Source organism: Rhinopithecus roxellana, chromosome 11, assembly GCF_007565055.1.
Source record: "Rhinopithecus roxellana isolate Shanxi Qingling chromosome 11, ASM756505v1, whole genome shotgun sequence".
NCBI classification, from domain to species: domain Eukaryota; kingdom Metazoa; phylum Chordata; class Mammalia; order Primates; family Cercopithecidae; genus Rhinopithecus; species Rhinopithecus roxellana.
In genome coordinates, this window is record NC_044559.1 from 83,539,993 (window position 1) to 83,661,888 (window position 121,896).

The following is a 121,896-nucleotide window of genomic DNA, read 5'->3' on the forward strand; positions in this document are numbered from 1 at the left end:
CTCAAATACTGTACTCCTAACCATAATGTACACTGTCTCATGTGCCGTACAGTCTAACAACGTGCACTGCATTCAGATATATTCGGTAAATATCGAATGGTTGATTGGCTGCTTAGTTTCCTGCAATAAGGATCTATATCTTCTGTTTTGTAAGTGCAACTTCTGAAGAATATTTTATCAATGAATTACCCTTATATATTCATTCTGTATTTGTATTAGAGTCAATCTATAGTAAGTTTTGATATATGACTATATTTTTGGAGAGGAAAAACTACCTCATTGGCTCTAGTGATATTGGGTGTGTATTTATTTAATACCACTGCAATAAAGCCCCTTATTGTATTGTTATTCTAGTATGACACAGTTCTTTACATCCGCCAACTGCATATTTCATCAACCCCCAGCGTGAGGCGCTGTTTTACCTTCAAGTTCCTGGTCCCTTGCTTAGCTCAAGTCCTTTCCATCAGCTGGAAACAGGCGAGCACCTCACGCCATCTAGCGGAGACGCACTTTGAAGACCGCTGCTAAGGAATTGCTTAGCTATGGGAGTCTCATAGGGATACCATCCAACAGCCACATGAAAGTAACAACAGACACTCTGAGTTTTAAAATTGGATTCTTTCCCCCAATAAGTGGCTGCTCTCAAATTATTTTCCCAAACTCTCCCAGGTCGCTGCCCCTTGTCTCTGAGTCCACACAGTAGCTTCCTACGGAAAACACCCTCTGTCATTCTAGAAGAGAGCACTGTCCTGATCCGCTGACCACAAAGACTTACTTTCTACACGATATAAGGAAGGGGCTCCTGGCAGAGTCAGGGTCACTGCCTGCTGCCTCCGGAGAGGCTGCAAGTTGTAATGGAAAGCACAAATGTGTGTGGGATCTAACAAAACTGAAGAGCTTCTGCATAGCAAAAGAAACTATCATCAGAGTGAACAGACGGCCTGCAGAATGGGAGAAAAATTTTGCAATCTATCCATCTGACAGAGATCTAACATCCAGCAACTACAAGGCATTTAAACAAATTTGCAAGAAAAAAAATTCCATTTAAAAGTGGGCAAAGGACATGAACAGACACTTCTCAAAAGAAGACACACATGCGGCCAAAAAACATGAAAAAAGTTCAACATCACTGATCATTAGATAAATGCAAATGAAAACCACAATGAGATATCATCTCACACCAGTCAGAATGGCAATTATTAAAAAGCCGATATAACAGCAGGGCGCAGTGGCTCACGCCTGTAATCCTAGCACTTTGGGAAGCCGAGGCAGGAGGATCATTTGAGGTCAGGAGTTCAAGACCAGCCTGACCAACACAGTGAAACCCGGTCTCTACTAAAAATACAAAAATTAGCCAGGCCTGGTGGTGCATGCCTGTAATCCCAGCTACTTGGGAGGCTGAGGCTGAGGCACTCCCAGCGAGGTGACAGAGCTAGACTCTGTCAAAAACAACAACAACAACAACAAAATCAGATGCTGTTGAGGTTGTGGAGAAAAAGGAACACTTTTACAATGCTGGTGGGAGTGTAAATTAGTTCACCCACTGTAGAAGACAGTGTGACCATTCCTCAAAGACCTGGAGGCAGAAATACCATTTGACCCAGCAGTCCCATTTCTTGATATATACCCAAAGGAATATAAATAATATTATTATAAAGAAACATGCACGTGTATGTTCATTGCAGCGCTATTCACAATACCAAAGACATGGAATCAACCTAAATACCCATCAATGATAGACTGGATAAAGAAAATGTGGTACATATACACCATGGAATACTATGCAGCCATAAAAGGAACAAAATCATGTCCTTTGCAGGGACATAGATGGAACTGGAGGCCATTGTCCCCAGCAAACTAACGCAGGAACAGAAAGCCAAATACTGCATGTTCTCACTCATAAGTGGGAGCTGAATGATGAGAACACATGGACACATGGCCGGGAGAACAACACATACTGGTGCCTCTTGGAGGGTGGGGGGTGGGAGGAGGGAGCACATCAGGAAGAATAGCTAATGGATGCTAGGCTTAATACCTAGATGATGAGATGATCTGTATATAGCAAACCACGATGGCACATGTTTACTTATGTAACGAACCTGCACATCCTGCACATGTATCCCTGAACTTAAAAACTGAAAAAAAAAAAGTACAAATATGTGATGCATAGTGACCCTTTCTCAGCTAAAGCCACTCACCTTTGCTATCTATGCAAATGCTATTTGAATGTGCTATTCTGAACTTGGCAGCAAGTTCAAAGTCCTCCCCAAGATTCTTGAAATTTCTGGGATTTATTCTAATGGTCACATTGACTTTCTTTCATGTTCAACTCCCAACCTCAGCACTTTCCTTCGGTGGCTTATGTTGTTCTATACCAAGATCCAGTTTCCTTCTACTTCTAGGCACAGGGAAGATTGCAATCCCCCACCCTCTTGAAATTAAACATGGCCATGTGCCTTGTGGTGGCCAATGAACTACAAATGAAAATGCCACGCAACACTTCCAGGTAGAAGCATTTAACCCATGTGCTCCTCCATGTTTCCTGGCTCCCTGCAACATGCCATGCCTCTCTCAGCCTGAGCCTGCAGTGAGGGCCACACAGAGCAGAGCCCTTGGCCCACCAAAAATGGATAAGGAGTATGTCCAAGAAACTGCAAGCTTTTGTTATTTAAGCCACTGAGATTTGGGGATTATTTGTTACTGGAACACAGCCTAGCCTATACTGACTAATACACTTCCCAAAGTAATTCTCTCTCTCTGTGTCTTGCCTGCAGAGATAGAGCCATGGAATATGGCTCCTTGTTTTTTAATTCTCCAAAATACTACTTGGAATATAGGAAGCATTTTTTAATTAGGCATTATTCATTCTTGTTTTTAAAGATTTTTTTGCCCACCATTCCCATTGCCAGAACAACCCTTCCACACTCCTTTTGTCTCTTTTCCCCTCAACTCCTGCAACACACAAAGCATTTTAGCAATTCCTTTGTCTTTTCGTCTCCTCTTGAATCAATTGTTCTCAACTGTGTCAGATCTAATGTCCTGTTTTTTTTATAATAAATATTTGACACTCCCTCTGCTATCCCCAAAATAAAATGAATAGATAATATACCTTATCTAGACACATGATTTTAAAATTGAATATAAATTTTTAATTGTAATATAAAGGAGGCATTTCCATACATCTTCTGAAATCTAGATGGAGGTTCCCAAACCTCAATTCTTAACTTCTGTGCATTTGCAGGTTCAACATCACGTGGAAGCTGCCAAGGTTTGGGGCTTGTACCCTCTGAAGCCATGGTGTAAGCTCTAGATTAGCCCCTTTCAGCCACAGCTGGAGTGGCTGGGACACAGAGCACCAAGTCCCTAGGCTACACACAGCATGGGGACCCTGGGCCTGGCCCACAAAACCATTTTTGTCTCCTAGGCCTCTAGGCCTGTGATGGAAGGGGCTGCTGTGAAGACCTCTGACCTGCCCTGGAGACATTTTCGCCATTGTCTTGGGGATTAACATTTGACTTCTTGTTACTTATGCAAATTTCTGCAGCACTCTTGAATTTTTCCCCAGAAGGTGGAATTTCCTTTTCTATTGCATTGTCAGACTGCAAATTTTCCAGACTTTTATGCTCTACTTCCCTTATAAAACTTAATGCTTTTAACGGCATCGTCTCTTTTGGTCTGCATTTGAATGCTGCCTTCTTTTCAAAGTTTATCTCAAAAGGACTCTCCAAATAAAGCAAGAAGAAAGCTGAACAAGAGGAAAGAGGTGCTCTGAGTCAAGAGGGTAATGGGAGGAAGGCTTTTTCCAGCTTTCTGTTGAATTATGGAAACTTCATAGTCCCTAGAGTTTGCTTTCAATAGTCTACATCTCCAGTGCAAGAATCCCTTCATTCCCTTCCTAAAATCTGGTCTTAGAGCCTCTGTTTAGACACTTCAATAGCAGAAACAGTAATAATAATAATAATATTAAGAGCAGCTATTTAATGGGAATTTGCTCTGTTCCAGTTATTATAAAGATCTTTACATGTGTCATTTCTAATCATCTTTAATAACATAACATTTGTTAGGCCATCATTTTCATCTTTGACTCAGAATCTCTAAAACCCCATTTCCTTATGCCATTTCCATGCCCCATTTTCCTTGTAGTGGATTAAAGATGGTCCCAAATTCCTTGCCACTCTTCTAATCAGAGGTAGGGTTTATTGTCTGCCCCTCCCCTTGAATCATGGCTGTCCTTGAGACTTGATTTGCCCAGCAGAAGTGCAACAGTGTAACCTCCAATGATGGGCCTTGCAAGATAGACAACTTCCATTTCTGCACACTGACAGTGCCCCTTCTTGAACCTCGGCCATGTGGGGAGAAGGCTAGGTCATGTGGGGAGGCCATGCAGAGGAGAACCGAGGTGCTCTAGTCAGCAGCCCCAGCTGTGCTCCCTGTCAACAGCACCAATGGCCAGCCATGGATGAATTGAGTTGGATGTTATTTCCTAGCCGAACCTCTGCCTACCATGGGCCTGGCCAACAGGCCATGCAGCAGAAGAACCACCCATCTGAACCTGGTCAACCCATAGACTCAGGAGAGAGATTAAACTGTTGTTTTGAAACACTAAGTTGTGCAGCAGTCGATAACTCAAGCATCCTAGAGGTAACAACCCTCTAGAAATAGAGTGATTAAGCCCAGCTTCACAGGGCAGTTTGGCCCAACTGACTGCCAGGAGAAGCTTGTCCTGGCCCAGTGAATCCTGCTTCTCTGCACCTCAAAGGAATGTGCTGGCAGGTGCCCGGCACTCATCGGGTGAGTTCCAGAACAGCCAGAATGGCTTGGTTTCACTCACTTGAATGCCCTCTGCCCCAGCCTTGTTTGCACAGTGTGGACCTCATTCATTCTTCTGCCACATAGACTGGCATGTTCTCCAAACTTCTGATTTATTTTCCCAGATTCTGACTTTATTCCCTAATTCCAGCATGAAGTCTAAATAGAAAAATAACCCCGTAATGAACCTCCTCTGGCCTCGCACATGGATCATTGTCATACTTACCTCAACTTCTCTTTTTTCTTGAACTGTGTATTAATAGCATATGCTTGTACAACAGTTTTGAATGTCTATCCTGACCCACCTTCAATGATTTAATTTAATAAAGTCTTCTATGTAATATTTCACTCAGAATTGAATGCAATGTTTTAGGTATGGTCTACACTGGAGAATGCACTGAGACTTTACTGTAGTGCTTCTAGAATTTATATTCAGCATACCATCTTTTTCATCATTCATGTTTATTTCAAGCATATTTCATTTGAACCACTTGAGTGAATTATAGGGCCTTGTTTCTTACCACTAAATTAATTTCTTCAAGTTAACATCATTGTAGTCATCAATGCTTTTCTGGTTGGAATTGTTCAAACAACTGGTTCTATAATTAACCAGATAAAACTTCATTGCATTTTCATGTCCCACCTCATCCATGATAAACACATTACAGTCAATCTGTGCTTATCGAATCTGGATCTACCCGTTTAGAAACAGCACAGCAAAGAGAAGTAAAATTAGCTCAACTTAATGTTCAACCAAGCACTCTATCATCACCAATTCTTTAGGCAGTAAATGGCCCCTTGCCATTTGCAAACTCTAAAATCCAAGGGAAGAATCTGGCTATGACATATGGGAAGTGTTTATGGGTTATGTGTGTGTTACCAGCTCCTGGGTCTGCTGACAAATTAGTCTGCCTCTCAATATCTGACGAGGACTGGGCCCACGTCTCTGGCTTGGACTCAAGCCTGACATCTGCTATGCCTGAAGACGTGACTCCTGCTGCCTCCTGAGACCCTTATGAAGGTCTTGGCGGGGTGCAGTGACTCACGCCTATAATCCCAGCACTTTGGGAAGCCTGAGCAGAGGATCTGTTAAGTCCAGAAGTTTGAGACAAGCCTGGGCAACATAGTAAGACCCTGTCTCTGCAAAAAAAATAAGAGGGTCTTGACAGCATCTTCTCTGCCTAGCTTTATTTCCAGACTCTCTGCCCCCTTTGCTCCCACCTCCTGGACTTCGGGGCCCAGGCTGTCTTCCTCTGCCCTTGTTGGTCTGCGGACCCTCCCACTGCACACCTATTCTCGGTGCCCAGTGAGCTTTCCACTTTGTCCCTATCCCATAGCTAGTGAGCCTCAGTCGTCAAACCCCTCCCACACACATGTGTCAAATTGCTTCCTTTTCAAAAGTTTTCTCAAACCATTTTTTAATCACTGCATGTCATTTTTTAAATCAAGTCTACTACAAGCTCGCCAATCTATATTTACAGAAATCTGAATTTTTTCCTTTTTGAAAATTGAAGTAACCTAATAGTCATCTTTTTTGTTTGTTTTCTTGTTTTTTTTTTTGAGACAGAGTCTCGCTCTGTCGCCCAGGCTGGAGTGCAGTGGCCGGATCTCAGCTCACTGTAAGCTCCGCCTCCCGGGTTTACGCCATTTTTCTGCCTCAGCCTCCCGAGTAGCTGCGACTACAGGCACCCGCCACCTCGCCCGGCTAGTTTTTTGTATTTTTTAGTAGAGACGGGGTTTCACCGTGTTAGCCAGGATGGTCTCGATCTCCTGACCTCGTGATCCGCCCGTCTCGGCCTCCCAAAGTGCTGGGATTACAGGCTTGAGCCACCACGCCCAGCCCCTAATAGTCATCTTTTATAAGCACTTTCAGTTCAGAACTTCCTTCTGTGCCCTGCAGTGTAATTAGTCTGGGAAACAATTCATTTAAACAACTTCAGGCTGGGCACAGTGGTTCACACCTGTAATCCCAGCACTTTGGGAGGTCGAGGCTGGGGGATCTCCTGAGGTCAGGAGTTGGAGACCAGCCTGGCCAACATGGTGAAACCCTCATCTCTACTAAAAATAGAAAAATTAGCCAGGCATGGTGGCATGCACCTGTAATCCCAGCTACTTGGGAGGCTGAGGCAGGAAATTGCTTGAACCCAGGAGGCAGAGGCTGCAGTGAGCCGCCATGGTGCCACTGCACTCTAGCCTGGGCGACAGAGTGAGACTCCATCTCAAAAAATAATAATAATAATTATGTAGAGACAAGGTCTTGCTATGGTGCCCAGGCTGGTCTCAAATTCCTGGCCTCAAGTGATCCTCCCGACTTTGACCTCCCAAAGTGTTGGGATTACAGGTGTGAGCCACTGTGCTGACCTGTTTTAACACTACTAGTAACTAGCACTTCATTAGCACCTAATGTGTTCCAGGAACTGCTCTAAGTCCTTCATACATGCTCACAGGTGAGCACTATTGTTATTCCCATCTTTCAGATGAGGACGTTGAGGCACACAGAGATTTGCCCAAAGTCATGGAGCCAGCTCATTAGTTAGAGAGGCAGGCCAGGGAAGGGTTTGATGGTGAGGCTGCCGACTCATACTGTTCAGTCCATTTCCCATCATCACCACCAACCTGGACCCTGTATCTTGACCCTACCCCACTTCTCTAGCCATGGCCTGGCAGGATACATAACATGGAGAAAGTCTGTTTTCCACACCTATTTGAGCTGTGATGCCTTCCTTCTGATTGTGAAGACATTTTCTTATAGCTTCTTCAAGGATTGTCTGTTAGCATTTCCAAAGATGACATTTGTTACTCTGCTATATCTTTTCCCCTCTCTTGGCCACATGACTTAACCACTCTGAGCCTCACTTTCATCATCTTTTAGATTAGAGGATTCAGCTAGATAACCTCTAACATCCCTGGTGGCTCAGATATCCAAACACACTCTCGTCCCATTTACACCTTGGAGGGAGCCACAATTACTCATATGAAGGTGCTTCCCAGCCTGTATCTGAAATACCAGCACCAGATCTTAGTGTGATGGTGAGACCGCTTCCAGATGAGACCCCTTCCTTGCCAGAAAACACCCACACACCCTGGGAAGAACAGCAAAAGCTGCTACACTGGAATTGACCTGTCGTGGCTGGTCACATGTCTACTCTACACTCGATTTCTCTACTCTGGCAATGGATTTGAATTGGAACTTCAGAGGTGAGGAACAGAGAAGAGGAAAGAACTGAAATGGCTGAACAGCAAAGGCAAGTTTCCAGGGCTTAAGAACAAATGAGAGAATCCCCTCCATGCTAACTTCTCATTTTTGGCGTGTGGTACTGCTATTCAGTTTCAAATACTTTTATTCTGAAACATCTTTATGTTCTGGCCTCAAATGATATCAACCCACACCTGCCCAGGCACAGTGGCTCACATGTAATCCCAACACTTTGGGAGGCCAACATGGGCAGATCGCTTGAGTCCGGGAGTTCAAGACCAGCCTGGGCAACATGGTGAAACCTCACCTCTACAAAATATACACTCACACAAAAATTAGCTGGGTGTGGTGGTGTGCACCTGGAGTTTCAGCTACTCAGGAGGCTGAGATGGGAGGATTGCTTGAGCCCAGGAGGTTGAGGCTGCAGTGAGTCATGATTGCATCAGTGTACTGCAGCCTCGGTGACAGAGTGAGACCCTGTCTCCATTTAAAAACCAAAACAGGCTGGGCGCAGTGGTTCACATCTGTAATCCCAGCACTTTGGGAGGCTGAGGCAGGCAGATCATGAGGTCAGGAGATTGAGACCATCCTGGATAACATGGTGAAACCCCATCTCTACTAAAAATACAAAAAATTAGCCGGGCATGGTGGCGGGCGCCTGTAGTCCCAGCTGCTCAGGAAGCTGAGGCAGGAGAATGGCGTGAACCCGGGAGGCGGAGCTTGCAGTGAGCCGAGATCACACCACCGCGCTCCAGCCTGGGCGACAGAGCAAGACTCTATCTCAAAAAAAAAAAAAAAAAAAAAAAAAAAAAGACAGAAACAAAAAAACCACACCTCTGCATTAGAGAGGGCAAAAGATGTAGCAGAGTAATCAAATGTCATCTTTGGAAATTCAAACAGACAGTCCTTGAAGAAGCTATAAGAAAATGTCTTTATAATCAGAAGGAAGGCATCACAGCTCAAATACGTGTAGAAAACAGACCTGCTCCATGTTGTGTGCAACCTGACCCACCGAACAAGCAGGTCAGGGTCAAATATAGCTATTTTTCCGGTGAATTCATCCAGCTTTGACTTTGGACTTTTACAAACATGCTCTTTCACAATGATAGGGCTGGAGCTGAATGCTATACATGTGAGGCGGCTATTGTCATACTGTCAGTTAAGCCACAATGACTTACACTCAGTGATGAATCTCAAGTTTATTGATAGTTCCCAGAATTCCCAATGAGTGCTAAATGTTATCTCTTTGTTCAAACATTATGAAATATTGTGATTTTTTTCTTGTAGATTTCCTACTGATTTTCACATACATGAAAGTGAATCTTCTTATGGCATTTATGGTAGTGATTTCCATCCTAGAAATCAGAGGCATCTAAGTAACAGTGGATATGTTCAATTCACCACGTGACAGCTGCCCAGGCATGATGGGAGGGGTTGGCAGTGGGGTGGGGAGTGCAAGGGGAAAGGGTCTCAAGTTCAAGACTCAGTAGCCCAGGCTGAGTCTTGGGCTCATGCCTGTAATCCCAGCACTTTGGGAGGCCAAGGAGGGTGGAGGTCAGGAGATTGAGACCGTCCTGGCTAACACAGTGAAACCCCATCTCTACTAAAAAAAAAAAAAAATACAAAAACATTAGCCAGGCGAGGTGGCGGGCGCCTGTAGTCCCAGCTACTTGGGAGGCTGAGGCAGGAGAATGGCGTGAACCTGGGCAGCGGAGCTTGCAGTGAGCCGAGATCGCGCCACCGCACTCCAGCCTGGGTGACAGAGTGAGACTCCGTCTCAGAAAATAAAAAGACCCAGTAGCCTGAATACACAGCCTACGCTGTTGTGCTTCTGAACATCGAGAGAGAGAGCAAACGCTGTTTTTGTTTGTTTGTTTGTTTGTTTGTTTGTTTGTTTGTTTCAAGACTTTGGGATCAGGCGGAGCGCAGTGGCTCACACCTGTAATCCCAACACTTTGGGAGGCTGAGGCAAGTGGATTACTTGAGGTCAGGAGTTCGAGACCAGCCTGACCAATATGGCGAAACTCCATCTTTACTAAACACACACACACACACACACACACACACAAAATTAGCCAGGTGTGGTGGTGCATGCCTATAATTCCAGCTACTTGGGAGGCTCAGGCAGGGGAATCGCTTGAACCTGGGAGGTGGAGGTTACAGTGAGCCAAGATTGTGCCATTGCACTCCAGCCTGAGCCACAGAGTGAGGCTCCCTCTCAAAAAAAAAGGACTTTGGGATCTGAAGACAGGCTATCAGCATGGAAAAAAGGCCCAGCCTGCTTTTGGTTTGGTTTCTTCTGAGATAATTCTGAATATCAACTTAAAATAATCAGAAAGGAAATGATCAATGGAAGGAGGCATGATGCTGAAAGTCACCATTGTTTCTGAGAAAACATGCCATTGGGTCTTAACTGCCCAGAAACAGTATCTCAGCCGAGAATGCAAAGCTGTGGCAGGATTTTTCCATGAGGGGTTCACTGAGGCACCCACTGGCCAAAGTGGGTGCTCACCTAGTGCAACCTAGGCAAGGGAGGGGAGAATCTGTTTTCTCCCTGCCGTTATTTCAGAAGTTATGCTTCCCCAGCAGATACACGGCTGTGCAGTTTCTTTCTTTTTTTTCTTTCTTTTTTTTTTTTTTTTTTTTTTTTTTTTTTTTTTTTTTGAGACGGAGTCTCGCTCTGTCGCCCGGGCTGGAGTGCAGTGGCTAGTTCTCAGCTCACTGCAAGCTCCGCCTCCCGGGTTTACGCCATTCTCCTGCCTCAGCCTCCGAGTAGCTAGGACTACAGGCGCCCGCCACCGCGCCCGCCGCCTCGCCCGGCTAGTTTTTTGTATTTTTTAGTAGAGACGGGGTTTCACCGTGTTAGCCAGGATGGTCTCGATCTCCTGACCTCGTGATCCGCCCGTCTCGGCCTTCCAAAGTGCTGGGATTACAGGCTTGAGCCACCGCGCCCGGCCATGCTGTGCAGTTTCAAAGACTGAGGGGAAACTAGGGAAGAAAGTGCAGATAACTCTCTGTTGCATGCCTTGTGAATTGGGTTTTAAATGTTACAAGGAGCTCCAGGATCCCATAAGTTGGCCTGGGGTGCTTGGTCCTGAGGATGAGACAACCTCCCTTGTATCGTAACTCTGCCCACAGCTGGAGCTTCCTATTTCAGTGCTGCGTCCAAGAAGTGACATTTCCTGTTGGTTGCAAGAAAAATAGAATCTGACCAGGATGGAGGCCAGGCATGGTGGCTCACATCTGGAATCCCAGCACTTTGGGAGGCCAAGGCAAGCAGATAGCTTGATCCCAGATGTTCAAGACCAGGGTGAGCAACATGATGAAATCCCATCTCTACAAAAAATAGCCGGGCACAGTAGTGCACACCTGTAGTCCAGCTACTCTGGAGGCCGAGGTGGGAAGATTGCTTGAGCCGGGGGAAGTTAAGGCTGCAATGAGCTTTGATCTCACCACTGCACTTCAATTCTGAAACTGGGGAGTATTGATTTGCCACTGACTTGAGCCCGGCTGATGGGGGCAGCAGGACAGACACTGTTACCTTAATCAAAGGCATTCACGAAGCATCCTCACTGAAGATCTGCCCTAGTATCCTGCACAGCCACTTGCCTGGCTCTTTATAGGTAACAGGTAATCAGTTATCAGAGAGATGGGGAAAACGCACACAATGAATTATTTGCTCAGAAAAACCACTCTGCGTCTTCTCCCACTTTTTCTAAATTTTTTCTGCTTTAATTTAGATCAAAGGATTTTGTTTCTGGGAATAGTTCTGCACTTCGTCCTTTAGAAAGGATGACAATTATCTTTAGGTCTCTCTGATTTTAAGATCAATAGAAATCAGCAAAAGCCAAAAAAAGAGAAAAAAAAAAGCATATAAGAACATTCAAGCACATCCATCTACCCCTGACTTGTCCTCACAGTGAGCAACTGCTTCTGACTTTGCTGTTTGAATAACCTCTGGGTGTTCGATCCACCCACACAGCTCAAGTTTGAGCTCCAGAACAAATATTTGTCCCAATTTTGAGCAAAGTTAGAGAGTTTTTTTCTTCTTTTTTCTTCTTTCTTAAAGCGAACAGGGCTCCTCTGCTGTTCCTTTGAACTTGGTTCAGTAGGAAGAAGTGATATCCTCCCCAGACCATCTGCTTTGGGGAGCTTTGGCAAAACTGTCCAGCAAAATGAAACGACTCACGTGCCTTTTCATCTGCTTCTTTCTTTCTGAAGTATCAGGCTTCGAAATCCCCATAAATGGACTTTCTGAAGTAAGTACTTCCAGATCACTCCTTGCTGTTGGCCTGCTCGTCAGCTCAGTAAATAGCCTATTGCAATTGCTATTCAATGGCCTTATTCTGTGTGTAATGGAAACTTAAGATAAAATTCATCTGAGTGCACGTGTTTACTGTTATAATTATTGGAATGTGTATTTACCTTTTACAGCATTAACAGGTTTTGCATGAGAATTAAGTCAAGCTCAATGGGCGGGCATCAGAGTGTAGCATTTATGGAGCACAGCTGCTCACTCCTCATCTAAAAAAAATGGGGGTAAGAATAGACCTAACCCAAAGGTTTGCTTTGAGAATTAAATGGCACAGTGTAAACTCTCTAGCAGAGTGCCTGGACTAGTAAGTGCTTAATCATTATTAGCTGTTATGATGACGAAGAAATATTATCACTCTTTTACTAAGAGCGTAAGAAAAGTCATTATCAAAGCACACTGTTTTCCATACCTAAGTGAACAGTGATACTTGTAATAAGGGCACTTTAAGTATTCCTATTCAAGGGGAAGACAGCAAGAAGGGTGGAAAAGTACAAGAATAACTCCCACGGAGTGCAGGTCTCCACTTTTGTCCCTTAGCCATCTCCAATGTAAGGAAAGTCTTGGACTGAAAGTCTGTTGCTGAAAGTCATACAAGAGCTATTTTTATGCCAGAAAAGCAAAGCGTGTTATGGGAACATCCCAGCAAATGCAAAGGCTTATCATACTTGCAGAGTGGATTACCTACAAAAATGCCAGAGAATATGACGGCATATTTACAGAGGGAAAATATCACTCTGTCTGCTTTGAAACTGTCATATTTTCCAACACTTAAAAGTCACCAGAGTGTGTTGGAAATCTCAGATTGAAGCCAAGACATCCAAATGCATTTGTGCTTTTTCAGTCATTTCTAACTGGCATTCCTTTTAGAAAATACCTACATTTTTAACTTGGGGAGATGTATGGTTCATGTCTGTCCAGTCAGACACTGCAAATGCCTCCAGGGTCTACCCAGTTACTTCCCCAGACACCCACCTAATCACTGGGTTGTTTTGATCCCTGTCTTACTACCCGCGGGCAAACTCAGAAACGAATTCCCGTGTCCAACAAATGTGAAGGTGTTGTTACCTTGCACTTGTACACCTCTGAGACATAACCAGCAAATAGAAATATGCTAAAGAAATCATTTGATACAAAATTGTGATTGCCCAGAGGTAGAGGAAAGAATATAAAATAATGAATACCAACAGCTATCTCTTTGGCTCTAGATCTTTTGGAAACCATCATTCTCAGCAAAGTAACACAAGAAGAGAAAACCAAACACCACATGTTCTCACTTATAAGTGGGAGCTGAACAATGAGAACACATGGACACAGGGAGAGGAACATCACACACTGGGGCCTGTCGGGGGGCTGGGGGTTGGGGGAGGGATGGCATTAGGAGAAATACCTAAGCTAAATGACGAGTTGATGGGTGCAGCAAACCAACATGGCACATGTATACCTGTGTATCAAGCCTGCATGTTGTACATATGTACCCCATAACTTAAAGTATAATTAAAAAAAAAAGTTAAAATTCTAATTTTTTTTAAGTTTGTAGACTATGAAGATCTTGTGGAACTGGCCCCAGGCAAATTCCAATTGGTGGCAGAGAACCAGAGATACCAGGTACAGTAAGCTTTACTTCCAAAAGGGGGAAAAAATGAAAGAGGTTGTGGCAGAAGAAGTAAGATAAGTGTTCAGATGTCTTCTGCTAGATTTTCTGAAGAGTTTGTTTTTTAGCACAGGAGAGTCCAGTGCTCTTACACCTTGGTGAAAGAGATCACCCAGGTGAAATCAAAAGGGAAATTCACACAGCAGCTTAGCAGCCTTCCCACCATAATGCTCAAGTTAGTCCTTTAAAGAATACGTGACTCGGCACAGTGGCTCCCGCTTATAATCACAGCACTTTCGGAGGCCAAGGAGGGAGGATCACTTGAGGCTCAGAGTTCCAGACCAGCCCAGTTAACACAGTGAGACCCTATCTCTGCCACCCAGCTGATACATATATATTAGCTGGAATGCACCTGTAGTCCCAGCTATTTGAGAAGCTGAGATGGAGGATCGCTTGAGCCCAGGAGTTCAAGGCTGCAGTGAGCTATGATTGCAGCAGCCTGGGCAACAGAAGGAGACCCTGTCCCCACTCCATTTAAAAAAAAAAAGATTACATGGCTATGTGTTGTCTTCAACACTTAAGATTCTGAAATTATTTCCTGCCTTATGGGGAAGGATTTCCTGTTAGGAAGGCTTTTCTTCTTTTAGCGATGACAGACACTTCTCCTTGCAGCCTTACGATCTCCTTCCTCTGGTCACTCTGAGAGCACCTAAAAAGGAGAACAGGCCACACTGAGAGTTGCAGTCCTGGAGGCCACCAGCGACAGTATAGACAAAACCCTCTAATTAAGGGGATGAGTTTTCTGGAACACCAGGAAGGGCTTGGCTCCTTCCCGGTGGAGCCCACACGCTGAGAAAGGAGGTATTTATGGAAGCAGCAAACTCTAAGCTGATCAATGTCTTATTTTGTACAGGTATGAATTTTCTACTTTCTGAAAATCCAGGGTTTTTTTGTAGACCAATAATATTAAAATCCAATAAGCAAGACTTCATGTCACGATTTATTTAGCCACAAGAGAGAAAAATTTGTCATTGAGCATTGCATTCAAGAAGTCTACAAGAAGAGGTCAACCATTGACTTTACCATGTCACATAGCACAGAACCTCAGTTCACCCTGAATCAGGCAAGCTGAGCTTCTATCCGACACCATTCTTGGATCTATTATTAACAGCTCACCAAACATTACATGTTCACCCACCACCCTTAAGCCATTCACTTTCAAAGGCAAGGGAATCGCCTTTGTTCCTTTCTGCAGGACAGTCAAGTGTACAGATAATCTCCTAGCATGGTGGTTAAAAGCATAGAATCTTCTAGGTACCAGTCACTGTGTTTGGCTCTGGGGTTACACCGTGGAGGAAATACATGAAAATCCCTGCTTTTATGTAGCTTAGTTTAAAGGAAGAGACAGACTTGAGTCAAATAATCCCTCAAATAGAATGAATCATTATGAAACAAGGTGAGCACGCTACAGGAAGGAACATGCTGCTGCGAAAACACTTAGTAAAGGAAACCAACCTAGTCTTGGGGCATTAGAGATTTTCACTGGAGGAATTCTGCTGGAGCTGAGATCTGAAGGGTGAGTAGAGTTCTCTATATGGGGGTTGAGGAACCCAGCCGGGGCACTGCAGACACTGGGAACAGCATGCCCACAGCCTCATGGCAGAATGGAGACTCAAAGTCTCTATTTGAGTAAAAAACAGAGCAAATAGCATCAAGGGGATATACGCTACCCAGGATGCATTTAGTTGAATATTTTTATTTAAAAATTACTTGTTCTAGCATTATATCCAAGAATGACATGCACACCACCAAAACTGGTAGAGAAAGGTGTTGAGAAACTCACCAGTGGGAAAATAGTTTTCAAGAATGTTCAATATTTATGTCTCAACTTCAGTGAATGAATAACAGCTCAGTACTGAAGAAAACTAAAATTCCTCTTTTGACTGAGAAAACGGTTTTGGCCCTCAAGGTAATAAGTGACATACAGTTGAAGAATGATTGTCTAACTTCCTTTCACAGAGAAGCCTTCCAGGAGAATCGGGAGAAATAATGGTAAGTTGACTTTGATGTTGTTACAGATTGAATGATTTTCCTGCTAATAATTCCCAGGAAATCAATCTGGGTGTCTCTTTGGTCTTCGTCACCGAGTATTTACCTGACTTTCGAAATACTGCCTTGCCCAACTGTTTGGAAGTATTTCTAAAATTCAGCGTTAAAGAGTGCAGTCTTTTCAGACAGGAGAGAGGTCACCAAGAGCTGAAGGGGCCCTTCTCTTGATTTTCTTGAGTTTTGCCATATAACATAGGTTCCATCCCACTGTATAAATTTATGTATTTATTCCAACTTACCCGTTTTAAATATTTATTTTTACGTTTTTATTTTTATTTTTTCGAGACAGAGTTTTACTCTTCTTGCCCAGGCTGGAGTGCAATGGCGTGATCTCAGCTCACTGCAACCTCTGCCCCCTAGGTTCAAGAGATTCTCCTGCCTTAGTCTCCTGAGTGGCTGGGATTACAGGCATGTGCCACCATGCCCAGCTAATTTTTGTGTTTTTAGTAGAGATGGGGTTTCACCATGTTGGCCAGGCTGGTCTCGAACTCCTGACCTTGGGTGATCTGCCTGCCTCAGCCTCCCAAAGTGCTGGGATTACAGGTGTGAGCCATTGCTTCCGACACCATTTTGATTTAAAGTATGACAGCTTGAGATAATAAAAGAGTGCCCGTGGGAAGGAATTCTTAAATACAAAATGGCCCAGTTCCCTGAGATGTTCAGAGTAGACCACCCTGTGGCAAGAAAACAACCTGAGGAAGTGGTTTATGTTGTGCTTCCTGCCCTGAATTGGCAGAAACTGCCAGAAGTGCACACTTCAGAGGGAGGAAGGACACGTAGATTCACCTGGATTTTATTTTAGCTTGAGGTGAGCTGCATGGTTAGTCAAAAGGTTTAATGTTGGACTACAAAGTTTGGGGAATGAGACCTGGTATTGAGACAAGTAAATCCTTTTGTAGAAAAAGGCAAAATCTAATGCGTCCCATAGTTGTCATAGACCTGAAGGAGCTTGCAGCTCTCAGTCACCTCCTGAAAGACATGGGTTTCTAGGACCTTGCCTTTGAGAACACTTACGTATGAGATCCTTTATACTGGAGCTGCTTTAAATCAGTAGCGATTGGGTAAGGAGGTCCAGAGTGTTGGACCAATACTTATATCAGAATGCCTGGTCCAAGATCAATGCCCCTTGCTTACACCCATCACTGTTCTCTTAACTTGTTCTGACTTGAGGGAGGAGAAAAGGACTGCAGATGAAATTGTAATAGAGGAGACTAAAGAAGGTAGAGAGTGGTAAGAGGGGTTGGTGGAGGCCACATGTGTGTATCCACCCCACAGCACCCCTGTCTGACCCTAACAGAAGATACAACCAGGGTCCTCTTTCAACCTCGCAATCCAGTATCCTTTCCCCAGCTGATGGTCCTGCATTTGGAGTTATTTCCTGGACTTCCTCAATCCAATCTGGCTTCCCACAACCGTTTTCTACGTGTATTCTAATTTTTGAAAAATCCTTATTTATAGACTCATAGGGCTGAAAATGCCTTTTAGCTCAAAGTATCTTGAAACGAAGGCAGATTTCTGTTCGCTGGGTGTTCCAAGAAGTTAGGAGAATGCTTAACAACACCGAGTTCTGCCCTTATCAAGGCCTCGGAATTGTTCTGCTAGTAAAACAAGGAAAATATAGTGCTGTTAACATCAAATGCTCTACATTTGATGAAGTTCTGTGTGATTTTTCAATTAGTACCGTTATGCTTTCTTGCCAATTTCAGGAAGAGGCTGATCAAGTAACTCTTTATAGCTATAAAGTCCAGTCTACTATTACTTCTCGGATGGCTACCACCATGATCCAGAGCAAAGTGGTGAACAATTCCCCACAGCCTCAGAATGTCGTGTTTGATGTTCAGATCCCCAAAGGAGCCTTCATTTCCAACTTCTCCATGTAAGTAACTTCTGTGTAGAGCCAGAAATTGCAGGTGCTCTACCCACAGAATCAAAACCCCTCATAGTTAGAGTGGACCTTCATGGTCAACTCTCCCAGTGGCGCTTACCTCCAGAACTGTGGACCGGCTGGATGGCAAGGGTCATTGTGAGGGTGGTCCCAATAATTTGCTCCTATTCAAAGCATTAGCATTTGTGAATTATTTGCTTTTTGTTTCTAATAAGCTAAAGCAAACTTAAGTCTATCTCTATGGTAACAACCTCATACTTACTTGCATTTTAATATACTTTCTTGGGAGGAGAAAAATATACTGGGTTGCCCTGGCTTATAGCAAACCACGTAAGAGCATGTGCACAGCAGGTCAATGCCATCTGCCATATGTTTCTCTGTAGGAAAAAAAAAACAAAAAAAAAACAAGTTGAGAACCACAGATTAAATCCAATTACTTATCCAGTGCTTGACCTCCTCTGTAACACCACTTACAAGTGTGTGATGATTTCCTTAATGATAAACTCACTTTTCCCAAGGCAATCAACTCAATGGTTGACAGCTCTGTTAAGAGTCCTTTCTTATACTTCATTTAAATATTTTCCACTTTCTACCCAATGACTCTAGTGATAATCACATGAATTTTTAAAAAGCTCTCTACAAAATACATATTGAAGTGTTCATATATGAAATGATGTGCCATCTGAGCTTGGCTTTTTTTTTTTTTTTGAGATGGAGTCTCGCTCTGTCACCCAGGCTGGAGTGCAGTGGCACCATCTCGGCTCACTGCAAGTTCTGCCTCCCAGGTTCACACCATTCTCCTGCCTCAGCCTCCCAAGTAGCTGGGACTACAGGTGCCCGCCACCACGCCTGGCTAATTTTTTGTATTTTTAGTAGAGACAGGGTTTCACCATGTTAGCCAGGATGGTCTCAATCTCTTGACCTCGTGATCCACCCACCTCGGCCTCCCAAAGTGCTTGGATTACAGGCGTGAGCTACCACGCCCGGCCTTGAGCTTGGCTTCTTAACAATTGAGGTGGAAAGCATGAGAGTATAGACAAATTAAGATTGGTTGAGTATTCATAATGGTGTAGCACAGTGATGATTTCATGGACATCTCATATTATTCCCTCTATTTTCTGTGTGTTTGAAATTTTTCATAATAAAAAAATGTTAAATGACTCCAATACTTTCCAAACAGTTAATGCCAGTTATCTTATCCACTTGGAGCCTTCGTGCATCAAAGCTAAATATTCTCTGTTCCTCTAAGTGATTGGAAAGATTTCTATGTCCAAATATCAAGGCGGCCACCCCAGAGTATGTTCCAAGTAGTCAATGTCCCTCTTAAGTTGCCAAGAACACAGCAAAGTACTGTGCATAAAGTCTGGCTATCTTTTTCATGAAGACATTAGGTTGAGTTACTTCTCATCCACTTTTGTCTTTCATACACCAGGGTAATCAGTGATCACTGTAGATAAACAGTAAAGGGTTCAACTACCATGCACTTTGGCAGTCATGTGAACTCTATTTTCCAAACAAAACCAAGTAGGCAGAGAAAGGCATTGTGTCACTTTGATTGGTATCCTTTGAATTGGCTTTAAAATGTATCGCTTTTTTTGTCTGCCTTTTCTAAAAAGCAAAGGGAGAAGGGAAAGCTTTTCTGTAGTGGTATTATATGACCCCATGTCTAGAAATGACATTGAAAACTATTTTAATAAATTCCTGTTTTTAAACCACATAATCAGAACTTACTCTAAAGATCTGTTATTTCTGTTTTTTGTTTGTTTTGTTTTGTTTTTACTTTAAATTCCAGGATACAAGTGCAGAATGTGCAGGTTTGTTACATAGGTATACATGAGCTATGGTGGTTTGCTGCACCTATCATCCTGTTATCTAGGTTTTAAGCCCCGCATGTGTTAGCTATTTGTCCTAATGCTGTCCCTCCCCTTACCCCCTACCTCCTGACAGGCCCCGGTGTGTGATGTTCCCCTCCCTGTGTCCATGTGTTCTCATTGTTCAACTCCCACTTATGAGTGAGAATATACAGTGTTTGAATTTCTGTTCCTGTGTTAGTTTGCTGAGGATGATGGCTTCCAGCTTGATCCATGTCCCTGCAAAGGGACATGTGATTTGATAGAAGCATGATGGTCTTGACCAGCAGCATGACCTTGAGCAAGAGTCATCTATCTCCTGGGGTCTGATATCTCTCATCTAAAGAGGCAAACCCAGAAGTGTGCTTCAACACATGTGCTGTTGGCATTTGGGGCAGGAAAATTCTTCAGTGGAGCTGTCCTTCACATTGCAGGATGACTAACATTCTCGGTGTCCTCCCACAAATGCCAGCAGCACTTCCGAGTCATCTCAACAACCCAAACTTCACACATTTCTAAATTGCTCCTTGGAAAAGACACTGCCCATTTGAGTACTGGAAGTTCCCATTTACTCCCAAAATTCTGGATTCTACCTCTCTGACCAACCATGACTCGGTAAGGATTAGTTGCTAGCCAGCTAAAAGTAAGGTGGAAAGAGATGAGGTGCAAATAGAAGACAGAGGTCCCCAAGGGAGATGGTTTCCAGATAAACACCGCTTTGGCAGTGGACCCACCAGCACCTTCCCCCATTTTTCTCTATTCTTTTCCATCCTTGCAGAGGAGCATAATAGTCTGTCTTCATCAGCTCAGGCTGCTATGACTAAGTATGCTATGACTACCATAAAATGGGTAGCTTATAAACAACAGAAATGTATTTCTCATAGTTCTGAAGGCTGGGAAGTCTGAGATCAAGGTGCCCAAAGATTTCATGTCTGGTGAGGGCCCATTTCCTGGTTCAGTCAGGATGGAAAGAGATGAGAGAACTCCTTGAAGTCTCTTTTGTGAGAGCACTAAAGGCTATTCATGAGGAGAGACCTAATTACCTCTCCAAGGCCCCACCTCCTAATGTCATCGTCCTAGGAAGTAAGGTTCAACATACACATTTGCGGGGAACATAAACATTCGGTCCATTGCATACCCCACAGCTATGCCAAATTCTTAACTCACAGAATGACCTGATGAACCAAAGGTAACGAGATAATTTGGAATTTATCAGTCACCTCTCCTAGTCACATTTGTCATTCGAAGGGGATACCCAAAGAGAACCATTCTTCATCTAAAGGATGAAATTCAAAAATGAGGAAAAATCTAAAAACAAACAACAGTACATGAGGGAAAGGTTTTAGGGTGGGAGCCTACCAAACCCCTCTCAAGCCACTCTATCCAATCAATAAAGGAAATCTGTCTATAAACTATTCAAATGCCTCCCTTATTTCTGATAGACACAAAATGATCATTGCCCTCATTCTTTAAATCAGCCTTGTTGGGTTCTTTGCTTGCTCTTGTTTGTTTTGCTAAGATTACTATTCTGGGCCAGGCACGGTGGCTCACACCTGTAATCCCAGAACTTTGGGAGGCCAAGGCAGATGGATCACGAGGTCAGAAGTTCGAGACCAGCCTTGCCAACATGGTGAAACCCCACCTCTACTAAAAATACAAAAAATTAGCCTGGCATGGTGGCAGGAGCCTGTAATCCCAGCTCCTCAGGAGGCTGAAGCAGGAGAATTGCTTGAACCCGGGAGGCAGAGGTTGCAGTGAGCCGAGATTGCACCATTGCACTCCAGCCTGGGTGACAGAGCAAGACTCCATCTCAAGAAAAAAAAAAAAAAAAAAAGATTATTTTTCTGACCAACTGGTTGCCTTCTGTCGTTTTCTAGGACTGTGGATGGCACGACATTTAGGAGTTCTATTAAGGAGAAGACTGTGGGCCGAGCTCTCTACGCACAGGCCAGAGCAAAAGGCAAGACGGCTGGCTTGGTGAGGTAAGGCCTGAGTGAGCAAGGCTTGCCCTTGCCTCTCGATGGTGGTTTCCTCTCCTGTCTCCTTCCCACAGCAGCAAACCAGCCTCTGGAAAGGCACGGCACCTGAGCCAATGGCAAACTCTCGAAGCCAGATGGGAGAATTAGGCACTGCGGCTTCTATTTGCCTAAAGGTCCTTCTTCAACCAATGGGTTTTGGGTGATCGCATGCTGGTTGTGCTTACATCACTCATCTAGCAAGTAGATGGATGTTCTGTAAATAAACACTGATTTTTCTAAAGAGCGAAGAGAGAAACTACAGAAACGTTGGTGATCTTGTTACAAAACTTAACATATATGCAGAAGGGAAAGTTTAAAATTTGCCTTAATGATTTATTCTGCCTATTTGTAGAGATAAGGCAATTATTTATTTATTTATTTTTTGAGATGAGGTCTTCCTTTTTACCCAAGCTGGAATGCAGTGGTGTGATCACAGCTCACTACAACCCCGAACTCCTGGCCCCAAGCGGGAATGCCTCAGCCTCCCAAGTAGCTGGGACTTGGGGTGCACCACCATGCCTGACTAATTTTTTTAGTTTTTGTAGAGTTAAGGCCTTGCTTTGTTGTCTAGGCTGGCCTCAAGTGCTCCTCCCTCATCGGCCTCCCAAAGTGCTAGGATTACAGGCTTGAGCAACCATGCTGGGCTGCGATACTTAGGTTTTGTTTATTTTTTCCCCTTATAATCTAAGTAAGACCGGGGAATGCCAAGTCACCCTCAAAAAGCAGCTTCTCTTCAAAGGGAAAAAAATCTTCAAAGGAATTTTCACCTTCTCACTGCTTGCACCGCACACTCACTATCAGGCCAAATCCTGCCACGTTTCTTTCCTCATCTCCTCCTCTCCTACATCCCCAAACTCACCTGTAGTTGAAGTTCTTTTCCTTTCATTCATGCATTTATTCATTCAACAGAAATGCATCAAACGCAAACTCTGTACCCGGTTCTGTCAGAGGCAGCAGCAACACAAAAGCAGACACCATCAGTCCCGTACAGGAGACAGACAAGGAACCTGTGACCACAATATCTGTAGTGGGCAAGTGCTAACACAGAAATACAGAGAGGGTACACAAAAAACACTACGGGAGTTCCGAGTGCCGAGTGTGTAATCCTGAGGATTACAGGAAGTCCCACAGGCTGATTAATCCTGTCTGAGGGTCCAGGAAGTCCCACAGAGGACTGTGTGTAAGCGGAGCCCAGGAAGGTTACAGTTGGCCTTCATATCCATGGGTTCCACATTCTCAGATTCAACCAACTGTGGATGGAGACTTGTGGATACAGAGGGTTGACTTCACCACACTATTTTATAACAGTGGCTTGGGCATCGCTGGATTTGGGTATCCTTGGGGAATCCTGGAACCAAACTCTAGAGGATACAGAGCACCAACTGTAGTAAACTTCAGCCAGGTAGAGAAAGGAGAGAAGAAGCTCCAAGCAGAGGAAATGCCTCTAGCCTTCCTGCAGGTAAATCAGTTTTTTTTTTTTTTTTTTTTGAGACGGAGTCTCACTCTGTAGCCCAGGCTGGAGTACAGTGGCTCCATCTCGGCTCACTGCAAGCTCCACCTCCTGGGTTCATGCCATTCTCCTGCCTCAGCCTCCCAAGTGGCTGTGACTACAGGCACCAGCCACCATGCCCGGCTAATTTTTTTGTATTTTTAGTAGAGACAGGGTTTCACCGTGTTAGCCGGGATGGTTTTGATCTACTGACCTCGTGATCCACCCACCTCAGCCCCCCAAAGTGCTGGGATTACAGGCGTGAGCCACCACGCCTGGCCAGTAAATCAGTTCTTTTACCGTTAAGAATCATTTTGCTGGCCGGGCACAGTGGCTCATGCCTGTAATCCCAGCACTTTGGGAGGTTGAGGCAGGCAGATCATGAGGTCATGAGATCGAGACCATCCTGGCCAACATGGTGAAACCCTGTCTCTACTAAAAATACGTAAATTAGCTGGGTGTGGTGGCATGTGCCTATAATCCCAGCTACACGGGAGGCTTACTTGAACCAGGGAGTCAGAGGTTGCAGTGAGTCGAGATCACACTACTGCATTCCAGACTGGAGACACAGCAACTCTGTCTCAAAAAAAGTAAGAAAGAAAGAAAGAGAGAAAGAGAGAAAGAGAGAGAGAACGAACGAAAGAAAGAAAGAAAGAAGGAAAGAAAGAAAGAAAGAAAGAAAGAAAGAAAGAAAGAAAGAAAGAAAGAAAGAAAGAAAGAAAGAGAAAGAAAGAAAGAAAGAAAGAGAAAGAAAGAAAAAAGGAATAAAGGAAGGAAGGAAGGAAGGGGAAGGAAGGAAGGAAGGAAGGAGAGAGAGAGAGAGAGAATGATTTTGCCATCTTTATCCATCATTTTGACCACATCACCCATTCATTTATTTGTTTATCCATCCCACAAATACTTATTTCTACCAGAAACTCTTCTAGGCACTGGAGATACTGCAGGGAACGCAGAGCTCCCATCCTAGTGCACCCCTCGGGTAAACATAGTCTCTCACTACAGGCTCTGTTTCAAAGCTTTGCACAGGTCATGCTCATCTTTTTCTTCAGTTATCTCACACTGACTATTCACAACTCCCCAATCCCACAGGCTGATTATGCAACCTCTCACCTTGCTTACTCACTTATTTCTTTTCTTTTTATTTCTTTATTTTATTTTATTTTATTATTTTTGAGATGAAGTTTCACTCTATCACCCTGGATAGAGTGAAGTGCAGTGGCATGATCTCTGCTCACTGCAAACTCCACCTCCCAGATCTAAGCAATTTTCCTGCCTCAGCCTCCCAAGAGCTAGGATTACAGGCACCCATCACCACGTCCGGCTAATTTTTGTATTTTTAGTAGAGACAGGGCTCACTGCAACCTCCACCTCCCGAGTCTAAGCAATTCTCCTGCCTCAGTCTCCTGAGTGGCTGGGATTACAGGCACCCACCACCACACATGGCTAATTTTTGTGTTTTTAGTAGAGATGGGATTTCACCATGTTGGCCAGGCTGGTAACTCTTGACCTCAAGTGACCCACCCACCTCGGCCTCCCAAAGTGCTAGGATTACAGGTGTCAGTCTCCGTGCCCAGTGTATTTACTTATTTCGTTTAAAAAAATCATTCCTTGTTTATCCTAATGCTGGAATCACCAGTGTTGATAATTCTGCTGCTTTCTCTTTAAACCATAAACACCTCAAGATCAATGATCACATTGAACTCAATATGTATGTGACTAAAATAAGGCCTTCTGAGAGAAAAACATACTCAGGCCAGGTGCAGTGGCTCAGCCTGTAATCCCAGCACTTTCGGAGGTGGAGGTGGGTGGATCATCTGAGGTCAGGAGTTCAAGACCAGCCTGGCCAGCATGGCGAAACCCTGACTCTACTAAAAATACGAAAATTAGCTGGGTGTGGTGGCGCACATCTGTAATCCCAGCTACTCAGAATGCTAAGGTAGGAGAATAGCTTGAACCCTGGAGGCAGAGGTTGCAGTCAGCCAAGATCACACCATTATACTACAGCCTGGGCAGCAGAGCGAGACTCCAGCTCAAAAAAAGAGAGAGAGAGAAACATACTCAATTTGATGCAATAATAAAGTTTTTCTTTCTGAAGACCTTCAAAAATATCAAGAACTCCTATAGTGAGCCTCAAATGCAGTACAGGAAAAGTGTGCTATCTTTGAACGATCCAACCTTGGGTGTGAGTCCTGGTCCCACAGTGGACTGGCCATGGGGTCTTGAGCAGGTCCTCTACAACCCCTTTTTTTTTTTAGACAGAATTTCACTCTTGTTGCCCAGGCTGGAGTGCAATGGCGTGATCTCGGCTCAACGCAACCTCCGCCTCCTGGGTCCTGGTTCAAACAGTTCTCCTGCCCCAGCCTCCTGAGTAGCTGGGATTACAGGCATGTGCCACCATGCCCAGCTAATTTTTGCATTTTTAGTAGAGACAGGGTTTCACCATGTTGGCCAGGCTGGTCTCAAACTCCTGACCTCGTGATCTGCCCACCTCGGCCTCCCAAAGTGCTGGGATTACAGGTGTGAGCCACTGCACCCGGCCCAAGCCTAATTTTTTTTATCATCTGAAAAGTCAGGGTAATGATATCCATATTGCAAAGCTGCTATATCAGCAACGATAGATGTCAGGTTTCTGGCCCAGGATAGGGGCCAATCCCTGGTAGCTTTTTGCAGACAATACTCAAGTCAGTAAGAAGCTCTGGGAGCCGGAGATTGGGTAGGAGAGGAGATGGAAGCTCTTGTTGGGATTCAACTGATCTAGAAGCTGCACTTATCTCTGGTGTACCTACTGTTCACTTTCATGAACTACTGAGCAGGTCGGACTGTCCAGGAAAGTCTACACACCCTCTGCCTAGGTTGTGAGTCTTGCTGCTTAATCATGTATCTGTTGACTTTTATTGGGGGCTGTCACCTTTAGGAGCAGGGCTCTTGACATGGAAAACTTCAGAACGGAAGTAAATGTCCTCCCAGGAGCAAAGGTGCAGTTCGAACTTCACTACGAGGAGGTGAAGTGGAGGAAGCTGGGCTCCTATGAACATAGGATCTATCTGCAGCCTGGACGGCTGGCCAAACACTTGGAGGTAAGCCTGGATCTGTAGGGTGGACAGTGACACTGTCCTTTTATAGTCCCTGACCCTGATTTATACTTTCTGCTTGTCAACACCACTTGTGGTGTTGGATGCCACTCAACTCTGCAAGAAAATGGGATGTATTGAAAAGATGGTGGGTTTGGAGTCAGCCACACCACTTCCTTAAAGCTGTCACTCTCCTTAACAGCCATATTATGGTGGATGGTGGTTTCTGAGCTCTGCTATAACAAGTTACAGCAAACACCACAGCTTAACAGAATAGAAATTGATTCTCTTACGGAAGTCTGAAGTCAAGGTGTCTGCAGAGCTGCACTGTCTCTCTGGAGGCTCCAGGGGAAAGCCCATTCCTTGCTTCTCCTGCTCTCCGGCAGCTGCTGGCCTTCCTTGACTTGTGGCCTTCTGGTCAGATCACTCCAATCTCTTCTTCTGTGATCGCAGCCTCTCCCCCTCCGAGCATCTCAAATGCCCCTCTGCCTTTCTCTCACAAGAACACCTATTAGATTTGGGGTCCACCAGGTAGTACAGGATGATCTCAACTCAAGATCCTTAATTGCATCTGCAAGGACTCTTTTTCCGGATAAATCCATGTTCACAGGTTCCAGGGGTTGGGCATATCTTTAGTGGGGAGGCCACCATTCATCCCAAGACACTAATCTTCAGGGACCAGTGTTCCTGAGTCTCTGCTGTCTCATCTCTGAAAAGGCTACGGTAACAGATTTTGGTTTCTCAGTTCTTTTTTTAAACTTTTATTTTAAGTTCCGGGGCACGTGTGCAGGTTTGTTATATGGTAAATTCCACATCACAGGGGTGGTGTGTACAGATGATTTCACCACCGAGGTAATGAGCATAGTACCTGATAGGTAGTTTTCCGATCCTTTCTCTCCTCCCTCCCTCACCATGGAGTAGACCCTGGTGTCAATTGCTCCCTTCTTTGTGTTCATGTGTACTCAATCTTTAGCTCCCACTTAGAAGTGAGAACGTCCTGTACTTGGTTACCTGTTCCTGTAATATGTGGCCAATGACAGGAGCTTGATGAAGGTTAAGTGAGTTGTCTTCCCTGCCACCCCAGCCATCATCACAGCAGGGGAGCAGTGCCTCGGACATCCACTGTGCTCCTATCCATCTGAACTCACCTCTGCTGTCATCTTCATCTCTTGCTATAAAGACTAAACTGCTCTTTTCTTTGCTCAAATCTATGCGACATCCTATGACTGTTTAGTGTAGGAGGCAGAGCTAGACAAGAGGAAACCTAAGAGAGTACAGAGGCCAACGTGCCCCTCCCCCTGGAAGATAGGAGAGTGAAGCAGACAGGTTGTGAATTGCCTGGAGACATGGGAGATGAAAGGGAATGAATTAATCATGATGAAACTTTAATTCCCGTTTAAAAAGCTGCTCGTCTGATCAATAATGCCCACTATTTGGCATCAGTTCACTATCAGAGTCTATGCTCTTGATTCTTTTCTGGGCCACTCCTAGCATATACCGTGCTTTTGCGTGAATTGAAAAAAAGATGCCCTTCCTTCAGGTAAATGCAGCCCCTTACCAGGGCACATGACTTGGCCAAGATGCTCTGTACAACTAAGAGTGTGATGTTGGATGTTTTTCCAGTACTGATGATGGATGGGTGTCAGTCATGCACTTTCTCTTGCTCAATGCCATGAATCCCACGATAAATAATTTGAAACAATGGTTAGATGTGATTAGCATCTAAGCCTAGAAGGAGACAATCATTGAGATTGTTGATAGTAACAATATTAACAAAAACTGAGGGACAACCTGGGCAGCACAGTGAGACCTCATCTCTACTGAAAATAAATAAATAAATTAGCCAGGCATGGTGGTGTACCCCTGTAGTCCCACCTACTTGGGAGACTGAGGCAGGAGGATAGCTTGAGCCCAAAAAGTCGAGGCCACAGTTAGCTATGATCATGCCACTGTACTCCAGGCTGGATGACAAAATAAAACCTTGTCTGAAAAGAAAGAAAGAAAGAAAGAAAGAAAGAAAGAAAGAAAGAAAGAAAGAAAGAAAGAAAGAGAGAGAGAGAGAGAGAGAGAGAGAGAGAGACAGAAAGAAAGAAAGAAAGAAAGAAAGAAAGAAAGAAAGAAAGAAAGAAAGAAAGAAAAGAAAGAAAGAAAGAAAAAATGGCAGTTAAGTAACTCAGATACAGAAAGTCAAATACCACATGTTCTCACTTATAAGAGAGAGTTGAATAATATGTACGCAGGGACATAGGGTGTGGAATAATAGATGTTGGAGGCTCGGAAGTGTGGGAGAGTGGGAGTGGGGAGACTTGGGAGAAGTGTGGGAGGGTGGGAATGGAGTGAGGGATGATAAATTACTTAACGAATACAAGGTACATTTCTTGGGTGGTAGTTTCACTAAAAGCCTAGACTTCACTCCTGTGCAATATGTTCATGTAACCAAACTGCATTTGTACTCCTTCAATTTATACAAAATTTTCAAAATAAATACACAAAAATATAAATAAACAAATCATAGAGTTAAATGAAAAAAGAAACAAATGGCAGCCATGACTGTGGTTTGGTCAAGAATCACCAAAGAGGATTTCCCTAGACGAGCTCTGTTCAAAGCAAGAAGACAGAGAAGAAATAAAATGACCCAATATTTGGGGAAAATGGTCTACTTTTGACAGTTCTACAAAGCAAATGCAGTACTATTTAACAATGGCAGGTCTACAGAGTAAATGCAGTGCTATTTAACAATGAGAGAGAGAGAAAAAAAGGAAGGAATTCTTTTTTTCCCTAACAATGCAAATGTTCTTATAAATAAAAAGACTCCAATAGAATGAAGAAGGGAATTGACTCCTGGGGGAGTGAGGCAGCAGAAGGAGAGTTCTGAGTTGACAGACGGGGGTTAAGCCTCCGCAGTGAGATGAACCCCATCGCAGGAACTTGTGGTCCTGCAGGAGAGATCACGAAGCCGCACTGGGGAAACCTGCGGAGGAGGAAAGCATCAGAGGACTTATTTGTAATTTTACTTCTTGCTTTAAAAGACTTTAAAGATTTTTAATGCTTTGGGTAATTTTCTCTTGCATTTCTAGGTAGATGTGTGGGTTATCGAACCTCAGGGAATCAGATTTCTTCATGTTCCTGACACATTTGAAGGCCATTTTGATGGTGTTCCGGTCGTTTCTAAAGGACAACAGAAGGTACCCTGAGCCCTGCGTGTTGCCAGGCATCCACGGGGGGCTCTGGCTCGTGGGTTGTGTTCTCCTCCTGTGCTCTGGAGAATACAAACGCAGGCTGGTGTTGAGTTGAGGACACTGTCTGAGAAATGGGGATCCCTAAGAAGAGCCTAGGGTCTCCCCAGGACACACAGATCAACACTCCCAGTGGTTTCTTTCCATTTTGACCAGAGATTGTCCCTTTTGAGTCTCATTTCCCCTAAGTCACCTACTTAAGCAATAGCTAAAGGACAGCTTTCACATCCTATGTGGTGGATTCTCATTCATTAACCATAGCAAGAAATGTTCAGCTCTCTGCCTCAACGGCCAATGATAACCAACTATGACTCCTCTAAGAACATTAAAACATTTCACAAACTCTTTCCAAAGCAGGTGGTCAGCCCTTCTATAGGGGATGAAGAAAAATCATTGGCTTTCTTCTGAAAAGGCCTGAAACCTTGCAAACAGCATGGCAGGCTGGAGATACTCCCTGCAAAAGCCCTGGCTTGTCTTTCCCATCAGTAAGGGGTCCACCGATGTTGCCAGGATGCAGAACGTCCACTGAGCAGCTCCTCTTCCCTGTGTGCTGGAGAAGGGGCAGCGCCAAGCTCTCACTGGGAAGGGGCTAGAGGCAGAGGCTCTGACGTCACTGTTCTTTCTAGGCGCACGTCTCCTTCAAGCCCACAGTAGCACAGCAGAGAATATGCCCTAGCTGCCGGGAGACTGCGGTAGATGGGGAACTGGTGGTGCTGTATGACGTGAAAAGAGAAGAGAAGGCTGGTGAACTGGAGGTGAGTGCACACCGGCTCTGGTTCTACTGCCAAGCTCATGCCAAAGAGCTGCTTCTTTTTGAACAAACTCCCAGGCCTGTGGGTGGTTTCCAGCTGCCAGGGCACGTGTTTCTAGCTGCAGAGAAGGGACTGAAATCATCTTCTTCGATTATACCGCTAAGCATTATCTTTTGTGTCTTAAAAACTAAATGAAAGGTCATCGGATCTCACGCTCTTGTCCCAGGAGGGCATTCCTGGGCCTCATATGAAGAATAATGGAATAATTACAGAACAGGAATTTTAGATAGGCTCCCACAGCCCTTTGCAATTAGACAATCAAAGAAAGCACAGAGATTAGGGGAGAGGAGGAAGGCACATCCACAGCCTAGAAAGATCAAGAGCCAAGGGTGAATTTCAGGGTCAAGGTTTACCATAAAGTTTCTTGAAAAGTTTCCTTTCCCCTTTGACCATGTCTTAGATGTGTGTCTTCCTTTCCTTGTACTAAAGTGAGGACTCCTAGAATGTACCCAAAACTCCAAGAGTCTCTCTAGGGACAGCGAGTGGAGCACACACCCTGTACCTGGACACTGTAGTGTCCTGGAAAGAGGCAGCCAAAGGGCAGTGGAAAGAGAATTAGGTGAGTCAGTCATCAAGCCTGCAGCAGAAGACAAAGAGAATGGTCAGGAGTCCAGCTGAGGCAGACTCTCATTAACTTCCAGAAAAATCCAAATTTTCTGAAGTGGCCCAGACACATCCTTCGTGATCTGTCCTGCTGATTCTCCACCTACTTCCCTGAATTCTTGGATTCTATGGCCCCATCTTGGTGAACCACATGTGGAGCCCCAAGTATGCCATGTTCTCTCATCTCTGGGGCTGCACTGTCTGGAACTCTCTTCCCCATTCCCAACTATCTCAACCTGGCCCAGCTCTCAAGAGGGCAGCTAATTCTGAGTTCATCCTCAGGTCCCAGTGGAGATGCCGCTTCCCAGAGAATCGTCCCCTGCATGCGTTAGATGCACACTGGGCTCTTGACGAGCCCTTTACTTCCTGACCATGGTGTTTAACACGCTGCACTGCACATCGCCTTCACTTATCCTTATCCTCTGCTGGCCGGGAGCCTCCTGAGGGCGGAGGCTCTGCCTGATTCACCGCTGGTTAACAGGGCGTCTGGAACAGGGGCACTCTGTAAAGACTGAGTGACATGGAGTGGAGAGGAGTGGAGTGGCGTGGTGTGGAGTGGCATGGAGTGGCGTGGAGTGGAGTGAAGTGGCATGGAGTGGTGTGGAGTGGTGTGGTGTGGAGTGAAGTGGCATGGAGTGGAGTGGAGCAGCATGGAGTGGAGTGGCATGGCATGGAGTGGAGTGGAGTGGCGTGGCATGGTGTGGAGTGGAGTGGCCTGGCGTCACGTGGAGTGGCATGATGTGGAGTGGAGTGAAGTGGCCTGGAGTGGTGTGGCATGGAGTGGAGAGGAGTAGAATGGAGTGGTGTGGAGTGGAGTGAGTGGAGCAGCGTGGAGTGGCATGGAGTGGAGTGGCATGGAGTGGAGTGGCGTGGAGTGGAGCAGCATGGAGTGGAGCCGTGTGGAGTGGAGCGGCAGGGAGTGCAGTGAAATGCTCTGTTGGAAGGTCTTGACCCTCACAGGAGAGGAGGTGGGGGATCAGGCAGGAAAATGTGGAGGCAAATACACATCAAGCTCCACCTCCTCCTCCCCGTAGACCCCCTCTCTTCTCCGAGTCCCCAGGTCCCCATCTCCCTACCTTCTAAACAGGAATCATGATTTGACTCACAAAGATGTTCTATTTTTCAGGTGTTTAATGGATATTTTGTCCACTTCTTTGCTCCTGACAACCTGGACCCAATTCCCAAAAACATCCTCTTTGTCATCGATGTGAGTGGCTCCATGTGGGGAGTTAAAATGAAACAAGTAAGTAGCCCCTTGTTTGCAGTGGTGGGGGGGACTCCCTATCTTCTTTGATCCCCTCCTAAAAATGCAATCATTCTATCCCTCCTCCCTACTTAGGGGCTGAAGCTCAGGGACTGTACTTACTGACTGCCGGTGTAAACTCTTTCTAGAATTTTGCAATTATTGCATTTCACAGCACATACACCTCCATCTTCTAATGATTCCTCCAGTGTAAAATTCCCTTCCTTCTCTTCTTCCTCTTTCCTGTTTCCTCTTCCTTCTCTTCCTCTTTTCCACTCTCTATCCAATATTTCCTTGAAAAACTGTCTCAAAACTCACCTCTTTGAAAAATGTAATCTCTGTATAACCTCTTCTTTCAACGATCAGTCACATTCTTTTTGCTCTTCTACCTGTTTTATTATATCTTGTCATTGTCCACATATAACTATTGAATCGATATACACATATTGTTTCTAATTAGATTGTAATTTCTTGAGGGAAGCTATCCCATCTATGTTTTCCAGCTCAGAGCTCAATATAGGCTTACTCAGTGATAAGTGAGATGTACAGATGCAATTCTAAAGACCAAACAAGGAAATGTTTGACTTACCCATCAATCTATCCATCCATTCAACCAAGTTGAACAACCAACTAACCGTTCATTCAGCAACTATTTTTGACCACCGAAGAGTTCACTACTACCCTAAGATCTGTAAGGAACCTAAAAGAAATCCCTGTTGGCCGGGCACAGTGGCTCACACCTATAATCCCAACACTTTGGGAGGCCAAGGCAGTTGGATCACCTGAGGTTGGGAGTTCGAGACCAGCTTGACCAACGTAGAGAAACTGTGTCTCTACTAAAAATACAAAAAAAAAAAAAAAAAAAAAAAAAAATTAGCTGGGTGTAGTGGTGCATGCCTGTAATCCCAGCTACTCAGGAGGCTGAGCCAGGAGAATTGCTTGAACCCAGGAGACAGAGGTTGCGGCGAGCAGAGATTGCACCATTGCACTCCAGCCTGGGCAATAAGAGCAAAACTCCATCTCACAAAAAAAAAAAAAAAAGAAGAAGAGGAAGAAGTCCCTGTCTTTTACAGACCCTGCCTGCCTGGGTCTGTACTCCCAGGCAGGGTTTCTCAGCAGTGGGACTATTAATATTTTGGATGGGGTCATTCTTTGTTGTGGGAGGGCTGTCTGGTGCATTGCAGGATACTTAGCAGCATGGTCTATGGTCTGTTTGCTAAATTTCAGTAGCACAACGTCCCCTGCATCATAACAATCAAATATGACTTCAGACATTGCCAAATGTCCACTGGGGGGAATAATTGCCTCTGGTTGAGAACAGCTGCTCTAATACAACAGTTTATTCACTGCTTCCTTCCATCATTCATTCATTCAACAAATATTTACGAAGCACCTACTATTCATGCACTTAGTTCATCCATGAGCAAAACAGACCCAAAGCATAAAAACAGAAACCAAACAGAAAACACAGACCTACCCTCTGGGTGCTTATGAAACTTACTGGGGGAGAGGGGACAGAGAATAAACAATACACATACAAGTACAAATGTACAAGTATGTTCAATGGCAGCATTATGATAAAAGTTTGAAAAAAAAAAAAAGAAGCGTATGTTAGAAATCAAGAGTGGCAATTGCAGGAGGATGCAATTTTAAATAGGCTTGTCGTATCAATAGGTGGTTTCCTGGAGAAGACCACTGAGGAGACCCCGAGAAGGTGAAGGGAGAGTTATGCAGATACCTAAGGGTATTAAATGCAATGAACAGCCCATGCAACGGTTCTAAGTCAAAAGTGTGCAAAGAACAGAGAGAGATGCCAGTAGAGAGGGGCAGTGGGAGATGAGATCTGAGAAGTAAGAGGCAAGGTGGCTCATGGAACACCTGTGCAGTCATGATCAGAGCTGGATTCTGGAATCTGTTTTGAAGGTCGAGTAAACAGTATATCCTGAAGGGTTAGCTGTGAGACAAGGGAAGAAAAGATAACTGAAAGATGCCCCAGGACTTAGCCTGAGCAACTAGAAGGATGGAGTGGCCATCCATGAGTTGGCAAAGACAGAGATGGAATCAGACATTGCAGGGAATGTCCCAGTTTGGTTTTGGATTCAAAGTCTGAGATGTTCATTAAATACCCACGTTGGCCACGCAAGCCTGGTGTTCAAAAGTGAGATGTGGAGACACACGGTTAGGACTCACCAGCATATAGAAGGTACTGGCAGCATTGGGACTAGATGAGAATGCCAAGGAGTAGATGGACAAGGGAGCCGAGAACAGACAACAGAGCATTCTAATATTGGGAATTTGGGAAGAAGAGGATAATTGGTGATAGAGACTAATAAAAACAATTAGTAAGTAGGGGAGACAAATCAAGAGAGAATGAGGCCCTGGAAGACAATTGAGGAATTTGTGTTCAGGAGGGAGATGAGAGCACCTGCTGGTGACAGGTTGAGTTGCACGAGAAATGAAGATGCACCTTTGGATTTAGTGCCATTAGCATCATTGGTGACCTTGACATGGGCAGTTTCAGTACAGTGACAGGGAGGAAAACCCGAAAGGAGTGGGCTTATGAGAGAATAGGAAGAGAAGATTTGGAGACAGTGTGTTTAGACAATTCTCTCTAGGAATTTTATTGCAGAAGAAAGCTAAGAAATGAAGAAAGTGGATGCACATGAGGTTTGTAGAAGGGTGAGAAATAACATATTTTTATATTGATGGAAATGTACCAGCAGAATAGGGAAGTTGAAAAGGCAAAGGACAATTGCCGGAACCATGTTCTTTAGTCAAAAAGAGGGAATGAAATCTAGTTCATGAGTAGGTGGGTTTGCATTAGGTAGAAATACTGCTAGTTATCAAGTACAAAAGAAAAATGTATGGGTACAAATATCACTAGTTGGGATTTTATGGTAGTGAGAGTCTGTGGGAAAGTTATTCTGTCTCCTTCAGTTTCTCAGTGGAGTTGGAATCAAAGTAATCACATGTAAGCTAGAGAAAGGGGGTGATGGCGGTGGTTTAAAGAGAAAGATGAGGAAATAGTTTAAGAGACTGGGTGAGTAGAGGGACTTGAGAAATATATTTTATTTTCAGGCATCATAAAGGTGGCACTCGAAGTTTGTGATCCTTAACATAAAGTCTAGTCAAACTGGTTGTGCATAGCAAAATAAGATAGTAAAAGTATCAAAAAGCCAACGATACATGCTCAGAATAAATAAGGGGTAGGTCTGCATTGACTGAGATGGGCTCAAGAGGTTTTCTGGAAAAAGTTTAGCTTGAGAATAACTTGAAAGATGACCAGGATCAATGATCGGTCTTCCTACTTCCTCTGAGGCTCAGATTTTCTGTAATGGGACCCGTCTTTATTCTCTATTGAAATAGACTGTGGAGGCAATGAAGACCATATTGGATGACCTCAGAGCAGAAGACCATTTCTCTGTGATTGACTTCAACCAGAACGTTCGAACTTGGAGAAATGATTTAATTTCAGCTACCAAAACACAGGTTGCAGATGCCAAGAGGTATATTGAGAAAATCCAGCCCAGTGGAGGTGAGTGTGTTGGGCTAAAGCCCAAGGAGACACTTCCTTTGGGTTCAAATCATGGTTCACTTAAGAAGCGTTATTCCCATCACAGTAGTCTTTCCCCAGCCTTCAAGATCCTGCCTCAAATAATACATTTATTGGTAATGGATGAATGCTAAGTTTGTAGTGAAAGTAGAATTTGTAATCCAGCCCACACAACTTTAAACCATTTTAATCTCTCTCAGAAAAAGGTTCCGTGACACTGGCCTTCTTTATTGCCTGCATAAAGCATAAAATGTTACTGTCTTCAGAGTATCTTGGCAAGGCTGATTTGGATACTTTAGCCTGGTGTTTAACAAACTAGCAGTCTGTGCTTTGAAAGGGCTAATTCATCTCTAAGGGGATAGTTTGCTTCCAAGTGAATCTTTCACTGCACTGGGGGACCACCAGCTTGAGCACAGTTTGTGTCACTCAGAAAGCAAGGAAATGATTTTGGCATGGAATAACTGACGGATAAGTGATCCACCAACATACGAGTCTGAATCCAGGATGGGATTTTCTGTGTGTGGCGAGAACGCATACCTAACATTTCATTATGCTACTTCAACAGGCACAAACATCAATGAAGCACTCCTGCGGGCAATCTTCATTTTGAATGAAGCCAATAACTTGGGACTGTTGGACCCCAACTCCGTCTCGCTGATCATTTTGGTTTCTGATGGAGATCCAACAGTGGGCAAGTGTCACTTCAACTTTGTCACGACAAACACTTTCACTGTTGTTTCTTGGAATGGTGGTTTGCCTAAAAGGGAAACTCTAATGGCATTTGCCTGAGTTTCTAGAACATTTTAAACCCATGCTTCCTAAAGGAGGTCTTCTGATCCTGCAGCCCTCACCCCCTAAGCTACTGCTCAGACACTTTCAGCAAGGGCACTCTTGAATGCCTCAGTGCCACCTCCACAATATGTGGAAATCTGAGTCTGAATTTTAACAGTAGGTTGTGAGGATTGCTGATGCATTCTGGGGAAATGAATTTATTTCCTCAACTTGAGGTATGTGAAGATGGTGTATGGGGGTGGTGAATGATGAATATTGATCCCAGATCTCCTAGCAGTACATTTGGAGGCCACAGTAGCATATTCCCTATTATTCTCCACACTTCTCCCAGTTGCAGCTGGAGAAATGACTGCTCTCTGACACAACCTTGAAGTTAAACATTTTTCTTTCTACAAAATGGCAGCAACATCTCCCTTCTTCTATTATTTACTTTTATTTTTGTTACATTGTTTTATTTTATTTATTTTTTGAGACAAGGTCTTGCTCTGTCACCTAAGAGGGAGTGCAGTGGAGCACACACAGCTCACTGCAGCCTCAACCTCCCGTGCTCAAGTGATCCTCCCACCTCAGCCTCCTGAGTGGCTGGGACTACATATGTGCATCACCACACTCAGCTAATTTCTTTTTTTCTTTCTCTCTCTCTTTTTTTTTTTTTTTTTTTTTTTTTTTTTTTTTGGAGAGACGAAGTCTCGCTCTGTTGCTCAGGCTGATCTCAAACTCCTGGGCTCAAGCAGTCCTCCCACCTTGGCCTCCCAAAGTGTTGAGATTACAGGTGTGAGCCACTGCACCCAGCTATCTTTGTTTTACTTGTGTCTTTATTCCGGCCACTGTCAGTAATAGTGAATGGCAGACTGTGTTGTCTGAGTGTGCTATCATACAGACTAGGACTGGGTCTGATACATCCTGACACAGCCAAACGGAATGAAAATGCAATACAGTGACAGCCAGAGCTTTAGAAAGCCAGAGAGCAACCATCTTATTAATAATGAGACTAGAAAGAGCCATTGTTATGTATTTGTAGTAGAACCAAGGTTTTCTCCCTCTCATCAGATTACTTTTAAAATTCAAGTTTTGAATAAAATCATAAGGTAGAAAAGGAAATATAGTTTAAAATATTTTAAACACAGTGGCTCACACCTGTAATCCCAGCACTTTGGGAGGCTGAGGTGGGTGGAGCACCTGAGGTCAGGAGTTCCAGACCAGCCTGGCCAACATGGTGAAACCCCATCTCCACTAAAAATACAAAATTAGCCGGACATGGTGGCGTGCACCTGTAGTCCCAGCTACTCGGGAGGCTGAGATAGGAGAACCGCTTGAACCCGGGAGGCGGAGGCTGCAGTGAGCCGAGATCACGCCACCGCACTCCAGCCTGGGCAACAGCATGAGACTCCGTCTCAAAAAAAAAGTTAAACCATAATTTGGTTTAATCATGGTTTCTCACTCCTGTTTCTCAACCATTCAGTTCCTGTCCCTGGAATCAGTCACTGGTTGCCAGTTTCTTGTATATCTTTCCACAGATAGTTTATGCATGCCTGTATACTATATATACATGTTTGCACACAGGCATATGTATATGCGTACATACACATGCATACATTTATACAAGCTTGCCTGCAAATGCATCCTATGTACCCTGATATTGACCTAGTTTTTTTTTCCTACTCTAAACACGTCCTTGAGATTGTCTGGTACAAAGAATTGCCGTGTCCTTTTTAGTAACTGCATAGTATCTCACGGTTTGAACATATCATCATCTAACCAAGTGCCCTCTCATTGGTGTATATTTATGTTGTTTCCAATATGTTGCTAATTCCCAAATAATGTTGCTATGCAACGCAAGCCACACTTCATTTCAACATGTATGAGTGCATCTCTAAGAAAAACTCCTAGAAATTGAGTTACTAGGTCAAAGGATAAATGCAATTTTAATTTGGACAAATTTTACTAAACTGCCCTCCCTGGATTTTCCAGAAACTTTATGACATGACTTGTTTATTCCTTTCCTTTCTGTCATCACCAACTTTAGGTGAACTAAAACTGTCAAAAATTCAGAAAAATGTGAAGGAGAACATCCAAGACAATATCTCCTTGTTCAGTTTGGGCATGGGATTTGATGTGGACTATGATTTTTTGAAGAGACTGTCCAATGAAAACCGTGGAATTGCACAAAGGATTTATGGAAACCAGGACACGTCTTCCCAGCTTAAGGTAACCTTTTTCTTCTGTTCTTTTTTTATTATTCACTGGAAATCATTTAACTACCCATATCTGATGCATGTATGATGCATAACTGAACTCAACTCAGTCATATTTGGTTGGAAGGATCAGGAAAGTGCTCAGTTCCTTTCTCACACGTTTCCCCCCACCCTCATATTTCTGCAGTAACAGTGAAGTATGAGGCAGGTGGGTGATGGGAACGGCTTTCCTACCCCGTGAACAAAAAGGTCTTCTGAGCATCATCAAAGCTCCTTGTAGCTCTCCCGCCCCACTAGCAATTGGTCTTCTTGTCATCACGGCCAACCATTTTCTCTTTAACATGCATTGGCATCTTGGTATCAATTTTTCACAATGTAAATTTTCTTAACTATTAAGATAGAGGCTGAGTGTGGTGGCTCATGCCTGTAATCCCAGCACTTTGGAGGCCAGGGTGGGAGGATCACTTGAGCCCAGAGGTTTAAGACCAGCCTGGGCAACATAGTGAGATCCATCTGTTCAAAAAATAAATTTTTTAAAATTAAAATACATACATTGAAAAAAACAAACTATTGGTTTGTTTTGACTAAATAGATGAGAAGATGATGTAGGAAAGGAACACGTCTTTCCCCGCCCTTTGTCAGTACCAGGCATCATATTTAAATTTGGGAACAAGTAAGAGATAAGATTCTGATTTGGGGAATATTAACCCAACTGACTTTTTAAAAAATTTAATTACTATTATTATTTTTTGAGACCGAGTCTTGCTTTGTCACCCAGGCTGGAGAGCAGTGGTGTGATCTCGGCTCGCTGCAACCTCCGCCTCCTGGGTTCAGGCGATGCTCGCACCTCAGTCTGCTGAATAGTCAAGATTACAGGCACACTCCACCACACCCAGCTAATTTTTGTATTTTTAGAAGAGATGGGGTTTACCATGTTGGCCAGACTGGTCTCGAACTCCTGACCTCAGGTGATCCCCCCGCCTTCGCCTCCCAAAGTGCTGGGATTACAGGTCGAGCCACCGTGCCCGACCTCTTGTTGACTTTTATCATAAGTTTGTCTGAGAGGTTTTCATGCTGACCGTAACAGAAAGGGGAAAAAATGCCAGGCTCTTAAATCAAAGGTAATGTTCTCAACAAGTCTTTGTCTTCTCTCTGTTTTCAATCTGATAATTATGAGCATTTCCCTTTGTCCCAGACATCCCATGTGAATAAATTAAGAGGTATCTGCTGATCCTTTGAAGAATCTCAGAGTAAAATGTTTTAGATCAGCTGGGCACGTAATCCCTGTAATCCCAGCACTCTGGGAGGCCAAAGCAGGCAGATTACAAGACCAGAAGTTCAAGACCAGCCTGGCCAAGATGGTGAAAATCTGTCTCTACTAAAAATACAAAATTTAGCCAGGCTTGGTGGCAAGTGCCCATAATCCCAGCTACTCGGGGGGCTGAGGCAGGAGAATCGCTTGAACCTGGGAGGCAGAGGTTGCAGTGAGATGAGATTGCACCACTGCACTCCAGCCTGGGCAACAGAGTGAGACATCATCTCAAAATAAATAAATAAAATAAAATATAAAATAAAATAAGATGCTTTAGATCTACAAAGCAGTATGAACATAATTTCTCTCTCTCTCTCTCTCTCTCTCTCTCTCTTTGTGAATTGTAGAAATTCTACAACCAGGTCTCCACTCCATTGCTCCAGAATGTTCAGTTCAACTATCCCCATACGTCAGTCACGGACGTCACTCAAAACAATTTCCATAACTACTTTGGAGGTTCAGAGATTGTGGTGGCAGGAAAATTTGACCCTGCTAAATTGGATCAAATAGAGAGCATTATCACGGCGACTTCGGTACTTCCACTTATCTGCCCATTCTATCTAGTAATCGGCCCCCTAGACACACTCCCTCTTGAATGTCAGCTCTGCCTGCCGGGAATCATGGGTGTAGGACAGAAGCAATCAGTGATGGAGAAGACAGGAGAATATCTCTGCCATCTTCCCAGCTATTCCACAAATCCCGACCCTTTCACCCAAGCCCAATCCCAAGCACAGAAATGCATTTCCTTCCTCAATAGGCTTTGTCTTCCATTTCTTTTTTATTCCCATTCATTCGCAGCAGGTACTAAACATGTGAATCGATTAACTATAATTCTGTTACCTGGTGTCTCTCAACTGAACTTTCCATCATCTAGGCTAACACACAGTTAGTCCTGGAGACCCTGGCCCAGATGGATGACTTGCAGGATTTTCTATCAAAAGACAAGCATGCAGATCCCGATTTCACCAGGAAACTGTGGGCCTATCTAACCATCAACCAACTGCTAGCTGAACGGTAAGAGGAGAAGAGTACCCACACCACGGGATCTGCAGAACTGAAATGTCCACCATGAATATATGCATTCATACACAAAAAGAGTTTGGAAGCAAGAAAGACAGCAAATTAGCACAGGCTTGAATTATTACCCTCCATTAGTTCTGAACACTTTAGAGAAAGCTGGGTTCACTCTTTTTCTTCCTTATTGAGGTATAACATACAGTAACGTGTGCAAAAGGCATTAATTTTTTTATTTTTTATTTTATTTATTTATTTCTTTATTTTTATTTATTTATATTTTTGAGACAGAGTCTCGCTCTGTCACCCAGGCTGGAGTGCAGTGGTACGATCTCGGCTAACTGCAAGCTCTGCCTCCCAGTTTCACGTCATTCTCCTGCCTCAGCCTCCCGAGTAGCTAGGATTACAGGCGTGCGCCACCACGCCCAGCAAATTTTTTTGTATTTTCAGTAGAGACAGAGTTTCACCATATTAGCCAGGATGGTCTCCATCTCCTGAACTCGTAATCTGCCCACCTCAGCCTCCCAAAGTGCTGGGATTACAGGCATGAGCCACTGTGCCCAGCCAAAATGCATTAATTTTAAGTGCACCATTCAATGGGTTTTTATATCTATCATCCATGTAATCACCACCCAGATCCAGAGGTAGGTTCCCTTGTTCCCCTCCCTCAACACCCACCCCCCTCCTCCAGTGGAATCTACTCTTTCAATGTCTGTGATCATCAGTTTTGCCTGATCCTAAATTTTGCATAATCAGGCAATCTGTATTCCTCTGCTCCTGGCTTCTTTCACTCAATATGATGTTGGTGAGATTCACCCATGTTGCTTCATGTATCAGGTGTGTATTTGCATTTACTGGCTCCTACAGCTGCCGCCAAGAGATCCTGACCTCATGATCCGCCCGCCTCGGCCTCCCAATGTGCTGGGATTACAGGCGTGAACCACCGTGCCCGGCCCTGCATTCTTGAAAATGGCTTCTTGTCCAAAAAGAAATTGATGATTACTAAGGATTATGATGTTCCCTAAGGAAGGGCTCCCCCACGCTCATCTGTGTCCCCTCTGGTTGCTTCATGTATCAGTCATGTATTTGCATTTACTCTTGAAAACAGCTTCTTGTCCAAAGAGAATTTAATGATCATGTGATTATGACATTCCCTAAGGAAACGCTCCCCTATACTCATCCATGTCCCCTCTGGCTTCTCAGCCGAGCTGCATCTCAACTCTCCAACATGAAAACTATGTCCCTAGAGCCATGGATGGTTCTTTGACTACCTGCATCAAAATTACACAGAGGTGTCTGATAAAAGTTCCCATTCCCAAGCCTCATTCCATCTATTAGATAGGATTCGCAGGAAGATGGAACAGGGTCTAAATGAGGCTGGGAAAATGAAATCCCGTTGTATGACTGAACTCATAGAGAAAATCCCTGATGTTGATAAGATTAGAAGAAACACACAAGACTGTAAACTATGACTGTGAAGTAAAAGAGAAATAACTCCCTGTCTGACAGAAGAACACTGGGTGTATTTACAGGCATGTAGCAAATTGTGGCAGACGTTAAATATTGATTTGAAAACCATTCTTATAAAAAGATCAGCAGTTGCTAAAGGTTGGGGGGTGGGAGAGAGGGAGTAGGTGGAGCACAGAGCATTTTTAGGGCAGTGAAGATACCCTATATGATACTCCAAAGGTGGACACCTGTCATTATGCATTTAACCCATAGAATGGACAACATGAAGGGTCAGCCACGTTAACTGTGGACTCCGCGTGATAATGATGTGTCAGCTTCTTCCATTGTAACGAATGCAGCACTCTGATGTGGGATGGATGCTGACAGTGGGGAAGGCCGTGTATATGGGGGACCGTGTGTGTATGCAGTGGGCACGTATAAAATCTTGATACTTTCTGCATAATTTTACTGCGAACCTAAAACTGCTCTAAAATATAAAGTTAAAAAAAAGAAAAAGAAAAAAGAAAAAAAAAAGCCTTGGGAGCCAGACGTGTGGCTCCCAAGGAGGGTGGATTGCTTGAGTCCAGGAGTTTGAGATCAGCCTGGGCAACATGGCAAAAGCCCATCTCTACAAAAAATACAAAAATTAGCTGGGTATGGTGGCATGCACCTGTAGTCCCAGCTACTCAGGAGGCTGAGGGAGGAGGATCGCTTGAGCCAGGGAGGTTGATGCTGCAGGGAACCGTGATTGTGCCACTGCATTCCAGCCTGGGCAACAGGGCGAGACCTTGTCTCAAAAATAATAGTAATAATAAATAAGTAAATAAATAATGCCTTGGGACTTAGCTAGATAAAATACTCAGCTTCTTGAAGCCAGTGAATTCTGTTTCCCGGTTATACTGCCCCGCCCCACCCCCAGGTTGGACCCCAGCAGCGGTGGGGTGCAGGGGCGGGGAGCTGACTTGGGCTCCCACTCCAATGCAGCCATGCTCCATAACACCTCTACTTCTTGAATGCAGAAGCCTGGCTCCTACAGCTGCCGCCAAGAGAAGAATTACAAGATCGATCCTGCAGATGTCTCTAGACCACCACATTGTGACCCCGCTGACCTCGCTGGTGATTGAGAACGAGGCTGGGGACGAGCGCATGCTGGCGGACGCCCCGCCCCAGGATCCCTCCTGCTGCTCAGGTCAGGGCTGTACCTGTGGGGACAAGTGGCCAGGCGGCTCTCTTGCCCCGGGGGGGAAGTCCTAGTGCCTCTGCTTTCTCCCACTCCAGCCCACCTCTTGCACCCAGCCCTGGGCCCTCCTGTGCCCAAGCTCTTCCTGCCAGCTGGGAGGAGGATGGATTATTGCTGTGGTAATTGACCCTTTTGCTCCCATGTTTCCCAAAGGAACTTTTGAAAACCCGCATACCCCTTCCTACATTTTTGACATCAATATTTGAAATTTTTTATCTTAGCCTGGGCAACATAGCGAGACCCCATCTCTAAAGAAAAAAAATTTTAACTAGCTGGGTGTGATGGTGGGCACCTGTAATATCACCTGTTTGGGAAGCTGAGGCAGGAGGATCTCTCGAGCCCAGGAGGACCACTGCACTCCAGCCTGGGTACCATCACATCTCACTGCAGCTTCCAACTCCTGGGCAACAAATATAATTTCTATATGCAACTAACATAATTACAGTATTTTATAAATATTGACCTTTTAAAATAAAACTGTTACATCACTGTTTTCTCTTCTGTTTTTTCCTTTTTTTTCTTTTCTTTTTTTTGTTTTGTTTTTTTTTTTTGGAGACAGAGTCTTGCTCTGTTGCCCCAGCTGGAGCACAATGGCACGATCTCGGCTCACTGCAACCTCAGCCTCCCAGGTTCAAGCAATTCTCTGACTTCAGCCTCCCAAGTAGCTGGGATTACAGGCATGTGCCACCACGCCCGGCTAATTTTTTGTATTTTTAGTAGAGACAGGTTTTCACCATGTTGGCCAGGCTGGTCTCGAACTCCTGACCTCAGGCGATCCACCTGCCTTGGCCTCCCAAAGTGCTGGGGTTATAGGCGTGAGCCACCATGCCCGACCACATCACTGTTTTCAATACATCTAATGAAACAGAATACCTAATTGGTTACTATCATTCATTTTTTGAAACTACATAAGCAAATCCTATATTACAATTATTAGAAACTGGCCAGACATGGTGGCTCATGCCTATAATCCCAGCACTTTGGGAGGCTGGCGTGGGTTAACTGCTTGAGCCTATGAATATGAGACCAGCCTGGTCAACATGGCAAAACCCCATCTTTAGAAAAAAATACTAAAATTATCCAGGCATGGTGGCACGTGCCCATAGTCCCAAATACTCAGGAGGCTGAGGTGGGAGGATTGCTTGAGCCTGGGAGGTGAAGATTGCAGTGAGCCAGTGATGCCACTGCACTCTAGCCTGAGTGACAGAATAAGACCTTGTCTCGGAAAAAAAAAATTATTGGAAGTTTTACATTATTCTTTTTTCTAGTTGAACTTGTATTTCCACTCCACTTGCCCAGCAGAACTATATCCTATTGTAATATATTTTTGCGCTTCTTTTAGTAATCACCTCACTTATCTATAAGAAAAAAAGTTATAAATTTTAATTTTAATTAAAAATTTAATTTAAAAATCATAACCATAAGATTCTGAGTATTCGAAATTCTCTTCTGAACTGGGTCTGATTAATATTACTACTAGTAGCCAAGTGAGCAAAATAATAGAAATAAATTATAAATTTGATTACACATAAGTAAAATTGGAGTGGAAATCATCTATAATCTCTTACTGGGAAAAATGTGACTGGGTGTTTTTCGTGTATTCATGGATAAGTATTATTTATGAATGGATTGAAAGAGACAGGATTCAGCATCAATTCTACTTCTAAGAAAACTTGTATGGGCAGAAGTCCCGATAATATTGGTTGGTACAGATGAGTAGACAGAAATGGCAAGTGTCTGGTTATATTCAGTTACTCGCTTATCTGAACTCTTTGAAATTTATATGCCAAAACATGCATATGGACCTAGTGTCCAAAAAATCTTGTATAATTTATCAGCTGACAACGTGAGCCCTTCCTCAATTTTGTTGAAAGCAAAGAATTGGAAGCCCTGTGGCTTGGACAAGCATTCGCTCCCCATCATTGGAATCACGTTTTTCGCCCTACATCAATATTCCAATGGATGTTTTGGTTCCTGGAGGACTTTTTCGGGAGGGGAGTGGAGAAGAGCAGGCCTTCTGCTTGTAAACTGGGAGAAAAGGGTTTCTTTAGGAACGAGTCTATGTCTAGACTGAGACTCTAGAAATTGCCTTTCAAACAGTCCATGATCTCTGAGTCCTGCAGAAAGTCTCCAGGTACCCCTGAGGGTGCCCGCACCCAGGGCTAGGAGACCTCAGGTTTATACATCTCTTTCTCTTCTCTTTCTTGGGGACTGGTCCTACTGAAACATATATACATATATGATACACACACACAAGTACATATAAAATATATATTATAGATAATATATAATTATTAATATCTTATATGTAATATATAATATATAATTATATATTATATATAATTATATATTATATATAAATAATATATTAAATATATAAAATAATAAATAATATAATATATAAAATATGTATTATAGCTATAGATATATATAATTATATTACATATAATTATACTACCTATAATATATGATATATAATATATTAGATTCAGGGGCTAAATGCACAAGTTACTTGGATATATTGCATGTTACTGAGGCTTGGGGTACAAATGATCATGTCACCCAGGTAGCGACCATGGTACTCAGTAATTTTTCAACCCTCCCCCCCAACCTCCCCCTTTCCCTCCCTCTCCCCCCTAGAAGTTCGCAGTGTCTATTATTTCCATCTTTACTCCGTGTAGTACACAGTATTGACTTTTCAATGTAGTTCCCAAGGTAAGTGAGAACATGCGGTATTTGGATTTCTGTGAAATATATACTTAAGAATGCTTTGCACACAATGGAAGGATTTTGTGCATTTTTAATTTCGTTCAAGCATGACACCAAGTTTACTGCACTGGTCTATCGTTCAGGGAACTCTGACTTGTAATGTCCCCATGACAACAGCCTGTAGACTCACAGCTAAATAGATCTAGGGACAAATGAACCCTAGATTAGTTTCTAGGCATGACTTTCTCACAGACGGCTAGCCTGGCTATCGGAAAGCAAAAAGTGCTTTTTGTTGTCATGCGAAATCTCTCTCACCTCTCTGGGAAACTAACCTGCTCGGCTTGTTTGTGAGTGAATAGAGATGGAGCCAGGAAGGTGCCACGGTAACCTGGGCCTTCTCCCAGACTTAGATCCCCAGCCTGCCCTGGAGTCACCGGGCCCTTCCCCAGCCCTATAAAGTGGTTCCTCCCACTGCCACCCTTGCTCAGGCTCCAGACTCCAGAGAGAACCGTATCACTGGCCCCCTCCCTCAGCAACATGCCAGAGGGAGCCCAACAAGAGAGAACTCTGGAATAAAAATAGAGGAGAAAAACCTAAGCTTACAACATCTGGGGGTGCATAAAACAGATTCCTGACATGGTGAGCAATTTCCGTGGAAACGTAAACCTAGAAACTAACAGATGCAGGTTTTTCTACTCAGGGGCCCTGTATTACGGCAGCAAAGTGGCTCCAGATTCCATCCCGTCTTGGGTCCATCCTTCACCAACGCCCGTGATCTCCATGCTGGCACAAGGAGCTCAGGTGCTGGAGTCCACGCCACCCCCACATGTGATGAGAGGTAAAGCTTCTACACTACTTGCATGTCCCAGAACTCAGGCGACCATAATCCCGGGAAGCATTGTGTGAATGAGGCCGGGTGCAGTGGCTCATGCCTGTAATCCCAGCACTTTGGGAGGCCAAGGCAGGCAGATCACCTGTTTTTCTATAGAAATACACCTTATTTTGTTTTTAATCATGTATTTACGGAATCCTAGTTTTGTTCAGTCTTTAAAAAAATCTTTCTGCAAACAGTTTCAGCGGGAGGTTTGGGTAGTAGCTGTGGTCATCTAAAAGCCAGGAAAATGTATTTCTTTGTGAGTTTTGGTGGCTGTGGCTTCCTTGTGTAATCGCAGATTTCTTTACCTTTCCATTGACAACCTCTTTGGCATCTTCTCCCAGAGCATGTGAGAGGGGGAGCTGCCCCGTGGAAATGGGAGAGACAGTGTCATCTCTCCTGTTCCCAGCTCCTTGCATTGCAGCCTTCACCCACAGAGATCACAGCTGCTGGCAATTAGCTAGTTCACCTAGAAAACCTGTGTGCAGCTTGTCCTTCCTTACTTTTCTTTTTATTAGAAAAAAAGTAAATTTCAACACTCAGAGACAGAGCACATCCCTCTCCCTGAAGGAAGGTGCAAAGTCCCAGCTTGAGAGTTTGAAATTTAGAAGGGTGGTTCCTGCTGGTCCTAGAACCGTGCAGCTTTCTTGACTGCCTGGAATATAGACCTTTCCATCAAGAAAGCCTCAAAGCTGGTTCTCAAGGTTGTATGCCTAGCACATACCAAATATCATGTTGTAGCAGAGAAAACTTAGCAAGGACTTTGAATGGACATTTACTGTTATTTCAGGCAAGGCACATGGCTCACACCTGTAATCTCAGTACTTTTGGAGGCTCAGGTGGGAGAGGATTGCTTGAGGCCAGGAGTTTGAGAAACCAGAAAAAAAAAACCCTTTTCAAAAAATTAGCCAGGCATAGTGGTGCACCTGTAGTCACAGCTACTCAAGAGGTTGAGGTGGAAGGATTGCCTGAGCCCAGAAGTTCAACGTTGCAGTGAGCTATTATTTCACCACTACATTCCAGCCTGGGTGACAGAGGGAGGGAGACCCTGTCTCAAAAAATAAAATAGAGACCTGGCATGGTGGCTCATGCCTGTAATCCCAGCACTTTGGGAGGCTGAGGAGAGCAGATCACTTGAGGTCAGGAGTTCAAATCCAGCCTGGCCAACCCTGTCTGTACTAAAAATACAAGAATTAGCTGGGTGTGGTGGCAGGTGCCTGTAATCCCAGCTACTCGGGAGGCTGAGGCAGGAGAATTGCTTGCACCTGGGAGGTGGAGGGTGTAGTGAGCTGAGATTGTGCCACTGCACTCCAGCCTGGGTGACAGAGCAAGACTCTGTCTCAAAATAAAATATGGTAAGATAAAATAGGATGATAAATAGTAACTTCATCTCACCCTAGGGCTTATCTCTAAAATGATTTCTAGGCCACAAGTAACTTGCTCCCTCACCCTCCATTGCTGGTAGTGCTTTGTACAACACTTCCCTCTCCTACCCCAGCTCTGTGGGGGTGGGAGGCCCAGGAGGGACCATGCAGAAGTCTCAGTTAACAGTAGCAAACGTCCGCTGCCACGCATGAGTGGGGAATCTGTGCGGAAGTTGACTACGCTGGAAGAGCCATTGCTTTTACTGTGCCTTTCCAACCAGCACTTTCTGAGAGCCAGACACTACCGTGATGCCCAGGGAGTGAGCTGCTTAAACTGTGGCTTTGCAAAATAAAGCTTTTGGAGAAAATTGTTGAGACCAAGTTAATTTACCTTTAAATATTCTTCCCAGTTAAGGCTGTAGTGCTTCTTCCAAGTTTCTCATCTCTGTCGTAGGATGCAGTACAAAGGATGAGGACTTCAAAGTCAGACAGTCCTGGAGTTACATCTGCCCCATGACCTTGGTCATACACTGAAACCCCTCTAGGGCTCAAGCAGCCACCGCTAAAACGGGGATGATAACACCCTCCCTGCAGGGTGGATACAAGTTTCTCTTTCCTAGTACAAGCTCAGTTATCACTGACCAGTGTGCTGCCCATAAACCTCAGGTGCTGGGAATCTATAACATTAGTCACGGAGGTCCTTGATCTACTTTCAGCCTGGTCAAAATTTCAGGCTGGACTGACCCATTTAACTGTGATGCTTCATTTCTGTTGTCTTGAATTCTGTCAACTCAGGGGCAGCACTGATTCACTATTGCTTATCAGAAGGTCTGATTGGTGGGATTTGAGTTAATTAAATGGCGAAACCAATCGTTGTCTTTAATAAAAGCAATTTTCTTCAAACAGAATATTTCAAACTACCATATTTGTGTAGAGGAAGAAAGAGGATATCATAATATAATGATTGTGTAAGGGTTTCTTTTAGTTTTTATTTTTGAGATGGAGTTTCGCTCTTGTTGCCCAAGCTAGAGTGCAATGGCTCAATCTCGGCTCACTGCAACCTCCGCCTCCTGGGTTCAAGCAATTCTCCTGCCTCAGCTGCTGAGTAGCTGGGATTACAGTCACCCGCCACTACACCTGGCCAATTTTTTTTTTTTAATAGAGATGGGGGGGGGGGGGGGTTTCCTCCATGTTGGTCAGGTTGGTCTCGAACTCCCGACCTCAGGTGATCCGTTCACCTTGGCATCTCAAAGTGCTGGGATTACAGGAGTGAGCCACCAGGCCTGGTCAAGAGTATTTTTAAAAGAGCCTTTGCTGTGTGTGTTTTTTATTTTATTTTATTATTTATTTATTTATTTTTGAGATGGAGTCTTGCACTGTCACCCAGCTTGGAGTGCAGTGGCACCATCTTGGCTCACTGCAACCTCTGCCTCCCAGGTTCAAGCAATTCTCCTGCCTCAGCCTCCCGAGTAGCTGGGATTGCAGGTGCCCACCACCATACCTGGCTAATTTTTTGTATTTTTAGTAGAGACGGGGTTTCACTATGCTGGCCAGGCTGGTCTTGAATGCCTGACCTCGTGATCCACCCACCTCGGCCTCCCAAAGTGCTGGGATTACAGGTGTGAGCCACCGCACCTGGCCTGTTCTGTGTTTTTACAATGCCCTGTAGTGTCCGGCTCCAACAAAAATCAACTAACCACGTATTTGTGGACTGCAGAGCATGAACCTGGAGGTGTGAACTGAATATTTCTGGCCTGAGTGACAGGTTTAGCCACTGCATGAGCTTCCCGTAACTCCTCTGCAAGCTTTTATTCATACTGCCACCAACAACTTTCCTAAAATGAGGGTCAAGTCACTTCACATTTCTGATGAAGTGCTGCATGACAGAGGGACAATGGAGTATGAACCACTGGGTCCCCGAGGCCTGGAGGAGTACCGAGCATAAAGGAGAAGCACAATAAATATTTGTTCTGATTAAATTAAAGATGTTCAAGAATGATATAGTGTTCAAAATCATCTTCCTTTTAATGATTTTATTTACATTTTCTTTGCATATTTTCCAGTTGAAAATGACCCACATTTCATCATTTATCTACCCAAAAGCCAAAAGAACATTTGTTTCAATATTGACTCGGAACCTGGAAAAATCCTCAACCTGGTTTCTGACCCAGAATCAGGTAAAATAAAAATAAATCATATTTGCTTTAGACAATTAGGTCACTATCATGCTTTCCTGTCACTGCCTTGGATTTCTTTCTTTCTCACCTTCATAGAAGTGCTATATATTTCAGTGATATTAGTGAGAAATTAAATTATAAATATATTCTTAACTATTTTGAACCATCATAGCTCAAAATATATACCCTCTCTCTGAGTATGAACTAGCAGATCTTGTTGTGATATAATTAATTTAAATATGAGCCAGGCGTGGTGGCTCACACCTGCAATCTCAGCACTTTGGGAGGCTGAGGCGGGCGGTTCACCTGAGATCAGGAGTTCAAGACCAGCCTGGCCAACATGACAAAACTCCCCAACTACTAAAAATACAAAAAAAAAATTAGCCGGGCATGGTGGCACACACCTGTAATCCCAGCTACTCAGGAGGCTGAGGCAGGAGAATTGCTTGAACCCGGGAGGTGGAGGTTGCAGTGAGCCAAGATTGTGCCACTGCACTCCAGCCTTAGCGACAGAGCGAGACTCCGTCACACACATGCAAAAATTCATTTAAACACTATATGATAGTAAATTATTTAAATTACATTTTATACACTGACAATTAAATTTTATAACTGATATAAAATTATTAAATTAAATTTTATTAAATTTTGTAACTGTTATATTAAAATATATGTTATACAATGAGAAGCACAAAGAAGAAAATGTTATGTAAATCCTGAAGCAAAATTACAACTTTCCTATATTGCCAAGTTTTATAAATTTGAACTATAGTACCCACACACGCAAAATAAAGGGCACACAAGAGAAAAACTCATTTTGTTCTTTCCTGTAGGAATTGTAATCAATGGTCAGCTTGTTGGTGCCAAGAAGCCCAACAATGGAAAACTAAGCACCTATTTTGGAAAACTGGGATTTTATTTCCAAAGTGAAGACGTAAAAATAGAAATCAGCACTGAGACCATCACCCTGAGTGGTGGTTCTAGCACATTTGCCTTGTCCTGGTCCGACACGGCTCAAGTCATGAATCAGAGGCAAGTACGATTCCATCTGAACTCAGGCCTGTCCGTGACACATGACTGTATAACTAAATCCAGGCATCAGTGACATCAACATTAAAAAAATAAAATCATCGTTTTAAATATAAGGAAGTTGAGGTTCAGAACAATTGTTCTCACTTCCTCCTCTGTTCCTGGCAGTGGGCACTGTGTTTTTGGTCACCATTGGGTCCCAGGACCTAGTCTAGTGCCTGGCGTCAGTAAGCACTCACTGTGTATGTGCTGGTCAGCGAACGAACCCACCAGCTGAAATCTATACCCCACTCTATCGCAGAGTGCGCTCCAAATGCCATGATTGTGTCCTCTGCATAGAAGCTTCCCAATGAGTATCCGTTAATCGATCGTTTATCTATAAACTGTTGCAAGCGCTTAGATAACTAGCGGAATTGTCTGGGAGGAGTGAAGAGTTCATATTAGGGGTGAGAAGAATGACTTTCTAAAAAGGTCTGTTCTGGAATGGTTTAATGCCACTTGGACTTTCACACCAGGGTGCAGATCTCAGTGAAGAAAGAAAAAGTGGTAACTATCACCTTGGACAAAGAAATGTCCTTTTCTGTTTTACTTCATCGTGTTTGGAAGAAGCATCCCATCAATGTTGACTTCCTGGGAATCTACATCCCCCCTACAAACAAGTTTTCACCTCATGCCCACGGACTAATAGGTAAAGTGTCTACTGACCATCTGACGAGGGTGGGGCCACTCTAATTCTTTAGCAGCTTTGGCTGACAGTGGTTACAAGTTGAGGACATGGCAGGTGTGGACTCCAGAGCACAGAGGACCAACATAGCAGCGTGGGGTCACTCGGGAATGTGACAGCCAGGACCTTTTGCCGTTCTAGACAAGGCTGTCCAGGGCCAGGATTTCAGCATCACAAACTGGGCAAGTTAAGAGAAGGGACAGATACATTACAAGTTTTATGTTAAAGATTTTTTTCTAACTGAAGCAAGGTGAACCCATTTAGGAGGTCTGTGATAACAAGCAGAACACCCTGGACAACTGTCCCTAGTATTTTAAGAAAGGCTCAAATACAAAGCCTGTGACATCACAAGCAAATCTTGTTCCTGTGATCTGAGCTATGCTCTCAGGTGCTCACCTCACTTTCCTGCCATCAGGGTGCTCAATTTACTTACAATCCACTAGACCAACCTCATGTATAAAATGACCATGAGCTCCAGGCACGGTGGCTCATGTAATCCCAGCACTTTAGGAGGCCTGGGCAGGTGGATTGTTTGAGGAAGACCAGCCTGGGCACCCCATCGCTACCAAAAAAGTAGGAAATAAAAATAATTAGCAGGATGTGGTGGATCCTGCCTGGAGTCCCAGCTACTCAGGAAGCTGGGGTGGGATTCCCCGAGTCCAGGAATTAGAGGCTGCAGCGAGCTGTGACTGTGCCACTGTGCTCCAGCCTGGGTGATAAAAGGAGACTCCATCTCTTAAATTTATTTTTTTATTTATGTATTTATTTATGAGATGGAGTTTCGCTCTTGTTGCCCAGGCTGAAGTGCAATGGCACAATCTCAGCTCATCGCAACCTCTGCCTCCACGGTTCACGTGATTCTCTTCCCTCAGCCTCCTGAGTAGCTGGGATTACAGGCATGCACCACCATGCCTTGCTAATTTTGTATTTTTAGTAGAGATGGGTTTTCTCCATGTTGGTCAGGCTGGTCTGGAACTCCCAACCTCAGGTGATCTGCCCGGCTTGGCCTCCAGAGTGCTAGGATTACAGGTGTGAGCCACCACACCCGGCCCCATCTCTTCAATTAAAAAAAAAAAAAGGGCTGGGAGTGGTGGTTCATGTCTGTAATCCCAGCACTTTGGGAGGCCGAGGCAGGCAGATCATGAGGTCAGGAGATCAAGACCATCCTGGCTAACTCGGTGAAACCCCGTCTCTACTAAAAATACAAAAAAAAAAATTAGCCGGGTGTGGTGGTGGGCACCTGTAGTCCCAGCTACTCGGGAGGCTGAGGCAGGAGAATGGCATAAACCCGGGAGGCGGAGCTTGCAGTGAGCTGAGATCATGCCACTGCACTCCAGCCTGGGTGACAGAGGGAGATCCTTCCTCAAATTAAAAAAAATAAAAATGAGGCCGGGCGCGGTGGCTCAAGCCTGTAATCCCAGCACTTTGGGAGGCCGAGACGGGCGGATCACGAGGTCAGGAGATCGAGACCATCCTGGCTAACACGGTGAAACCCCGTCTCTACTAAAAAATACAAAAAACTAGCCGGGCGTGGTGGCGGGCGCCTGTAGTCTCAGCTACTTGGGAGGCTGAGGCAGGAGAATGGCGTAAACCTGGGAGGCGGAGCTTGCAGTGAGCTGAGATCTGGCCACTGCACTCCAGCCTGGGCGACAGAGCGAGACTCCGTCTCAAAAAAAATAAATAAATAAAATAAAATAAAATAAATAAATAAATAAATAAAAAATGAAAAAAGATCGCGAGCAGCACAAACGTGCTCCCAGGAAGGACCCTCCCTCCCATCACCACTCCTTTTTCCTCTCAGCTTGTCTTTCCACCCTAGAAATCCCAGAGGGAGGACCAAAATGTAGCATGGAGCCAATAACAAGCCTGTCTTTTTATTTGACTATGATTACATGTAAATCAGTGTCTGATTCTGTTTTGCCAGGCCAGTTCATGCAGGAACCAAAGATACACATCTTCAATGAGAGACCAGGAAAGGACCCTGAGAAACCAGAGGCCAGCATGGAAGTGAAGGGGCAGAAGCTCATTGTCACCAGGTAGGCCTCGGGTGTAAGGACAGTGACAGAAAGGGCTCGTGTTAGAATTAGACCCCACACAGCAAAATAGAGGAGCAAGAAGAAGTGTTGTAAGCACTACCTACATCACACTAAGCAATTCATCAGGAATAGACACACACAGCATTCGCATAAGGGCACTTCTGATATCCCACCTTAAATGCAAATAATGACTGGGTATCTAGGGTCATGCGATGCCAAGATTAACTAACCTGTTGTTCTCATCTTCACACTTTAGAAGCCCTCATGAGAGCTTCACAAGTTGGATAACTGGACACGTGGATCAAAGGAGAGAATCATAAAAACACCTATTACCATAGTGCTGCAGAACGACTATAGATTTTTACATCAGGCTAGAGCTTTCCTTTTACACATGGATCTCTGACTGCTTTTTTCTGTAGCTTTTCTTATACAAACCACCCCCATATGCTTCATCTAAAGTGAGAACTTAGAAGCTTGTAACGCATTCTGAGTGTAAAAATCTTACAAATCTTGATATTTTTTCCCAGTCCTTTACAGTTGTCTCACCCATGCCAAATTTGGTACCGTTTTAAAGCCGTTTACCCCTTTTTAGAGTTTCTACAAAGCAGTCAACTTCGCTTCGTTAGAAAGGATTCTTCATGCAAACAAATGTCATTGGCTTTGACATAAACCATAACAATGATAACCATAATATTGTATTTGGAAGTATTGCCACGGAAGTAGATTTGTGAACTGAAACAATGGATTCTTGGTGAATACACCATTCAATTAGTATCAGTTTATGGAAGGAACAAGGTACTGACGGGAATCAGTGAGCGTGTGTCACAGAAGCAATTGTGAGCACAAATTAATAATGCTAATATTAAGTTATCTGAAGTTGGTAAAAGGGCATTTACTGCCAGGCATGGTGGCTCATGCCTGTAACCCCAATGCTTTGAGAAGCCAATGTGGGAGGATCACTTGAGACTAGGAGTTCAAGACTGGCCTGGGCAACATAGTAAGACTCCATCTATACAAAAATAAAAATAATTAGCCAAGTGTAGTAGATTCTGCCTATAGCTCCAGCTACTCAGGAGGCTGAGGTGGGAGGATCCATTGAGCCCAGGAGTTCGAGGCTGAAGTGAGTTATGATTGTACCGCTGCACTCCAGCCTGGGTAACAGAGTGAGACCTGTCTCATAAATAAATACATAATATATAAATAGGCTGGGTGCAGTGGCTCACGCCATCCCGGCACTTTGGGAGGCCAAGGCGGGTGGTTCACCTGAGGTCAGGAGTTCAAGACCATCTTGCCAACATGTTGAAACCCCCCCATCTCTACAAAAAATACAAAAATTAGCTGGGTGTGGTGGCCTGTAATCCCAGCTACTCGGGAGGCTGAGGTAGGAGAATTGCTTGAACCTGGGAGGTGGAGGTTGCAGTGGGCGGAGATAGCACCACTGTACTTCAGCCTGACTCCATCTCTCTCTCTCTCTCTCTCTCTCTCTCTCTATATATATATATATATATATACACACACACACACACAGATATTTATATATGTATATATCTAGATCTATATATGCATTTACTTTATATATATATAGAGAGAGATGGAGTCAGGCTAGAGTGCAGTGGTGCACTCTATATTTATATATTTATATTTATGTATATTTATGTATCGATATTTATATTTATCTATATATAGATATATATGTACATAAATATATATACATATATAAATAAATACATATATATATACACACACACATGCATTTATTATAATGACAAAAAGTAAATGCTGGGCCTCCATTTCATCCACTGCAAGCACCTCATGGTTCATAACTGAAACTGAGCTGTCCCCTGAACTGGGCGTGGCGATACACTTTTAAGGCTCATTCACGCAATGTGCCAGATCCTTTACAAATTGTTGGTTACTTTGCCCTTCAAGTGGAGGACATGAATCTGCTCAGAAACAGCAGGTATCACCCTTAAACACACAGAAAGTGCAGTTAAGAGGCGCCTCCAATGCGCTCTTTTTTTTTTTTTTTTTTTTTTTTTTTGATGACAGAGTCTTGCTCTGTCGCCCAGGCTGGAGTGCAGTGGTGCGATCTTGGCTCACTGCAACCCCCGCCTCCTGGGTTCAAGTGATTCTCGTGCCTCAGTCTTTCGAGTAATTGGGACTACAGGCATACGCCCAGCTAGTTTTTTTAAAAATTATTTTTCGTAGAGACAGGGTTTCTCCATATTGGCCAGGCTCGTCTTGAACTCCTGGCCTCAAATGATCCGCCCGCCTTGGCCTCCCAAAGCACTGGGATGACAGGCATAAGCCACCGTGCCTGGCCGCCGACTCATTCTTTAAGTGACCGGGGAGGTCAGCCTCAACACTGTGGAGTCTTGTTCCTGCCTTCTTTCCATTGGCTACTGTTTCCCTTGCTGGAAAAGCCCATATGGGTTAACTCTAAGGGTTCTTTGAGTTCTCTAAGGACACCCCGCTGATTCTCTGTCCTTCCAACACCAAGCCCCAGACTTGGGTGTTTCACATGACTTGGGGAGCAGCGATAGGTGGGGGGGGGGGGGGGGGGGTGGTGGCAGATGTGGTGAGGGAACACGACGAACAGCAAGGAAAATATGGGGTCTTGTGTCTAGAGGTGCCCGGCCAGCCATCCCTCGGCCTCCCGCTAACCACACGCCTTGCTTCCTTGCAGGGGCTTACAGAAAGACTACAGAAGGGATCTAGTGTTTGGAACGGATGTTACCTGCTGGTTTGTGCACAACAGTGGAAAAGGATTCATTGACGGGCATTACAAGGATTACTTCGTGCCTCAGCTCTACAGCTTTCTCAAACGGCCTTAAGGGTTTATAGTTTGGGAAATTATATGTATTAATACACATCTTTCCCCTGTCACTTTTGCAGATATTCTTTGGTTTGAATAATTAAAATGAACCAGATATCAGGGTGGTTAATTAAAATGAACCAGATATCAGGGTGTTTTATAAAGCCTGTAAATACACCTGAAGAAAATAAACATCTTACAAATGAGCTTTTAGGATTCTGTTGCATTTTTAGACGCCAAAGTGTGTGAATCAAGGTGGTGCTGAGACAAGCCAGCATCTGGACAGAGCCTTAAATGTGGTGTTTACTGTGATCATTTATTAATCTTTTCTTTTTCCTTTGAGACAGGGTCTCGCTCTGTTGCCCAGGTTAGAGTGCAGTGGCGTGATCATAGCTCACTGCAGCCTCAGCCTGGGCACAAGCACTCCTCCCACTTCAACCTCCCTAGTAGCTGGGACTACAGGTGCATGTCACCATGCCTGGCTCATTTTTATTTTTTCGCAGAGACGAGTTCTCACTATGGTCCCCAGGCTGGTCTCAAATTCCTGGGCTCAAGCGATTCTCCCGCCTCAACCTTGGGATTACAGGTATGAGCCACCACACCCAGCTGATCATTTCATTGTTGTTGAGTCTCAGGTCCTTAACCTTGCAGATTGCATCCATCTTTACACTACTAGTTGCATGGGAAGTATGATTATGAGAGGGTTAGATGGTGAGCATAGAATACGAATGGGGGTTACTTATCTTAGGTGCTTTGTAGAGATTTATACTAAAGCCCTGCTACCCTCTGTAGGGATAGCCTTGCTATGGTGCCTGTGATAACCCAGTATTTTTGTCCAAGATTCTCTTCATAGTGTTGGTCCCTGGGACCCTTCTGAGTGTGTGAGGCCTGGATTAGCCATGGTTTCCCAGAAAAACAGAACCCACAGGAGATTTACAATAAGGATTGGCTCATGTGATTATGGAGGCTTGTAAATCCAAAATCTGCAGAGTAGGCTGATGGGACAGGAGACCCGGAGAGGAGCCAGTGTTCCAGTCCAAAAGCCATCAGGCAGGAAGAGCCGATGCTGCAGATGAAGTCCGAAGGCCGTACGCTGGAGAACCCCTCTGACTTGGGGAGGTCAGCATTTTTGTTCTATTCAGACCTTTGACTGATTAGATGAGGCCCACCCACACAAGGGAAGGTGATTTCTTTACTTTGTGTGTGTGTGTGTGTGTTTCTTGAGATGGAATCTCACTTTATTGCCCAGGCTGGAGCACAGTGGCGCAATCTCGGCTCACTGCAACCTCCACCTCCTGGGTTCAAGTGATCCTCCTGCCTCAGCCTCCCAAGTAGCTGGGATTACCAGCGTGAGCCACCATGCCCAACCCCACTTGGACTTTTTGTTGCTCCCAAATTCTGCACATATTTAAAATCGCTCAGGATGTTACCTCAGATGGCTAATGAGACACACTGTGAATGTTGCTAAGTGAATTCTGAATCATAGTTCCAAATTCTCTGGAAGCCCTGTGTGTCTGTGAATCAAGTTTCACACACATTTAATATACCTTGAACACGGCATTTTTTTTAGTACTCCTGGTAGAACTGTTACTTCATTTGCATTTAAGCCATTTCTGAGGAATACCACTTACATGCTAAATCTTATATTAGACTTTATTTCAAAATAAAGTAGTAAATTATGTTCTAACAAAAAGCCAATGACATTTATAAGGCAGAATAAAATAAGCAACCAATTTAAAGCGAAGCTGGGTTACTTTATGCTGTCTGCTCTTGTATAGTGGATTTTGGTGCTAAGATGCTAGTCTGAACCACTGTAATTCTGTGCTTTGCTGTGTTTACAACTTTCCTTAAAAAATCAATTCCTAAAATGAACATATTCTCAAAAGCCAAATTGGTGAATTTGCACTTTAAAAAAGCTTTTTAAAGGCACATTTTTATGAATCTTTCTTTCCGTAATCTGATAAAAGTCATTTTTCATTTTAGAGGCAAAACTCTTTTTTTGCACATATCCAACCCATACTTGAAAAAGCAAGTGGGCATCTCTAAACCTAATTGCAAAATCTTAAGGAAATGTGATTGTTTCTAGAAGCTAAAGATTACTGGCTAGGCGTGGTGCCTCATGCCTATAATCCCAGCACTTTCAGAGGCCAAGGCAGGAGCATCATTGGAGGCCAGGAGTTCAAGACCAGCCTAGGCAATATAGTGAGACTCCCATCTCTTCATACAAATAAATAAAAGTAAAGATAGCCTTAGTGCTGAAGAGGTAAATAGCACTACCTCTTAGTTTTCTTCTTCTATAAGAAGTGGTCACCTATGATACACTTTTGAAAAATCTACTACATCTTTTCCATTTCCTATTTCAAAAATAGAAACATATTAAATAGTAGAATGCTAATATTTAACATAAACTTCAAAAGTGAGATTTTAACATTAATTCTGTTACTCGGTTAAAATCTTGAATTTAAAACTTCTACCTGCAGATAGTTAAGTTTAGCTTCTTAGTATTTTATGTGTGCACAGTGGTCTTAAAAGTAATAATGAAAATCTTGGGGTGTATACTTATATGTGGTAATAGAGTTATATCAAAAGAAACTGCAGCTTTAAAGGATCACTTACTACCATCACGTGGCATCTTCTCTTTAGTCTTATCCCAACTGAAGGAGATATAAGTGACTCCAAAGGCCCAGTAAAATCAAAGTAAAAATTACCTGGCTATCTAGGTACATAGAGATGCTTGTATGCTATAAGAACTTAGTGTTATTTTTCTTAACTTTTTCACAATGGCTGAGTCTACTTCTTGGTAACTATTCCCAAAATAACTACAGAAGAGAAAAAAAAAAAAAAAAAACCCTCCAGGATGGCTTCCTTAAGTGGCATAATTATTCAGTTATCTAATTAACGTTTCTAGGGTCACTGCAGTCAACCTAATGACTAACTTATAATCAAGGCTGATCGTATTCTGGCTGGGCGCAGTGGCTCACGCCTGTAATCCCAGCACTTTGGGTGGCCAAGGCAGGCAGATCACCTGAGGTCAGGAGTTCAACACCAGCCTGACCAACATGGCAAAATCATGTCTTTACTAAAAATACAAAACTTAGGTGGGTGCCGTGGCATGGACCTGTAATCCCAGCTACTCGGGAGGCTAAGGCAGGAGAATCACTTAAACCCAGGAGGCGGAGGTTGCAGTAAGCCAAGATCGCAACACTGCACTCTAGCCTGGGTGACAGAGTCTGTCTCAAAAAAAAAAAAAAAAAAAAAAAAAAAAAAAAAAAAAAAAAAAAAGGCTGATCATATTCTAATCCTGTGATTCCATCTTACCCAAGTAGGAACTGAGGTGTATACTGGTATCAGTGAACAGTTTCTCAGGCCCAGCAGTCAGGGCAGATTTTCAAGTAGCTGCTATACATGATCAAGTTTCTCTTACTGGCCTATCATTTCATTTGATTATCAATGAACATTGTCTGTCAATTCCTATAACACACACCTTGGGTCTCTATCTGCTTCTCACTCATATCTCCAGTACAATGGCTTACCTACTGAAGGCACTCCATAAATACTGGCTGAATGAATTTGATGCAATCATGTCAGAAAAACTGAAACTGAGAGGCAGTTAGAAGTAGATGCCAGAAGACAAAGGAAAAATCAGCAAATGAGATTTAATGAGATTCTAATGAAGAAAACAGAATTTGGTCTCTCAGGACAACAAAACCAACAATTTGATATGACCTCAAGTCAGTTGTTAAAAAAAGAATAGTTTAAAACAGAATAAGAAGACAAGCCACTGACTGAGAGAAAATATTTGCAAAAGACACATTTGATAAAGAACACTTAACTGAAATATACAAAGAACTCTTAAAATTCAACAATAAGAAAATGAGTCACCCAATTAAATAGTGGGCAAAAATCCTGAAAGACATCTCACCAAAGAAGATATACAGGCAGCAAATAAGCATATGAAAAGATGCCCCACATCATACTTCATCAAAGAAATGCAAATTAAAGCAATGATAAGATCCCATTGTACACCTATTAGGATGGCCAAAATCCAGAACATTGACAGCATCAAATGCTAGTGGAGATGGGGAGCAACAGGAACTCTCACTCATTGCTTGTTTGAATACAAAATGGTACAGTCACCCTGGAAGACAGTTGGGTAGTTTCTCAGAAGACTCTTGGCATATGATCCAGCAATTGTGCTCCTTGGTCTTTACATAGATAAGTTGAAAACGTCTATCCACAAAATACCTGCACACAGATGTTTGTAGCAGCTTTATTCATAATTTCCAAACCCTGGAAGCAACCAGGATATCCTTCAGTAGGTGAGTGCATCAACTGTGGTGCATTCAGACAACAGAATATTATTCAGTGATAAAATGAAGTGTGCTATCAAGCCACAAAAACCTAACCAAAACAACACGGAGGAACCTTACATGTATATGTTCTACTAGGTGAAAGAAGCCAAGCTGAAAAAGCTACACACTGTACGACTCCAACTATATGACCTTCGATGGAGACAAAACTAGGGAGACAGTAAAAAGATCAGTGGTCAGCAGAGATTTGGGGGGAGACAGTGAACAGGCAGAACACAAGAAATGTTTAGGGCAGTGAAGCTGTTCTGTGTGATGCTACAGTGGCAGATACATGTCATTATACATTTGTCAAAACCCACAGAAACTGCTCTAATAAGTAAAGTCTATGTTCGAAAAAAAGAAAAATAGCCTATGATGCTTCAAAAATAAAAGTCTAATCATAAGACCTGTTGTTAGTTATCTGTAGTCATTTTGCTTAGTATAAACACTATCAGGCTCTAGGAACTCGAGGGAAAAAACTACTGTCACATCTAGAATCGTATTTTTATGCTTCAAATATTTTTTATTGAATTTAACCTCAAGTATGCTACCTCATTTCATTCTGAAATAATTTCAGAGAATTAAATGTGGGAGGCAGACATGAAACAGTTTTTCTCTGAAGAAAACCACTGAGTTAATTCCAAACTTACATATTTGGGGGAGGCATATGTGATTTGTCAGGTTTTACTCATCACTATTTGTTATCAGGGAGAACCATTCTCCTTTTTCAAATTATTCAGGCCAGATTCTTAGTAGTCCAGGCTCAACTTCTTGGCTCCATTTCCGGACATGACCACTCACTGCCATTTATTCAGCACCTACTATGTGCTGGACTTCATGTCTGATGCTTTATATGTATTTTCTGTAGGTCTCACACCAACCCTGCAGGAAAACATTTTGACAATTTATACATTAAAAACATCGCAATTCAAGAACGTTAACATTCTAATATTACAAAGCTAATGAACAGAACTGCCAGAATTTGATCTAAAGACTGCCCACACCCAAAACCCAGTTGCTTTGCATACTATGCTGTCAGGTTACTTGGAAAAAATCTTACTTCATCCCTGAAGAACATTTTCTGTAAAGCTACTGACATCATCCTGCTAGTATTTCTTTACTGCCTCTTACATTTCTGCTAACAGCATATGTTCTCCCACCTTCTGAGAATAGAAGCTGTCAGCCCTCCCTGACTCTCAATTAAAGAGAGATATCCCAGGGGTTGGCACCGTACCTGTGTCTAACGTCAGCATATTCCCATCCTCATGTCTGAAGTGATCATCCTGGTGTGGTCTGTTGTTTGTTTGAACTCTTATAGAAGATCAACTCAGGCAAGGCGTGGTAGCTCACACGCCTGTAATCACAACACTTTAGGAGGCCGAGGCAGGAAGACTGCTTGAGCTCAAGAGTTTGAGACCAGCCTGGGCAACATTGCAAGACCTTGTCTCTGCTAAAAATCAAAAAAATTAGCCAGGCATGGTAGTGCATGCCTGTAGTCCCAGCTACTCGGGAGGCTGAGGTGGGAGAATCAATGACCTAAGCCCAGGAGGACGAGGCTGCAGTCAGCCACGATTGTGCTACTGCACTCCAGGCTGGGTGACAGAGCAAGACCCTATCTCAAAAAAAAAAAAAAAAAAAAAAGAGGCCAGGCACGGTGGCTCACGCCTGTAATCCCAACACTTTGGGAGGCCGAGGCAGGCAGATCACAAGGTCAGGAGATCGAGACCATCCTGGCCAACATGGTGAAACGTTGTCTCTACTAAAATTACAAACATTAGCTGGGCGTGGTGGCACATGCTTGTAGTCCCAGCTACTCAGGAGGCTGAGGCAGAAGAATGGCTTGAACCTGGGAGGTGGGGGTTGCAGTGAGCCGAGATTGTGCCACTGCACTCCAGCCTGGGCAACAGAGTGAGACTGCATCTCAAAAAAAGAAAAAAAGAAAAAGAAAAGATAGATCATCTCTCTCTTCCTGGTGCTGCTGAAGGGTAAGATGTAAACCTCGAGTGCCCAAGAATGTAAATGTAGAGAGCCAGCACAGGAAGCCAGAGACAGAGTGCAAGCCTGGGAAGGCTGTTGACACCTGGTCCCACTGCCCTGGAAGCTAGCGTCTGCTCCTTTCAGTCATGTGCACCATAAATATCCCTTCTCTTCTTTTCCTTTGGCACAGGTAAGTGTGGGTTTCCTGTCTTTTGCATTCCCTAATAATATACTGCCCTACTTATTTCAAACTGTATAGTTAGGCAGGGTGCCGTGGCTCACGCTTGCAATCCTAGCACTTTGGGAGGCTGAGGCAGGAGGATCACTTGAGCCCAGGAGTTTGAGAGCAGCCTGGGTAACGTAGTGAGACCCTGTCTCTAAAAGTAAAAAAATTAAAAACAAATAAAACTCTATAGTTCAACATTGCTGGTGGGACTGTAAAATGGTATAGCTGCTCTGGAAGAGTTTGGCAGAATCAAAAGCTTCTGTTCATATAAAATCCTGTAAATGGATGATCATGGCAGCATTATTCACAATAGCCAAAAAGTAGAAACAATCCAAATGTTTATCAACTGACGAATGGATAAACAAAATATGGTACATCCATACAGTGGAATATTACGCAGCCACAAAAACAAATGAAGCAGGCCTACATGCTACCACATGGATAAACCTTGAAAACATGATGCTAAGTGTAAGAAGCCAGTCATAAAAGATCATGTATTATATGATTCCATTTATAAGAAATGTCCAGGCCGGGCGCGGTGGCTCAAGCCTGTAATCCCAGCACTTTGGGAGGCCGAGACGGGCGGATCACGAGGTCAGGAGATCGAGACCATCCTGGCTAACACGGTGAAACCCCGTCTCTACTAAAAAATACAAAAAACGAGCCGGGCGAGGTGGCGGGCGCGGTGGCGGGCGCCTGTAGTCCTAGCTACTCGGAGGCTGAGGCAGGAGAATGGCGTAAACCCGGGAGGCGGAGCTTGCAGTGAGCTGAGAACTAGCCACTGCACTCCAGCCCGGGCGACAGAGCGAGACTCCGTCTCAAAAAAAAAAAAAAAGAAATGTCCAGAAAGGGAAATCCATAGAGACAGAAAGTACATTAGTGGCTGCCTAGGGCTAGGGCAGAGGGGAAAAATAGCAATTGACTATTATAGGGCTTCATTTTGGGGTATGAAAGTGTTTTAAAATCAGACAGTGGTGATGGTTGCACAACTCTGCAAAAATACTAAAAACCACTGAATTGTATGTATATTTTAAATGAGTGGTCTGTATGGTATATGAATTATTACCACAATAAAGCTGCTTCTATATTTATAGTTTTACATTTAATATTCAATTACACTTGTAGTTCAACTTTCCTACTCTACTACTGAAAATATAAATTTAGAGTGTATGAAGGATTTCCTCCAATTACATGATTCTAAATTGTCATATATAAAACACTTTATAATAACGTTCTTTAATGAAGATATAAATTCTTCAAGTAAATTACAAAGGAAACAAAAATAACAAGGACAAAATTACATAGTTTTGATACTTCATGAGACATAATTAAATTGTTCTCAAAGTTTAGCTGAACAACTATACAGTCATATTTTCAAAACCCTGTTTTTTAATACAAAAGAATACCCTAACACAGTAGAGTCTCATAACGCCCTGGCGAACACCAATTTGATGCTTTAAGATTTTAATGTATTGTTAACACATTTTCAAACTCAGGCGAGTTTAGAAAAGTCTTCATATTGAATTCCTTCCACTCTGCGTCCTTTTAAAGGGCCCTACAAATTAAAATAATTCAAAAGAAGGTTAAAAACACACATTCCTAAAAGACAAAAAAATGACACCATACTTATGGATACAAATTTGCCTTTTCTGCGTCCCTAAAGTATCATTAAGATAGTTAACATTTGTATACATCTATGAATTTTAAGAATAATCTATGGCATCCTCATTAAGAAAATCCGTCTTTTCTTCTGTGACATCTGACATACATTATCAATAGATATTGTGGCAGAAACCCGCTAGCTGTTCAGTGTCTCCTCTGCTTCCTGGATAAAGAGCTAATTTCCTAGCACCCTTGTGGTTAGCTGTGGCCATGCATGGAGCTCCAAGCCCATGGAAGCAAACGGAAGTGACGGTCCAAACGTGCTATCCCCGAAACACAATCGGCCAAGCTCCTTTTGCCTGCCCCAGGCACACAGACATGGCAACTGGAGATGCCACGTGAGGGCAGTAGAGCCATTAGCTGGAAGGACCCTGGGTCACAAATCACCTCTTAGAAAAGAGTTGCCTGATCAAAAAAACCCATTGGGGGTTTTTAGAGTGAAACGTGAACTTCTACCATGTTTGTGCCATTGTCCATGTGGGGTTTTCTTTTTTTTATAGGAAATATCATTTTGTAAGCATTACAGATACTCAAACATGTTTGTCGAGGTTGGCTGTGATAGTTACACTGGTCTAGATTATAAAAAGAGTCCAACTTTAAGTTTATTTTCTTCTTTCATATCGAACAAAAAGAGAAAGAGGAAAACTTAATGAATGAAAGATATCTTCTATCACTAAAGCGGATATAACCTGGGAACACGGAGAATATGGGCTGTGGACCCACACTCCCCAAGTTAAAATCTCACTTTCAACAATTGATTTAACCTCTCCGTCCTTCAGTTTCGTCTCTCTGCCCCATTATCTCCCAGTGGAAATAATAGTAATATGTGTATGATTGGGTTGCTGGGAAACATAAATGAGTCATTTCATATAAAGTGACTAGACCTGGAATTTAATATGAGTGAGAGCTCAATAATTTTCAACTCTAATTATTATTTAATCTTTTGTTTAAAATTTGAGAGTTGGGTCGGGCACAGTGCTCACGTCTGTAATCCCAGCACTTTGGGAGGCCGAGGCGGGTAGATTACCTGAGGTCAGGAGTTTGAGACCAGCCTGGCCGACATGGTAAACCCCCATCTCTACTAAAAATATAAAAATTAGCTGGGCGTGGTGGCACACGCCTGTAATCCCAGCTACTCGGGAGGCTGGAGCAGAAGAATTTCTTGAACCTGGAGGCGGAGGCTGCAGAGAGATGAGATCGTGCCATTGCACTCCAGCCTGGGAGACAGAGTGAGACTCTGTCTTGAAAATAAATAAATAAAATAAAATAAAAATAAAATTTGACAGTTAATCCTTTCCCTTGCAAAATATAATGTGATGATGACGACGATGATGACAATGATGATGACCCTAACCCTGGAACTGAGATTTTAACATTTTTTTTACTGCTTCCCTTAACAACAAATTATTATTATAGTTAAAGGAATTAAGTTCCCAGATAAAGTATAACCTAGGTTGGATTTTTCATTATCGTGTTTAATGCTCTATGGTCAATTGCATTTTTCTGATAAGAACCACAAATCTGGAGAATAAGAAGGGAGCCAGACATTTGGGTTTTATAGGGCAAATAGCTAAAAAGCAGAGGCTATTTAGGAACAATTTATTAGGTGTTAAAAATCTGCTTAATATATGCATAAATTTCAAACATTACCAATGACATGAAAACTTAAGGTGCCAGAAATCATAAAAATAACCACTTGCAAAGTTCAAGTGGCGACACATGCACATACAGAGTTTTTTTTTTTGTTTTTTTTTTTTAATGCGGACAGCTTGAAGAACAGTAGAAAAAAAATTAGGAGACAGATTCCCTTTTTTTTTTTGAGATGGAGTCTCGCTCTGTCACCCAGGCCGAAGTGGCACAATCTCAGCTCACGGCAACCTCTGTCTCCCACGTTCAAGTGATTCTCCTGCCGCAGTCTCCCGAGCTGGGACTGTAGGCATTTGCCACTGTGCCCAGCTAATTTTTGCATTTTTAGTGGAGATGGGGTTTCTCCATGTTGGCCAGGCTGGTGTCGAACTCCTGACCTCAGGTGATCCATCCCCCTTGGCCTCCCAAAGTGCTGGGTTACAGGGTTGAGCCACCATGCCCAGCTGGTAGATTCCCTCTTCTAAAAGAACTACATGTTGCTTTGCAATCAAACAGAAAGGCTTTTCACGTGGATTTGCTCCTAAGTTCTACCTCAGTACAGAAGATGAAACTGGGTCTACAGCGCAGCAGGTGAGAAATTAGCTTTTGATGAACGGACACAGCCTAAACCAAAGGGACCGAGATGGACTCAACATGGCCTCAACAGCGGCCAGCTGCTTTGTGTTTCCGAGATGAAACCATGAAACACGATCTGCATTTGATAGCGCTATGGGATTAATAAGGTAAGTTTCATGCATGATCCATGCGAAAAAAAAAAAAAAGAAATCAATCAGGGAAGGATAAGCAAGTTGTCAAGGAAATACTGGATTTTCTATTGCTTTATGCTGACAGAGTCAGAGAAAATCTTAGAGTTTTTTGTTAAAACTCAATCTGCTAATTTAGTCAGACTCACACGTTCCTCAATGCCAAGTAAGAGTCCTTTTTCCCTTTTTTCCCCTTAGTTTACATTAGTGAGTAACAGTTAGCAAGTAACAGTTTCTAGGTTAGCATTGTCAGGATCAGAAAGAAAAAAAAAAAGAAAAGTTTGATTTACTGAAATGAGAATTCTCTCAAATAAGGACCTAAATGGTTTTTCCAGAAAACCTTCCTAGACACATATCCTCTAACAGGCCCATGGGCTTAGGGGTCTTATAAACTCCCCAAAAGAACAAAGAAAATTTAGCAAATTATGTGCAACGTTTGGAAGAGTCTAAACTTTCATTAAACTCTCTTAGTGATCTATTACTCCCAAGCTCCCCCAGAAATACTAAAACGGACTGTACTGGAGATGAAAAATTCTTTTGTTTAGCATCAAAGATACGCAGTGCAGTAGTTCAGAGTTTTAAAAGGAAACTTTCTTTCTGAAGATATCTCGGACCTCAGTCACAGACCTGTCAGTGAAATATCAGTTCTAAGTCAATAACCAACTTTATTTATATGTCAGAATTCTTTAAATCACTGTATTGATCTCTGCTACCTTAAATCCTTTATGAAAAAAGGGAAGATATTTAAAAAAGTGGGTGACCTCTGTGGTTCCCTCCCTCTTGACAATGACTATACTTCCCTCACTAACTTCACTATGCCAAATTGAGTTTTATATTCAATATGAGGGGAAAAAAGGATACAAACGGTACCTATTATACACACTTTCATAAACACCAAGATTGGAAAGGAACAGACCAAAATATTAATGGGGTTTATTGTTGGGCTTGGGGATTATGATTTTTATAATTATTTATTTATATTAAATTAAAATATATTTTTCAGGTTTTAAGCATGAGTAACATTTCTTTTGTAATCAGAAAATAAAATACTTTAGCAATGGCACAGTCATGAAAGAAAATAAGCTTACAGATTTCCAAATAGGATACAAGGCTAATAAAAAACTCAAATTCTAAAATAAAGAACAATCCAATTAAAAAACACTATGGCACATTTTTAAAGCATTTTGAAATTTCTGTCTTTGTATAAACAAACTTACAGTTTCAATGACGATAGTAGCTGAAAAAGTCTTCTCATTGATGGATTCAAGGGTACCTTCATTTCCTCTGTAGCCTCCATTTAAAACTAGAATTCTTTTTCCTATGATGGAAAAGAATATAAAAATTAATGTGAAGAAATATCTCCATTTTTCTTCTAACTTGTTACAGCAATGTACAAAAATGTACTACACTTAATAGACATAATAAAAAACAAAACCCTTTTTCTTAGAAGTTCTCTCTTTTTTTTTTTGAGATGTTTTACTTTTAGACTGCAAGGAATATAAGGTACTTGGAGAAAATGTTCAGAGTCCAGAAGCAATCAGAGAAAATTTAGGTTACTTTGTCTCTTTGCAAAATGCATAAGATGGTTTGGCAGTTTTACAAAACTTTAAAGTTATACCTACCATGTGACTGAGCCATTCTATGTATTCACCCAAGAAAAAAGAAACCAGAGATCCACACAAAGCTTTGTACATATATGTTCACAGTAATTTTAACAGCCAAAAGCTGTAAATAAGCCAAATGTCTATCAACAGATAACTGGGTAAACAAAGTGGTACAGGAGTCCCCCCTTATCCCAGGTTTTGGTTACTCAGTCAGTGCGGTCCAAAAATAGGTGTATACAGTACAATAAAATATTTTGAGAGAAAGAGACCACATTCACATGACTTTTATTATAGTATATTATTATAATTGCTCTTTTATTATTAGTTATTATTCTCAATCTTTTACTGTGCCTAATTCATAAGTTAAACTTTATAATAGATATGTTTGTGGGAAAAACACATAGTATATATAGTTTGGTACTATCCATGGTTTCAGGCATTCACTGGTGGTCTCGGAAGGTATAGGATAAGGGGGGAATACTGCATATCCATACAATGACATATAGCAAGAAAAAAGAATGAACTACAGATACATGCCACCACATAGGTGAATCCAAAATAATTACGCTGAGTAAAAGTAGCCAGACCAGAAAACAGGACACATTTATATTTATAGAAACTTAATTTATATAAAATTCTAGAAAAGTAAGAACTGAATTATGGTGACAGAAAGCCTGTCAGCAGATGCTGAGGAAGACGGGGGACGTAGGAGCAGAAGGTAGGAGGGAGGGATTAGAGAGGGAAATGAGGGGATTTAGCCATCATCTTGATTGCAGTGATGGTTTTATGAAGTAGGCAATGTTCAAACTTACCAAATTGTATACTTTACATATGTGTGATTTATTGTACATCAATTCTACCACAATAAAGCTAACACAAGGTTTTCTAATTTGTAAAAAAAATTTTTACTTTAGGAGGAAAAAAGAATAAAGAATATGGTAATTGTAAGTTCCATGGACTGATGTTATCACTACATTGGCAATGACACCCCCCAGGAAGATTCTGAGTCAGAAGCAAACAACCTGGTCAAAGTAGTGTTTGTACTCAGATACGGATAAGTTTCCAGAAGGCAAAGACAACTAAGGGGGGAAAGAAAGCAGAATAACACAGACTTTCACTTGACTATTGCAGAGAGCTAAACAAATACATTACAGGTTGAACATCCCTAATCTGAAAACCCAAAATTTGAAAAGCTCCAAAATCTAAAATCTTTTGAGTGCTGACATCATGCCACAAGTGAAAAATTCCACACCTGACCTCCAGTGACAGGTCACTCTCAAGAAAGATGCAATCAAAATTATTCAAAATATTGTATAAAATTACCTTCAGGTCATGTGTGTAAGGTGTATGTAAAACATAAATGAGGCTGGGTGCGGTGGCTCACGCCTGCAATTCCAGTCCTTTGAGAGGCTGAGGTGGGTGGATAACTTGAGATCAGGAGTTCGAGACCAGCTTGGCCAACATGGTGAAGCCTCGTCTTTACTAAAAATACAAAAATTAACTGGATGTGGTGGTGCATGCCTGTAGTCCCAGCTACTTGGGAAGCTAAGGCAGGAGAATTGCTTGATCCGGGAAGTGAAGGTTGCAGTGAGTCAAGATCGTGCCACTACACTCCAGCCTGGGTGACAGAGTGAAACTGTGTCTCAAAAATGAATAAATAAATAAAAATAAAATAAAATAAAACATAACTCAATTTTGTGTTAAGACATGGGTTCCAACCCCAAGATATCCAATTATATATATGCAAATATTCCAAAATCCAAAATTGGAAACACTTCTGAGTGAAAGTCCAGGCATTTCAGACGAGAGATTCTCCACCTATAACCATAAGCCTAATATAACAAATGCTATCCATATACGACTATGTTTTGCTTCAGGAAAAAAAAAAAAAAAGTATTCCAGGAAAGGAAAATCCATTGACACCACAAAACAGCTTCACCAGGGAGCCAGTAAACTACGATGCCCTTGAATCCAAACAGAGATGAGTTACGCTGGCAGTTAATGTTGCCAAGACAGAAAAATAACTACAACCATCAAGCACTGTCAAAATACAGTGGTTTAAGAATGGACCTGCTCATTTTGATGGCATATGTATTAAATGGTCTGCAAACAGATTTACCTGGTGCTGGAATTACCGTCTCTAAATGAGTCTGGTCAAGTTTCAGCTTGTCTCCAGAATCAATCATCTTCACAACAGCTGTATATTTGTCAATTACTTCCTGTCATGTAAAATGAACACTTTTATAATAGAAGAAATAAGTGCACACTCATTTAAAAGGACAAAAGTAAGTGAAATGAAGACAAAATATCAATCAAAAGATAGGAGTAACTCCTTCTATAAATGACACTATTTTCTAGATTCCATACATGATTTCCCAGCCTATGGTTCTCAATAAAGAACTCAATTCAAAGCTTAGTAAAGGTTTTCATCGGGAAAGAATAACAGATTGGTGGTCCTGGAATAAGACTTTAAGAAATCTATATTTCCTGAATTTGAATGTTGGCCTGCCCTACTAGGTTGGGGAAGTTCTCCTGGATGATATCCTGAAGAGTGTTTTCCAACTTAGTTCCATTTTCCCCCTCACTTTCAGGCACCCCAATCAGACGTAGATTTGGTCAGACCCACAGCTAATATCATACTGAATGGGCAAAAACTGGAAAAATTCCCTTTGAAAACTGGCACAAGACAGGGATGCCCTCTCTCACCACTCCTATTCAACATAGTGTTGGAAGTTCTGGCTAGCGCAATCAGGCAAGAGAAAGAAATAAAGGGTATCCAGTTAGGAAAAGAAGAAGTCAAATTGTCCCTGTTTGCAGATGACATGACTGTATATTTAGAAAACCCCATTGTCTCAGCCCAAAATCTCCTTAAGCTGATAAGCAACTTCAGCAAAGTCTCAGGATACAAAATTAATGTGCAAAAATCACAAGCATTCTTATACACCAGTAACAGACAAACAGAGAGCCAAATCAGGAATGAACTTCCATTCACAATTGCTTCAAAGAGAATAAAATACCTAGGAATCCAACTTACAAGGGATGTAAAGGACCTCCTTCAAGGAGAACTACAAACCACTGCTCAGTGAAATAAAAGAGGACACAAACAAATGGAAGAACATACCATGCTCATGGATAGGAAGAATCAATATCGTGAAAATGGCCATACTGCCCAAGGTTATTTATAGATTCAATGCCATCCCCATCAAGCTACCAATGAGTTTCTTCACAGAATTGGAAAAAACTGCTTTAAAGTTCATATGGAACCAAAAAAGAGCCCGCATTGCCAAGACAATCCTAAGTCAAAAGGACAAAGCTGGAGGCATCACGCTACCTGACTTCAAACTATACTACAAGGCTACATTAACCAAAACAGCATGGTACTGGTACCAAAACAGAGATATAGACCAATGGAACAGAACAGAGTCCTCAGAAATAATACCACACATCTACAGCCATCTGATCTTTGACAAACCTGAGAGAAACAAGAAATGGGGAAAGGATTCCCTATTTAATAAATGGTGCTGGGAAAATTGGCTAGCCATAAGTAGAAAGCTGAAACTGGATCCTTTCCTTACTCCTTATACGAAGATTAATTCAAGATGGATTAGAGACTTAAATGTTAGACCTAATACCATAAAAACCCTAGAAGAAAACCTAGGTAGTACCATTCAGGACATAGGCATGGGCAAGGACTTCATGTCTAAAACACCTAAAGCAACAGCAGCAAAAGCAAAAATCGACAAATGGGATCTAATTAAACTAAAGAGCTTCTGCACAGCAAAAGAAACTACCATCAGAGTGAACAGGCAACCTACAGAATGGGAGAAAATTTTTGCAATCTACTCATCTGACAAAGGGCTAATATCCAGAATCTACAAAGAACTCAAACAAATATACAAGAAAAAAACAAACAACCCCATCAAAAAGTGGGCAAAGGATATGAACAGACATTTCTCAAAAGAAGACATTCATACAGCCAACAGACACATGAAAAAATGCTCATCATCACTCGCCATCAGAGAAATGCAAATCAAAACCACAGTGAGATACCATCTCACACCAGTTAGAATGGCAATCATTAAAAAGTCAGGAAACAACAGGTGTTGGAGAGGATGTGGAGAAATAGGAACACTTTTACACTGTTGGTGGGATTGTAAACTAGTTCAACCATTATGGAAAACAGTATGGCAATTCCTCAATGATCTAGAACTAGATGTACCATATGACCCAGCCATCCCACTACTGGGTATATACCCAAAGGATTATAAATCATGCTGCTATAAAGACACATGCACACGTATGTTTATTGCGGCACTATTCACAATAGCAAAGACTTGGAATCAACCCAATGTCCATCTGTGACAGACTGGATTAAGAAAATGTGGCACATATACACCATGGAATACTATGCAGCCATAAAAAACGATGAGTTTGCGTCCTTTGTAGGGACATGGATGCAGCTGGAAACCATCATTCTTAGCAAACTATCACAAGAACAGAAAACCAAACACCGCATGTTCTCACTCATAGGTGGGAACTGAACAATGAGATCACTTGGACTCGGGAAGGGGAACATCACACACCGGGGCCTATCATGGGGAGAGGGGAGCGGGGAGGGATTGCACTGGGAGTTATACCTGATATAAATGATGAATTGATGGGTGCTGACGAGTTGATGGGTGCAGCACACCAACATGGCACAAGTATACATATGTAACAAACCTGCACGTTATGCACATGTACCCTAGAACTTCAAGTATAATAATAATAAAAAAAAATTAAAAAAAAAAAGAAATCTAACAAGAGGGGTAGTTTTGCCTAGCTTAGTGTACAGTGGAAGAAGGGCAACAGGCATGAACAAGGCTGGGTGCTAAAATAAAACTAAATTTAGGAAAGGCAAAAAGGGAGAAAAGGCCTAGAATATTGATACAAACTTTAAAATCTCAGAGTAGGCCGGGTGCGGTGGCTCATGCCTATAATCCCAGTAATTTGGGAGGCTGAGGCGGGTGGATCACCTAAGGTCAGGAGTTAGAGACCAGCTTGGCCAACTTGGTGAAACCCCGTCTCTACTAAAAATACAAAAGTTAGCCAGGAGTAGTGGTAGGTGCCTGTAATCCCAGCTACTTGGGAGGCGAAGGCAGGAGAATCACTGGAACCCAGGAGGCGATGGTTGCAATCAGCCAAGATCGTACCACTGCACTCCAGCCTGGACAACAGAGCCAGACTCTGTCTCAAAAATAAAAATAAAAATAAAAATAAATAAAATCCCAGAGTAGCCAAAAGGCGATCTCTCAAGCAAAACACAAGAAGTCCTCGTGAGACCTTGACAGTATAATTATTAGGCTGGTGTAAAAGTAATTGCAGTTTTTGCCATTACTTTTAATATATGGCCTATGATTTAAAAATAAAATACATTTTACTGACAAGCAAGGCATGCATGCTGAGATTTTGAAGAGGTGCTGATGGGACTTCACACATACAATCTGTCCTAGTAAGAAAACAGATCAACGTTGAGTATAAACTATGGATGAAAAAGAAATATTTCTCCAACAATCATGAATTCAGCTTCCATTTCATGGGATAATCAAGAATTTTAGACACAGTACTTCTGCTACCAGGACTTGATTTTCAAGAAATAACAAAATAGCTTCACTTAGTGACCCAAGCTTTTTTCACAAACTCCATTCATAATTGCATGTCCTTACCTTAACGATACCCTTTTTCTTATGATATTTCTCTCCCAGTTTTTTGGTTATAATTTTCACAATAATTTCCTAGAAAATAACAACAACAAAAAAAAAGAGGAAAGGAAAGACAGAAGTGATGGTTTATTTACTTCTTCCTTTTAAACTATGTTCACCCAAAACCACAGGAAAATATAACTGCCCTGCCAAATATGAAATGCTGGAGTTCTCTGCCTTCCCAACAACGGCAAACATTTCCTTAGCAATCTTTTATTCATTCTTCCCCTTTCTGTTCATCATGGTTAGCAAGAGGAAAAAAACATACATATGTATATACAAAATGTTTGATTTCTACATTGAAGAGTTCTGGAAATCTAGGACTGTTATCGGTGAATCTCAACTCTGGTACTTTATGTCTTTCGTAGATAGTTTCTTTCTCTCTATTGCAGGAAGTGAAAAGCACTCAGGTGTTCAGGTGTTCACTGCTGATAAAAACTCAGATTGCAAGAGACTCACTGGAAACTGCAAGGCACTGAGCCTTCGAGCTTATGCAGCACAGTTCTCACAATGCCCCTTTCTCATTAGGTTGCTTTGAATTTTGATACAAATGGGATTCCTCCAGATTAGTTATAGCTAAAGGTATTGTTCTTCTGAGCATTTAATTCTCAAATGGGAGGAAAATCTGGACGTATTTCCTATTAATGAATTTGGAGTTTGCTTCTTTACCATTTTTTCCTGATTTTTTCAGGAAAGCTGAAAAATTGGATTAGCTGTCTAAGAGCTAATAATGAAAATTAAATTGCCTAACAATGCAATATTCACTGCAGAGATTCTATATTTTCTACTTCAAGTGAATATATCCAAGAGATGGTCGCAAGTACTTCATAAAGCCATGCTTAAAATCATACCAACCAAACCTTAGGAAGGACTTTGGGGAGAGGGTATTTCATAGTAGAAAGATATGTTTAAGGAAGTCTCTCTTTTAAGACTTTCTAAATGAAGCCAATTAATACCAAAACAACTTCTCCAGTTTAGCCATGCTATTTTCTGGGCTAACTTCTCAAAGGCTCTCGTGGGTTCACACTCCAGTCATTGGAAGATAATTCATTACACCACTGTACTTACTGGCCCTTGCCCACAGTAAAGCTGTTAAAAATATTTCCTTTCTGAGTTTAAAAATTAAGCACAGTGGGCTGGGCGCGATGGCTCATCTCTGTAATCCCAGCACTTTGGGATGCCGAGGCAGGTGGATCACCTGAGGTCTGGAGTTTGAGACCAGCCTGACCAACATGGAGAAATCCCATCTTTACTAAAAATACAAAATGAGCTGGGCATGGTGGCCCATGCCTGTAATCTCAGCTATTAGGGAGGCCGAGGCAGGAGAATCGCTTGAACCCAGGAGGTGGAGACTGTAGTGAGCTGAGATTGTGCCACTGCACTCCAACATGGGCAACAAGAGCAAAACTCCGTCTCAAAAAAAAAAAAAGACATTAGGCACAGTGGCTCAGGCCAGTAAATACTGACACGCTGGGAAGCTGAGGCAGGAGGATCACTTGAGGCTGCTATGTTGACCAGCCTGGGCAACAGAGTAAAACCTCGTCTCTACGAAAAACACAAAAATCAGCAGGGCATTAGTGGTGCGTGCTTGTAGTCCTAGCTACTCTGGAAGCTGAGGTGGGAGGATCGCTTGAAGCCAGGAGTTTGAGACCAGCCTGGTCAATACAGCAAGACCTTGTCTCTATTTAAAAATAAAAAAAAGAATAAGACACTCTGAAAGTTTTATGAAAATGTCACATCTCAGTAAGTCTAAAATAGAGCATCAATAAATAATCATTTAACAATATTGCTAAATATTTAAAAACTATTTTTAAATTATTTTTTAAAACAATAATAAATTAATAAATAAGCAATAAAATATAAAACTCCCTTGAGTTTGTAAAATTAAAACTTGCTTTTCTCCACAATGTACCTATTAATAAACGGACAATTCTAGTTTCAGTAAGTTGTAAATTGAAAACCAACACTTGAGCATTTATAGTTCTACTCATTTCTGAAAACACAACCTTTTGTCTTATAGCAAAAATTGAAAATTTCTGGCTCAAGTTCAAGATGTCCATAAATAAGTTTAGCACCAAACTTAAGGAACATTAGTCTATAAGCATGAAGTAACCCTCCAATAGAAGTGCAACCAATAGGCCGGGCGCGGTGGCTCAAGCCTGTAATCCCAGCACTTTGGGAGGCCGAGACGGGTGGATCACCAGGTCAGGAGATCGAGACCATCCTGGCTAACACGGTGAAACCCCGTCTCTACTAAAAATACAAAAAACTAGCCGGGCGAGGTGGCGGGCGCCTGTAGTCCCAGCTACTCCGGAGGCTGAGGCAGGAGAATGGCGTGAACCCGGGAGGCGGAGCTTGCAGTGAGCTGAGATCCGGCCACTTCACTCCAGTCCGGGCGACAGAGCCAGACTCCGCCTCAAAAAAAAAAAAAAAAAAAAAAAAAAAAAAGAAGTGCAACCAATAATTAAAGATCTAATAGAAAGAAAATTCATTATAAGTTATAACTAACTGTATCTATATAGATTATACATGTTTGAAAAGTTTAGTTACTTATACTAAATGCTAGTTAAATCACTCACTTAAACAGACATTTAGAACTTAAGAAACTCCAACTGAATACTTACAGGCTGTAGCCAGTAATCTGTTCGGGCAGTCCTTTTCTTTTCCTCTTCAATCTGTAGAACACATAATGTCTGAATATTATCTCCTTAAAATCCTCATTGGACTTCAAAATACTATTCTATTTAACAAAATAACACCATAAAACTGTGAAGTCTTCTACTTCACAGAAGACCAATGACATAATTTGCAAGCTCTGATAAATACAAATAGACATTATTTGTCCTTAGTTTTTGATTTTAAAAAACTTGCATTTTTAAAAGTATGTAATAAAGCAAGTCAACTGACCTAGGAAGCAAACAGACACAACCCCCATTCCAGCTGCAAGACCAGCCCGTACCTGCCCTCACCCACTGTCTCCCATGTGACTGTCAGGAGCTGGAAAAGAGGCCATGTTTTCATGCAGTAAAATCGTAACGCATAGATCAATGCGGCACAGCATGGTTAAGCATACAGCCTGGTAGCAAACAGGGGGCTCCCTGTTTGAAAATGACAGTAAAGCTCATGAATGAAAGGGAAGAAAAATACCACCAAGAGGTAAATAACCGAGAGTGACCAAAAGAAAAGAGTGCTGTCTGGCTGTTTTGGCAAAAATATCCAATCCTTTTCTTTCTCAACTGCTTACAGTTAACCCTAAGTACCAATTTTCAATGGGATCGAACAATGTAATAATCCCCTGGTTGATTCGAAACTCCCACAACACTTTGGGAGGCCGAGGTGGGAGGATCACGAGGTCAGGAGTTTGAGACTAGCCTGGCCAACACGGTGAAACCCCGTCTCTACTAAAAGTACAAAAATTAGCCAGGTGTGGTGGTGCACACCTGTAGTCCCAGACACAAGAATTGCTTGAACCTGTGAGGCGGAGGCTGCAGTGAGCCGAGGTCACACTGCTGCACTCCAGCCTGGGTCACAGAGTCACACTCCATCTCAAAAAAGAAAAAAAACTCATTTTAAATCCTTCAACTTTTCAACAATGTTCTAAAATTAGTATTCATTATATTCAAAGAAGGTTGAAGGCTTTCCATTTTACTTTGAATAAAATTAAATTTAAAAATTCCCTGTCACAGCGTGCAAGACCTCTGTGGTGTTGGCCCTCCTGGCTCTCTGATCTCAAACGCCACCATGTGCTTGCTGCACTCCAGTCCCGTAGGCCTTTCCTTTGGATGCTTGATCGTTTCTGTCTAGGCACGGTTCACAAGATCTCTCCCCAGGCCCTACCCTCATACCTCCTTGGCGCTCAGCATTTTGTGATCATTCACTGGCTCACTGCTGAACAGCTCTGTCGTTAGAAGGAAAGCTCCATGACTAACAAGGACTGTTTTTCTATCTACTTACAGAGTGGGGCCTTGCACAAAGTGCAGCATGTAATAGGGATTCAGTTTCATAGTATATTCATCTTATATTTTACTTGAAGTTTTTTAGATCACCCTGCATGGTGTGAGGACTAGGAACAGAGAAGACTGAACAGCCAGCTGGGGGCAGTGGCTCACACCTTGTAATCCCAGCACTTTGGGAGGCTGAGGCGAGCGGATCACCTGAGGCCAGGAGTTCAAGATCAGCCTGGCCAGCATAGTGAAATCCTGCCTCTATAAAAAATGTAAAAAATTAGCCGGGCATGGTGGCAGGTGCCTATAATCCCAGTGACTCAGGAGGCTGAAGCAGAAGAATCTCTTGAACCTGGGAGGTGGAGGCTGCAGTGAGCCGAGATTGTGCAACTGCACTCTGACCTGGGCGACAGAGAGAGACTCTGTCTCAACAACAACCACCAAAAAAAAAAAAAAACATGTCACAGGTTTCTCTTGCTAGCTAGGAGGTGCTAAGTGGAAGTCAAAGTCAACAGGAGAGTAGCGGTTGAAGGAGGGAGGCCAACCACAGAGGACTCCAATTTCTTTTTCCTTTTTTAGACGGAGTCTCGCTCTGTCGCCCAGGCTGAAGTGCAGTGGCCGGATCTCAGCTCACTGCAAGCTCCGCCTCCCGGGTTCCCGCCATTCTCCTGCCTCAGCCTCCTGAGCAGCAGGGACTACAGGCGCCCGCCACCACGCCCGGCTAGTTTTTTGTATTTTTTTTTTAAGTAGAGACAGGGTTTCACCATGTTAGCCAGGATGGTCTCGATCTCCTGACCTCGTGATCCGCCCGTCTCGGCCTCCCAAAGTGCTAAGATTACAGGCTTGAGCCACCGCGCCCGGCCGAGGACTCCAATTTCTAATTGAATTCTACTGACCGTAACTACACAGGGAGTTTTAAAGACAGCACCTGAGGCATAAAAGGAAACTATTTAGGCGGGGCATGGTGGCTCACACTTGTAATCCTAGCATTTGGGAGGTCGAGGTGGGTGGATGACTTGAGGTCAGGAGTTCGAGATCAGCCTGGCCAACATGGTGAAACCCCATCTCTACTAAAAATACAAAAACTAGCCAGGTGTGGTGGTGGGCGACTGCAATCCCTGCTACTCAGGAGGCTGAGCCAGGAGAATCATTTGAACCTGGGAGGCAGAGGTTGCAGTGAGCCGAGACCATGCCAACTGCACTCCAGCCTGGGCAACAGGGCAAGACTCTGTCTCAAAAACAAACAAACAAACAAAACAAACAAACAAACAAACTTATTTAGAGGGGCTCCAACTCCGGTTCAGGGAACTGTATGTAGTGAGGTCACTATTCCCTAGTCCATATATGATAATTTTCCTAATTTTCTATTAATCTAATAAATGGTGAAATGATTTAATTTTCCTTGGGTTCTAAGGTATCCATATGCAGTCCATAAACTGTACCTCCATGATTTCATCCAGTGCAGATTTCTTTTTCTTCTTTTCTTTGGACTGAGCTGAGCTCTGGGCAGATTCTTTTCGTTTCACTGATGCTGAACTTCCTATTGTCTTCAGTGCACTCGGTCCCAGAGTACTGATGAACAGGAGAATCATGCTTGTTACCAAGAACCGTACACAGACGAATGCTTTAGGATGCGCAAAATTCACAATATAGAATAAATGTGTGACATGATTAATTTACAGGAGATTAGTGAAAACCACGGAGAACCTGTCCACATCTCTTACAGAACTATCAGCACCGAGTGAGCATTTAATCCGCGCTGTCTTTAACTCTCTATACCTTCTCCTCACTCCTTCAGTCAGTGCTACTATACTTTGTATAGTAAAATGATGGTAGGGAGCTTAGGCTTTGGTGTTGAGCAGATTAGGGTTTGAGGCTACTTCTATTAGGACCTGGGGTAATTCACTTTCCTAAGCCTCAAATCTTCATCTATCTCAAATGCAATAATTAAATGACATGTTTTCAAATGACGGATTTAAGTCTAGCATGTTACTCTCAGTTCTGGTTTTGTAAACCAAAATTCCAATGTGTTACTTACAAGTTTTTAATTGCTCCCAACTGCCCAGAGTTGACAATGTAAATCCTTTTTTTTTTTTTTGAGATGGAGTCTCACTCTGTTGCCCAGGCTGAAGTGCAGTGGCATGATCTCGGCTCACTGCAACCTCCACCTCCCAGGTTCAAGCAATTCTCGTGCCTCAGTTTCCCAAGTAGCTGGGATTACAGGCTCGCACCACCACGCTGGGCTAATTTTTATATTTTTAGTAGAGACGGGGTTTCGCAATGTTGGCCAGGCTAGTCTTGAACTCTTGACCTCTGGTGATCCACCTGCCTTGTCCTCCCAAAGTGCTGGGATTACAGGCATGAGCCACTGTGCCTGGCTGACAGTGTAAATTCTAACTTCTTTACTGCCAATATACAACTGTCACCACTGGCCCCAGAATACCATTCTAGTCACCATCCCTGACTTTCTATGTACACCAGTCACTAAGAACAATTCGCTATTGACTGAGCCATGCCCTATGCTTTGAGCTCTGAAAATTTGCACATGCCTTGTTTTATACCTAAAATAATCTCTCCTTTTATCCCCATTTGTTACAATTCTTCAAGGTCCATTCTTCCTGAGGGTTCTTGGATCTTGCAGTGTTTTGAAATGCCACAGTGCCTTGTGGCATGCATCACACTGCACCTTGTACGATAATCATTTGTATGTATGACTCCTCTCTTGTAGTAGGGAGGAACCATCTATTTTTTCCTGCAAAGTAGCAGTAACTATCTTGTAACTCACATGAAATAGATGCTCCATTAATATTTGCTGATCAAATGACTTTTACCCATCTATGATTAGTAGAGAATATAACAGATTTATTATTTTCCTTTATTTGGACTTTTAAAAAAATACATTTAAAGGTAGCATTAGATTGATGAACTGCTGGGTTACATTAAGTTTGAAGTCAACTAAAACCCCTACATCTTTTCTCTATGGAGAATTGTAGGTCAGGACTCTGTCACTCTGTTTTTATGGGAGTTGTTTCCTCTTTACCTAACTGTCAGGCTTTCCATTTACCTTTGTAAAATTTTACTTACTGGGTTTTGACCTGTAATTCAACCCACTGAACATACATTTAAACTCTGATTCTATTACTGAACGCATTTCCTAGGGTGTAACAACTATAAATAATGGACATGGGTTTTGCACAGGCCAAGTCCATGTAAAGATAAGCTCTTCAACTTTCTCCTTAAATGTTCTTTAGATTTAAGTATACTTTGAACTAGGGATCCAGGGATAATTCAGATCACAATCAACCACAATATGTCTACAAAATAGGCACTAATAACCCTAGCAAAAGAGGAGTTAGGATTAAGTGGTTATTTTTGGCTTGAGTGATTACCACTTCCTTGTCTCATGTTCACAAACCACCTATTTCCTATCGTAATCTGTTTGAAATGCTTGTTAATCTTATTATTTTCTGAAGATTTTTCTCCACTTAAAAAGATATATTTGCTTATTTTTCTGCCTTCTGGCTCCTCTACCAATCTCCATGATTACTCAGAGGTTCTCAACAGTAAGTCCCTAAATATTAATACATCTATAAATTATTTCAGTATTTTGGTGTTAATCTCAGCTTAGACACTTGAGTTTATTCAAGGCTATTATTTACTCTTCTTAAAACTGAACTGGGCTGGCGTGGTGGTTCATGCCTGTAATCCCGGCACTTTGGGAGGCTGAGGTGGGTGGATCATTTGAGGTCAGGAGTTTGAGACCAGCCTGACTAACATGGTGAAACCCAGTTTCTATTAAAAATACAAAAAAATCAGCCGAGCATGGTGTCGCATGCCCGTCCTCCCAGCTACTCGGGAGGCTGAGGCAGGAGAATCTTCTGAACTTGGAAGGCAGAGGTTGTGGTGAGCTGAGATCATACCATTGTGCTCCAGCCTGGGCAAAAAGAGCGAAACTCTTTCTCAAAAAAAAAGAAAAAGAAAATTTACTCAGCATCATTAAATACTTAGAATGCGACAATAATGGGGAAAAAGGATGACAAGAAGAGCCCAGCAAGATCGCAGGGTGAAGTGGGAAAACAGATGTAAAGGGCATTCCAGGAAGGGGAACAGCAGATGTAAAGGCAGGAAAGGGGGAGACCCCAGGCTCATTTAGGAAAGCCCAAATCAGTGGGCACAGCTGAGTGAAAACGGCAGGAGACACACAGGATCACAAAAGTCACTTAATAGTATGTAAAAAAATTCAAGGTCATCTTAGAGATGCCGAAACCAAGAGACGTTAAGAAATGAGTGACATGGTAAGAGCTGAAGTTTAGAAAGGTCCTTTTGCTGGCAATATCAAGATTCCATCAGAAGGGTGAGAGACTGAGACAGGGGTAAGGCAGAGTTAAAATAAAATCAAGGCAAGATATGAATATGAACAGATAGAAAAGGGAAAGTAAGGCTCCTTGAACAGCCTTCAGTTTTGCTTTCAGTAACTAGAGTGAATTCCAGCCCTTCTCAAAGGAGATAAAGAAGCCCAAAGAAGAAACAGAAATGAAAATCAAGTAAACTTTTTCAAGCAATAAGGGGGCTCATTTTCGTGCCTCAACACAGCCTAAAATGTCCACTTTGATATCTACATCATTTAGTTTATTCTAGGTTTTAGATATATAAGAGATATAAATCCACAGGAGAATGAATCCCAAACTATATTATGTATGATAATCTCAGAGAAAAAAAAAATCAGATGTCTTTCAGTTGTATTATCTATGACACTATTTACATACTTACACATATATTGTTCCTTATTCATGGACTCAGGTCACAACATCTTAACTTATCAAATAAATTATCAAATACATTATCAAAACTGGTCAAATAAAACAAATCTTTTTACTAATATCAAGGCTTGGCATAGGGGTACAGCAGGCTGAATAGACCCCCAGAAATATCAGGTCCTTATCCCTGAAACCTATCAATGTTACCTTATCTAAGAAAAGGGTCTTTGCAAATGAGATTAAGTTAAAGATCTTAAGATGAGGAGCTTGGCCTGGATTATCAGGGTGGACCCTAACTGCAATCATTCCTTTTCTTGTAAGAGCAAGGTAGAGGGAGATTTGACACCTGGAGGAAAAGGCGACGTGAGGATGGGGCAAAGAGACATTTGAAGATGCTGCTCTTAAATACTAGAGAGATGCAACCACGAGCCAAGTAATGCCAGTGGCCAACAGAGCTGGAAAAGGCAAGGGACAGATTCTTCCCCAGAGCACAGCCAGCAGGCAGGCTCCTTGATTTCAATCCAGTGATAATGATTCAGAATCTGACCTCCAGAGAAAGAACATATTTCTGTTGTTTTAAGCCACCCAGTTTGTGGTAATCTGTTACAGCAACCATAGAAAACTAATACAAGGGAGGTCAATTTGGGGAACACTGGAACCAATTTTAACATCTATCTACATCTAGGAATAACACATAATTCAAAAGAACAGACAGAAATGCATAACATTCTAAAACAATAAGGCATGTGTGTTATATTTGAGCCTATCTTCCAGGTCATATCATGCCAATGTTAGACAATTCTTCCGGAATATACCCAGATGTAGAATCCAAATAACCAATTTCTTGATTATATCTAACGTAGGTGTTAATTTTGAAACATTATTTTGATCAAAGTTAAGACATCTGGCAAATCATTTTAAAGCTGATCTATACTGCTGATTCAGCCTATCTATCTCCTTCCATACTCCTAGCCACTTATTCAATAGTGTAAATAAACAATGACCTATAAACAAACCTGAAAAACTTAGATCTTAAAAAAAAACATGTAAAGTACTAAGTAAAATAGAAAATATCACCAGCTTAAAAACAAATTCCAGTAGATACTGGTACTTGACTACCTTGTCTTACTCATCTTTTTTAACCTCCATGACAAAACTGAATGTACTGCATGTCAGAAATAGTGAATAAAGATTTGGTCAAAGAATACATTAAAAATTGCAAGAGAAGTAATGTAGAAAGTAGGTAGAACTACCTGACCACATGCTATGCCAGGTTTTGGCAAACGACAGCCTAAAGGCCAAATGCCAGCTGCCACCTGCCACCAGCTTTTGTAAATAAATTTACTGGAACCCAGCCATGCTCAGTTCCTTCATGCACTGTCCACGGCTGCTTTCTCACTACGACAGCAGAGTTCACTTATTGTGACAAAGACACCTGGCCAAAAAAGCCTAAAACATTTACTGTGCGGCTCTTTACAGAAAAAGTTTGCTGACCCCTACCCTGTGCTAGACCATCTAGAAGGGCAGGTAATGATTACTGAGTGTTTCCTGGTATATTGACACTGTACTGGAGGCTAAGGAGAGAGGCTGATAATCTCTATTCTCAGAAAACTCACAATGCAGCAAGTGAAAGAAAAATGCATACCCAGCTAACATTTAAACTGTGGCAAGCGGACTAAGACAGGAAAATAGACAGTTTTATACAGCAAACAAGGAACCGTTAACTGGAGAAAGATTCATGGAGAAGCAAAAGTTTATTCATGTGAAACATATAATCAAAATGAGGCTTTCCTCACAAAACAGAATCATCTCATCACAGGCAAACAGGAAAAGAACAGTTGCTAGCTGGACACAGTAGGGTATGACTGTAATCCCAGCTATTGATACCTGGGAGGCTGAGGCAGGAAGATCACCTTGAGCCCAGGAGTTCAAGGCCAGCCTGGGCAACATAGCAAGACCCTATCTCTTAAAAACAAAAACAAAAACAAAAACAAAAAAAAGAACAATTGACAAGAAAACAGTGCAACCAACAAAAACCAAAAAAAGGTGAAAACTACAACTAGAAAAAAATGATTCACAATACTTTAAAATGCAGTAACCAATATTTCACAAAAATCCTAAAGTGTTAAGATATCCATGAATGATGCAGCTCACCTTGACTTGGAAGACGTTGCTCCGGATGAACTGCATGCTCCTTTACTCAAATTAAACGTGACTAGAAGAAAAAAATGTTATTCCACATGTACATTGCAGGAAAATCATAATAAAACTTCTCAGACAAGATACTACAAAGTGTTCACAGAGGATCTCAGGGACATTCTCAATAAACGAGAGCTAAAATGTTCCTATGTGGAGACCACACATTGCTGTAAAACGTCCCAGACTGACAACCATAGAACAGGAGGAACTTTGCACGCCATGTCACCGTGGCAGACCACACAGGCACTTCCCTGCTCTATCCCCATTTCCCCTGGGGAACAGTACTCCAATTCTGTTTAGGTCTCCATACCTCTTGCCTGTGGCTCAGGGGACATAACACCATTTTCATCCCTGGGGTAAATTCTGATTGTCTAAACCAATCAACACAATCCCAGTGACTGCTTTTGGGGTGGATGTGTGACACAGTTCTGGCCAATGACATCTGAAAGGAAATCTATTGAAGGGAGGAGTGTCTTCTTGGAAAAGTATCCTTGCTCCTAACAGGATTCTAGAAGAGCATCCAGAGATGTTCTCTGCCACCCTCATGACAATGCAGAGTCTGCATGTGATGGCTGGCGTGTTGGCAGCTACCTTGTGCCCATACAGCATGCAGAACCACCTTACCTCTGAGATTCTTATTATGGCAAGATATTTCCTTATTGTTTAAGCTAATTGTACTCAATTTTGTTACTTGTAGCTTCAGCTAGACTATCCAATTAATTAATTAGTATTACCTTTTCATTAAATCAATAAAAACAATGTAACTCAGACAGATTGGATGTCTTACTCCCAGATAGGTTGACAAGTTGCATTTTTAACAAAACCAATATAAAAGCATCTATGTTTAAAAAAAGAAAGAAAAGAAAAAATAAAACTACCTTTCTCTTCATCATTTTCTCTGCTTAATTCCGTAAAAGTAGGGGCCTCCTAAAAAAAAAGAAAGTTTTAAGGTTTTGGTGTACAGTGCATTTACTATCACCATTCAATAGGCCTAAGTTATGACTTGCTACCTGTGTTGCCAGGCAGCTCTAACACGCAAGTGATTAAGATCCTAATTAAGAAATTACACGCTTTTGGCCGGGCATGGTGGCTCACGCCTGTAATCCCAGCACTTTGGGAGGCTGAGGTGGGCAGATCACGAGGTCAGGAGTTTGAGACCAGTCTGGCCAAAATAGTGAAACCCCATCTCTACTAAAAATACACAAAAAATTAGCTGGGCATGGTGGTGTGCACCTGTAATCCCAGCTACTCAGGAGGCTGAGGCAGGAGAATCGCGTGAACCTGGGAGGCAGAGGTTGCAGTGAGCCAAGATTGTGCCACTGTACTCCAGCCTGGGCAACAGAATGAGACTCTGTCTCAAAAAAAAAAAAAAAAAAAAGAAAAGAAAAGAAAAAGAAAAAGAAATTACATGTTTTTGGCCCAGTACGGTGGCTCACACCTGTAATCCTAACACTTTGGGAGGCCGAGGCAGATGGATCACCTGAGGACAGGCATTCGAGACGAGCCTGGCCAACATGGTGAAACTCTGTCTCTACTAAAAATACAAAAATTTAGCCGGGTGTGATGGCGGGCGCTTGTAATGCCAGCTACTCAGGAGGCTGAGCCAGGAGAATCGCCTGAACCCAGGGGGTGAGTGTTGCAGTGAGCCGAGATCGCGCCACTTTACTCCAGACTGGGTGAAAGAGCGAGACGAGCCTGGCCAACTTGGTGAAACCCCGTCTCTACTAAAAATAATTAGCCGGGTGTGGTGGCGGGCACCTGTAATCCCAGCTACTCGGGAGTCTGAGGCAGGAGAATCGCTTGAACCTGGGAGGCGGAGGTTGCAGTGAGCCGAGATCATGCCGCTGCATTCTCCAGCCTGGGTGACAGAGCAAGATGTTGTCTCAAAAAAAAACAAAAAACAAAAGAAATTACATGCTTTGGCTGGGCATGGTGGCTCATGCCTGTAATCCCAGCACCTTGGGAGGCCGAGCTCAGGCGGGAGGAATGCTTGAGGCCAGGAGTTAGAGGCCAGCCTGGACTACATAGCAAGAACCCCCATCTCTACAAAAAAAAAAAAAAATTAGCCAGGCATGGTGGTGCATGTCTATAGTCCCAGTTACTCATATGAAGCAACAGGTTCACTTGAGCACCAGAGGTCAAGGGTGCAGTGAGCTGTAATCACACCACTGCATTCTAGCCTGGTGACAGAGAGAGACAGTCTCTCAAAAAAAAATTAGAACTTACATGCGTTGCAAATATTATCCAATTGAGAATTATTCTAAATACCAAAAAGTAGCTTTTCTGTACCAAATGGCAGAAGTTTACCCATATTCTTATTTCTATTACAACTTAAACAGGAAATAACAAAAATATAAGGCAATAAACCTTAGGAAAAGCAAAAACTTTTTTATTTTTTTTAAGTCTGTTCAAGAACAGACTAAACTAATGAATAATGAATAGTGGTATATTGGAACAATGGTTACTTCTGGGAGATGGGGTATTAATTGGCAATGAGCATGAGGAAACCCTCTGGGATACTAGAAAAGTCCTATATCTTTACCTGGGTGGTGGTTCCACACATTACCTGTCACTCTTTCTACACACATATATTTGTAAAAGTTCAGTGAACTGTACACATAAGATTAATGCACCTCATACACTTTAATCAATGCATGTTAGAGCTCAATAAACAGTTCAAAAACCACTCAGTTTCACATACACACCAGGCTATCTTTGCCTGCTCACACACAAGTGTTAGAACGTAAGCCACAGAAGGCTGGGCGTGGTGGCTCATGCCTGTAATCTCAGCATTTTGGGAGGCTGAAGAGGGGGGATCACCTGAGGTCAGGAGTTTGAGACCAACCTGGCCAACATGGCGAAACCCCATCTCTATTAAAAATGCAAAAAATTAGCCCAATGTGGTGGCTTATGCCTGTAGTCCCAGCTACTTGGGAGGCTGAGACACAAGAATCACTTGAACCCACAAGGCGGGGGTTGCAGTGAGCTGAAATTGCGCCACCGCACTCCAGCCTGGGTGACAGAGTGAGACTCCGTCTCAAAAAAAAAAAAAGTAAGCCACAGGAGACAGTTTTCTGTACCTTTTGTTCACTGAGTATTCCCTACGCCTACAAGAATCCTGGCACAGTGGAGGCGCTGATAAATATACGTTGAAATAAATGCCTCAACCTAGTTATTCTAACACCTCAGCTCCTTCCCTCCCCATTCATCTGGCTTACACCCACTGATTCTTCAAGACTCCTGGGCACTGAGGTTGTATCCACCCTCAAATACTCTATCCTCCCCAGGCCAGAGTAAACATTGCTTCTCTATGTTTCCACACACTGCGTTTACCTCCAGTACTGAATTAATCATAATCAGTTGAAATTATCTGTGTATATGTCTTCCCATTAGGTAGCGTCTCTATTTAGATATAAGGAAATTGAGGTTTGGAAAGACTATGTAATTATACAAGATTATGAAGTTAGTAAGTCAAATGTGCTTTTGACACCAGGCTGGTCCTCCTCTTAGTTAAGGAACAGTGCGCACAGAAACTTGATTCAATGCTGAAAAAACACAAGCTGGCTGGGTGTGGTGGCTCATGTCTGTAATCCTGTCACTTTGGGAGGCTGAGGCAGGCGGATCACCTGAGGTCAGGAGTTGGAGACCAGCCTGACCAACGTGGCGAAACCCTGTCTCTACTAAAAGTACAAAAATTAGCTGGGCGTGGTGGCAGCGCCTGTAGTCCCAGCTACTCAGGAGGCTGAGGCACGGGAATTGCTTGAACCCGGGAGGCAGAGGTTGTAGTGAGCTGAGATGGTACCACTGTACTCCAGCCTGGGTGACAGAGCAAGACTCCATCTCAAAAAACAAAAAACCAAGCCATTGTGCTTCTTTAGATCTTTGGACATTGCTTCTCAGGATGGTATTGCTTGCCCACCTGTTCCTTCCCTTCCAGGCCTCTTCTCACTTGTTCTTCAATAAATTTGGCAGTTTTTTCTTCATCATCAAGGTCCTGCTTTTTCTTTTTCTCCAGTTCCAGTTGCCGGCGAATAGTTTCTGGGTCCCTGTCTATGTACTGAATATACCAGCCTTTTGGTGTCTCATCCACTTTGCACAAGCCTTAAAAAAACAGCCGCCACCATAAATTAGCATACAATCAAAGCAAAATATAAATATGAATGTGTTTCATCGCTGCATATTTATTCATTCAAATACACTCAAATCAGACCGAGCACCGTGGCTTACACATGTAATCTCAGCACTTTAGGAGGCTGACACAGGTGGATCACTTGAGGTCAGGAACTCAAGACCAGCCTGGCCATCATGGTGAAACCCCATCTCTACTAAAAATACAAAAATTAGCTGGGCATGGTGGCACACACCTGTAATCCCAGCTACTCAGGAGGTTGAGGCAGGAGAACAGCTTGAACCTGGGAGGTGGAGACTGCAGTGAGCTGAGATCGCACCACTGCACTCCAGCTTAGGCAACAGAGTGAGACTCAGTCTCAAAAACAAAACAGAACACCAAATACACTAAAATACATTCAAATACACAAATTCATGCAGCAAATGGGATTTTCCATATTTATATTTAAGGAAATTTAGATACTATATATGGATTCAACCAACTGTGGGTGAGAAATATTCAAAAAAAGAAAAATGGATGGTTGCATCTGTACTGAACATGCACAGACATTTTTTTCTTCTAATTTTTCCTTAATGATAGAGTATAGAAACTATTTACATTGTATTAAATATTATAAGAAATCTAGAGATGATTTAAAGTACGAGGGAGGATGTATATAGGTTACACGCAAGTACTATATCATTTTATTTTATAAAAGGGACTTGAGTGTCTGTGAAGTCTGGTTATCAGCAAGGAGTCCTGGACCCAATCCCCCATGGATACCGAGAAACAGCTGTATGATCTTGCATAGTGTTTATTCAATTCTATCTAAGTATTTAATATCCAATGGTTATATGATGTTCTATTAACTTAAGGCAGAAATTATGCTCCCAAAATGGAATCAAGTAACATGATGAATAAGCAAAACGCTGACCCAATTTTTTTCTTTTCTTATCCCAAACATCTCATCCTACGAAGATTAGAAATGGGAAAGAAGAAGCAACTTTGAAATCTCATTCTTACCTTCTCTGCCCAGCCACTTAGTAAAATCGGTCAGAGTTTCCCACTGAGTTGCATTCATATGGATGTGCTCTCGGTGGCTGATGTATTCATTGTAGACAATGTTGTTGTGGACCCTTTTAGTGCCTGAGAACAAAATACGACACTGATGATCCTCAGAAGATTATGCGATTTATAAAGTTATTATTTGCACATACTTAAAATGTTTACCAAAGCGTCTCCTGAGAAGTTCTAAAAAGTCATTTCGGAATTCCCTAATAAAGAAAGAAAGGAAAGCATTAAGGTAATTTCTACAAACATATAGCATCATCTTCCTGAAATTTAAGCAGTAGCATAGTTTTTTGTTTTTGTTTTTTTTGAGATGGAGTCTCGTTCTTGTCACCCAAGCTGGAGTGCAGTGGCGCAATCATGATCTCAGCTCACTGCAACCTCCACTTCCCAGGTTCAAGTGATTTCTCTTGCCTCAGCCTCCCAAGTATCTGGGATTACAGTGGTCTACCATCACGCCTGGCTAATTTTTTTTTTTTAATTTTTAGTAGAGATGGGGTTTCACCATGTTGGACAGGCTGGTCTCAAACTCCTGGCCTCAGGTGATCCACCTGCCTCAGCCTCCCAAGCTGCTGGGATTACAGGCGTGAGCCACTGCATCCAGCCAGTATAGTTTTAATGCCCAAATGATATATGAAACATCTAAATGAATATGGCTATGAACCTTTAAAAACTGATCAAGGAAAGAACTCCAAAAGATTACAGCTTTTAAGGATTAAGTTAAAAGACAGTTTGGAGTTGAAATGTTTTGTCTTGGCAAAGCAGTCATAGAAAAAGTTACCACGTACCTTCGGAATGGTTCCTTCATGAAGTCTGTTAGTGCCACTGATGGTGGCATAATGACCCCAGTCTATCTATGATAACAAAACTGCCCTGATTCCACGTGAAATTGGCACTTAATATGTGTCTCTGAGCTGGGTACACTGTAGTAAGTGCTAGATAAACCTAGGTGAATAAGACATAAATCTTAACTTTCAAGGAGGTTACAATCTAGCAGAACCAAAAAGAAATGTAACAAAATATCATTGAAAGAGTCACAGGAGATGCCCAGAGGTGATTTTATTGTGGGCAGTGAAGGATAAGTAGAACCCTAGAGGTGAACTGCAAGAGAAAGCTCTTTCCAGCTGGCAAAGAAACATGAAAGCCTCACATATCTGAGAAATGGCTTAATTTGACTAAAATTGATGGCTGATAAAACTCAGAGTGAGAGGGAGGGTAGAGTAGAATAAGGGAGATGATGTGGCTGGGAAACCAAAATAAGGTTTGGCTAATTTTTGAAGTACCTCGAATGTCACGTGAAAGAGGCTGAGTTTTGTGCTGTCAATAGAAAAGCATTAAACAATTTTGTTTGGCCCGGGTGCGATGGCTCATACCTGTAATCCCAGGACTTTGGGAGGTCAAGACAGGAGGATCTCTTGAGCCCAGGAGTTCGAGACCAGCCTGGGCAACAAAGTGAGACACTGTCTCTAAACCAAAAAAATTTAAAAATTAGCCAGGTGTGGTGGCGTGCATCTATGTTCCCAGTTACACGGCAGGCTGAAGCAGGAGGATTGCCTGAGCCCAGGAGGTCAAGGCTATAGTAAGCCATGACGATGCCACAGAACAAGACCCTGTCTTTAAAAAAAAAAAAAAAAAAAAAAAAAAAAAAAAGGCCGGGGGCGGTGGCTCAAGCCTGTAATCCCAGCACTTTGGGAGGCCGAGACAGGCGGATCACGAGGTCAGGAGATCGAGACCATCCTGGCTAACACGGTGAAACCCCGTCTCTACTAAAAAATACAAAAAACGAGCCGGGCGAGGTGGCGGGCGCCTGTAGTCCCAGCTACTCGGGAGGCTGAGGCCGGAGAATGGCGTAAACCCGGGGGGTGGAGCTTGCAGTGAGCTGAGATCGTGCCACTGCACTCCAGCCTGGGCAACAGAGCGAGACTCCATCTCAAAAAAAAAAAAAAAAGGCTCAACACGTTGGCTCATGCCTGTAATTATCCCAGCACTTTGGGAGGCCAAGGTGGGCGGATCACAAGGAGGTCAGGAGATTGAGACCATCCTGGCTAACACGGTGAAACCCCATTTCTACTAAAAATACAAAAAATTAGCCGGGTGTGGTGGCGGGTGCCTGTAGTAACAGCTACTCAGGAGGCTGAGGCAGGAGAATCACTTGAACCTGGGCGGCAGAGGTTGCAGTGAGCGGAGATCATGACATTGTACTCCAGCCTAGGGGACAGAGTGAGACTCTGTCTCAAAAATATATATATAAATATATATATATACACACACACACATATATATATACACACACACACATATATATAGTATTAAAAATTTTTAAATGTATTTTTAAAACTTTGGAGAAATGTGTTAAAATCTGGTAGACAGCAGAGAACAATAATTCTCAAATTGTGGCCTCTAGACCAGCAGCATCAGCCGCTGAGAACTTGACAGAAACTAAAAGACTCCAGTCCTGCCCCAGACTGACCACCTCAGAAGTCGGGTGACTCTGATGCACTCCGCAGTTTGTGAATCACTGGTGTAAAACACGTACAGAAGGGGATGAAGCTGCAGGCTGGGCGACCAGTGAGAACCTCACTAAAATACTTTAGGTGAGAGATGCAGAGAACTACTACTAGGCCAGTGAGAATGCAAAGGACACAGTATAAAGGACGTTGTGCAGGACAACTGACAAATGGAAATTCCAAGAGGACTTGTGGTTTACAACTGAGGAGTGTGGGTGATGGCTATTTGCCAGCACAGAATAAGAAGCAGGTTTGGCTGGGTGAGGTGGCTGACACTTGTAATCCCAGCACTTTGGGAGGCTGAGGAGGGAAGATCGCTTGAGCCTAGGAGTTCAAGACCAGCCAGGGCAACAGTAGTGAGGCCTGATTTCTGCTAAACAAAAAAAAGTAGCCAGGCTTGTAGTCCCAGCTACTTCAGTGGTTGAGGTGAGAGGATCACTTAAGCCAGAGAGATAGAGGCTGCAGTGAGCTATGATTGTACCACCACGCTCCAGCCTGGGCAAAGAGATCCTGTCTTTGTAAAACAAAAGACAGGTGCTTAGCCCGGCACTTTGGGAGGCTGAGGCGGGTGGATCACAAGGTCAGGAGTTCAAGATCAGCCTAACCAACATGGTGAAACCCCTTCTCTACTAAAAATACAAAAATTAGCTAGGTGCAGTGGCACATGCCTGTAATCTCAGCTACTCAGGAGGCTGAGGCAAGAGAACCGCTTAAACTGGGAGGCGGAGGTTGTGGTGAGCCGAGATTGTGCAATTTTGGCAAATTGAGTATTTGGCACATGGTTTCTAAAAAATAAACAAAGTGTGTCTGTCACATTAAGGGAAACAACTGACAGTATTTGTTGCCAATGATAAAATCTGAACTCTCAAACTAGTATCTGCCACTGTGAAGCTGATACAATTCCCAATACTTTTAAAGATGTTTCTGATGACTTCAGTGTTGACATTAATGAATGATTTTATGACATTGTTTGATAAAATCTGTCACCATTGGGAAGATCTAAGAAAGTCAGTGAAATGATAAGTTTTAAAATGACCAGTGCACGTTACAAAATCATGCATGGGGTATAAGAGTCACTCAAAATCAAAGACAACCCATGGATTTTAATGTAACAGAGTACAAAAGGTTCACTGACCTGGTTTCAGAGTCCCCACTGGAACTAATCTTTAAGACACTGCCATGCATTGTGTTTTGATGTAGTATCAAGGAATAAAATTATCTGAAAATATTATTAAAATACTCCCCCTGCTTCCAACTACATATCTATGTAAAGGCTGGAGTTTTCTTTCTTCCTTACTAGACTGTGAACTCAAGGGCTGGATTTTCTTTCTGTGCTTCAATCAAAACATTTCCCAACAGACTGAATGCAGACGGAGATTCAAGAATTCAACTGGCCTCTATTAGGTGAGACATTGAAGAGATTTGCAAAGATGTAAAACAATGCATGTTTTAAAATTTAGAAGATGTAATTGTTTTTCATTAAAAACATTATTAACTTTAACACATAAGTGTATTATTTTTAAAAATTAATTTATGGCTGGGCACGGTGGCTCACGCCTATAATCCCAGCACTTTGGGATGCTGAGGCAGGTGGATCACCTGAGGTCAGGAGTTCAAGACCAATATGGCCAACATGCTGAAACCCTTTCTCTCTTAAAAATATAAAAAATTAGCCGGGCATGGTGGCGCATGCCTGTAATCCCAGCTACAGCTACTCGGGAGGCCGAGGCAGGATAATTGCTTGAACCCAGGAGGCAGAGGTTGCAGTGAGCCAAGATCATGCCACTGCACTCCAGCCTGGGCAATAAGAGTGAAACTCTGTCTCAATAAGAATAATTTATAAACCAATTTTTAAAAAAAACTTGTTTTGATTTCTATGTGTTGATACACATAACCCACATAAACAGAAGTTCTTGGGGTCTTCAATATTTTTTATAAGTATAATGGGGTCCTAGGACCAAAATGTCTAGAAGTTTGGAAAGAAAGAGATGGTAACAAGCAAAGAGATGGTTATCAATGGTAATGATAACAACAGCTAATCTGAATTGAATATAGGCACTCTTCTAAGCACTCATAAAGTATTAATTAATTGACCTTCATATAAACTCTATGAAGGATCAGCAATACTTAGAAGAGTTTGCTATTTTTAGTGCCAATTTTTTTTTTTTTTTTTGAGACGGAGCCTTGCTGTGTCACCCAGGCTGGAGTGCAGTGGTGCAATCTCAGCTCACTGCAACCTCTGCCTCCTGGGTTCAAGCAATTCTCCTGCCTCAGCCTCCTGAGTAGCTGGGATTACAGGCGTCCACCACCACATCAGGCTAATTTTTGTATTTTTAGTAGAGATGGGGTTTCGTCATCTTGGCTACACTGGTCTTGAACTCCTGACCTTGTGCTCCATCCGCCTTGGCCTCCCAAAGTGGCTAATTTTTGTATTTTTAGTAGAGATGGGGTTTCGTCATCTTGGCTACACTGGTCTTGAACTCCTGACCTTGTGCTCCATCCGCCTTGGCCTCCCAAAGTGGCTAATTTTTGTATTTTTAGTAGAGATGGGGTTTCGTCATCTTGGCTACACTGGTCTTGAACTCCTGACCTTGTGCTCCATCCGCCTTGGCCTCCCAAAGTGCTGGGATTACAGGTGTGAGCCACCTCGCCTGGCTTTTTAGCACCATTTTAGAGATGAGGAGAAGAAACCACAGGAAAACGTAAGTAGGTCATCCAAAGGCATACAGTTTTTCAATGGATAAGGATTTGAGTTTGGGAAGTCTGAACGCAGAACCTATGTTCTTTGTCACAAGTGTGTTAGGATGAAAGACAGCTTCGTATATTTGAAGTGGAAGAAAGGAAAAACTAAGTTGCAAGAAATAATTTTGTAACAGTCTTATAGTATGATTAATTTTCAAAAGAAGATAAAAACTAAGCATAGAGAGAATAGTTATGTTAACATATAAAGAAATAATAGAACTTCCAATATTTAAAATATTAACCATCTATTAAGTGTTCAACTGAATAAAGCTTATAAGATAAAGAGTTCTTTGAGTTACTTACTCTGAAAAATAATCCATAAACTGCTGAGGATTTTCTGAAGCCAGCAATAGTTGTCTCTGATGAGATTCGGACATACAATGACACTTAAAGCCATTCTATAAAAAATGTAAAAGTAATAAATTCTAATTTAGGTCATCAAAATGGGCTCTAAATATAAGTATTTAGTTAAAACCCAAAAAATCTGCTCTTTGATGATAAATTAAAAAATAATCAAATCACTAGCTGTAACTACTCTATCAGGTTTTCAAAAAAATTTTTTATGAAGTTGAGCTTTCAACTCTGCTAATCAAAGAATAATCCTTGAGATCAAAGAGACAGCAAAAGAGTGCTATAGAAAACAGACATTAATAAGAAACATACCAGGCACAGAAACAGAAGAGAGATTCCAGTTTTTAGACTTAAGTTAACCAATTCTTATTGAGCATCTACTTTATACAAAGTGTCAGACAAGTGCTTAAAAGAGTAAAATGGGTATTAGTGAATTTCCAACACAGAAACTACTTTCGCTCACTTTCCTCTACTTCAGCTCATTATCCAAAATACATTGCTGCATATTATATTAACCTTGTTAAACATCTGTACCTTCTTAAAATGACTGGAAAAAAACATGCAAGTTTTGACTTAGTATCTACCTCTCCTTCTTATTTGAACCTCATTCTTCACTAGTAATAGAAACAAAAAATGTGCCTTTCTTCTATTCCTTATCTCTATCTGAAGCACAATCACCCAAGCCAGGAAACCAGATAACATCCTAGATTCCTTCCTCTCTTTCTTTTTTTTTTTTGAGACGGAGTTTCGCTCTTTTTGCCCAGGCTGGAGTGCAATGGCGCGATCTCGGCTCACCGCAACCTCCACCTCCTGGGTTCAAGTGATTCTCCTGCCTCAACCTCTCGAGTAGCTGGGATTACAGGCATGCACCACCATGCCTGGTTAATTTTTGTATTTTTAGTAGAGACATGGTTTCTCCATGTTGGTCAGGCTGGTCTTGAACTCCCGACCGCAGGTGATCCACCCGCCTCGGCCTCCCAAACTGCTGGGATTACAGGCGTGAGCCACCGCACCCGGCCCCTTCTCTTTCTACCTTCAATTTAATAGGAAGTCTATTCAGCTTCTTAATAACCCATATCCAGTCCCTCTGTTCAATCTTACTGACACTCTCTAGATTTCCACACTCGATTTTGCTTCAAATAGTTTCCTAATCTTTAGATCATGGACCTCTTACACAATTTTTGCCTCATCTGTGCCCTATAAGAATCACAGTTACTATTTAAATTTATTTTAAAAAGAAACTTGGTATCAGCCTCATAAATAAAAAAAAAAGTATCACTTTCTATAAATTAAGAAAAAATCAAATGAACAAACGATAAAGTTATGAAATCCTAGAAACCCAGGAGTAGACGGTGGGGATACACTGGCTCTGACCTTCACTCTCTTCAGTCTTCCAATATCAGGAGATAGAAGATGGGGAAGCGAAATCGTAGGGGCCACCTATCTCCCTCTCCCAGCCCACCTCCTAGGTAGGGAATTCTAGGCAATGAATAGATCTGAGGACAGATAGACACAGAAACACTGCAGGGGCCTTACTCTGAAAATTGATAATTACAGAAAAGAATTAATCCTTTATTCCTTCCCCATAAAAATTGCATCTCAGTATAACATTTAAGGATGGCCAGACACAGTGGCTCATGCCCATAATCCCAGCACTTTAGGAGGCCAAGGCAGGAGCATTGTGTGAGCCTCCGAGTTCAAGACCAACCTGAGCAACACGAGACCTCCATCTCCACAAAATATTTTTTAAAAATTAGCCAGGCATGGGTGGTATGTGCCTATAGTCCCGGCTACTTGAGAGGCTGAGGCAGGAGGATTGCTTGAGCCCGGGACTTGGAGGATGCCATGAGCTACGATAGAGCTACTGTACTCCAGTCTGACCAAGAGTAAGACCCTGTCTCAAAAAGAAAAAAATAAGTTTAAGGATAACCAAATAGCCTTAGTTGATGAGTAAAAGCCAATCATAAATGCTAAAAAAAATTGGAAAAATAACCTCTTTGAAACTCCTAATAAAATAACTGACTCAGGCAAGGATGCTAAAACATACAGGTAAAAGGTTAATGGGAAACTAGATATATAGGCAGGATTTCTAAGCGTTGCCCCAATACTCACTTGATCCTAAAAGGGGGAAAATATTACTTTCTAATATTATTTACAAGCTGTCACCTTTACTCAATTTAAGTACCACCAAACATTATTGGCTTCCTTATGTGATGCTATATGAAATATACAAGATCACCTATAACGAATACTATAGGCTGGGTATGGTGGCTTGAGCCTGTAATCCCAGCACTTTGGGAGGCTGAGGCAGGAGGACTGCTTGAGTTCAGGAGTTTGAGAGCAGCCTGGGCAACACGGTGAGACCTTATCTCAATACAAATAAAAAAGTTCATTAGGCATGGGTGGCATGCACCTGTGGTCCCAGCTATTTGAGAGGCTGAGGCAGGAGAAGGATTGCTTGAGCTGGGAAGGTCAAGGTTGCAGTGAGCCATGATCGTGCCACTGTACTCCAGTCTGGGCTACCGATTGAGACCTTGTCTCAAAAAAAAAAAAAAAAAAAAAAAAAAAAAACCAAAAAACAAAAAAAACTATATTCCTCCCAGCAAGTGTTTAACCTGAAATTAATCTATCAAGATCACCTACAAAGTATTCTTTCTCGCCAAAATGTTTAACCTAACCCAATCAAAGCTTTTAGATCTAATTTCCAGTTGACAGAAACTACGAGTTAGAAGGCAAAAGATAACCAGAGGAAATAAGTCAACACATATGGGATGTTACAGGACAACAGCCTGGCCTCCTCTCTTCAACAAGTCAATGTCAAGAAAAAGAAGGCCGGGCGCGGTGGCTCACGCCTGTAATCCCAGCACTTTGGGAGGCCGAGGCAGGTGAATCACCTGAGGACAGGAGTTTGAGACCAGCCTGGCCAACGTGGCAAAATCTTGCCTCCACCAAAATACAAACATTAGCCAGGCGTGGTGCCAGATGACCGTAATCCCATCTACTTAGGAGGCTGAGGCATGAGAATCACTTGAACCCAGGAGGCAGAGGCTGCAGTGAGTGAGATCGCATCACTGCATTCCAGCCTGTGAGACAGGCAAGACTCTGTCTGGAAAAAAAAAGAAAAAGGGGTGGAGGGAAAATGGGTTATATTCTAAATTCAGAATATAGAGAGAATTAAATTTAGAGAAAACTAAAAGTCCTAATAACTCAGAGCACAGATAACTTTTTGGGCAGTTAAAACTATTTTGTGAGATTTTATAAAGGTGAAGACATATCATTATGCATTTGTCAAAATCCATAGGATATACAACACCAAGAGTGAACCCTAATGTAAACTAGGGATTCTGGATGATACTGATGTGTCAATGCAGTTTCATCCACGGTAACAAATATAACAGCCTGTTACAGGATGTTGATGATGAGGGAGACTTGGGGGGTGGGGGTACTAATAACCAAATCTGTAACACTCCATGGCTTTTGATTGAATCTTGATTTCAAGAAGCAGTTGGAGGACAACTGAGGAAGTGTGACTGTGTATTAGATGATAAAGAGGAACTTCTATTAATTTTGTTATGCTGATTACATATATTGTGGTTATATCGAAAAGAATCCTGAAATTGTAGAGATGTCTATTTAAGTATTTAGAGGTGAAATATCCTGATATTGGTAATTTACTTTAAAATATTTTTTATAAATTAAACATGGCAAGATTACTTAAAGTGTTAAGCCTGGGTGTTACTGACTGCATGTTTGCGTTTCCCCAAAGTTCATATGTTGAACCCTAACCCCTAAGGGGATGGCATTAGGAGGTGGGCCTTTGGAGGTGACCAGGTTTAGATGAGGTCACAAGGGTAGAGCCTGCATGATGAACAGGGTGGGACCTTATCTTTAAAAAAAAAAAAAAAAGAGGAAGAGAGGTGTCTACTAGAGCTTGCTCTATCTGCTTTGTGAGGATAGAGGCAGTTTCTGCAAACCAAGAAGAGGACCCTTACTAGAATCTGACCATGCCAGCACCTTGATCTTGAACTTCCCAGCCTTCGGAACTGTGAGAAATAAATTTCTGTCATTTAAACCACCCAGTCTATTGCACTTTATATGGCAGTCCAAGCAGACTAAGACATTAGATAATGGATATACAGGTATTCATTAATAGAACTAAAGAGAATAACTGTATCAATGTTAGTCAGTATGAGTCCCACCTAAAATATCTCTTCCTTCACTTGTAGAAACACTGGATTAGATTATTCCAATTGCCTCAATGTTCTTCCACCCTTACCCAATCCAGTCCAATCTTCGGAGAAAATTATGATCACATCGCTAGCCTGCACAGCATTCCATCAACCACCTCTTTAATGGGGAAAAGCGTAAATTCCACAGTGCAGCATATAAGGCTTTTCAAGATCTGCCCAAACTCCTTGAGCCACTCTATATATACTTCACTCATTTAAAACTCAACGACAATCCTACAAGTAGGTGAAATTATTATTCCCTCTTTACAGATAAGTAAAGGAGAATATAAGTAAATAACCTGACCAAGACCAAATGCTTGGTAAGTGGCCCAGCTTGACTTTAAATTTTGACAGTCTGATATATCCATAAACCAGATAAATCCATAATCTTAACCACAATATTATTCAGTGCCCGGTACAGTGTAGGTGCTCAATAAATGCTTGCTAGATGAGTTGTGTGGAAGAGCTTAGCTCTCCTTTTTCACTCACCTGATCCCAAGAGTTGTGAATCCTAACCACCCTGTTTCTCTTAAGAGCCAAGTCAAGTCAGAGCTGATGACTGTTACTGGCATTGTCCGGGCATCTAGTATTGCAGTATCCCCGCCCCTGTGAGGGCTGCAAAACCTTTTCTGATGTCGTTTCTTTGATGGTGGGGATCGGAACTAGGGAGGAATGAAGGGTCGCAGAACACAGGCTGCCCGCTGGGCCCGCGGGCTGCGGGGAGGGACGGCTCTAGTGCGCTGAGTAGTTGACTCGCCTGGCGCAGACCTCAGAAGCCTCAACACCCGGATCCCAGGAGCCCCGGCCCCGCGCCCTCAGCCCCGCGTCCAGGACCTGATCCTGGATTCCCAGGGGCCCTCCGGGGAAGACGGGGCCACTCCGGGCCCACTCACCTCGTCCCGGCACTGCTTCTGGCACATCTGGCAATACCAGCGTAGTTTCTGCAGGCCCTTGGACTTGATCCTGTTGGCGATAGCCTTGGGAGTAAGAAAATCCGACTTCCCCATGGCGACCACGGCAGCGGTCACTTTCTGGACCCTAGTGCCCAGCAAGCCGGAAACGGAACTTGGCAGGCGGCGGTGGGCGGGACAAATCCCAGCCGAGAGGCGAAAACAGGTGGGGCCTGGGAAGACTGGGTTACAACGCTCGCGAGACTCCCCTCGGCGTAGCGCGAAGAAACGAGACTGAAGAAGAGCGGGAGGTGGGAGGGGCGCGTGAGGAAGCTTCTGCGCATGCGCGTTGAGGCCTGCCTGACCGACCTTCAACAGGGCTGCGGCTACCATGTTCTCTCGCGCGGGCGTAACTGGGCTGTCGGCCTGGACCTTGCAGCCTCAATGGTATGGCAACTTGCGGGAAGATCGGCAGGACCGCAAGGGATGGAAGAGCTTGGACACGGGGCAGGGAGGAGGAGATGGGCGCGGGAGCAGATCTGGGGTCGCAGGGCCTGGCTGGGCCCCGGCCCCTCGGAAGCGCCGGGTAGCGGGGGCTGCACGAAGCGGCTCTGAGGCCGGCGAGGCGTGCGCAGGGCCGGGCTCCGGCGGAGCAAGGTCCCGCCCGGTCCCCTGAGGCCGGAGGGCCACCTGGGACCTCGGGTCTGCGGCCTGAGTCCAAATTGACGTATGGGCGGTCTTGAGTTCCCTCTGCTGATCAACACTTCCTGAGCTCCCACTGCGAGCCAGGCCCCCAGTCTCAGGGCCCGCGAGGTGTCGAAAGCCTGAGCGATAGCCCAGGGGAAATGTTAAGTTGTGCTTTTTGTCCTTGACGCCCTTTGAAACCCTCCAGTGCTGGACAGAGTGACCCTTTAAGATTCGGTCGAGTCAGAGAGCGCGGCCCTCGAGCACCTCCCGTGTTGCAGACGCTTTGCTGGGTGCTGGAACATCTAAGGCGAACATCCTAGATGCCACTGAGGGTGGTCTTGGTGCCGAAGGGACCGTACAGATCTGTCTGAGGGCGGGGAAGGGAAGGACACCTAGCAGTACCTTGAAACCACTTGCTGAAACCGTAACCCTGCAAGGTCATGAAATTGCCCCAAGGTCCTAGGGGGAGGAGGTTGGTGGGCTTTAAGTGGTATTTGTTAACTGACGTGCAGCTAAATGGTTCCACGAGCCTCGAGAATTTTAAACATTAGTTCCAGGTGGGGGAACCTGGGCCGGGGGAATGCATATAAGAAGGCCTGGGAATGGGCAGGTAAAAGTTAGTTTGTGGGTGGTGCTGTTAAGTTTTGAAGCTTGACAGAATCTGGAAGAATTTCAGACACGCTGCTAATGGGATTATAGGCTGTGTGGTAGCAATTCCCTGCTCTTAACAGTATGGAGGATTTCTAAGGCGCTACAGTTTTTTGTATCCTAATTTATATGAAGGGACCATAAAACATTAATTGAAATAAATACGTTTTGCATTAAGCAAATCACTGATAGCAATATACGAGATTTTCAGAATGAAATCTGATGTGAATTAGCCACATAAAATTTTTGGTGACTTGGCCTTAGAAGTCAGATTTTTTTTCTCTAATACGGAAAAATAAATTCATGGGAATTAAAAGGTCACCGTAGTTGGATTTTCAGTTGTGTAGATTGCCCCACTTGTTAACCACTCAGCAGAACGTTAGCTGAGTGCTTGCACTGCACCTGGTGGTACTTGGAAAGTGCCAAAACGTGATGGTGAACAAATAGATAACGTCCCGGTCAGCTTCCTGGAACAGTGCCTGGCATGCAGTGGTGCTCTGCGAACATCAGCTCTCCTGTCCTTACCTTCTTGCCACGCATTAATGTTGTCTGTCAGTATTTTTAGAACCTTAGTTTTGTTTCTAAGTTGATCTTTAAAAAAATGGAAAGAGTTTCTTAAGCAAAGACAGAATATTTTACAAAAAATTTTAGAAATATCTTTTTTAAAAGCACTTGTAAGATCATTTGAAGCTCCTTTAGAAAAGGATCGTTTTAAGTAAGCGCTCTCAGTTCGAGACAACTACTGTTAGGAGCTGAAATGGGAACCTCAATCAGCATATAAAGGTCCTAATCCTGACATTAATCCCTTTGGAATATTGGTTTTAAGGCATCAATCCACCGTGTTCCACTATGAAAGCATATTCTGTCCTCTTCTTTTCACTTATGCCTTCACTCCTGGTGCTTAATGTCTTTCCTGCCTCTTCTGCCATTTCTCTTCCCATTAATTATAATTGCCTTTGGAATGCAGAAATTAAAAACACTCCACAGAATTAATTTGGAAGGGGAAAAAATACCTTTGCCTTAATGAACCATGAAGAGGCATATTCCCACGCTTCTGTCTTGATTACTGGAAGTTTTTTAAAGTACAATTTGTTATTGTTTTAGTTTTTGTTTTCAGAGAGATCACCATACTAACATAAATTAAACATTAGTCTTACTTAAATTTACAGTGGTTATTTTAACAGTTGTTAGGGTATCGGCAAAATACCCTAACTTTTTGAAAGTTAAACCTTTTTTTTTTTTTAAGTAACATTTAAGAAAATGGAAATAAAAATTTGGAGAGAAAGAGTCCCTGATTTTACTGTCTTCAAATCTGGGAAAAACATATTTCTATGTCTTAGAGTTCAGTAGTCTCTAAAATGGAACTGTTCTATAATAACGTGTCAGTAGTCATAAACTACATACACCGAAAAGGAGATGGCATTTCAGGAGAGAAAAGACAAATTGTCATCAGAGACCATAAGGGCAGATATTTACTAGTAAATGTAAAAAATGTTAGGCAGCAGAGTATAGTACTGTATAAAGAGAGACTCTGTAGCCAGCCCTGAAGGGCTCCATTCAGATGGCAGGGATTGAATTCTGATTGCCACTTAGCAGCTCTGTGACCTTGGGCGGGTTACTTAGTGTCTGTCCCACCAGTTCCTCATCTGTCAAATATATGCAATAAAAGTGCACAATTCAGCGGGTTAGTGTGAGGATTAGAGTATTTGCAAAGCATGTAGGACAGTGGGAGAAATGCTGATAGGGATCCAAATGCTGTATATCATTACATAAATGAAGAGTTTAAGTACAGTTTCTACATCAAATGTAATGTAAGAAGATTGCCTGGACTTGCCAAAAGAGGAAAAGAAGATGCAGTCGGGCCAGGCGCAGTGGCTCACGCCTGTCATCCCAGCACTTTGAGAGGCCGAGGTGGGAGGATCACGAGGTCAAGAGATAGAGACCATACTGGCCAACATGGTGAAACCCTGTCTCTACTAAAAATACAAAAATTAGCCAGACGTGGTGGTACGTGCCTGAAATCCCACCTACTCGGGAGGCTGAGACAGGAGAAGCACTTGAACCCAGGAGGCGGAGGTTGCAGTGAGCTGAGATTGTGCCACTGCACTCCAACCTGGTGACAGAGCGAGACTCCATCTCAAAAAAAAAAAAAAAGATGATGCAGTCCTGGGTGTGGGTTAGAGAAGTGTGAAGGAGTCAGTTTTTGCTGGTGGCAGGTGATGGACTTTTGCACATTTAATATCAGAATTAGAAGTACTTCATAATTTTCTTTTCCTTGAGAATTAGCCAATGTTGCTTCCTTTTTAAGTTTTTATATATCTTAATACACTCCTTAAAAATCTCTCAAATTGTAGTTTCTTGGAAGGGTGTCATTCCTGATTCCCTCCTCCACTGCCTTCATCAGCTGTTCTAACAGTGCTGTGGGATCATGGTAGATAGTGGTAATCCACAGTACATTTGATTCTCCCTCTGCTGTGTTTCTTAATCTCCAGAGGATGTCAGGACGTGCAATGATTCAGAGCTTTATCTCCTCATTTGCAAAAAATTTATATTTAGTAAAGGAAACTATCCCTAAAGAGAGTTCAATTGGCTCATCACTGTTCTTACTCAAATTGTACCTAAAAATTAAAGTAGTAACATAGACATCTTCAGAATTAAATGAAAGCTAAACATGAGAGTGCTTTAAAACACATGAAATTAGGGTAAGTGCATAGCATTATCACAAAAGATGCTACCTCTTCATACCTCTGACTTGGAGTACTTAAGGAAACCAAAACATTCTGTGTTTGTCCAAATATGGTATGCAATTCAAATTTGTTCCAAACAGTATTCTCTGACCAGAAACTTGTGTCAGTTCATTTGAAGTGTCTGCCTAAAACCATAATATCGACGTGTGACTTGTTATAACCAGTAAATTTTGTGTTCAGGGAGAAAAGTCATTACTACACCAAAACAGGAAGGTTAGCCAAAAACTGGTATTACTCTTTAAGTGTGATGATGAAAAGCTGTTGCTAGTAGAACAGTCATGGCAGGCAGTTTGTGCTCTGAAATAACAGAGCTTGTCAGGATTTGCCAGCTTTTATCTTTTCCTTTAGTAGATTGGTTCTTAAAACCAAATCTAATATTTTTATGCTGAAGTGGGAGAATCACCTGAGCCCAGGAAGTCGAGACCACAGGGAGCCATGGTCACGCCACTGCACTCTAGCCTGGGTGAGGGGAGTGAGACCCTGTCTTCAAACCCCAAAAAACAAAGATCCACTCTTTGTTATACAGTTCTATGGATTTGGGCAAATGTGTAATGACATGTATCCACCATTACAATATCATACTGAAGAGCTTCACTCCCCTAAAAATCCCTCCTCTCTCCCCAAAACCCTGACCACCACTTCTCTCAACTATTGCTAGATCATCGCCTTTTCTGGCATGTCGTATAGCCAGAATCATACAGGATTTGGTCTTTTTCAGACTGCCCTCTCTCCCTTAGCACTATGCACTTAAGGTTTCTCCAGGCTTTTTTATGACTTAATAGCTCCTTTGTGGTTTTGGTGAATAATGGTCCATTGTATGGGTGTATCAGAGTTAGATCCATTCATTCATGTATCAAAGGACATCTGGGTTGCTTCCAACTTTTGGCATCATGAATGAAGCTGCTTTACATGCTTATGTGTAGATTTTATGTGGACATAACTTTTCATCTCAGTTAGGTAAATACTGATTGCTGGATCATAAGTTAAGACTAGGTTTAGCTTTGTAAAAATCTGCCAGAACTTCTTCCCAAGTGGCTGTGTACTATTTTACATTCCTGCCAGTAATCAGCGAGAGTTCCTTTTGTTCCACATCCTTATCATTGTTTGGTGGTCAGTTTTTTGGGTTTTATCCATTCTTGCAGGTGTGTAGTAGTATTTTACTGTTTTGACTTGCAGTTTTCTAATGATGTGTTACTGAGCATCATATATGCTTTTTGCCATCTGGGTTTTTTTTTTTTTTTTTTTTTTTTTGGAGGGGGCGCAGTGGGGAACAGAGTCTTGCTCTGTCACCCAGGCTGGAATGCAATGGTGCCATCTCTGCTCACCACAACCTCTGCTTCCTGGGTTCCACTGATTCTCCTGCCTCAGCCTCCCAAGTAGCTGGGATTACAGGTGCATACCACCACGCCTGGCTCATTTTTTGTATTTTTAGTAGAGATGAGGTTTCACCATGTTGGTCAGGCTGGTCTCGGAACTCCTGACCTTGTGATCCGCCCGCCTCGGCCTCCCAAAGTGCTGGGATTGTATGAGCGACCGCACTCAGCCCTGCCATCTGTTTATCTTCTTTGGTGAAGTCTCCAGATCTTTTGCCCATCTTTTTATTTGGGTTGTTTTTTCTCTTATTGCATTTTAAGAGTTGTTTGTTTTGGTAACAAGTCCTTTATCAGAGATGAGTTTTAGAAATATTTTCTCCCAGGCTGTGGATTGACTTTTCATTCTCTTTACAGTATTTTCACAGGACAGAAGTTTTAAATTTCAATAAAGCCCAAATTAATTTTTTCTGTCATGGATGATGCTTTTGGTGTTGTATTTAAAAACTTATTGCCAAACCCAAGGCACCTGGATTGTCTCCTGTGGTATCTTCTAGAAGTTTTACAGTTTGGCATTTTATATTTAGGCCTGTGGTTCATTTTAAGTTAATTTTTATGAAATTTGTGAAGTCATTGTACAGATTAGTATTTTTGCATGTAAGTGTCCAGTTATTCCAGTACCATTTGTTTGTTAGAATATCCTTTTTTCCTTGAATTGTTTTTGCTTCTTTATTACTGTAACTTTAAAGGAAGTCTTAAAGTCAGGTAGTGTTAGTCCTGACGGTATTGCTTGGCTTTTCTAGGTCTTTGGCCTTCCCGTATAACCTTGAAAATCGGTTTATTGATATCCACAAAGTAACTTGCTGAGATTTTAGTGGATTTTTTAAATTGTAAAACACATGTAACATGAAGTTTGTAATTTTAACCATGTAATTGTATGCGGGCATTTTTAACTTCATACTCCAGTAGTTCAGGGCTGCTGTAGAGGAATGCAACTAGCTTTTTATATACACTAAGCTTATATCCTGCAACCTGGTCATAAATGTTTATCGGCTTTAGGAGGGGTTATTTTTATTCTTTGGGATTTTCTACATAGATAATCATGTCATCTATGAACAAAAACAGTTTTATTCCTTCCCTTCAAATCTCTATGCCTCTTATTTTCTTGTCTTACTGCATTAGCTAAGACTTCGAGTATGATACCAAAGAAGAGTGAGTGGGGATTTCCTTGTCTTGTTCCCAATCTTATGGGGAAAGCTCCTAGCCTCTCCCATTAAGTCAAGGTTTTTGTATTTTGTTTTTTAGCAGGTTGAGGAAGTTCTCTATTCCTAGTTTGCTGAGAGACTTTATCATGAATGGGTGTTAGATTTTGTTGGATGCTTTTTTTTTTTTTTTTTGAGACGGAGTCTTGCTCTGCCGCCCAGGCTGGAGTGCAGTGGCCGGCTCTCAGCTCACTGTAAGCTCCGCCTCCCGGGTTCACGCCATTCTCCTGTCTCAGCCTCCCGAGTAGCTGGGACTACAGGCGCCCGCCTCGTCGCCCGGCTAGTTTTTTGTATTTTTTAGTAGAGACGGGGTTTCACCCTATTAGCCAGGATGGTCTCGATCTCCTGACCTCATGATCCGCCCGTCTCGGCCTCCCAAAGTGCTGGGATTACAGGCTTGAGCCACCGCGCCCGGCCTGTTGGGTGCTTTTTCTGCACCTATTGATTGTACGCTTTTTTCTTCTTTAACCTGTTGATGTAATAGATTATATTATTTGATTTTTAAATATTGAACCATCTTTGCATACCTGGAGTCAATCCCACTTAGTGATAGTATATAATTATTTTTAATACATTGTTGGATTCGATTTGCTAATACACTGTTGAGGATTTTTGCATCTCATCTATGCTCATGAGCGATATTAGTCACTGTCCACCGAGGTCATTCAGTTAGAGAAACCTTAAATCATTCTTATTGTTTTCTTTTCTACTACGAATGTACATGTGAAGAAGTTAAATACTCGCAAATCTAATCTCCTATTGCTTTGCCAGCATCTTTGTCCAGGTTCTTGAGGTCTCTTGTGAGGCTGCGGCAGCCTATGTCCCCATGTTTTCAATATTCATCAAAACTCCAACCTCATTTTACGCTTGTCACTGCCATCTGAGATACTTTGCTGAAATACTAAACTGATTTGTGGGCTTACAAACATTCATTTCCCTACTAACCTACAAAAACATTCACTTCCCTACTAACCTACAAATAAGATTTAAACTGATTTGTTTTTAATATTTAAAAATATTAATTATTTAAAGTGATAAACCCAGCCCATGTCTCCAGCTTCCCCTTCTCCATTCTCACTCTTTCCTGAACATGAATCTTCTTAAAATGACATCCCGTTCCCGAGAATCCCCTCCTTAGGTCCCTCCTTTGTGAACACATTTACTCATTGCTCAATTCTCCGGTGTAGCTTGCCTGCAAACATAGGCACTTTGTATGGATTTGAAGGCAGGAAGATAATTTCATATTTTTTAGCATGTCTTCTCCCATCAGGGCACGAATTCTCTCATATTCATCTTTCACCAACATTTCATTTAAGTCTAATCATTTTGACTTCTGCACATTAGCATTTCAATTTTAAAGACTTGAAAAAATATCAAATTTTATGTAAATGTAATTTTTCATGAACCTTGTTTATGAGGTAATAATATGTCAGAGACCATGTCGTGTTTACTAGTGCCTGGAATGTAGAGCAGCTTGGCAGATGTTTATTGAACTGAATTGAAAAAGAATCAGTTGATATAAACTACTTTTACACGTATAGTCATGTTCGACTACATCATTGACTCTAAGTGTTGCTGGAAGAGGTTACTGTGAACTAAGGAAGTTTTTAGAGTGGCTGGCCTTGACTTGAAGTATAGTTGGGCAGCTTAACAAGGGGAGGGGCTTTTCTGTTATGGAAACAACATAAGCAAAGATATGGAGGTGGGAATAGAACATGTGGGAGTCAATAGAGCATGTTGACTTCAGGGAAGGTGGTGTTAGAGACAGGCCAAATGAAAGGAGGCCTTCGATACAGGGATTCGCGCCACTACTCAGGAATTTAAATAGATGTCTGTTCATATACATCTGAGTCCTGTATTTGGTAGATTGCTTCTTTATGGGATATTCTTTAAATAAATATATTAACTCTGAAAGTTTTTCTTGTGTAACAGAACTATTTTTCAAAAACCTGAAACAATTTTAAAACTTTTATCCTCAGGATTCAAGTTCGAAATATGGCAACTTTGAAAGATAGTAAGTATGTTGTTTGTTTCAATATGTGAATTAAGAAAAACTAAATTTTGACAAATACAAATACTTTCAAAAATATACTGCTTTAGCCCATTGTATATTTGATCAAAACTGACCAAATGGATTTCCATTGTGTGTTTGGGATGTTGGACTTGTTCTGAAAAGACCAATAAGAAAGGACACATGAGAAAGCTGTATTCTGTCGTCTGTAGAATGATCATGACGTAACTAGAAAAAACTATACCAGTGTGGGTGTGAGGAGGGGTAAATAATGTTATGGAATTATATATAAATAATGTTATGGAATATGTGGTTAAGGCAATTTTCAATACCATTTAATGTTTTAAATGTATATTATTGTCTTATGTTGCCATTTGCTTGTCCTAAGTAGTAGCTAGTCTTACCTTTCTTTTATTAGTACTATTAAGACTGGTTTAGCATCATGCTGTTTATTGTTTATCTAAGTGCTCATTATTCTGCCTTGCACTTTAGACAAATATTTCAATAAATTCACAATGAAGTTAGATGGTAATTCCTTTGTCTTAACACAGTACTTCTATTTTTCAGTTACCAGGAGACTAAAGTCCATCAAAAACATCCAGAAAATTACCAAGTCTATGAAAATGGTAGCAGCAGCAAAATATGCCCGAGCTGAGAGAGAGCTGAAACCAGCTCGAATATATGGATTGGGATCTTTGGGTAAGGGAAGAGTGTAATTCACAAATTAGGAAGAACTGTTTAACACAAAGAAGACTACTGATGACCTGTATCTAGAGCTTACAGTGATGTCAAGCCTATTCGAGTACTTGACATGTACTTATTTTTCATCTATATCCACTTGACACGTAACGATAACAACCCATGCAGGTAGGAACTGTTAGAATCCCTGCTTTCCAGTGAGAAAAACTGAAGCTCACGGAAGTTAAGTAACTTGCCTAAGATCACATATAAAAGGATGAAGAGCCTGTTTGGACCTATGTGGTTTGGTGTCAGAGCCTGTGTATTTGTTAACCATTATACGTGACCATGTTAACTTTTAAAATATTCTGAAATTTTCCCGGTTACTAAGTATACCATCAGAAGAACTTGGAAACCATGCATTAGGTGCAAGGGCTTAATTTCATCCTATGACTTTGTAGTGTGGCATTTTAGGACTCCAGTGGGGGCAGGTAGGGGGCATTGCAGTGGAGAGCTGACCAGGTGGTCATGGATATGACTCTTGATGGTGTTGTGAGAAGAATCCGAATGATGTTGAAGCAGGAAAAGCAGCTGAGAACCTTCATTTTCAAGATACTTAATCACCATTCTTATCTTTTCAAAAGCATGAAGACATTTTTCCTTCAGAAATTTATGTAATCCATCCTTAATTAGTCTTCTTAATGGAAAAGAGATATGGCAGTTTAAAAAGAATTTATATTGTGTTTTTAAATGCCTTTATACTTGATTATGAATTTATCTTGGAAATAAAATTGTAAAGAGCTGGAAATGGGAAAGAAGTTTCTATTTTAACTTGTAATTACATTCTTTCTCTTAACTTTTTTATGATCATGCTGTCTTATCTGGAGTTGAGTCTGTCTAAAAGAATTTTTAACTTAAGGAAGATTTATGCAAATTTGATAGTAAAGAAAATCATGCAGTGAATCCCCTATTTATCTACCAAATCTTCAAGAATCTCAGCTTATAGCTGTCCTTATTTTGTGTGTGTGTGTGTGTGTGTGTGTGTGTGTGTGTGTTTTGTTGTTTTTTGTTTTTTTTGAGATGGAGTCTTACTCTGTTGCCCAGACTAGAGTGCAGTGCAGACAATCTCAGCTCACTACAACTTCCACCTCCCAGGCTCAAGCGATTCTCCTGCCTCAGCCTCCCCAGTAGCTAGGATTAACAGCCCCGCCACCATACCTGGCTAATTTTTGTATTTTTAATAGAGATGGGGTTTCACTGTGTTGGCCAGGCTGGTCTCAAACTCCTAACCTCAGGTGATCTGCCCATCTCGGCCTCCCAAAGTGCTGGGATTACAGGCATGAGCCACTGTGCCTGGCCTCAGCTTACAGCTGTCCTAAGAACGCTTGCTTATACTAGGCAGTTGCCAGCTAAATGTAAATGCATATTTTGAAAATAACCAACTGCTTTGTAAATTGGAGATTTATTGTATTTAGTGTAAATTGCATATAAAAATTACTGCTTTTGTTTGTTTTTAAGCTTTGTATGAAAAAGCTGATATCAAGGTTCCTGAAGACAAGAAGAAACACCTCCTTATTGGTGTGTCCTCAGATCGAGGACTGTGTGGTGCTATTCATTCCTCCATTGCTAAACAGATGAAAAGTGAGGTTGCTACACTAACAGCAGCTGGGAAAGAAGTTATGCTTGTTGGAATTGGTGACAAAATCAGAGGCATACTTTATAGGTAATTTAAATATATATTGTTTATTTTCATAAAGGTGCAAGCATGAATAAATCTTCTCTCGGAAGTTTTGACAAACTCTCAAAACCTTCGTCGACAGTTTATTTAAACAAGGTATATTCTTCAGGGCCTTTTTTGGTATACTCACAGGGAGGTGTTCGTTTCCTTTTTCTTTTTTCCAGGCTATATTGGAACATTTCTGTTTTCCTTCCCCTGTTTTCTACCTTTGCTTCTTCATCCGGATCATAAGTTGAGTGCCATGTGAATATCAAAAGCTATCAGCATTCAGCCAAATGAGGCATCTGAGGAGCTGTTCCAGCCCGGAAGTGTTAGCAATCGTTCATTAGGATTAGAAGGAGAGGAATAAAGGCAAAACGAATATAAAACAAGACGGACCTTATTTTTAGTTCTTAGTTCTTTGCAGGTGCTGAGGGAAAGGAATTATGCTAGTGTGTGGAACAACTCAGGAAATCACCACCACCCACACACACCCCTAAAGACCTGATCCATGGTGACGATGTTTTCTCCTGCCCGTCCCCTGTGCCTTTTCAGAAGTGTTGTTAAACTAGCTATGTGAGCTCTTGCTTTTCTTATAGAACTCATTCGGACCAGTTTCTGGTGGCATTCAAAGAAGTGGGAAGAAAGCCCCCCACTTTTGGAGATGCGTCAGTCATTGCCCTTGAATTACTAAATTCTGGATATGAATTTGATGAAGGCTCCATCATCTTTAATCGATTCAGGCAAGAAAGATTTAGAAATCAAAGCTTTTTTTATGTTCATGTTTTTGTTCATATTTTGAAATAACAGTTTAAAAATTACTTTGAGATTTATATTTGTTTTTGTCAATTCTAGGTCTGTCATCTCCTATAAGACAGAAGAAAAGCCCATCTTTTCCCTTAATACCATTGCAAGTGCTGGTGAGTAGTTTTTCTACTACATACATTTTTTGGCATGTAGAATGAAGAGATTTGTACACTAAGGCAGACAGTGTCAAGATGGGTAGTGGTAGCAGTAGCGCTATAGCAAATGATTTGGAGCTTTTTTTTTTTTTTTTTGACGGAGTCTCACTGTGTCACCCAGGCTGAAGTGCAATGGCATGATCTTGGTTCACTGCAACCTCCGCCTCCCGGGTTCAAGCAATTGTCCTGCCTCAGCCTCCCAAGTAGCTGGGATTACAGGTGCATGCCACCACCACGCCTGGCTAATTTTTGTATCTTTAGTAGAGATGGGGTTTCACCATGTTGGCCAGGCTGGTCTTGAACTCCTGCCCTCAAGTGATCCACCTGCCTTAGCCTCCCAAAATGCTGATATGACAGGTGTGAGCCACTGTGCCCTGCCGATCTGGGGCTGTTGAAGTGCCATCTCTTGACTTCCATGATACTTAATTCAGTCATTGTTTGATAATTCCTGCTCCATTCTGTCATTAATTGAAGAAATTGATATCTATTGAGGTTCATCATTAGATTTTTTGTCCTCAAGGATTGAAGAGCATAGCTAGAAACTGGCTTTGCAATTCATGTTTGGGACCTCTGACTACAGTACAACAGAAGCCCTAGAATAGAGAGTTGAACAGTGTTCACAACTAATTTACACTGACTGACCCAATTCTCTTGTTTTATTGTTGGAATAAAGTCGTCATTGATCATTGAAGCATCCTGGAATAATACTCTAGAACTGATTTTAGTTTTCTAAGGCTTTTTTCCCTTGTATATACCATCTATTTTCATCTATTTTCTAATACTTCATTTATTTTCAAGTATGTACTTTACATGTTAATGTTTCTGAAATTGAGATGGCTCTACCAGACAATGGAGTATCATTTGTAATAGAGTACATTTTTTTCTCTCTTAATGAGAAATAAAGTAGGTGTTACAACCAGTACCATTTTCAGTTTGATGGAATATAGTACTATTTCACCACTCGACCCCAATGAATGAATTTTGAAATGTACTACTAAATTGCTACAACATTGAAACTACAATTCCTGTCAGTTTCTAGTTCTCCCCCTCTTTCACGTGATTAGAAAGGTTTTCCTTCTCTCATTTTCCAGATTGATACATTCAGATTTCTTCAGTAATCAAATGACTAAGTTGGAATTATTGCACAGGTTGAGTATCCCTTGTGTGAATGCTTAGGACCAGGAATGTTTGGTATTTCAGAATATTTTCATATTTATAATTATACACATAGCCTGAAGGCAGTTTTATGCAATGTTTTAGATAATTTTCTGCATGAAACAAAGTTTCGAATGCAGCCCATCGCACAAGGTCAGGTGTGGGATTTTCCACTTGTGGCATCATGTCAGTGCTCAAAATGTTTCAGATTTTGGAGCACTTCAGATTTTGGACTTTGGTATTTGGGATGCTCAACCTGTATTATACTATATTGGTTTCAATTCATTCTTTTTTTTTTAATTGGAAAAAGCATTGAGTACTTGCTGGCTTTGTAACAGGCACATGCTAATGCTGTCCAGAGGGCCTCATAATCATGAAATGTAGTACAATTATTTCAAATGTTGACTTAATTTTTCTAAAGTTATATGGAGTAGAATATCAAATGCTTTATTTACACATTATAGTTTGCTAAAAATATGCTATCCATAGTGTGGAAATAGATGAAATTATTAGAACAGATTCATTTACCTTATATTACATTAATTTCTCCTCTGTAATTATAAAGGAGTTTTACACTGAAAAGCTGTTTTTGATGAATTAGTATTCTGTATAACTTCAAAGAAACTGATCACTTGTTTTAACAGAGAGCATGAGTATCTACGATGATATTGATGCTGATGTGCTACAAAATTACCAAGAATACAATCTGGCCAACATCATCTACTACTCTTTGAAGGAGTCCAGCACTAGTGAGCAGAGTGCCAGGATGACAGCCATGGACAATGCCAGCAAGAATGCTTGTAAGTACACAATAAGGATGGTGCCAGCAGGAATGCTTGTGAGCACACAGTGAATCTCAGCTGAGAGGAGTCCATTGCCGAGAGTAGCATCAACAACATTAACTTAACATTCTTCTACCTGTAGGAAAGTGTATCTTGATAGATAGTTGATTTGTAAGTACTGTGAAAAGGTATCCTATGGAAGATATAAAAATATCTTCATAACATTTTTTGAGAGGCCAATTTTGTTACCCCAAAATCTCTTATTTTTAAATTAAGCAACAAAAGTTAGTTAACAAATTATTCTTCTCTAGTTTCAGATTTTTTGTGCAATCTTTTTGTTTTGTTTGTAGCTGAGATGATTGACAAATTGACATTGACATTCAACCGTACCCGCCAAGCTGTCATCACAAAAGAGTTGATTGAAATTATCTCTGGTGCTGCGGCTCTGTAAGTAATTGTAGATTGTTGCCTTCAGAGAATTTTTTTTTCCTCTTGCTGTGTCTGCTTGTTTGGATGCTTAAAAGTTTTTGTTTTTGTCTTTTGAAGTTGAAATGACTCATTGCTGAATCTTGCGTCCTAACTCTGAGGCTATAAAGATGTGGTAAAAATGGGATCTCTTTGGTTTATTTTTATTGTTTCAGCTGGAAACACTCGGGCTTAGTTTTCACTTTTCTAAAGCATTAGGAATGGGATGTGGATAATTCAGTATCATTTATGAAATTTTTTTTGGAATTTAAACAATTGTAAGCTTTCTGAGTTACAGGGCTAGTTTCAGATTTGGTTTTACATAAATCTATAAACTATTGCATGTTGGGAAGGTCCAGGAATTTTTTAATCATTATGTTTTCTATATCAGTACCAAAAGATAGTATAGCCATCCCTCAGTGTCTGCAAGTGATTGGTTCCAGAAGTCTCTCTCACCTCCCCCAGGATACCAAAATCTGAAGACGCTCCAGTCCCTGATACAAAATAGCACAGTAGTGCATATGACAAATGCACATCCTCTCGTATACTTTTAATCATCTCTAGTTATAATGCTATGTAAATTGTTGTTGTATTGGTTTTTATTTTTATTATTTTATCGTCATTTTTGTCTTTTTTCCAAATATTTTCATCAGCTTTGGTTCAATCCATGGATACTGAGGGCCAACTATATACTGCTTTCCTCAAGAAAATTTCTTAGTTGTTGAAAAACTTTAATGTTTATGAAAAAAAGGTTAAGACAATGGGAATTTCAAAAAGTTATTAAGTTGGATACCCACTATGTGCACAGTACAGTGCCAGACACAGTGTTAAGGATGTGATTCTCTCTTTTAAGGCACTTATAGTCTAATAGGGTAAGAAACATACAAGTAATTGTGATTAGATAAAAATGATAGTAAGTTCTTTTTGACTCGCTCCTTCTTACCTCCTACTCATCAGTTACCATGCTAAGTTTCACTTCTATCTCTTGAATCTTTCCCCTTCTTTATGCCCATTTAATGCAGATCCTTGTCATTTCTCTCCTGAGTTCAAAAAGGTAATTATTTGAGTGCCCCTTAAGTGTCAGGCCCTGTGCTAGACACTGAGGATACAGTGGTAACAGTATTACTGTTAACAGTAAAGACAGACACTAAATAAGAATCGCAGCAGAGCAGAGGTTACTAAACTGTGGCCTGGAGCTAAGCATGGTTTCTACATTTTTAAAGGGTTATAAGAAAAAAGAGTGATAGTGTGTGACCCACAGAGCCTAAAATACTTAGTCTGTGGCCCTTCACAGAAAAAATTTGCTTATTTTTGTGACAGTGTTATGAGGAAAATAACAAAATCCATTCTCTATTATACAATCATTCTGCAGAAACTTGATGTATGTGATGCTATATTTTCTGGTCAGCAGCAGTCTTCCCAGTCCAGTCTCTTACCATTACCATTTCTCACGTCCTTGAACCTCAGCCACCTTGATCTACTTCCAGATCTACAGATTCATCACACTGTTTTTCCCAGCCAGGGAGTGGCATGTGCTGCAGCCTGAAGAGCCACTATTTCTTCCCTTTTCCTTGATTTCGTCATCTGACTGCCTCCTGTGTATCCTTCCTTACTCAACTGGGGGAATCCTTTCTTCCAGAAAACACTCCTTCCTTCAGTCTGAGTGAGGTAGCCTTCTGTAGCATCCTGTCTTCCGTTTAGCTTAGCTCTTACAGCCTTGTATCAGGAATCGGCTTTTTATTTGTCTGTGTGCTCCTTGAGGCTAGGATGGGACCATATCGTATTCACTTTTGTGTCCCCATTGCCTGGTACATACCTCTTTGTGAATGTTGAATGAATGAATGAAATGTCATGTGTATTCATAACTGGAAGTTCAGAAGAGGGACAAATAACATTTTATTGGGTGTATGAAAATGTGGGCCCATGGTTTTAAGAGTCAGGGAAAAATTCATCACTATTTCAAGTGTTCCTTAAGTGTTACCTTTCAAGGGTAGAAACTGAGCAGAATGCCAGAGAGACACAGCTAGAACTCATTGAGCCAACAAGGACCTTTGTGTAAGCTGTTAGTTGGATCCATCAGCCTTGCTAGCCTAAGCATTCTTCTTTTACTTTCTAAGCACAGCTGTGTTAGGACTAACCCATTCACAGCCAGTGAATCTATTAGCATCACAGAATACTGTCTCATGGTGTCTAGCTTGATGAACTTGGTTAGGATACTCTGTTACTCAGCTTTGTCATCTGTAACATGGGGACTAATACAAGGACTAAAACCTTCTATTAGCCATTATCCTTCTTGCCATCTACCCCATGTTAAAGCCAGGCCGATTTGTTCTTGGATCTTAAGTGTGAGAAAGCCTGGGAGAAGGAACTACATTCTGAAGGTTTGTGGGCTGTGTGAGATCCAGAGAACCCAAGAGGGTTTTTTTGCTCTTGAAAAAGGAATATTAGGTATGACCTGTGATGATACAACTTCTGCAAAATTGAGGACCAGCCTATTTCTTCCTTAGGAATGCAGGAACCCTACTTAAAAGTAGCAAAATCAGCTGGTGCAGTGGCTCATGCTTGTAATCCCAGCAGTTTGGGAGACCAAGGCGAGTGGATTGCTTGAGCCCAGGAGTTCAAGACAAGACTTAGCAACAGAGCAAGACCCCATCTCTACAAAAATGAAAAATTAGCCAGGCATGGTGGCATGTGCCTGTTGTCCTAGCTACTTAGGAAACTGAGGCAAGAGGATTGCTTGAGCCCAGGAATTTTAGGCTGCAGTGAGCTATGATCATGCCACTGCACAAAACCAAGAATTTAGAAAAAGGAATCCACATAATTGGAAATTGAGTATTAAGTTTTCGCTTTCTGGAAAGGTAGTCTAAATCCTTATATAAAAACTTAGCTCTGCAGTGCCAAGGTTGGATTGCTTATGAATGGGCTTGCATGCTCTGTAACCCATCAGTTATTATGAATCAAGACTTGATTGATTGATTGATTGATTGATTGATTGATTGAGATGGAGTCTCATTCTGTTGCCCAGGCTGGAGTGCAGTGGCATGATCTCAGCTCACTGCAACCTCGACCTCCCAGGTTCAAGCAATTCTCCTGTCTCAGCGTCCTGAGTAGCTGGGACTACAGGCACACACCACCACGCGTGGCTAATTTTTGTATTTTTAATAGAGACGGGCTTTCACCATATTGGCCAGGCTGATGAACTCCCGACCTTGTGATCTGCCTGCCTCGGCCTCCCAAAGTGCTGGGATTACAGACATGAGCCACCGTGCCCGGCCTGAATCCAGAATTTAATATTTAAACATACTTGGAAAAGAAAAAGATCAAAAAACAGAACAAAATAAACATATTTGGCTATTTAGTAATAAAATTAAGAACATGAGTAAACCATAGTATTTGAGGTGCCAAGTATTAGTTGCCAGCCTAAACTCTAAACATGGCAGGGTGCGGTGGCTTACGCCTGTAATCCCAGCACTTTGGGAGGCTGAGGCGGGTGGATCATCTGAGGTCAGGAGTTCCAGACCAGCCTGTCCAACATGGCGAAACCCCGTCTCTACTAAAAAAAAAGTACAAAAATTAGCTGGGCGTAGTGGTGGGCGCCTGTAATCCCAGCTACTTGGGAGGCTGAGACAGGAGAATCACTTGAACCCGGGAGGAGGTTGCTGTGAGCTGAGATCACACCACTGCACTCCAGCGTGGGCAACAGAACGAGACTCCGTCTCAACGACAACAAAAAAAACCTCTAAATATATAGTGTTAATTTATAGAAAAATTGTAATTTAAATTAGTATGTTCATAGTCTTGCCTACTTGCCTGAGCATGTTTTTATTGCTTCTAACCTGGATTGAAATCTACGACTTTTTATAACATTCATTGCGTCTGTTTTAAAATAATCTTGTGGTAAGTATTTTTGCATGATATACTCAAAGTATCAAGTTTAAAAACTGACTTTTTTTCATGGGAAAGCATATGTGATTAACTAGCATGGATTGCTTCTTGACCTGCTTGTTTTGTGTTTCTTTTTCTTCTAATATAATAACCAGAGATTAATGAAAATCAAGCTCCATCCTCAGACAAGAGGTAAAGTTCACACATTCTTCCCATGTCTGCTCAGAAAAGAAACCTATTCAGATATGAGTGAAGCTAATTTAGTCATCCTAGAAGTGTCCTCTGAGAGATTTAGATGAATGGGCCACTTTGTAGTAGCAGCCAACTCACGGGAGCACCTGGGCAACGCTAGTGGACTTTTTTTGTAGTGAGTGTGTAGATCATAGAAAATGTAGATATAAGGAAATAAACTTTGAGGATAGAGAATTAACATTATTTTGAGGTATTATATATAGGTGGTGAAGAGTGGTGGTTGTCACACTTTATGGTCTCAGGGCCCCTTAATGTCTGATTGATTTTGCAGAAGCCAGCTAGATTTTCATCTGTCTCTATTCATTTTGTTGTGATGTCATGGATCATGTGGCCTCTGGGAAACGCTACTGTATACTCGAGAATGAGAATAAAACAGGCAAAATAACATTATTATGGACATAGTTTTGCCCTCATGAACCCCATGAAAGGTTCCCCAGACCAAAATGTGAGAATCACTGGTATAGAGTAACACTTTATTGTGTAAATTCAGTTCTCTGTACCCCACTTAAATAGGTATTAATATTACCTCTTGACATCATTATTTTCCCAAAAAATGCTGGTTGATTTTTTTTTTACTTGTTCTGTACTTTGTTTTTCAGGTAAAGAAGGAAAATTCAGCCAGTTGATTTTGTTTTTAGCATACTGCTGTCTTTGTCTGAAGAAACTGTTCCTCCATTATTTGAATTACTGAAGACAGCAAGATATTTGTAAATTATCTTACAATAAACAACTTAAAATAAAATCATTGTTTTTCTTATGTATAAAGACCTTAGATGTAGTTTTCAAAATGGGATGATACTAAAACATTTAAACATATTAACATGCTACTATTAAAATTTTTTAGTAGAAGATAATTTAAGAGGTTCTTTTGATTTGATAGTGCTCCACTGACCTTAAAATGTCCAGCCTCTATGGGGACAAGGTAGAGGGAAAGCACTGCAGCCACAACCTCAGCCCAGTTCTATGCCTTATTACAGCCTTAAAGAACAGCCAACAAGGCCGGGCGCGGTGGCTCATGCCTGTAGTCCCAGCACTTTGGGAGGCGGGGACTCAAGGTGGATCACTTGAGGTCAGGAAGTTG

At 42.2% G+C, this 121,896-nt stretch overlaps 3 protein-coding genes across 6 annotated transcripts; 2 read left to right on the plus strand and 1 right to left on the minus strand.

The window, feature by feature from the left end:
• The first annotated feature begins 11,955 nt into the window (after positions 1-11,955).
• Positions 11,956-57,716, plus strand: ITIH2 (inter-alpha-trypsin inhibitor heavy chain 2). Its single transcript, XM_010389375.1, has 21 exons — positions 11,956-12,264; positions 13,851-13,925; positions 15,931-15,963; positions 17,727-17,896; positions 21,633-21,737; positions 26,177-26,339; positions 29,411-29,518; positions 30,196-30,324; positions 32,111-32,227; positions 35,594-35,762; positions 36,346-36,471; positions 38,599-38,780; positions 40,427-40,612; positions 40,954-41,093; positions 43,562-43,731; positions 47,192-47,329; positions 50,793-50,906; positions 51,740-51,938; positions 52,451-52,623; positions 54,584-54,695; positions 57,382-57,716. The coding sequence occupies exons 1-21, from the start codon at positions 12,181-12,183 to the stop codon at positions 57,527-57,529; spliced, it is 2,841 nt and encodes a 946-aa protein (XP_010387677.1). The 5' UTR covers positions 11,956-12,180; the 3' UTR covers positions 57,530-57,716.
• A 7,563-nt stretch (positions 57,717-65,279) lies between these two features.
• KIN (Kin17 DNA and RNA binding protein) lies at positions 65,280-102,475 on the minus strand. 3 transcript variants are annotated; one of them, XM_010389376.2, is made up of 13 exons: positions 102,258-102,473; positions 97,088-97,182; positions 91,698-91,741; positions 91,491-91,613; positions 90,279-90,460; positions 87,238-87,286; positions 86,315-86,375; positions 80,846-80,975; positions 78,084-78,134; positions 75,424-75,492; positions 71,838-71,937; positions 69,332-69,432; positions 65,280-65,617 (listed from the first exon to the last, which is right to left on the minus strand). In XM_010389376.2, exons 1-13 carry the CDS (start codon positions 102,369-102,371, stop codon positions 65,555-65,557), a joined length of 1,182 nt encoding a protein of 393 aa, XP_010387678.2. In that variant the 5' UTR covers positions 102,372-102,473; the 3' UTR covers positions 65,280-65,554. The 3 variants fall into 3 exon arrangements, with proteins under 3 accessions (XP_010387678.2, XP_030797197.1, XP_030797199.1); XM_030941337.1 differs by lacking the exon at positions 65,280-65,617 and having other exon boundaries at positions 69,266-69,432; positions 102,258-102,475; XM_030941339.1 differs by lacking the exons at positions 65,280-65,617; positions 91,698-91,741 and having other exon boundaries at positions 69,266-69,432; positions 102,258-102,396.
• A 66-nt stretch (positions 102,476-102,541) lies between these two features.
• On the plus strand, positions 102,542-121,557 carry ATP5F1C (ATP synthase F1 subunit gamma). Of its 2 annotated transcripts, XM_010389378.1 has the most exons (10): positions 102,542-102,701; positions 110,888-110,922; positions 111,487-111,618; positions 113,116-113,320; positions 113,914-114,057; positions 114,170-114,234; positions 116,076-116,231; positions 116,564-116,660; positions 120,719-120,755; positions 121,415-121,557. In XM_010389378.1, the coding sequence occupies exons 1-9, from the start codon at positions 102,646-102,648 to the stop codon at positions 120,723-120,725; spliced, it is 897 nt and encodes a 298-aa protein (XP_010387680.1). In that variant the 5' UTR covers positions 102,542-102,645; the 3' UTR covers positions 120,726-120,755; positions 121,415-121,557. The 2 variants fall into 2 exon arrangements, with proteins under 2 accessions (XP_010387680.1, XP_010387682.1); XM_010389380.1 differs by lacking the exon at positions 120,719-120,755.
• The last annotated feature ends 339 nt before the right edge of the window (positions 121,558-121,896 follow it).

Bases quoted from the DNA above. Each gene is read 5' to 3' on its own strand.
- ITIH2 (XM_010389375.1), top strand. From the start codon at position 12,181: ATGAAACGACTCACGTGCCTTTTCATCTGCTTCTTTCTTTCTGAAGTA. The intron at 12,265-13,850 runs GTAAGTACTTCC...ATTTTTTTTAAG, and splicing joins CCATAAATGGACTTTCTGAA to TTTGTAGACTATGAAGATCT. The intron at 47,330-50,792 runs GTAAAGCTTCTA...CATATTTTCCAG, and splicing joins ACCCCCACATGTGATGAGAG to TTGAAAATGACCCACATTTC.
- KIN (XM_030941337.1), bottom strand. From the start codon at position 102,371: ATGGGGAAGTCGGATTTTCTTACTCCCAAGGCTATCGCCAACAGGATC. The intron at 87,287-90,278 runs GTGGGCAAGCAA...CTTTTTTTTTAG, and splicing joins GCCTGGAAGGGAAGGAACAG to GAGGCCCCTACTTTTACGGA. The intron at 69,433-71,837 runs GTAAATCTGTTT...TTTCCATCATAG, and splicing joins GACGGTAATTCCAGCACCAG to GAAAAAGAATTCTAGTTTTA.
- ATP5F1C (XM_010389378.1), top strand. From the start codon at position 102,646: ATGTTCTCTCGCGCGGGCGTAACTGGGCTGTCGGCCTGGACCTTGCAG. The intron at 111,619-113,115 runs GTAAGGGAAGAG...TTTGTTTTTAAG, and splicing joins ATATGGATTGGGATCTTTGG to CTTTGTATGAAAAAGCTGAT. The intron at 116,232-116,563 runs GTAAGTACACAA...TTTTGTTTGTAG, and splicing joins CAATGCCAGCAAGAATGCTT to CTGAGATGATTGACAAATTG.